Source organism: Mercenaria mercenaria, chromosome 1 (genome assembly GCF_021730395.1).
Source record: "Mercenaria mercenaria strain notata chromosome 1, MADL_Memer_1, whole genome shotgun sequence".
Classification (NCBI taxonomy): Eukaryota; Metazoa; Mollusca; class Bivalvia; order Venerida; family Veneridae; genus Mercenaria; species Mercenaria mercenaria.
The window spans coordinates 23,334,165-23,461,056 of NC_069361.1; the positions used below are offsets into that span (position 1 = coordinate 23,334,165).

At 36.0% G+C, this 126,892-nt stretch overlaps 5 protein-coding genes and 1 long non-coding RNA gene across 6 annotated transcripts; 4 read left to right on the forward strand and 2 right to left on the reverse strand.

Annotated features, from left to right (window-relative positions):
* Positions 1-22,045: 22,045 nt before the first annotated feature.
* LOC123543719 (eIF-2-alpha kinase GCN2-like) lies at positions 22,046-86,364 on the forward strand. The gene is made up of 40 exons (XM_045329791.2): positions 22,046-22,274; positions 43,087-43,208; positions 45,651-45,753; positions 46,343-46,516; positions 49,179-49,259; positions 50,673-50,845; positions 51,401-51,522; positions 52,039-52,199; positions 52,897-53,007; positions 53,472-53,621; positions 53,822-53,886; positions 54,114-54,222; positions 54,788-54,888; positions 55,247-55,374; positions 56,138-56,283; positions 56,666-56,799; positions 57,114-57,425; positions 59,274-59,340; positions 61,369-61,449; positions 62,228-62,350; positions 62,472-62,576; positions 62,909-63,076; positions 63,342-63,494; positions 63,726-63,962; positions 64,670-64,867; positions 65,672-65,823; positions 67,106-67,172; positions 68,850-68,966; positions 69,764-69,910; positions 70,682-70,762; positions 72,233-72,367; positions 72,747-72,863; positions 74,127-74,261; positions 74,719-74,805; positions 76,440-76,534; positions 77,588-77,759; positions 82,911-83,021; positions 83,794-83,846; positions 84,077-84,145; positions 84,867-86,364. Exons 1-40 carry the CDS (start codon positions 22,170-22,172, stop codon positions 84,928-84,930), a joined length of 5,031 nt encoding a protein of 1,676 aa, XP_045185726.2. The 5' UTR covers positions 22,046-22,169; the 3' UTR covers positions 84,931-86,364.
* On the reverse strand, positions 23,111-28,308 carry LOC123524570 (uncharacterized). Its single transcript, XR_008370792.1, has 3 exons — positions 25,294-28,308; positions 24,817-24,991; positions 23,111-24,386 (listed from the first exon to the last, which is right to left on the reverse strand). It is a non-coding gene; the product is annotated as an uncharacterized LOC123524570 (long non-coding RNA).
* Positions 34,598-37,017, reverse strand: LOC128556681 (uncharacterized). The gene has a single exon (XM_053542299.1). It carries the CDS (start codon positions 36,965-36,967, stop codon positions 34,883-34,885), a length of 2,085 nt encoding a protein of 694 aa, XP_053398274.1. The 5' UTR covers positions 36,968-37,017; the 3' UTR covers positions 34,598-34,882.
* A 9,809-nt stretch (positions 86,365-96,173) lies between the features above and the next one.
* LOC123543709 (uncharacterized) lies at positions 96,174-99,451 on the forward strand. The gene is made up of 3 exons (XM_045329782.2): positions 96,174-96,505; positions 97,013-97,162; positions 98,827-99,451. Exons 1-3 carry the CDS (start codon positions 96,274-96,276, stop codon positions 99,090-99,092), a joined length of 648 nt encoding a protein of 215 aa, XP_045185717.1. The 5' UTR covers positions 96,174-96,273; the 3' UTR covers positions 99,093-99,451.
* A 14,649-nt stretch (positions 99,452-114,100) lies between these two features.
* Positions 114,101-118,992, forward strand: LOC123543700 (uncharacterized). The gene is made up of 3 exons (XM_045329773.2): positions 114,101-114,606; positions 115,544-115,693; positions 117,498-118,992. Exons 1-3 carry the CDS (start codon positions 114,387-114,389, stop codon positions 117,701-117,703), a joined length of 576 nt encoding a protein of 191 aa, XP_045185708.1. The 5' UTR covers positions 114,101-114,386; the 3' UTR covers positions 117,704-118,992.
* A 1,479-nt stretch (positions 118,993-120,471) lies between these two features.
* On the forward strand, positions 120,472-125,587 carry LOC123545731 (uncharacterized). The gene is made up of 3 exons (XM_045332040.2): positions 120,472-121,000; positions 122,016-122,165; positions 124,570-125,587. Exons 1-3 carry the CDS (start codon positions 120,781-120,783, stop codon positions 124,773-124,775), a joined length of 576 nt encoding a protein of 191 aa, XP_045187975.1. The 5' UTR covers positions 120,472-120,780; the 3' UTR covers positions 124,776-125,587.
* Positions 125,588-126,892: the final 1,305 nt, after the last annotated feature.

Consider the following 126,892-nt stretch of genomic DNA (forward strand, 5'->3'; position numbering starts at 1 on the left):
ACATATTGTTTTTGCCCTGACCGTCCGTCGCACTTCATTTCAAATCAATAACTGGAGAACCATTTGACCTAAAACCTTCAAATTTCATAGGGTGGCATGGCTTGTGGGGTAGTCGACCCCTATTATTTTTGGGGTCACTCATCAAAGGTCAAGGTCACGGGCCTGAACATGGAAAACCATTTCCGATCGATAACTTAAGAACCATTTGACCAAGAGTAGATAACCCCTATTGATTTTGGGTCACTTTTAAAGGTCAAGGTCACAGGGGCCTGAACATGGAAAACCATTTCCTGAAAGTAACTTGAGAACCGGTTGACCCAGAATGTTGAAACTATACAGGATGATTGTTCATGCAGAGTAGATGATCCCTATTGATTTTGGGGTCACTCTGTTAAAGTCACAGGGGGCTGAACATGGAAAACCATTTTAGATCAATAACTTGAGAACCATTTGACCTAGAACCTGCAAACTTCATAGGGTGATAGGACTTACAGAGAAGATGACCCATATTGTTTTTGGGGTTACTTCATTAAAAGTTGAGGTCACAGGGGGCTGAACATAGAAACAACTTTAGAACCACTTGACTCAGAATGTGGAAAATAAAAAGTTTGACTGGACATGCAGAGTAGATGACTCCTACTGATTCTGGGGTCACTTGATCAAAGGTCAAGGTCACAGGGGCTTGAACATGGAAAACCGTTTCCAATTCATAACTTGAGAACTACTACGTCCAGAATGTTGAAATTAGTAGGATGATTGGAAATGCCAAGTGCAGCCAACCATCAGTGTCTCTGACTTTCGTTCCTGTCCCCTATCGTCGTCTTGCCTATACGACTATGCATTGGGGAAGACATGCGCTTTTCTACAAAAGCATCTTCTAGTTGTGCCTCTTGTCATCAGTGTAAAGCATGATTATCAATGGGCAGTAGATGACCTCTTACTGTAGGGTCAGAAGGTCATGGTCACGGTATTGTCAAGACTAAAAATTGTTCAGGATCTGTAGCTTGAGAGTGTGCGGCCATGAAACTATAACCTTAATGTCTTTTTCATTAGATAACCATTGTGGGGGAGGTCATAAGGCCAAACGTCGCTGTAACAGCATATTTGAGACTGAAAATTGCACAGGCAGTTACCTTTCGGAGGCCATCAGCAGGGGTCAAAGTGTTTCACAAACCGTTCTTGTTCTTAGTTTGCATTTCTTGTCAGAACTGATAATCGAAGTGCTGTTTCTACGGTTGTAATATATTTTACAAGATTTGCATAGAAAAGGGAGACTTGTGCACTTCGTAAAAAAATCGTTACACCCAAAACGTCCACTATGTCCGACCGAAAGTGAATATTTTTTCCCGTAGGTGTACCTAGAGAACTTTTTGTTGACTCCCCGAGACTGTTTAGGGAGACTATGCACTTGTGTGCGGAATCAACGGAACATGGTTCTTGTATCAGTCTCAGTGGTTCGAGGAGACCTTTTCATGATGACGGCAAACTCCCGTAGTGGTTAATGTCTGAAATACAACGTTTTATCGTAGCAACAACAATAACAAACGTATTTGTGTTAATGTCTGAAATACAACATTATTTTATCGTAGCATCAACAATAACAAACGTAAACAGCCAGTTTTTGTGTTAATGTCTGAAATACAACATTGTTTTATCGTAGCAACAACAATAACAAACGTAAGCAGCCAGTTTTGGTGCATATTGCAGAGAAAAGGCGAATAAGGATACTAAATCCTCATTTCATTGTGTTTTGTTTTTATAGTTTTCTTTTTAGCTCACCTGATCGCAAAGTGCCGAAGGTAAGCTTTAATGATCACCCTGATCAACAATTTGACTATTAGCACTCTAGAGATCACACTTCTAGCCCAATCTTTATGAAACTTGTTCAGAAACTTACCCTCAATAAAATGTCGGACGAGTTAATTTCTGGATCATCTTGAGGCACTAGGTCACTAGGTCAGTTGATGGGAAAACCGTGTAAACACTAATCGATATGCATAAAACTTTATAAGAATGTTTACCCCTGAATTTTAGGTCAAGTTTTAAACTAGGTTACATGTAGTCTTAAACCAGGTCACTAGTTCAAATCATAGAAACACCTTGTTAACATTAGAGGCCACATTTTCTACTTCATCATCATAAATATTAGAATGTCTCCATGAATTATAGGTTAAGTTCAAAAACATTTACCTGACGTAAAAAAATAGGTCACTTTGTCAAATCACACATAAATCATGTTAACATTGTAGAGGCCTCATTTTTTAGTTCATCTTAATTAAACCTTGTTATAATGTTTGTCTCTGTGAAATTGAAGCCAATTTCAAAACTGGTTTACCTGAGGTCAAAAACTAGGTCTCTAGGTTAAAACGCAGGAAAACCTTGTTAATGCACTAGAGGTCACAATTTCTGTTTGATCTCCATTATTTTGAAAGAATATTTGTGTCCATGAAATATAGGTCAAGTACAAAACTGAGTTACTTTATGTCTTAAACTAGGTCATTAAGTCAAATTGAGCCGTGCCATGAGAAAATCAACATAATGGGTTTGCGACCAGCATGGATCCAGACCAGCCTGCGCATCCGCGCAGTCTGGTCAGGATCCATGCTGTTCGCTTACAGTTTCTCTAATTCCAATAGGCTTTAAAAGCGAACAGCATGGATCCTGACCAGACTGCGCGGATGCGCAGGCTGGTCTGGATCCATGCTGGTCGCAAACCCACTATGTTGGTTTTCTCATGGTGAGGCTCAATTATAGAAAAACCTTGTTGACACTCCTTAAGCCATATTTTTTACTCGATCTTCATAAAACTTTGTCAGAATGTTTTTCTCTGTAAAGTTTATGTTCATTTCAAAACTGGGATATCTGATATCTTAAATTAGGTAACTGGGTCAAATCATAGAAAAACATTCTTTACACTCCAGAGGCCCCATTTTCTACTTGTTTTCTTTTTGTTGGGTTTAATGTCACAACGGCACAATTTCGTCATATGGTGATTTTCCAGCTTTTGATGGTGGAGGAAGACCCCAGGTGCCCCTCCATGTATTATTTCAACACGGGAGGGCACCTGGATAGAACCGCGGACGGTCTACAATCCAGCTGGATGGCTTCGTCACATGAAGAATTCAACGTTGCGGGCGAGGGTTCGCTCGAACCCACATCGGTGAACGGCAAGTGATTTGAGGTCGGCGACCTCAGCCACGAATAACCCAATTTTCTACTTGATCATCATAAATCTTTGTCTATGAAATCTAAGTCAAGTTGAAAAGTGGGGTGCCTGAAGTCAAAAACTAGATCAATAGGTTTAATCATTGAATTAAAATCTTGTTAACATTGTAGAGGCCAGACTTTATAAAACTTTGTCAGCATATGAAATCTGGGTCAGTTTGGAAACTGGATTATCTAGGTCAAATCATAGAAAGACCTAATTAACACTGAAAATGCCACCTTTTCTACCTGATCTTCATGATACATGGTCAGAATAATGTTCGTCTGTTTAAGATCTATTGGATAAATTAGTAACTTGGTCACTTGGATGTAAAACAAGGTTAAATCATCGAAAAGGACTTGGTTAATGGTCTGCCTTATTTACACATGATTAGAATGTTTGTCTCTATAAAATCTACAGTTATCCTTTACAAAATTTGTTTAGATTATTCCAGTTTGTCGAAAACATGGAACCACAGGAAGTACATGTAGTTTCTTTTTTTCATATATATTGGATACTTTACATAAGTCGCCTTGTCAGAAAACAATGGCCCAGTTTCAAAATATATTCACAGATATATTCCATGTGTGACCCTCTATCAAAATTGTTAAAGCAATCTGTGAAACTCCGGTGAGCGATCTAGGGCCATCATGGCTCTCCAGCTTTTTATGTTGAACCCTGTCCAGTCTTCAGATTCACTCTCTATATGTTGAAGATACTGCTTTTTTAAAATTCATCCAATAGCACATAGCCCATTTAAGGTAGTTCTACACGTTTGAAACACCTGGTGGTGGCATAAAGTCATTTATCCTGAGACCTGGACCTCTTCTGACACATGAAAAGAATCCAGATTGAGTCATAACATCAGCTTAAACGGCAGACCTCAGAAAACAGCACACATGTACATTTTATTTGACCGAAAAACAGACAATAAGTCGATTTACTAATTAAAATCTACATTGTACATTTTATGTCACAATGGACCCCATTACGAAAACTTGACTTATGTACGTAGTTTTAAAAAAAAAAACCCTCCAACACGCGGCCCTATCTTGACCTATTGTCCATAGTAGCCTATATCTTTCTGTCCTGAAAAATCACGAATAAATCCAACTCTGCGTTGTAGAAACAATTTTGATCTAAACATGCGCAACTTCCTGAAGCCATTTGATAGAATTTCACCTTTCTGAATTTTTTTTTGGTTAATCAAAGACTGGGCGATTTATTTGTTTTGTTTAAGAGTCACAATGTCATCACACCTAGTATATACCCTAAGCGAGGTTACAACGGGCTCACATCGGCGGTAGACAAATGGTTTGAAGTCCGCAACACGGCAAAGGAAGCCCAGCAAAGGCTTGATAAGCCTAATGAACAACTACCAGTACTTGACTGGCGTAGCAAATCACACTACCATTACAATCATTTGATACTCTACCATTAAAATCATTTGATACACTACAAAATTTACAATCATTTGCATTACAATCATTTGATACACTACCATTACAAGCATTTGATACACGACCATTACAATCATTTGATACACGACCATTACAATCATTTGATACACGACCATTACAATCATTTGATACACTACCATTACAAGCATTTGATACACTACCATTACAAGCATTTGATACACTACCAGTACAAGCATTTGATGCACTACCATTACAAGCATTTGATACACTACCATTACAAGCATTTGATGCACGACCATTACAAGCATCTGATACACTACCATTACAAGCATTTGATGCACGACCATTACAAGCATCTGATACACTACCATTACAAGCATTTGATGCACTACCATTACAAGCATTTGATGCACTACCATTACAAGCATTTGATGCACTACCATTACAAGCATTTGATGCACGACCATTACAAGCATCTGATACACTACCATTACAAGCATTTGATGCACTACCATTACAAGCATTTGATACACTACCATTACAAGCATTTGATACACGACCATTACAAGCATCTGATACACGACCATTACAAGCATTTGATACACGACCATTACAAGCATTTGATACACTACCAGTACAAGCATTTGATGCACTACCATTACAAGCACTACCATTACAAGCATTTGATACACTACCATTACAATCATTTGATACACTACCATTACAAGCACTACCATTACAAGCATTTGATACACTACCATTACAAGCACTACCATTACAAGCATTTGATACACTACCATTACAATCATTTGATACACTACCATTACAAGCACTACCATTACAATCATTTGATACACTACCATTACAATCATTTGATACACTACCATTACAAGCACTACCATTACAAGCATTTGATACATTACCATTACAATCATTTGATACACTACCATTACAAGCACTACCATTACAATCATTTGATACACTACCATTACAAGCATCTGATACACTACCACTACAAGCATTTGATACACTACCACTACAAGCATTTTATACACTACCACTACAAGCATTTGATACACTACCATTACAAGCATTTGATGCACTACCATTACAAGCATTTGATACACTACCATAACAAGCATTTGATGCACTACCATTACAAGCATTTGATACACTACCATTACAAGCATTTGATGCACTACCATTACAAGCATTTGATACACTACCATTACAAGCATTTGATGCACTATCATTACAAGCATTTGATGCACTACCATTACAAGCATTTGATACACTACCACTACAAGCATTTGATACAATACCACTACAAGCATTTGATACACTACCATTACAAGCATTTGATACACTACCACTACAAGCATTTGATACACTACCACTACAAGCATTTGATACACTACCACTACAAGCATTTGATACACTACCATTACAAGCATTCTACCATTACAATCATTTGATACACTACCATATTTGATATACTACCATTACAATCATTTGATACACTACCATTACAAGCATTTGATACACTACCATTACAATCATTTGATACGCTACCATATTTGATACACTACCATTACAATCATTTGATACACTACCATTACATTCATTTGATACACTACCATTACAAGCATTTGATACACTACCATTACAATCATTTGATACACTACCATATTTGATATACTACCATTACAAGCATTTGATACACTACCATTACAATCATTTGATACACTACCATTACAATCATTTGATACACTACCATATTTGATACACTACCATTACAATCATTTGATACACTACCATTACAAGCATTTGATACACTACCATTACAAGCATTTGATACACTACCATTACAATCATTTGATACACTACCATATTTGATATACTACCATTACAATCATTTGATATACTACCATTACAAGCATTTGATACACTACCATTACAAGCATTTGATACACTACTATTACAATCATTTGATACACTACCATATTTGATATACTACCATTACAATCATTTGATACACTACCATTACAAGCTCTACCATTACAATCATTTGATACACTACCATTACAAGCATTTTACTTGTTATACTACATTATTACGTTACCATGCCCTGGGCTGTGCCATTGGAAGAATAAAACTTCAAAATGAAAACTATATACTGATGTCATGTAATAAAACACGTACTAGCTCACCTGAGCTTATGATGTTTTACGATCGTGTCCATAGTCCGTGTGTCCGTTTGTCGTCTACAATTTCTTTAAGGAAATTCTAAACCACTGTGCAAATTTCAACCAAACTTCACACGAATGTTCTTTGGGAGTCCCCTTTCAAATCAAATTTCAGATTCATTCAAATCAAGGTAATCGATGTTGAACTTTAGTTGCCATGGCAACCGTAAGGAAAAACTACAAAAATCTTCTTCTGAGAAACTGCTTACTTGATTTTGAAATAATTTCACAGAAATGTTCCTCAGGTGACCTTATATATACTTGATCTGTTTTGTAAACAAATATGTCCGCCAGGGGTCGGTGCTATATGGCTATATGGAAAATTTTGAAAATCTCTGAAACTGCTGGTGACCCTATACCAAATTCCTTTAAAGTTAAAAACATGACTGCCTAGGGGTTGGACTCGTTTTCTCTATATGGATTTGTCAAAAGTTCTATGACTGTATGGATTTTTCAAAAGTTCTTCTCCTCATGACCCAAATTCCAAATAATTTCACCAACCCCCACCTCTGTTTTCTTTTTACTATTTTTATATGTCTCTACATATTGTCAGAAAACAACGGTCCTATTTCAAAATAATTTTATAGATATTTTCTTTGCGTGATCGACTACCAAAACATTCAACTTCTGTCCTTCGGACTACATTTTTAAATGCCAGTCGTCACGTACTTGAAAATATATTTTATACACACATATACATGTCACAAAATATTTGAAACATTATTATCTTCACTGTATACTCATATGTTATGTATATGATTTGAGTTAATATTTTTTTCTGTTCGGTAATATACATGATATCATATTGTTTTGACGATTGGTTGACAAACCACTTGAATATGTGTAACTAGGAATGCAAATACAAAGCGTATTCAGCTAAAAACATTCGGGGTTATGACTCTTGCATTTTAGCTAAACTTCCCTTTCATACGCATATACTTTTTCCTCTAATCGTAAACGCTGGAAAATAACAAGTTCTGATTACAATTTATTTTCATTTAAACTAAAGTAAAGGTCATATGTATATGTGAATCAAACAGCAGGGTAAACAGTCTAATCGTCTTTTTCGATGGAAATATAATTAAGGTAAATAGGCAGAATACTTGTATACAGACCAGGATTATTCCAGACCCCAGCAAGGTCGTGTTTACAATTCACACCGTGGTCTGGTTTGTTTATCGCCATATGTCTCATAGGATAATAACCCTTTGTCTTAAAAATCTAATTGGCTATAAAGCCGATCATGTGAAAATGTTAATGTCTCACAGCGTGTCAAATTTCCGGACATTTTGTGCGCATATGATTTTATAATAATATACAAAAAAACATCGAAGTCTGCAGTTGTTACCATTGCATGTACTTCCTTCATTATGATACATCCAAAACAGCGGTCGACAAATAACTGTTGCGAGTTCACGTAAGAAGGAATAACGCGTATATTAATCCTTATCCTACTAAATTTCTTTATTGAACATGTCAATCTTTCAATTTAGATAGTACCATTAGCTGTTAAAAGGGTTGCTTGCCAAAAGAAACTGACTGAATAGCGATCAATACAGATCATGATCAGACTGCACGGATGTGCAGGCTGATCATGATCTACACTGGTCGCAAAGGCAGAATAAGTTGTGTCCAGCATGAAAAGGATTAATAATGTCACACAGTAGCATCCTGTTACTGTTCAGCCAAACTTTATTTCAAATTTTAGTATTCAAAACTAGCAATGCGGACTCTATATATATTAACATGTTTAATATCATAGATTAGGATTTACCCCACGTTTTCCCACAGGTGCTCGATCAGTCTTTGTTTCCATAGTGCACCCCCATCCTCCTTCCAAACCCCTCCTCAACATAAGTGAGAAAAATCATTTGAAGCAAATATTTAGTTTTAATGTTTACAATAATATATTTCATTTTTACCCTATATTTACACTAATATATACTAGTAAAGATTGTTTTAATCTTCTAAACAATAACATGTGCAATTAATTTCCATCAAATAATTTTCGATAGTTGTTGATTCATTTTAGAAAAAAATTTTAGCGGGATTGGTTTGGATGCTGGACGAGCAGGTCTGTATATCACAGTCTGGCTTTATGGATGTTATTTATTTGGTTGGATCGTGCCTCTATATGCATAAAATGGGAGAACAAACACATTCTTCTTGATTAATAGCAGTCCTTTGGTACTGAATCCTTGAAAATGCAGGATTTTTATTAAGTCAGATAGATTTATTTATTACCTCCTTATAAGGGAGAGCAGGACAATAACACTCAAGTCTGTAAAACTGAAATTGAATGAACCCATACTTGTGTTCCGATTTGAATCAGGCCCCAAATTCAAACTAATAGACGATGTACATGATGGATTTAAGAATCATGATTTCGTTATTATTCCGTAAATGTGTGAGTTGCTCACACGATAACAACACCTCACTGTACAATTTTTCTTAGACGTAAAACAGGCGTTTGACAGAATGTGACATGAATTATTTATGGTCAAACTTTAATAGTTCTTAAACAGAAAACTCCGCCAAACAGACTTTGGGTGCTAGGGTATGATGATGTTGCTCAAAATGTGGAATATGAACATTTAGGTGTTCCTTAACATCAATAACGTGTGATAGAAAACTGTCAAACTAAAGGGCATCATTCTGGGTACTACGAAAAGTGGTATTTACGAAGGTGGGATACACCCGCTTACAGCAAAACGAATTTACAATGGTGTCGTACTGCCAAAGTCAATGTATGGTTGTGAAATATGGACCGTTACTATAAAAGTTTAGAATTGACGCACAGAGTTTGCTGACATTGGAATTTTGCTAACAGAAGCAAAAACAGATAAACGGAAACTGATTATTCTCAGTAAACTTTGTTAACTTGGTTATAGGCCAATAATCAAAATGATATTTGTTAAGGGTCTGATGACATACGTGAATAAGCCCAGCAGAATCACAGTAATAACAATAAAATACTTAACATAACGAGGGAACACATTTCAAAAAACCAATTTTCCATGATGCCCCCAATAATTACATGCATATATTGATAGAGTCTTTTACACGATCGCTTCTGTTTTACATATTGTTGAGTTCAGTTTTACCTGAAATTGTGTTTGAAGCACATTTGCCCATGATTTCCAGTCAAGAACTTTTTGAAAAAAAAAAATATTCGTAAGATCGAAGTTTCAACTTTGGAAACTATTATGTTAAAATATGTATTTTAAGGTAACGCTTATATGATTTATAGAGAAAAAAAACAACAATAGACTAAACTAACAAATGCAGCTATTTACAATTTGATGATAAGACATCTGAAATGGCAACGTTCGTTTAGTCAGCCCACTTTAGCAAAATTTTCGGAGTTCTTGCACTGAGGAGTTACGCTGTTTAACAAAGTGCGCGTGAAAAATTTGTCTAAAATGCGTTTTGGTGAGAACAAAACAACAGACAACATCAGGCCACTAAAATTCCTTACATGCCCAAACGTGATTCTACACAGGGGTGTGAACAATATGATCCAGCAAGGACTACCGTAGGGGACTGTATTCTTTGGGCGTGGCTGATCCTGTTGAATCTCTTTTAATGAGCCTCTGTGACAATCACTGGTTTTATGAAATTTACACGTGAGGAAAAAAAAGTTGGCATTTAAAAAGATTGTCTTTCCACTTTGCATTTATAGAATAAACTTGTTGAAACGCAGCTCTGTCGACCATTTTATCATTTATATTCAACGAGTTTATTAAATTCAATGCTGAAAGACACAAAATAAATACTGTTATAACATGCTAGCTTTTTTTTCAACAAGCCACCTTGATAGCTCGAGTTGTACACCTCAGGTCACATGGAGCTCTGAACTCACGGCAGCGAAGGAAGGGTGATTCTGAGTCAGCAATCATAGCCACATCATTATATTTATTGTGTTTATTTTCACTTTTTGGTGGAATGCGTCTTTATAGAAGATTATCCTGGTTATTTTATATTCATTCATTCTTTCCGAGTCGTTCTTAATCTATATTTAATTTTGATAATAAATCAAAGAGTCAGTGACAGACTATGGGCTGATTGAGAGATAAAACAAAAGAGTCACATACTGTTACAAACAGAAGAAACAATTAAATGTAAGCGATCTAAACTAAGCTATTCTGTTTTAAAACTACGCTATTGTCTTTTACTCCGTTAAGATTCTAATGTTTCACAAAAAATTATATTTACCATTTAATAGCTGTAAAAGATACATATAGTGAGCAGGCGAGGTCTGTTGTCAGTATTGGTTTTTGACCCTAGAATTAAAAGAATGAATAAATTTTGATCATAATTATGTTGTGTCTTACAAACAACTTTGAAACTCTTCTTTACAAAGAATTTTTCTTTATGTATTTCCGTAATTTCTCCCAATACATATGCAAAAGAAAACCGTTCAGAAGATACAGTTTGACTGTTCGGCTGTTCCAACCAGAGTCGTACACAAATATGTAACAGGTAATAGAGACGATTTAAGTAACGAGTCTCAAACTTACGAAGAAACATAAAATTTTAACAAATATGCCTCGTGTGATACTTAGAAGATTTAGAAAATATACTAGTTAAAACTGACCTTTAATGGATTTTCATGAAAAACAAATAGACGCATCACTTTAAAACTTTGTAAAAGGTAGGCTTTGTGAAAGTGGCCCTGGATCCTTAGTTATTACATACACGTTTCTATTCCCCGTTAAGTTACACTGATACCGGAAACGTCAATATTTTTCTATATACTGACGCCTGAATTTCATATCGGGTGCGTGACGTAATTCAGTGTCTGTTCTTGCACTATTTTTATCTATTTAGTGCAGTATTGTCAATCATATCCAGGCTGTTGAACAAATTTATGATATTTACATTATATTTATACGTGTAGCTGTGTATGTAATAAAAAGGTTATTATCTTTGCATCGGGAAATATGCACTCGTTCTTCAGCGGAGGAATATTGCGTTCCTAAAGTCGCGCAATATTTCCGCTGAGAACTCGTGCATATTTCCCGATACAAAGCTAATAACCTATAAATATGTGTCGCTTGAATTGAAAATATATTGTAACGAAAAAATATTAAAGATATCCAATGTCCATCTTTCACTAAAATATTTTATCTTGAAAATCACTTCAAATGTAGAAAACTATGGGCGGCGGTAACCGCCAAAATTAGTAAATGTACAATCCATTCATAAACAAGTCAGTCAGTGCAGTGCATTTCAACGTCGTCTAGTCTAAAACTCCATCCCGGCCAATATATTTGCATTCAACACATTGTAATTTACTAAATGTATAAAATAATTGTGTATGTAGTTCGATGTAAAGCAGTCAAATCGTCCTTTTTTTAGCGGCAGTACACATTTAAATACATGTGACAAGTACAAACCCAGTGATTAGAACTTTGAAAACAGATAAACTTTATATGATGTAGTAATTGAGCATGTTTTCAAACATGAAATTGGTGTCTATAAAATTTCATATCATTGAGTTACAAAATCTTCCAAATCTCGGTTACAAAAAAAAAATTGTTTGATAGAGCTAAAATAAGGGCTCATTTTCTAAAAATGAACATGTGCCAAAGTTTTTTATTAGCTGGTTATACAATCAATAAAACAGGTTTTAATGTCGTGCCCTACTTCTTTCATATGGCATCAATAAAAGAAGATATTATAAACAAAAAATTTAAGCATGTTTTATTTTAGGAAATATAATACATCATAGCATTACATGGATTCACTGTACATCAAGAAAAAAATCATCATATCTGTATATAAATGCATTTCGAATTGAACATTTATCAGACTAACATAGATATATAGATATAAGTCAATTCAAAACATTAAACGCGCCGACATGAAAAAAATCGTTTGATTATATCTAATATTTCATTGTTTTAGCTTTCACTTTTAAGCCTATCGTTTTTCACCTTCGCACGCATGAATGTTTATTACAAATAAGAACATTTTTTGTATTAGTTAAGCATTTATGAGGTCTATTCCCAATATTTGGAAATAATGTCTTTCTTTTCTATGCGCTTTACTGATCATGACTTTTTTAAGGTATCCGGTCCATAAATAAGCAAGTTCTATATAACAGTGCTATCAAGATATATCAAATGAGCCTCACCATGAGAAAACCAACATAGTGCGTTTGCGACCAGCATGGATCCAGATCAGCCTGCGCATCCGCGCCGTCTGGTCAAAATTCATGCTGTTCGCTAACGGTTTCTCTAATTGCAATAGGCTTTGAAAGCGAACAGCATGGATCCTGACCAGACTTCGCGGATGCGCAGTCTGGTCTGGATCCATGCTGTTCGCAAACGCACTATGTTGGTTTTCTCATGGCGCGGCTCAAATATTGCTGCCTGGTAACATCATCTAATTTTGGAATCATCTGAAAGTGTATTGTCTACTGAAAAAATAAAAGTTACATAAATTACATGGCAAAAAATGTCATAGAAATCCAATAATTACAGTGTGAGATCTATCATTTAAAATTCTTAGTCAAAAACATGACTGTAGTGATTTGTACATATTATTATGGTCACCTGTTCAGCAGACACAACTCTTTCAGATGATACCAAAAACCATAGGGTCACCAGGTATTTAAATGTTATCTATTTGTGGATCGGATACTATTTCGATTTGACATAATTTTACTCAAAATCCACTAAAAAAGTTTGAATGTCTACCCTTCGCGAACAGATTTTCGTTGGCTAGATAAATATCGAGAAAATCAACTAGTTATTTTGCCAAGCTAGATAGATATAAAATAATAGCTCCAACAGTATTAGAACTGTCACCAATTAAGTTATTTTTCCTGCAAAAATAAACTGGAAACCTAGTTAAAATTCGCGTTCTCACATACCTAAACTGGTTTACGGAATAGATTCGTCGAATTTTAGATAAACACTAATATAAATTTGATCACTGTTAACCAGATATTACGTAACTTATTAACTAATAATACAAATTTTAATAAGATATACACTGAAGAGTTTCGGAATATGCTCAGAGTATTCAGTTTACTACTTAATTATGTGAAAACTCGAAGTCTGTGACGATTTGATAAAAGACATCGTGCCTGAAATCATTCGTCCTCCACCTCTGACGGAGAACAGGTTTGTATTGGTACAGAATCCAGGAACACGGGTTAGGTTAACTACCCGCCATTATATGACTGTTCAAGTAACTGTTGAAAAACGGCGTTGAACCCAAAACAAACAAAAATCTCGAAGCATAACTTCTGGATTCAGATAATAACTGGAAACACGAATTCTAATTTTAGCGTTATAAATCATTTCATTTTTAGAAAACGCGAATCTTGCCTAGATTAATAAAAAGCAATTGTATCCAGAGTATCCATATTGTCCGACAGGTAGTAACGCGAATCTTAATTGTGTCCAGAGTATCCATATTGTCCGACAGGTAGTAACGCGAATCTTAATTTTGTCCAGAGTATCCATATTGTCCGACAGGTAGTAACGCGAATCTTAATTGTGTCCAGAGTATCCAAATTGTCCGACAGGTAGTAACGCGAATCTTAAGTGTGTCCAGAGTATCCAAATTGTCCGACAGGTAGCAACGCGAATCTTAATTGTGTCCAGAGTATCCAAATTGTCCGACAGGTAGTAACACGAATCTTAAGTGTGTCCAGAGTATCCAAATTGTCCGACAGGTAGTAACACGAATCTTAATTGTGTCCAGAGCATCCAAATTGTCCGACAGGTAGTAACACGAGTCTTAATTGTCTTCAGAGTATCCAAATTGTCCGACAGGTAGTAACACGAATCTTAATTGTGTCCAGAGCATCCAAATTGTTCGACAGGTAGTAACACGAATCTTAATTGTCTTCAGAGTATCCAAATTGTCCGACTGGTAGTAACACGAATCTTAATTGTGTCCACAGTATCCATACTGTCCAACAGGTAGTAAAAGTCTTCATTATGTGAAAACGTGGATCTTAACTAAATATCCGGTTAATGTTTTAAGGGGAAAAGTAACTTAACTGTTGTCAGCTCTGTGCACATTAACCAAATAACCAGATAATTCTGGCTAAGGCGATTCTGTTCATGCATGTTATCTTAAGTCATAACGAACAGAACCCTAGTATTTAAATACTATTGTTTTCTTTTCTGTTTTTTCTCCCTCCACGTCTTGGTGACCCATTGTCATTATATGCAGCCCGTGAAAATTAAAGGATGTTATCATCTTTGAATTCTAAAAGAACCACCACCTTTGAGCGCGTGTTTCAGTTTGTGAGCAGCCTGCTGTTTCCGGGTCGGCTGCAGATCTGACATGCTTACAATCGACTCTGATGCACTCATCCCTTTTAATGGACGCTTTAAGCTACTATGTCGAGAAAGACCTCTTTTACTTGCAACAATATCACCCAGTCGGGGAGTTGTTGTTTCTGGGTCATCAAGATATAAGGTCAATTTCGAAGTTGGTTTCAGAGTTCCCTTTTGGTACATATGACCATTCATCTGATCATAATTGTTTGACATATCCCTCTCTATCTTTATTCCATTACGTACTCCCTTAGACTCGGGATGAGGGTGGTATGCAGTGTCTTTCTTAATAGGAAATGATTTCTTTACTTCATAATATGGATTTTCTTCAGTGGAATCACTTGGTGTACTGGAATTTTTCGGCGTGCTGCTCGGCGTGGCTTGTGGTGAGACGATTACACGTGGTGTGCTGCTTTCGTCACTCCTGTTCGAGTTTGGAATAGAGGCTGGCAGTGATACAGACTGTTGTTGATTGATAAGTGACCTGTTTTTCGGGGCGATGAGTGGCAGACGTGATGTGTCTAAAGTTCTCGTGATACGGTCATACATGGATCGTGGTTTAGAGAGAACTTCTGGATCGACTTCCGGTACGGTGGCAAGCGACGGCTCACTAAGAACACCTGCCAGACGCTCTTCGTGTATGTGGTTCACGTGGCTCGGTGCACGCACTCTCCCGCTCGTAACTTCGAAATAATTCTTTAATACTTGAAGCGTCGCTTTGTGCCGCCTTTCTTCCATTTCCTCGGCAGATTGTTGCGTATCTTCAATTTGCCGTTTAAGTTTTGTGCGCTGGTCTTGCATTCTATTGTCGATAAAGTCCAACAGTTTTTGTAGTCTGCCTTCTTCCACTTTCTTCGTTGCGGCGATATTTCGCCTCGACATGCCGCGAAATTTGGGTTCTAAATGGCTCATTCCTGACATGGTAGAGACAATCACTAAATAATCCTGTTAAACAACTTTCATTTGTGTTTGTCGAGCGAAGTTATTTTTGTTTATTTAAGTTTTAAAATTCCATTTCAACTATATGTTTCAGCTATAAAATATTGTAGTTTTTTTATGTTATCATTGTGAAATATTCGCGAAACAAATCGTTTAAAACATAAAAATAACTCCCTAAGGATCCATATTCAGTTTAATCAACGTTTGTTTGTTTCGTTTTCCTCAGTTGGAATTCAAAATGGCAGATCCTTTTAAGACGAATAAAAATAATGGTGAAAACACTGGACTTATACAAGTAAACACTTAATCATTCAAAAACGTCTTTCTTTTCACCATGGCACTCGAATCGCTTGGCCTCACTTCAGAAGTTATATATAATCGGACATGATAATCGAACTTCGGTTGTGTTCCGTTTAATTCATAAACAGGGGGCTCTCAAATTTCAGAGGTGTTACGACACAGCAACCTGGGATTTCATTGTCTGCTGTGCATATTAATTGCTTGAGCGAAAATCGCTTTGAAGATTTATGATATATGAAATATCTCAAAAAGATATGACGAAATTTGAAGACAACATTAAAATATGATACATGTCAATTCTATGTGGTAATTCATAATGAATTAAAAGAAAAAGTAACCTTTCTACAAATGTATATAAACTGTTTAGTCATTCAATTCCCGATCTATATATTCAGTAAAAAGGTACTTTTCCCTACCTTTGAATAATAATGATAGGAAAACTACATGCATTTTTGTAAAGAAATCGTGCAACTGGTGTTAATATCAATATTCCATTTTGGACCACACTGCATATTTCAAACATTGTAATTATGTCTCTACCCCTTATCACCCTAAACCCAACCACCACCAAACAAAATTTGTGGGAGAATATATTGTTTTGGTCCGGTCATCCGTCTGTCTTTCCGTCCGTCTGTCAAAAAAATGTGCCCGCTGTTTGTCTTTTACATTTCAAATTACTTGCCACAAATGTTGACTAAAATTATGAAGATGAGGCGGTATGCAATTTTCGGCCATGTCGATTCAAGGTATACGTCGCAAGGTGACGTTAATTCTTCCGTGCACTCTTTGCATGTTTATGCCTGGAAGTATTTTCAAATTACTTGCCGTGAATGTTTACCGTATTAAATTAGACGATATATAAGTGAAATCATTCGGTCATGTCCGCTCAACGACAATTTTGCAGGATGAGATCAGGGATAAAATGTGGATTAATTGCGTAGATCGTAATTGCGTGGGTTTTCGTAGGCGTACTTTTCGGTCTAAGGTCAAGGTCGCACGGTAGCATCAAACCTCAAATACGGATTCATTTGTGTCGGCTCTGCATCTGTTGTTCAAGTATAATGTGCTACAATGTTGTTTAACCATAACACATGTTTTTAATTACCTTATTCTGGAATCTATCTGTCTGTCTGTATGTCTGTCTGTCTTAATTGTATAAATTTATGATCATTATACTACCATCTTTCGGCCATGTCCTGTCAAAATCGTACGGAGATAACAAACGTCAAATAGTTTTCCCAGTGACGTTTAGATCATCGTCCTACACATCTTTTTTTACGCTATGAAATGAATCCTTTAGGAGGCATTTGTCGATTTTTTTCACTATTTTCTTTTTTATGCATCCTCATTCCATTGCTGGGTATCACACATCATTAATTCATCTATGGATATCGTAAATTCATTTCAATATATCATTAATTACGTTTAGATATTATTAAATGCATTTGGAAATTTCACAAAATGTTAAAATAAGTTTAATTTATTAATGTTATTTGTGTTTTTAGTGCGAGATGGCCGGACGGTTGATGTGAATTATGTTCAGTTTTAGTAACAAGTTTTCTTCGGATGAACCCGAATGTTTTCTTGCTTGTTGTGCTGCCTTAACGGACTAACGGACGAGTGTGTTCAAAGCTAAGTCTTTGAGAAATGTCTACCCCGGGATATTCTGTATTTGGTATTGGTTTTAATGTTTCTCCATGAAGTGTATATTTAAAGAATATTATGTGATGCATTGTGTTATAAGCTGGTATATACAATTTGTTTCTATATAACATATTTTCTTTCATGTATATATGTGAGAGTCTGGAATAAACTGCAGTCCTGTACATTTGTTTTACTTATATAGTCACGACAGACACGACAGTAAGTGTACAGTTTTTAGAAATATTAAGACCTGACACTTGCTTGGACTAAACTCCATGTTGGACATGAGAGGTAACAGAACAAGAAAGATCACTTACATTTAGCAGAAAAAGAGGAAGATCAAGAACAGAACCTTATTGTTCTCCAGAAGTTACCTGAACTTCATCACAGGAACACCATCAGGGATAACTGTTTGAGAATGGCCGAGATGGAAATGTGTGACCCAGTTAATTACCTGCGGACAGAAACCATTCTCTTGACACTTACATAAATGTTTAGATGGTTAACCTTGTCCTTGACTTTAGAGAAGTTCAGAAGGTGAACATCCGTTCGTTTGCCCTCGTTAAATGATTTTATGAGATCATCAGAAACTTCAAGGAGCTGAGTTGAGTTTCACAAGAACGTCTGTCCTGGCATGAATGATGTATATCGTAAAGGATGTTATGCCTGATGAAGTTAGAAGAGAGATTAGATGAGACAATATACTCAAGAAACCTACATAGAATACATGTCAGAGAAATATGCCTATAATTTGCTGGGTCGCTGGTGTTACCCTTCTTAAACCATGGTGCCGCTTTGCTCTAGTTGAATGGAATAGAGCCAGTAGAAGAGGGCTTTTGGAACATAAAAGACAATATCGGCAATCTTCCCTCATTTCTCGCAAGACAAGAGGTTTAATGTTTATGTTGACGTCCGACATCGGCGGATATTTTGTTTGGCCTGAAAATGAAGATCTTATTTATCAAAGCTAGGACTGACCATGAGACTGGGGAGATGTACGAGAAAAGACTTTCTTTGGACGGACCAGGTTCAGAGAATTCTCAAATTCATGTAGGCTATCAATGTATGTTTCATGTAGTTTATGATAGGATGCAACACACTGTGGCTTAGAACCTGTTAGTTCTGTCTTAACCCACAGTATTTCCAAGTTAGTACTCAGTTGTGTTCAGGTGGGATAAGTGCATCTTTGGCAAGTATGAAATCATCACCACCTTTACCTTTAGATATGTCTTTACTGTAAGTGGTGTAACTAGACGACTTTGGAAATATCTTACTATTGAATTGATCTAAAGTCAAGCAATATTCAGTAACATCAAGTACTTCAAGCTTTTGCGTTTCTAATGATAATTTGAATTTCCATGTTTTATCGACAATAGTTTTACTTTATTAAACAAGCTGTACGTTGTCTCTTAACAAGGCGAAAAAACTTTTCTCGAGCGAGATCGAAAGAAAGTAGATAAACGAGTAATTTATGCAATCAGTTTGATCATGACCAGGAGAATGAAACCTCTACCTCAACAAAGTTGCTGTACCAATTTTCATTTATCCATTGACACTCAAGATGTGTTGCTACTGATTGCAGTTATATCACACATAGCCGGAACATCATCCAGAATTTCTGAGAAGCAAGATCCACAGCGGTAGTCTGGGCCAGGGTTCTGTACAACATCGCTAGATAAGGACACGTGCAATTTACATACAAGTCCTTACGTTTTCACTATAGTTTCATGGGGTGTGGTGTGTCTAAAGGGTCTTTTAATAGACAACAAAATATGGGATCTGCCTCAAGTTGGTGGGCTGTGGCATTTTTGTTGTTTCACAGTATCTGGGTTGATGAAAAACATGTCCACAAGGTGCACACGGCAAGCGTACATAATTGTTCAAAGATAAAAAAACAGTGAAATTGCAATGATAAACATGTTTTAAAAAAAGAAACGGAAATCAGCTGGTATTGGTTTCTATGTCAAGGCCAAAAAGGCGGCAAAAATATGTAAACGAAACCGGAGAATAAAGTTCTAACTGACTTTTAAATCGAGACTGTGGAAATGTGAAGGCTCCTGAAAATAAAACAATCAAATCTAGCCATAAACTGTTGTTTTTATAGTAATTATAATAGATGCCCTCTCGACCAAACTGCGTCTGAATAAAGTGCGGTGCATGTACATTCTTTCATTAGCGGCTTGAGACGCATGAAATTGCACATGTCTACTTCCCTGTAAAGGGTTAGACAATAAAGGAAGATAGATAGACAGGTGCCAAAAACAAGAACATTACCCCAGCAATTTGATAGTACCAATTTACTGCTGTATCGACTAAGGCAATTGTGATAGCATGTCTTGCTCAATGACATTGCGCAATGGAAGTGGCCATAATTCGAACCAGCTAGGAGCCTTTGTATGTACAATAGTACTCAAGGGCTAGTCAGATAATGGCGGAGAGAGAAATCCACATTTTATCAGTTAAAGTGGCATTTTAATGTTTTATGTAAGCCAGTTCCTGTTTTTATTTCATTGTTGACCCATAATTGACATTTTGGTTTAAAGAAATGTAAACAAACCTAATTACTCATGTGTTCATACCAATATTTTAGCTGTCAGTTTGGAAGATATTCCATAGTGTTGACCTGTCAGATAAAAAATCTCACTTAGAAGATACAATGTCATGTCCCCTACTTTTCTTGGTGTTTTTTTGCGGTTTATAGGTCATTTAAGAACATAAGGCTTTTTTTAAAAAATGGGCCTGTGTTTACAGCTCTCAGAAAATTGTTAATTTTATAAAGAACATTATAGCACATTTATTTACTACTGTAAAGCCTATAACATCAACATTGGCAAAAATTGAGATTTGTCGGGATATAGGTATAAATAGGCCATTTCCGTAAGATCTTGATAGGAAAGGAGCATTTCATTGCAATTAGCAGCAAAAATTGTGAAAAATTCAAAAGAAATCACATATTTACTGTTTTGATGTATTTTTATCTAATCGTGCATTTTCAGAGCCTAAATGTTACCCATTCATAGGTATCAGAATAGAGAGTTTGTATATTTAACAGAGTTTATGCATTATTTGCTTGCAAATTTTAGCACACAATAGAAGGAAGAATAGGGCAAAAAAAAGCTCCAACTAGGAGAAATGGTTAAAAGTTATGTCGCAACAAGTATTTCTGAGGAAAACTGGCGCAGTGACATGAGTTACTGAAAATGCCATTTAACCTTGAAAATGATTTTATCAAGTCGACACCTAGTATTTTTCATGCAAATAAGCTACTATTACTATATAAGTGAAACTGGCACTATTACAGCTAGGAAGAGGTACAACAGTACTAAATACGCAATCAAGCAACACTTCTGGGCTAGTGGAATAATGGCGGGAAGAAAACGTACAATCCTCAATTTCTTTCTCAGTTAAAGTGGCATTTTTATGATTTATGTAAGCCATGTCCTGTTTTTGTATTTCATTGTGGACCTATACTTGACGTTTTTCAAGGATATTTTTGCATTGAAAGAAATGGTATTCCGAAGCCCCGGGTTCGAGTCCCGGTCTGGCCGCACATTTTCTCCCCGTTTTAATATTCAAGTTCTATACCGTGACATAAACAAACCTTTTTTGAAACCAGTTTGGAAGATATTCCATACAAAGGGTCTCACACGTGTCGGTCTGCATATGCTGCAGTGACCCATGTTTTTGTCCCCGGTGACTTGGGACTATTTATTATGCCGTATTAAGGTGACCCACACGTGTCTGTCCCCTTTGGTGTAGACCTGTCAGACAAACAATATTTCTTAGAATATAAATGAACCCTACTTTTCTGGTGCCTTTGGTGGTTTAAAGGTCATTTAAGAACATAAGGCTAGTAGTTATTTTTCAAAAAGGGAATTGCTATGTGAACAAATAGTAAATTTATTTACTACGTGTATTATTATATACGTATGCGTCCGGATAAAGTGCGATGCCTGTACGGTTTTTATCATAGTTGGTGATGCAATTCCGAAGGTATCCGAACAAAAGTTTTGACAGCTCAAACAAATTATAAACTTTTCATATTTTTTACAAGAAATGACAGACTCCTGTTTGATAAGTGACATGTATATCTGTCACATATGTTTATAAAATGACCACAGATTCCTACAAAGAACGTCAGAATGACGAGTTACAGGTTTTGCAGTCGATACTTTTAGAAGATTTCAAGGATATGCGTCAGACAGACGCTTGGAAAGTATGATAATGTACTTCAATTTTTTGAAAGAAGAGATTTTACCACGAAAATATAGAAAGAACACCGGTTTATATTCACAAGTATTAGGGGCAACAGTGATAATGTTATTTAAGCCGCTAACTTTCAAGAACAAGTGATTCCCCTCAACATATAGCAGGCCTTTTTTTATGCTGATTTTAGGGCCGAAATTCGGCCCCATTCCCCAATCTAAAAAGTATACTTTTTTCCCCACCCTGGCCAAAAATTCCCCATGCAAAAAAAAATGAAATTAGTTTTGATTTTCAGTCCTGATTTTAACAACCTTTCAGCAAATATATTCCTCCAAACAATGATTTCGCGATGTAAATTTCCCCTCCAAAAGGGACTTGGTACCCTTCCCCAAATTTACAAAAAAAGGGCTGATATAGTCTAAATAATGAGACCTCGGGCAGACCGATTTTACATTTTGATATTTTACGTTGTCTACCTAAATGTCTCAACCAGAAACAATCAAAACTGTGGTGGAAACTATGGTCAATTGAAATTACGATTTATCAGTAGTCACGATTTTTCTTTAGCCCTAACTGCTTACCTGTTGTTTTAAATCATAAATAGTAAATAAAAAACATAAGAACAGGACATATTTATCAAGAATTTCTGTTGTAAATAATTTCAACCTCTAACGTTTCAATCGTCTTCATGTAATGGCGGTCGGAGGCCTGACCAATGGAAACGCTTCTTGTAGTAATGTATTTACCAGTGATCGGCCATTTTCCTATATGTAGTACACTCGTGTTAAACCTTGGCATTTTTTTAACTGCCATAGTTTGTATTTTTCTCAAGAAATCCCATACGAAAAAAAATGGGTAACAAAAGGCTGAAACAAAAGGCAAATAAAATGTTATGTTTTGAAGACCTTTTATTAGCCTAGCAAATGATATGCAAATGAGATAACAAAAGGCAAATAAAACATGAATAAAAGGTAGTAACAAAATACTAACAAAAGGCATTCACATTCATTACATGAGAAACAAATTGCAAATAAAATATAGGGAACAAAATATGAATAAAAGGCAGAGAGACCTTTTATTAATATTTTGTTTCAAAGAAACAAAACATGAATAAAAGGTAGTAACAAAATACTAACAAAAGGCATTCACATTCATTATATATGAGAAACAAACTGCAAATAAAATATAGGAAACAAAATATGAATAAAAGGCAGAGAGACCTTTTATCAAAACATAAATAAAAGGTATATCCTCAATTGCCTTTTATTTAAGTTTTCGTAAGAACACATTAATCAAACACTATTGACAAATCAATATATACATTTTTATACATATATTTATGATCCAAAGAATAATGTAAAAAGTTATTTAAATGCATGCAATTATCAATTTCACAGCAATGAACAAATACTGAAAGATATTATAACCAAAATGTTTGTTTTGCAGAATTAAATAAATTCTTGATTTTGAATTTAAAAAAAACTGTCCAGATATCTTGCATGATCCCAAACATAAACTAAAACTAGAAAGTGTTTATGTCACAAAAACACCCGTCTGTACATGTTCCATGGAAAAGTTTGGAAAAACGGCATGAAAAAAAGTCTGAAAATTAATTTAAATCTAAACTCACATACCCATGGGAGCAGCCCTGTGAAAATGCAGTTGAAAGTCCATGGAACTCTTTGAACATTGGAAATCATCGCATTAAAGTTGAAGGAATTTTTTAGAAGAATTCTTTGCAAGAGTTTGGAAAGGTTTGATGGAAAACCAATGGAAAACATTGCTGATATTGACACAAAACAAAAAAAGAAGAAATAGTATCATTACAAAATTATTTTAATCTAATGTTGAGACAGATCTGGGTTTCATAAAAAACAAAAAGAATAAAATTCAAAGGGGAATAACACATCTGCCAGCGGCTTTTACACTTCTGGTTAAAAATAATAAAAATTCACTTAGCTTAAATTTGAAAATTAAACTAAAAGATTATTTGATAGAAAATTATGAATACAACAAAATCATTTTGGAGTATTGCAGGCTCAATACAAGGTGGCATCAGAATGTCTCTTTGCTTTTCCAAAATCATCACCAGGGTCAGGAACTTCATTCCAGCCATGCATTTCTGAAAATGATATAACATAATTACAGAAATGATTTATATTAGTAATTGCGATTAAAATATAATTTTAGGCAATACAATATTCCTAACTTAGTACAGTAGTATTTGAAATGACAACTCTAAAGCCAGTTTTAAACATTCTACATGTATCAAAACCATTTATTTATTTATTGGACACCGAAATGAAAATATTGAGAGCACCACCTGTGGGTACTATCCCTCATCTGCTTCACCATAAAATAATGCAAGTTTTTTGTTGTTGTTTTTTATCAGACAATCGTAAAAAGAAATTTTAGAATTTGGAACTGACAAAATATTGGTGTATTATGATCAACCTTTAAATTCAGTGTGAGGCTAACCCCGACAAAATAAACAATTTATCAACCTTTTATAGTAATTGTATAGTATAAGACTGTTTGCAAATTTAACTTACAATTTAGTTGAAGTATTATGTAATTTATGTTTGATCCTTGATCAAATTTCTGTCTGTGATCTTGTATCATCCTGTAGCATAGTCATGCACTGAAGCAATCTGATTTCTCCAACTACATCAATTCATACATATAGGCATATACCTCTGATAACTAGATATATGCACACTCTTTCATCTGAAAATGTTTAGAGGCTGTTGTAAGTCCTAGGTTCAGAGTGATTTTACTAACATATTTGTACTTTAAAAAAAAAATAATTGAAAACTGCAACAATTAAGTATTGAATATTTAACTGTTTTCTTAGAAGCATTATAAATTATCTATCATTCACATATACCTGAAAAAGTTACCTGTAACCAGGCGATCGAAAGTTCAATCTACTGAGATGAATAAAGTTCCTGCTTCAGACTATTTATTCAAGATCTGTGACATATAGCTGTAAAACTTAAATTTTACATTAGAAAGTTTGAAACTCTTACCTGATATCTCTCTAAAAGCATTTTAGAGTTTCAAGTTAGCTTTATTCCATTTGCCTCCAACAACATGAACAATGAACTTCCTGTTTACATTCAAATTTTTGTATTCATGAGCCATTTTCTTTGGTACAATATATAGTTACTGAAGGGAATATCTATGTTCTTAAAAATATATAAGTATACAGTTCATGGGAAAATTTGACCATTTATTTGCTCACAGCATTTGCAAAGATCTCAGAGAAAAAACAAGCAGAAAGATGGGGATTATTTTTTGGTGTACAGGTGTAAAACGGTTCAGAAGCCTGTATTTTCATTGGTCCTTATCTTGATCAGATAAGCCGTATCTTTGTGTGTTAAGGAGGTAGGTTACCTTGTTACAAGGGTAAATTCAAATTAGTTGAACCGCGGCATCTTTTTGTATTTTAACTGCTAAAGTCTCAGTTTCGTTTGTCTCTGTCCCTTCAAGTTCAGTTTTTATCCAGGTTTGAAGTACATGACCCTCCAAATGTATTTTATATAGAAAGAAGAAGGAAAATACGGATATTTAACACTTTTCAGTGTGTTTTAGTTTCATTGATATCCGTAGAAGTCAGCATAATCTATAATTTTACTAGTTTGCACGTTAGCTTTCTAATATAAGCTTAAAATGTATATGTCGCGGGGCTCGTGTTTCCATGGTAACGCATTTTCTCTCATTTTTAAACAATTATGTATAAAAATAGGGGTTTTCGACGGCTTCAGTGCCATTCTGTTAATGACCAACATGGAATATTTGGGTAATATTATTAGCAAAATACCAAGCACTATACATGGTACCCTATTTTTCTTAAAGATTAAAGTAACCATGGCAACAGAGATGTTTAAAATGACTTATATCTTTTTTTTGTCGTAATTTCTTATAAAATAATATTGAATAAGATTATCTTTCTAGTTGATGTAGCTTTAAAACATATTATTTCTAACGTAAGTTATATTTTCGTGTTATCTGCATTTTTCAAACAAATTTCTAAGCTTAGAATACTTACAGCAGTACCCCTCGTCTGGCATTTTTCATGGAAGAATCGTTCAGCATGCTACTATTATTCTCATAGATATTGTTGAAATGAAAATAAAAAGCCGAAGCTGTGTTTCTTAAATAGACTAGTGTCAACGCTTTTGAATTTTACATTTAGATACATAGGTCACGGGCTTCGTTTCCATGGTAACATCAATTCGATTCAAGAAACCACAATTTTCTACTGAAATTTGAACAATTTTAGATCTTAGTTTTAGTATATAAGTAACAAATTATCAACGGAACCTGAAAAATAGGTATTACAAATCAAACTGCTAGATTTTATATTTGAAAATGGCCGTAACAAGTAACCTCTCACCCAGCTATATTCCAAATAACATTGGTTACCATCATCCATTTTCTTACATTCCGCATAACATTTCAATATAACTACATAAAAGAAGCAAAATATTGATTATTATTCAGAGCAAAAGACTCATGAAAAATATTTCTGCAAAAAATGGTTATTTGAAAATAGTTTGAATAAAGAAAATGCACAGAATTACGTACTTTCAAGAAAAAAGCTATTATTTTGCGAGGTAACTGACACGTAACGTCATGACGTCAATGACGTCATTTTAAGGCAACATTGTTTTGAAGCGTTTCTGCGGCAATTTATTCATTATTTCTGCATTATTAAACCATAAAGCGTCAGATCGAAGACAGGTCTATGATTTATTTTCTGAAGAATGAATATACAAACACATTTAGTTTGTCGTAAACGTCGTCGTAAATCGTCACGTTAGCTTCCGGTTGGACATGCGCACATACAAATATAAAGGTAACCTACCTCCTTAACACATGTGTATACATTGAACAGCAGTAAATGAAGTGGCTGTAAAAGCAGGATAATTAATCATTGCCAATCATCAAAAGAATAGACTAATTTATTTATGAGGATGTAACATTATATCAAAAGCATAATATCATTTACAATTTGTTGTACTTATGACATGACTTTTAATGCCTATTATCTGGTGCTGTTGTTTGAGGTGTTCAATAACCAAAAAATAAATAGCTTATATAATTTATAAATAGGACCCTGTTTTCAATGATATATCTTGTTATATTAATTATAAATAAATGATAGAATTCTAATTAACATCCTTTTAATATACAAAATGAAAACATTGACATAAATTTTAATTAGTTAGATTCCTTGTTTCATTTCAATTAATTTGGATACCTAGTATAATCCAAACAAATCTTAAGATTTTCAATGTAATCTTTGCTGCAATTTAAATAAAAAAAAATCTTACTAGGAAAACTTTGCATTATCTTAAAAAATTCTAAGGAATTCTATGGAATGAGAAAAACATTGGAATTGTTTTTTCAGGAGAAGTTTTAATTATTATTTTAAGTGGTCTCTGTTTACAGATTATCTCTCTTAAAGCTGATTATGTATGATAAAGAATATTATGCATTTGCAAGTGCTCAGTAGCCATTTACTTACTGACAAACCTTTGCAATCGTCAGAAGTGTAATTATGTATATGAAGAACATAGTGAATGGTAGATGTAGCTCTAAATTCAAAACAACAGCAGCAGTATTAAGCCAATATCAATGAAATATGAAACTAATTTGTTTATGCTAGATTTTGTGAAACAAGTCCTTCAAACCTACAAATGTATTGAAATATGAACAAAACTCCTTGTTTTTGAAAGCAAGTGTAATGAAATACAAACAAAATATGTACGTGTTGATTCTAAGTGGAATGAAATACAAACAAATGGCAACATTTAAGAATATAAGTCCAATCCAATGCTAATAAAAGGTAAATTTCAAACTATAAGTGTAATGAAACATTAATAAAAGGCAGTATCTGAAACAAAAGGTAAATAAAATGTATTACTCACAAAATCCTTAATAGTCTTTTGTTAGTATTTTGCTAAATGAAAGGCTTATAAAAGGTTTTAACAAAACATAGAAGTACCTTTTGCTAGCCCTTTGTTTGCCTTTTATTGACCTTTTATTAAATTTCTTTTTCGTATGGGATCTCGGTAATATATACATCATTGAAAAGGAAAAATTACAGGCTTTCTATGTAGGCAGTGGCTACGATTACGGTACCGTAATCCTAGCCCCTGGTTCTAGGATTACGGAAGTTCCGTATTCCTAGACAACCCTATGAGGATAGGCTAGGATTACAGAAGTATTTAAGAGGCATCAAATATATGTTAGGACATGCATAAATGATGTTGTAAACTTCTTATTTCACTTTATTAAAATAGTGATTTTTGATGCCTGCCTTATTATTCCGTGTTATCTATCCGCCATTTTGGGTTAGTATAATCTTAAACGCTATATTAATGATGGCCCGCGGAAATATTATAGAAATATGAGGGTAAAAAATAGGTTTAAAAAAATATTCTATACTTTGATTTTTTTTATTTATAACCATATTGTATGTTATTAAAGACCATTTGTGTTGATTTGATGACAAAAATTGCAGGTATATATGAAACATAGATAATTCTATAATATTTCCGCAGGCCACCATTAAGATTATACTAACCCAAAACAGCGGATCGATAGCACGAATACGGAACTTCCGTAATCCTAGAACCAGAGGCTAGGATTACGGTACCGTAATCTTAGCCACTGCCTTCTATGTAAGTATTTCTTTTTTTATCTGTTGCATTATTATAACATAATTCCTGCCCAACGGATTCCATTGGGTGTTACTTACGCAAAGAAGAGGACAGTGCTACCACATTCTTTACCTTTTCTGGTTTGTACTCGGAGGCGGATATCGACAAGTCAAAATAATATAACGATATTCAACTCTCGAGTAAAATTATTTGGACTACTCAACGTAGAGCTAAAAATTTTCAGCTCGGAGATGTTTTTCCTGTTTTCTCATATTCTGTAGGGGGCCTAAGGGGTTGTTTTTATTCCCAGTAACAGATTGACCATTTCATAAACATTTGGATGTTGTTTTGTAGAAAATTCACTTGTCTTTCAGATGGAGTCATAAAATGTTACAGAAATTATCCCATTTAATTATTTTGTAACTGTATTTGATACCACCCTCACCCGCAGAAATGGACCAATTTAAGAGTTTCTTATATTCCCGTGGATTTAGATTTGACTTTTCATCACAAATAAGTTGTAGAATTTAAAACATTAAAATAACCATTGTGTAATAAAAAGATATATTATGTAGTAAGCACATCAAAAAATATGACAATTAATTGCATAATCAATAATTTATGGCAAATTTGCTAACACTACCAGAAAAAAATAAGGATTTTTTTGAAAATTGAGTAAAATGCTGATAGTTTCATCTATATGTGTTCAAATCACTTGAAATTTTCAGTGTGTCAGTTCTGTACCATTTCTGTCTAGAAAATATACAAAAATTAAATTATTTGACAACTTTAAGGCAAAAAGGAGAATATATGAGAAATCCTGAGAATACGAGAAACAGGGATATATGTTGTTATGGATCTCTGAGCTGAAACGAATCCCGTACTGAAACCTAAATGAATGGATTGAAACTTCACACACTTATTCACTATGATAAAATGACTTATAATGCATAGGTTCCATAACTCTATTTTGTTTTTTTTACAAAATTATGCCCCTTTTTCGACTTAGAAATTTTTGGTTAAAGTTTTATATGTAAGCTGGTATCTCAGTACCCACTAATGGGAATGGATTGAAACTTCACACACTTGTTCACTGTGATGATCTGACATGCAGTGCACAGGTTCCATAACTCTACGACTTTTCAACTTTAATATTCATTCAGTTGACAAGGCTGTTGATTAGTCGAGCATTGCTGTCCTCAGACAGCTCTTGTTGTATGGACCACCTACATTTCTGAAATCGTCGACCATCTGTCGACCTAAAACGAGGTCGTAGATATATCTTACGTGAGGTTTTTTATATCCGTAGTGTAAACATCTAGCGGTTCAGTCCGAACGGGTTTTAGAGCTAAGGCTAAAAAAAATATGTGTGGCTCAGGTAACCCGACCAACCCTATTTTTTACCGCCAACCCTAAGACATTTTATTGACTTTTTTAACAAAAACATTTTTGCCCAGGACGAAAAATATTTGAGCAATACACGAAGACCAAGATAATACACCAACGTGTCAATATCGAGGTGTAATGTGTCACTATCAAATTACATCTCCGAGCATAATTAAAAACTTGCTGTTCCTTCACGCAAGAACGATTATCAGTCAGTCTGATATGCCATACTTTGTCCCGCCTACTTCTACGAAATCAAATGAAACGAAATATTAGCTGCGCGCTTTGTCTAAAGCTGCACCCATTTTCTTGATGCTAAAAACGCTAAATAAATTAACAAATTATTTTTAATATCAAGGCGATTCGCCAAAATAAATTGTCAAAATATATGCGCGATCATAAAATATATCACTTGTTTATTATAACAGTCTCTATCTGTAGGCAAGAGTGTATAACTCTGTCGACTATTTGGGCTGAATTATGGTCCTTTTTGTACTTGGAAATTGCTTAAATTTCGTACAAGTCCATGTTTTGTCAAAACCATTTGACATGTGGCTTTGAAACTTTGAACACTTGCTTGTCAAGAGTTTCATCAGTAGATAAGAGTACAACGTTTTTGGCTAAATTATGATCCTTTTTGGACTTGGAAATTGGTTCAGTTTTCGTACAAGTCAACATTTTGTCAAAAGTATTTGAAATGTGGCTTTGAAACTTTGAACACTTGTTATTGTTATCTGTAGGCAAGAGTACATAACTCTGTTAAATATTTAGGCTGAATTATTACCCTTTTTGGATCTGCAAATTGGTTAAATTTTGCATACTAATCCATGTTTTGCTTAACTTGTTTGTCATATGGCTTTGAAACTTTGACCACTTGTTTACCATCATAGTCTACATATGTAAGCAAGACTACATAACTAGAAAAAGGACTTTAGCTCGTTTATGACCCTTTGTGATATAGAAATTAGTTAAGTTTTGCATACCATGTCATATTTTGTCTAAACTGTTTGATATATGTCTTTGAAACTTTGAAGACTTGCTTACAATCATGGTCAAACATTGCCATATAGTGCAAGACTTATCCTAATCACCAAATACAGGTACATTGTTTGTCTTATCTATTTTTCTTCTTTTGTCTGAAAATCTCTGGTTATATTTTGACCACATACCTCCATTAATTCTTCGAATAGATGAGCACGCTTAGCTCTTGTTGTTGATTTTATTAATTTTATTATTAATAAGTTTTTATTTAAGTTAAGTAGGGGTGGTGACTGCAGTGGTCAAATTTACCAGTAGGAGAGGGTGGTTCTACACTCACATTCTTTAAGTCTGTTGTGTTAGACCATGATCGCTATTTTTTTATTAGCTCATCTGATTTTTGGAAAAAAATGATGAGTTATTGTCATCACTTGATCGGCGTCGGCGTTGCCTGGTTAAGTTTTATGTTTAGGTCAGCTTTTCTCCTAAACTATCAAAGGTATTGCTTTGAAACTCGGAACACTTGTTCACCATCAATAGCTGACCCTGTACAGCAAGAAACATAACTCTGTCCTGCTTTTTTGCAAGAATTATGGCCCCTTTTGGACTTAGAAAATATCAGATTTCTTGGTTAAGTTTTATGTTTAGGTCAACTTTTCTCCTAAAGTATCAAAGCTATTGCTTTGAAACTTGCAACACTTGTTCACCATCATAAGCTGACGCTGTACATCAAGAAAGGTAACTCCTTCCTGCTTTTCTCAAGAATTATTGCCCCTTTTGGACTTAGATAATCAGATTTCTTGGTTAAGTTTTATGTTTAGGACAGCTTTTCTCATAAACTATCAAAGCTATTTCTTTAAAACTTGCAACACTTGTTCACCATCATAAGCTGACCATGTACACCAAGAAACATAACTCTGTCCTGCTTTTTGCAAGAATTATGGCCCCTTTTGGACTTAGTCTGTTAATTGAAGGATGTTCATTTCTGCACACAGTATATTTTTAGGTATATGAGGAACATAAAAATGAATTAGGTATTGTGTGATAATGTTTATTTTTAGCTCACCTCAGGTGAGTTATTGTGATCGCTCGATGTCCCTCGTCTGTCGTCTGTCTGTATGTCTGTCAGCTGTCAACATTTAGCTTGTGTATGCAATAGAAGCTGTATTTTTGAACTGATCTTCAATAAATTTGGTCAGAATGGTAACCTTGATGAAATCTAGGCCATGTTCGAAAATGGGTCATCTAGGGTGAAAAACTAGGTCACTAGGTCAAATCAAAGAAAAACCTTGTGTATGCGATAGAGGCTGTATTTTTCAGTTGATCTTCATAAATTTTGGTCAGAATGATTTCCTTGATAAAATCTAGGCCAAGTTCAAATATGGGTCATCTGGGGTCAAAAACTAGGTCACTAGGTCAAATCAAAGAAAAACCTTGTGTATGCGATAGAGGCTGTATTTTTCACTTGATACTCATAAATTTTGGGTAGAGTGATTACCTTGATGAAATCTAGGCCAAGTTCAAATATGGATCATCTGCGGTCAAAAACTAGGTCACTAGGTCAAACCAAAGAAAAACATTGTGTATGTGATAGAGGCTGTATTTTTCAACAGATCTTCATGAATTTTGTTAAGAGTGATTGCCATGATGAAATCTAGGTCAGGTTCGAATATGGTCCATCTGGGGTCAAAAATTAGGTCACTAGGTCAAATCAAAGAAAACCCTTGTTTATGCCATAGAGGCTGTATTTTTCATACATGTAGATCTTCATGAATCTCTGTCAGAATGATTGCCATGATGAAATCTAGGCCAAGTTTGAATATGGTTCATCTGGGGTCAAAAACTAGGTCACTAGGTCAAATCAAAGAAAAACCTTGTGTATGTGATAGAGGCTGTCTTTTTCAATTGATCTTATGAAATTTGTTCAGAGTAATTGCCTTGATGAAATCTAAGTCAAATTTGAATATGGGTCATCATGGGCCAAAAACTAGGTCACTAGGTCAAATCAAAGAAAAACCTTGTGTATAGGATAGAGTATTTTTCAATTGATCTTCATGAAATTTGGTCAGAATGATAGCCTTGATAAAATCTAGGTCAGGTTTGAATATCTGTCATCTGCAGACAAAAACTAGGTCACTAGGTCAGATCAAAGAAAAACCTTGCATATGCGATAGAGGCTGTATTTTTCAATTGATCTTCATGAAATTAAGTCTGAATGATTGCCTTGGTGAAATCTAGGTCAATTTTGAATATGGGTCATCTGGGTCAAAAAGTAGGTCACTAGGTCAAATCAAAGAAAAACCTTGTGTATGCAATAGAGGCTGTAATTTTCAATTGATCTTCATGAAATTTGGTCAGAATAATTGCCTTGCTGAAATCTAGGCCGAGTTCAAATATGGGTCATCTGTGGATCTAAAACTAGGTCACTAGGTCAAATCAAAGAAAAACCTTGTGTATGCGAAAGAAGCTGTGTGTATTTTTTAATTGTTCTTCATGAAATTTGGTCAGTGTGATTGCCTTGTCGATGAAATCTAGGTCAAATTTAAATATGGGTCATCTGGGGTTAAAAAGTAGGTCACTAGGTCAAATCAAAGAAAAACGTTGTGTTTTCGATAGAGCCTGTATTTTTCAATTGATCTTCATGAAGTTTGGTCAGAATTATTGCCTTGATGACATCTAGGTCAAGTTTGAATATGGTTCATCGGGGGTCAAAAACTAGGTCACTAGGTCATATCAAAGAAAATACTTGTTTAAACTCAAGAGACCACATTTTTGGTCCAATCCTAACAGAAATTGGCCAGAATATTTGTTTCCATGAAATCACTAAGTCAAACATGTTTACATGTACTGTTATGGTGTGTTTCTCAGGTGAGCAACCTAGGGCCATCTTGGCCCTCTTGTTTATTTAAGAAACCGCCCCACTGCATGACATATTTGTCTGAGTGCATACTAATTATGACATTGATGACTGAAGGGCAGTTGTCAGTAAGTTGCATCAAAGACTTCTTCTGTGCTTCAGGAATTTTTTATGACCTTGTCTGATTAGGTTAGATCCTTGAAATCACAAACAAGTTCAATGTTTTGATCTTGATCACCAAGGTGACCTATGTTTTTCATGTCAGTAACTGTTGTATTATTAATACGTAATAATTTCCCATATATTACTGAAAACAGCAACTTCAGTGACAAAGAGACGCTTCCTTTAAGAATTTGTAGTAAATATTGTTCAAGTTGGAGAAAATTATATACTGCAGCTACTTGAAGAAAAATCTTTTTTGACAGATAAAATGAAAATGAAAAAGAAAGACATTAACAAGTTTTATGTTTGTTTTGTGAGTGGATCAGACTTGAGAATGGTTGCAGTTTGACCAAAATTGAGGGGAACCTCAGGTAAAATATAATTGATAACATATATTTGTCTTTAATCAAGGCATTCTGTACAATAAATTGTGGGATCAAAATCTTTTCTACTGTGGCAATAATAATTCGTAATATGATAATGATTTTATATAGGATTACATATTGTTGAGTGTTCTTTTTTCACATGCAAAAAGCCTATGCGTGTTAAAATCAAAACATTTGATTAAAGAAGAGGGCAACAAATGGTTTTGTGAATTCGTCTATTTAGCACTTTTGCTAACAGCCTGCAAATATGCAACTTTGCAACATTGTTTCTTCCTCTTTGTTGGAGAGATAGCTGATAGAATTGTAATGCAGCCTGAGGTTTGTTCTCCTGTTCCATACACTGTGCAAGTAGATTGAGGGCAGTTTCACTGTGTTTGAGGTTTCGTTCTTTCTCAATGGTCCATGCAAGGTCACTGAGTGCTTTTTGTTGTTTCTGGTATCTCTGTAGACAACTGTAGGTCTTGTATTGTAGAAAGTACAGTAAAGGGAAGGAGTCTGCCATAGCCCAGTCCATCCAATAGTCTTCATCATTATTTCTATGGAGCTTGTCATCTTTTGTAGATCTGTACATTTCGTATTGAAGTTCTCGAGGAACACAATTGATTTCAGAGTGCAAAAATCTGACACATAAAGCTGTATGTTGTTGGATAACCTCTTCATTCTGCTCATTGCAAATTTTGTTAAATTCAGCTGCATTAGTACTGGTATATGGATAATTATTGCACCAGCAGACAGGGACAACTACACCATTGTCATATTGTTGATTAGCATGTCTTAGAATGCATTCAGTTCTCTCCATATTCCCTGAACAGTAGAATGCAGAAGCCAGTTTTAGTCTGCTAGATAATGCATCAGAGTTAAGACCTGCTGAGAACCAGACCAAAGCTTCAGGTGGCACTGTGTTGGTAAGAGCAATATTAGCTGATGCCAGCATAGATCCAACCGTAGTGTAGAGATGAGGTACCAGAAGCCTGCATGCTGTTTGTTCTAGTCTGTTTCCTTTTTTACAGTAGTTTATTACTCTGGATGCAAAAAGCTGTATTATGTCTTTGTGGTCCTTACTTTTGAAGATCTCTTTCAACCTCTCTCTGACTAGGTTTGAAAGATCATAATATAACAAACCTGAGAATTCTTCACAGATTTCAACAGGAGGAGATGGTACATAGTTAAGTAATTGAGGTATCATACTGAGTTTGATCTTAAGTCTTTCACCAATGTCATCAAACAGAATTCCAAGCAATCCAAGTCCATCATTTTGTATTAAATCACTTAATCGTGCTAGAAGATGATGTTTCTCTTCAGCTGAAAACTTTCCAGCCATTAAGTTGTTTTCATTTATAATGAAATGTGGACATTGTTCATTCAGTAAACAGTGGTATAATTGTAAACAACAGTAAGTTAAACATGTGATCAAATTGCCTTCTTGCCATACATTGGGCTCAAGATTTTCTACACAGTGTAAAAGTATTGTTTTACACATATAACTGGAGATATTATTTTCACTACCATTATTTAGATGTGATTTTAGAATCATTTTCATTAAGACATAGCAGCGTATCTGTGAAATATTTAAGTCAAACATCAAACATCTCTCTGCAAGGGTGGTTGATATTCTCCATTCAATCTCTCTGTTGATACTAATTTTGCTTCCAACTGGGTCAACAAAGCAGCCATTTCTTACTACATTTCTCTTCATATCTGGTGTTGGCCATCTTCCTAATCCCTGTCTTTCTAGCCAGCCTGCTGTTATTGGAGGCGATGATGTACAATAAAAAGCAAAAACACGGTCATGAGTAGTGTTTCCATCAGGTCCTTTGGTAGCTCTTGATGGTCCATCTCGTTCATATCCTTCCCTAATGAATTTGTTTACTATTGTATTTTTCCATAGTGCTCTTCCTCTTAAATCTTTAATAAAGTGCAGCTCAGCTGGAATATTAGTAACAGGCTGAGGTATATCAGGTCTGAGCAGCTGTAGAAAACAGTATCCAGGTGTTGTTGTGTCATCTTGTATCATGAGAAGATTTGTCTTGCCTTGTTTCCATTGAGCCAAGTCCTGCATCACATTAAACTCATAATGACATTGTAGTGTGTCTAAATCTGATTGCAGTCCTGGAGTTGTTGTTCCTTCGCTTTGACTTCCTAGGTGATGTATAGTCACATTGTTTCCATCTGCTTGCACTGTGATAGTGACCATTGACTCCCTTAGCATGTATACCTGTCTCCTTTTCATCATCATTCTCTCGTTAATTCCAATGTCATCCATTACTTCTGATAGCCGGAGAGATACATTGTAGCCATAAGCAGGAATATGGAACATTCTGAAATTTAAAAAAAGCATTGGCAATCAACAAGATGTAATTTTAAAATGATTGATAACATTTGGGTTATAGGGACAGCGGTATTTTAATTTCTGTTATGAAGCAAAAGCGTAATGTGATATGTGTACTTGTTCTATAGAAATTTGCAATATTTAGATATTAATGTTAGACAAAATTTAATACATACATTTATATAGTTTATTTATGTCTCATTCATTTACAAGCATAGAAATTTACATATAGCCTAAAACAGTTGTAAATGACTGCTCTAACAAGAACTACAAGAGACAATATACATACTTTATTAAAATTAAAACATACCATTTAACTTACAAATTCATATTAAGAGTGAAGTATATAAAAACACATGTACTATATTCCTTACCATTTATGGATGAAAATATCAGATATGAAACTACATAAAGGTTGACAGTGACCAAGTGAGTACATGAATACATGTACAGATAATGAGTGAGTACATGAATGTAAGAATGTTGGGTATCTGACAAAGTGAGTACATAAATGTACGAATGCTGAATAACTGACCAAGTGAGTACATGCATGTACGGATGTTGAGTAAGTGACTGAGTGAGAACATGAGTGGACGGATGTTGAGTACATGACCGAGTGAGTACACGAGTGTACAGATGTTAAGTAAGTGACAGAGTGAGTATGTGACCAAGTGAGTACATGAGTTTACGGATGTCGAGTACGTGACAGGATGAGTACATGAATCTACCAATGTTGAGTAACTGACCGAGTAAGTACATGAATGTACAAATGTTTAGTAACTGACTGAGTAAGTACATCAGTACATGCACGTATACTGTGTGAGTCATAATTGTTAGAATGTTGATTAACTGACCAAATGAGTACATGAATGTATGAATGTTGAGTAACAGACCTAGTGAGTACATCAGGGCTAGTGCTGGGTTGAAAAAAGTTTGAGCCAAATATTTACGCCGTAGATCGAAGAGGCTCGCATGCCCATTTGCGTGTCCAAGACAGGACTTTGGTGGGGTTCACATGGGGCTGTCACCGGCTGTGCCCCCAGAAGCTTTTGGGCTTTAAGTTATTTCAAATGCTTAGATTGCAGCAGAAAAAACCATTATCCACAAATGTTGAAACATACTATATGCACCATAACTGAATGGTCTGTCCTTGTGTTACGAATAATAAGCAAAACAGTGCATCAAGAATAAATTTATTTTTAACCATAGTTTATATCATTTCTCAATAAAGTAACAGTATAGGCTTGCACGCCCATACATGTAATGTAATATTGTATCCACAACAGGGCTTTGGTGGGGTTCACAGAGGGCTTTGCCCCCTAATACTTTTGGGCTATTTTGGGGTATTTCAAATGCTTAGATTGCAGCAGAAAACACCATTATCCACAAATGTTGAAACATATTAAATGCTTCATAACTGAATGGTCTGTCCTTGTGTAATAATAAGCAAAACAGTGCATCAAGGATGAATTTATTTTAAACCATAGTTTATATCATTTCTCAATGAATTAACAGTATATTATATACATGTAGCTACTGGGACAACTCTTAAGCAATGTTTTAATTTATCAGTTCTGAAATAAATCACAAAAACTTTCAAGTAATCCACAAGCAACCAAGGAAAGTATATTTTCCGGGATCCGGACATTTGCCCCCCAGGACATTTTGCCCCTCCCCTAGTTTCACTTTTCACAGATTTTGCTTTCTTTGCAGGAGGTAAACTGCCTGATTCAGAACTACGTTTCTCAGCCATAATGACAAGCAAGAAATTAATTTAAAACATTTTAAGATATACTTATAAATTGCCATCAATAATGAATTACTCATTTAAATAATTTTATTTAATCAATCTTTTTTGAACAATAAAGATCAAACTTTAATCTTGTCTTTTGATGAGATAATAACAGAAGGACCAATATTTTATTCAATCAAGGAACTTCAATCATGGCATGATTGTACCACAAACAAACACCTTCTATCCATGTGTATTCATTAATCTGTGCCAGTGTAGCTAAACAAACTGTGAGAGATGCTTTTAATTACCCCTGAGGGCACAGGTTTATTGTCACTTGATGGTGTTAATGGACCATGGACTCTGCCTCTTGTTTATTGCATGTTTGTCACAGTCTGTCTTGGCACTCCTTGGTCCAAAATAACATTATATAAAATCGACTGATTTTAATTCTTAAAGTAGGTTTTCAGCTCGACTATACGAAGTATAAGGAGAGCTATCCTACTCGCCCCGGCGTCGGCGTCTTTCCGCGTCCCCACCTTGGTTAAAGTTTTGGTGCACTTTCTCTTTTTTCAACTTATCTCTGTAATTACTTGATGCATTTGATTCAAACTTGAAATACTTATTCCTCATCATCATCCACATCATCTGACATAAGGTCCATAACTCTGGCACCAATATTTCATGAATTATCCCCCCTTTTCACTTAGATTTTCAGGTTAAAGTTTTGATGCACTTTCACTCTATCTCTGTTATTACTGAATGGATTTGATTCAAACTTAAAATAGTTGTTCAACATCATCACCCACATCATATGACACAAGGTGCATAACTCTGGCACCATTTTTTCATGAATTATTCCCCCTTTTTACTTAGAATTTCAGGTTAAAGTTTTGGTGCACTTTCACTCTACCTCTGTTATTACTGAATGGATTTGATTCAGACTTGAAATAGTTGTTCAGCATCATCACCCACATTATATGACACAAGATGCATAACTCTGGTACAATTTTTCATGAATTATTCCCCTTTTTACTTAGAATTTCAGGTTAAAGTTTTATGCACTTTCACTCTATCTCTGTTATTACTGAATGGATCTGATTCAAACTTAAACAATTGTTCAACATCATTACCCTTATCATATGACACAAAGTGCATAACTCTGGGACCAATTTTTCATGAATTATTTCCCCTTTTTACTTAGAATTTTAGGTTAAAGTTTTGATGCACTTTCACTCTGTCTCTGTTATTACTGAATGGATTTGATTCAAACTTAAAATAGTTGTTCAGCATCATCACCCACACCATATGACGCAAGGTGCATAACTCTGGCACCAATTTTTCATTAATTATTCCCCCTTTTTACTTAGAATTTTAGGTTAAAGTTTTGATGCACTTTCACTCTGTCTCTGTTATTACTGAATGGATTTGATTCAGACTTAAAATAGTTGTTCAACATCATCACCGACACTATATGACACAAGCTGCATAACTCTGGCACCAATATTTAATGAATTATGCCCCTTTTTGCTTAGGATATATTTATATAGTGTTTTGATACATTTTATCTTTACCTCTCTTATTACTTTAAGTTGATATTTTTGACATAGACTCAGGCTATTGTGCAATATCTTCACCCACAATTGGAGTCATTAAACACTTTAATGACAGCTCTAGTTTCCTCAGATGTGCCCAGTTTCACTATCCAGCATCAAAATAGTCGAGCACGCTGTCTCCTGTGACAGCTCTTGTTTAGAGTTTGAGCCATTTCTGAATTGTCTTGAGCCAAAATTAGCATTTAAGCATTTTGCTCAAAATGCCCATTCCAGTGCTAGCCCTGGTACATGCATGTACGGATGTTGAGTAATTTTTTAAGTGACCGAGTGAGTACATGAGTGCATGCACAGACGCTTATAATTAAGTGACCGAGTGAGTACATGAGTGTACGGATGTTGTCAGTAAGTGACAGAGTGAGTACATGAGTATACAGATATTGAGTAAGTGACTGAGTGAGTACATTATACACAGATGTTGAGTAAGGGACCAAATGATTACATGAATGTATGTTATATATTTATTTGTTTGATTAAGTCTATGACCAACACTATAAACTGGGTACTTTTCAAGGTAAGACCATTCCCATGTATAATAAAATATATACTACAGTGCCAGTTAAATGAATGATAGACTGACCAACTACACTTGCATACAACAAGTTAGATGATACATCCATATACTTTTATATTATTAGATAGACGCTCGAATCTATTAACATGTACTGGTTGGGAACCATTTTCCGGACACATTTTCATATTTCGGCTCCATTATTCCCTAAAAAAATATTTGACATAAATGAAGCCCACACTGCAAAAACTTCAGCTCCTTCCACATCCGATGTAGTAATCAGCATCGCATTATGACGTAAAATATGGGTTCCATGGGGCCACAAATGGGGTCACTAAAATAAGTTATTTTTCCCGTCAGGTAAACCAGTATCCGGACAAATATTTTGACGGTGTTTTGTTGTTAATTTGATATCAAAATAAGTAATTAAACTATTTCTGCACATTTCTTCATCATTCCTCTCTTCAAAATTGCACATGAAACATAACCTGACGTTCAGTAGCAACTACAAAAGCAAACAGAGGTTGATTGTAAAAACTCTAATTTCGTCTTAAACGAATTCTTGATAATTCTAATAGATATAGAATAAAATTAGTGCAAAAATTGACAGCCCTGCATCTTACGTAACTTTTAGCGTGAAATTAAAAGTAGAACATGTTATCAGAAGACAATCATTATGTAGTTTGATTATTTCTTCCCCACTTGATACCTCGGCATGTGTGAACTACTGCGCATGCGCAATGCTGTCTTCATGCCCCGTTAAGACAGAAAGTTGTTTTGTAAACACAGGTGAGTTATCATCAAAAACCAAAACATTATACAGCTTTATAAAATAGTGGTTTGTTGTAGACATGAGGAACAAACATCTAAATGATCTAGATGAAACAATTACATGAATAACAAAGAAATAAAGTGGATATTACATGTGTCCGGAAACTGGTCCTGTCCGGAAAACGGTTCCAAACCAGTATCCAAAATTTAAATTATCCACATCATGGAAATAATATTACCATGAAAATAAAACCAGTCTACAGCGATCTGATTACAGTTTACTCTGCTAAACTTATTCTAATATATAATTAAAACTTGTACTGTGAAAACATACTGTATATTCATAGAGGAATGACCGACTGTACATCCATGGAAAGTAGGTGTTTCCCACAAATAAGTATGCAGAAAGTACCTATTATATAATATGTCCGGAGTTTTTGCAAAGACTTTTCATGGATATCACTGAAAATCACACTGGACACCTTTCAAAATGTTCATGGAATGTTCACAAACACTGTGGAAATGTTGTGCTTACAAAAATTAACTCTGGAAAATTGTCTATGGATCCTTTGGAAGCATAGAACGCAACCAAGCAAAAGTAATAGCAGACTTAGTTTGATAGAGAAAATAATGTAGTACCAGTAAAAACAATTTTTCAACAATTGAGGGGGCACATACTTGGAATTGCCCTTGTAAGGCATGTTATATTGCTTGAAATAAAGTCAGAACCTTAAACAAACTATTAAAGTTTGCATACCAGCCCAAATATTTTCAAAGTCCATTGAGATTTTGCTTTCATATTTTGCATACTTGTTTACCATCATGACCCCAGTCAGTAAAAAGGAGGAGGCAACTCTATCAAGCATTTTGACTGAATTGTGGCCCCTTTTTGACTTAGAATATGCTTATTGTAATGTTATAGTTTTACTCATAGCTTATATTATACCATCAAGCACTGAGAATAGTCGAGCACGCTGTCCACAGACAGCTCTTATTGTTCATGTTAGACATGGATTGACTGTTGATCATTGATTTCTGTCTTTTATATAGAGAATAGTATCAATACATAGTACTTCGGACTAAGGCTTTCAAACAAAAGAAGGCCCTCATCGATGTGGGTTCGAGCCTTACTCGAGGCGTTGAATTCTTCATGTGAGGAAGCCATCCAGCTGGCTTATGGAAGGTCGGTGTTCTACTCAGGTGCTCGCTCTTAATGAAATAATGCACGGAGGGGCATCTGGGGTCTTCCTCCGCCATCAAAGCTGGAAAGTCGCCATATGACCTATCATTATATCAGTATAAGGTTAAACCCAACAAAATAAATAAATAAATAAATTCAAACAACAGAAAGCTTGTGGTCAGTAATAGTAGTTTTAAGATTAGGGTTACATTGACCACACTTGTAACTGTAAATTGTTGTTGACAGGTAGACAGACCACCAGAGGTATGCCTGACACTGAAGCCACAGGAGAGTATTGGGAATAATGGAGGAGACATCTACGTACAGCTGGATCTCATCTTCAAATGTCATGAGAAATATCCGGATGTGTAAGTGTCAATGTGCATTATCAGTGTTGTATATATCCATGTTTGGTAAATAATTTACATTTTCAACATTGCTTATTGTCCATGTTTGGTACATAATGTACTTTTTCAACATTGCATATGTCTGTATTTGGCACTTTAAATGTACATGTCAATGTTGCAGATGCAACTAAGTGTTAATGTTTAGATGGATTAATTTTCCATATGCATTTATTAGTTCACCTAACCATGGCCAGAAAGTAGTTTAGGTGGATGGTCTGATGTCCAGCATTGCGATGGTCTGTTGCATCTTGGCAAGGTCCCCTGTCTTTTTTTTTCAAATGCCGGCCCTTCACCCCTTTTAGGGGCTGCTAGAGCCAAAAGTACAGAACCTTTAAAAACTTCTCATTAATCCCTTGATGGATCCTCATCAAACTTGATCTGTAACATCTTTTATTAAAGTCCAAAGTTTTGCTTCAATGGGGACGCTTGGCTCCTTTTAAGGGTATGCTGGAGCTAAAAATACAAAAAAACTTTAAACAAGTTCTTCTCATTAATCCCTTGCTAGATCTTCATCAAACTAGATTTGTAGCATCATTGTAAAGTTCCAAGTTTTGATGAAATGGGGACTCTTGGTTCCTTTTAGGGGCAGTTAGAGCTAAAAAAGAAATACCTTTGATCACAAATACATGAACCACCTGTTGGATCTTAATCAGATTTTGTCTGTTACATAATAAGCACCATTGAAAGATTCTGTCTCAAATTTGTCCAAAGAAGGCACTTTCAGGTTTTAGGCGCCACTTGAGCTAAAAATAAAAAAACAACATTTAAACAACTTCTTCTCATGAACCACTTGATAGATTTTCATCAAACTTAATCTGTAACATTATTGTAAGGTATTCTCACAATTTTGTTTTAAAAGGTTAGTGCTTGGCTCCTTGTGGGCGCCACTAGAGCTAAAATTACAAATTAAAGCTTTAAATGACTTCTTATCATTAACCCCACAAAGGATCTACATCAAACCTGGTTTGTAGCATCATTGTAAAGTCCTCTCTCAAGTTTGTTTAAATGGAGATACTTGGCCCCTTGTAGGGGCGGCTAGAGCTGAAAATAGAAAAACATTCATAAAACTTCTCATGAACCATTTGATGGACCACTATCAAACTTTATCTCTAGCATTATTGTAAGGTCCTCTCTCAGTTTTATTCAGATTGGGGCACTTGCCCCCCGCCCCCCCCCCCCCCCCCCCCTCCACCACTACTCCTATTATGGGCTGCTTGAACTGTTTGATGGGTCTTCATCAAACTTGATTTGTAGCATCATTGTAAGGTCCTCTCCTATATTTGTTCCAAAGGGAGCACTTGGCCCTGTTCAGTTGCCCTAAGAGCCAAAAAGAGAATAATCTTCTAAACACTTTCTCATGATCTGCTTGATGGATCTTCATCAAACTTGGTCTTTACTCTTTACTTGTTTTATGTTGTTTTTTATGCCTCCAAAGGGAGGCATATAGTTTTTGAACCGTCTGTCAGTCTGTCGGTCTGTCCGCAATTTTCGTGTCTGGTCCATATCTTTGTCATCGATGGATGGATTTTCAAATAACTTGGCATGAATGTGTACCACAGTAAGACGACGTGTCGCGCGCAAGACCCAGGTCCGTAGCTCAAAGGTCAAGGTCACACTTAGACATTAAAGGGTAGTGCATTGATGGGCGTGTCCGGTCCATATCTTCGTCATCGGTGGATGGATTTTCAAATAACTTGGCATGAATGTGTACCACAGTAAGACGACATGTCGTGCGCAAGACCCAGGTCTGTAGCTCAAAGGTCAAGGTCACACTTAGACATTAAAGGATAGTGCATTGATGGGCGTGTCCGGTCCATATCTTTGTCAACCATGGATGGATTTTCAAATAACTTGGCATGAATGTGTGACACAGTAAGACGACGTGTCGCGCGCAAGACCCAGGTCCGTAGCTCAAAGGTCAAGGTCACACTTAGACGTTAAAGGATAGTGCATTGATGGGCATGTCCGGTTCATATCTTTGTCATCCATTGATGGATTTTCAAATAACTTGGCATGAATGTGAACCACAGTAAGACGATGTGTCGTGCGCAAGACCCAGGTCCGTAGCCCAAAGGTCAAGGTCACACTTATACGTTAAAGGTCATTTTTCATGATAGTGCATTGATGGGCGTGTCCGGTCCATATCTTTGTCATTCATGCATGGATTTTAAAATAACTACGCATGAATGTGTGACACAGTAAGACGACGTGTCGCGCGCAAGACCCAGCTCCGTAGGTCAAAGGTCCTAAACTCTAACATCGGCCATAACTACTCATTCAAAGTGCCATTGGGGGCATATGTCATCCTATGGAGACAGCTCTTGTTTTTTATACTTTTACCATTAGTTGGCTAATAGAATCTGTAACACTTCTTCCTTAAAGTATAATTTCTTGCTTGAACAGTGTTCCAGAGATGAAAATAGAAAATTCAAAGGGTTTGTCTAACCAGCAGTTATCTACCTTGAAATGTGATTTAGAAAAGGAAGCTGAAAAGATGATAGGACAGGTAAATTTTCTGTTTGATTTTGATTTTGATTTCAAAAGAACAAGTATTAAGAGCAATTCTGTAGCATGCCAGTTGTAAATTATTAATACATGATACTCTTATCTGAGTTTTAGCAATTTTGAGTTGAAGGAATAGGGTCTTGAGCTCAAGACCTCTGGTTTTGTAGCCCAGTGTCTTGTCACTGGAATACTGCATCCATTCTGAAAGAACTCTACATCCAAAGCCGAGTTTAATTAATTTCCACAAGGGTGTGGGACGATGATGTTAATTACTTGACCATGGTGGTTCCAAGTTCAGTTTTTATTTAGTGAAGAACACAGAAATCACTATAAAGGAGAGAGATAATACTGATTTTATTGAAAGCTCTTCTAGTTGGTTGATTGATTATTGGTAATACACTGTTCTTTTACATATTTTTATAATAATTATATTGATTTCATTGATGTCATCAGGTAAAAAGAAATTACCAACCTGTAATCTAGGTTCCAACTTGAAAAGTGTTTTGAGAGTTCATGTGCTAAATATAGAAAAAGTAGCAGGATTGACAGGTAATCTTAAAGACATGGTTTTTGATCTTTTTTTCTTCTAGGAAATGATGTTAGTTCTATCCCAGTTTGTGAAAGATTTTCTCTATGCTAACAACAAACCACCACCAAAATCATTCTATGAGGAAATGATGTCAAACAAGAAGAAACAGGAGGAGAAACAAGCCCAGGAACACCAAAGAAAACAGGAACAACTGAGGAAGAAAGAGATGAAGGAAGTATGAACATTTTACTGCTTGAAGGGATGAAAATGACTTCTAGTACACTTTTTAGTTAGCTAGTGCTTTAAATGAGTGATTGCTTGATATAATGAGGTCTCACATTCTTTAGCAAACAAACTTTTTGAAGGAAGCCTCTCAGCAGATTTATTATCTTTGCCTTTCTTTAGTTTGAATAACAAGTCTCACTCCTCCAAGTTGCATCCCATGCTCTTGCTGGTTGCATGCCAACTTCCACTCTTGGTGGTTGCAGTCCATCCTTCACTCTGGTAGTTGCAAACCATCCCCCACACTTCGTGATTTTATCCGACCCAAACTTATTGGTTTCATCTCACTCCATGCTTAGTGGTTTCAGCCTGTCCACCACTGTTGACGGTTGCTGTTCATCTATCATTCTTAGCCCCATGTGGTTCTGGGACGATCTGTGTATGAAAAGAATTGGAACCACTGCCTTTCCCTTGCATGATCGTAAGAGGCGACTAATAGGGTCTTGACACTTGGTTTTGCAGTAACTCTGTGATTCCAGCAGGTATGCAAATTTTGATTCCATACCTCATGTTTTTATTTCGATGTAAATGAGATGTAGAACCAAAATTTGTAGTCCTGTTTGGCGCCATATAACATATACTGTGTTGGTGTGCCATAAAACCCAAATAAATAAATAAATGTATCATTCTTAACAGTTGGAGCTCATTTCTTATTCTTGGTAGTTTTAGCCTGCCCCCCTTTATAATGGCTGCAGTCCATCCTTCACTCTAAATGGTTGCAGTCTATCTCCATGACTGTTCATTTACACATGATAGTTGCAGCTAGTCTCGTACACCTGTCCCCATTTGATGGTGGTTGCAGTCCATCCCTCTATTGGTGTTTAAAGCCCATCCTCTACTTTTGGTAGTTGCAGCCCATCCCTCTCTTGGTGTTTAAAGCCCATCCTCTACTTTTGGTAGTTGCAGCCCATTCCTCTCTTGTTGTTTAAAGCCCATCCTCTACTTTTGGTAGTTGCAGCCCATCCCTCTCTTGGTGTTTAAAGCCCATCCTCTACTTCTGGTAGTTGCAGCCCATCCCTCTCTTGGTCTTTAAAACCCATCCTCTACTTTTGGTAGTTGCAGCCCATCCCTCTCTTGGTGTTTAAAACCCATCCTCTACTTTTGGTAGTTGCAGCCCATCCCTCTCTTGGTGTTTAAAACCCATCCTCTACTTTTGGTAGTTGCAGCCAATCCTTCTCTTGGTGTTTAAAACCCATCCTCTACTTTTGGTAGTTGCAGCCCATCCCTCTCTTGGTGTTTAAAGCCCATCCTTTACTTTTGGTAGTTGCAGCCCATCCCTCTCTTGGTATTTAAAACCCATCCTCTACTTTTGGTAGTTGCAGCCCATCCCTCTCGTGGTGTTTGCAGCCCATCCTCTAATTATGCTAGTTGTAGCCCATCCCTCTCGTGGTGTTTGCAGCTTATTATATAATGTTTGCTAGTTGCAGCACATCTTCCATTTTTGGTGTTGGCCCATTCCCCTGCTGTTGAGGTTTCAGCCCAGTAAGAGTCAGGTTTCTTTATATGATTGAGACCAGTTGCCCATCTAAAATCTTGCTGATAAGTGCATTGGGTGTATTCCTTCTTATATAAAACTGAAACATCCTAAATTAGAATTTTTATACACCCGTCTTTGAAAAAGCGGGGCGTATTATGTGAACACCCGTGGTGGGCGGCAGGGCGGGTGGTGGGCGTCCAAAAGCATGTCCACTCTCTAAGTCAAACAGTTTTCATCAGATCTCCACCAAACTTGGTGACAATGTTTGTGGGCATAATATCTTGTCCCAGTTAAATAACCAGCAAAATTACCTTAGGCACTCTGGAGTTATGGCCCTTGAATTACTCGGAATCTGCAAATTTAGCCATTTCCAGGGCTCTGAGTCAAACCGTTTTCATCCAATCTTCACCAAACTTGGTGACAATGTTTGTGGGCATAATATCTCGGCCAAGTTTGATAAACAGCCAAATCGCCCCAGGCACTCTTGAGTTATGGCCCTTGAATTACTCGAAATCTGCAAAATTAGCCTTGTCTGCCCTCTAAGTCAAAGAGTTTTCATCCTAGCTTCACCAAACTTGGTGACAATGTTTTTGGGCATAATATCTCTACCATGTTAGATAAACAGCCAAATCGCCCCAGGTACTCTTGGATTATGGCCCTTGAATTACTTGAAAAACTGCAAATTTAGCCTTGTCCGCTCCCTAAGTCGAACAGTTTTCATCCGATCTTTTACATACTTGCAGATAAGGTTTGTAGGCATAATATCATAGCCAAGTTCGATAACCAGCTAAATCGCCCCAGGCACTTTCGGATTATGGCCCTTGAATTACTCGAAATCTGCGAATTTAGCATTGTCCGCTCTCTAAGTCGAACAGTTTTCATCCGATCTTCACCAAACTTGGTGACAATGTTTGTGGGCATAATATCTCGACCATATTAGATAACCAGCCAAATCGCCTCAGGCACTCTTGGATTATGGTCCTTGAATTAGACCAAGTTCGATGACAGGCATATTTTTTTGACAGCCTGCCACTCTTATTATGTTTAAACTTGCTTCTGTTACTAATATGGGACTGCTAAGGTTTGTATGCAGCACCTTTGGAGAGAGCAGCTGACATGTTTCTTGTTTGTCTTTCAGATGTTGTTGATAGAGGATCAGATACAGAAAAGGAAAGAAATACTGAAAGAAGAAACAAGAAAAATGAAGGAAGCCAGACAGGTAAGAAGATACCACCTTGAACCTGAAAAAGTGTTCAGAACAGTTTTTGTTCAAAACATTACTACATCTGGGCTGTTTCTTGTGCGGTAATTGAAGATTGTTCAGTGTTATATAATTGCATGTCATCTGTTGCAGTATAATTATTGAAGGCCCCGTTGTGTCATTGGAGGCCTCCTTCTGATCTGTAAAATATTCATTTTTCAGGATACCTTTGTTTTGACTAGCATTCACAAAGTTACCATATGATCTCTGATTATGACATTGTGGCATTGTGACTAATATTTGCTAGTATAAGATCAAAGTTTTCACACAAAATGGCAACCATGTACACTGTCAAAATGATTACTATATACAAAATCTTTTAACAAATGGTAAACACTAGTACATGTAAACAAAGACTGAACTTTTACCTAATAATATTTTACAGTTAATTGAATATGAATTAGGGCCCCTATTAACTTTGACACCAAGTGGGCTTTGAACTAAGTATAATTCATGATGTGGTGGTAAAGCATTGATACAGCTACTATGTTTTGGGCAGCTTGGATCATGGTATGAAAAGCATTTCTGGTAATATTTTTCAGAATCGTCAAGAATTCAACATTATTTTAATAAGTAAATAAAAATGGACATATCAGACTAAATTTGTTAAAAATTTAACAGTATTGTAGTGCTTAATGGCAACATGCTGTGATATGATGATTGAATGCTACCTGCCATGATATGATTGTAGGCTGTTTGTTATAATATGATGATAGTAAGCTATCTGCTATGATATGATGATTGAAGGCTAACATTGTAATATGATATCGTGATTGAAAGCTGCCTGCTTTGATATTGAAGGTCACATGATATAATACTTGCATATACAGACTATGATATGATTGCTGGCTATATTCTGTGATATGATGATTGAGGGTGACCCTGGGTCACATAGTTTAATGACTGCTTGTTATATGCTATGATATGATGATTGCCTGTGTTAGCTGTAGTGTAATGACTGCTTGTTATATGCTATGATATGATGATTGCCTGTGTTAGCTGTAGTGTAATGACTGCTTGTTATATGCTATGATATGACGATTGCCTGTGTTAGCTGTAGTGTAATGACTGCTTGTTATATGCTATGATATGATGATTGCCTGTGTTAGCTGTAGTGTAATGACTGCTTGTTATATGCTATGATATGATGATTGCCTGTGTTAGCTGTAGTGTAATGAATGCTTGTTATATGCTATGATATGATGATTGCCTGTGTTAGCTGTAGTGTAATGACTGCTTGTTATATGCTGTGATATGATGATTGCCTGTGTTAGGTGTAATGTAATGATTGAAGTGTATATATTATGATTGCAGGCTACTTATATTGATACTGAAATCCCAGGTTATTGCACTGTGGTATAATGTTTCCAGGCAGAAGAAAGATCAAGTCCAGAGAAGTCACCGATTGATTCCCCCACTACACAGAGGGCAGCATTGACCTCACTGGACAAGAAGGGAACCAGGCGGTCACTCTCACCTGCTGTACAACAACAACAACAACAAGTGGCTAGTAGTGATGGAGATGGGAAACAGATCAGAAAAAGGTAGCTGTGATCTTTGTTTTAATTGCATTCAGTGTGGTCAGACATAGATATTTTGTTAATAATATTTGATATATTGAGACAAAAGATTAACATTATCTGTATAATAGTGATAATTTAGTATACATATTAGACAGCCTTTCAAAGTCAGTCAGTCGGTCAGTTGATCAACTTTCCAGATATTCTTCAATCTAACTTAAGTAGCCACTGCTTTCAGCATCCTCATTATATCACTGCCTTGGCTGACTGACTGCATAATTATGTACTCCAGACATGATATTTAAGTTATTAATGTAAAAAGGTCAGTTTAATATAAGTGTTTAAGAACAAAATTAGGCATGATTGGTATATTTCTATGCAATATGTCCTTGCAGGATCTCATGTGGATCATGTAAACATAATATTTATGTTAGTACTACATACTGTTTTATGCTTTAGTAAAAAATTCGAAGTTTATCATAAAGGGTTGTTAAATTGCAATGCAATGCATGTCATATACAGAACCATGTGATTCACTTTATGCTGTACAGCTGTTTTACATATTTTGTTGTTTTTTAGGGGCATTAGTTGGAGTTGTTCTGATGACAACCACAAACATTGTAAGCACCATACAGGAGGGATCGTGGTGCTTGCTTTCAACACAAAATCTGAGAGGATTGTTCATAGGGGTAGATGCTTAGGTAATTGATGTTCTTGCATCAAATTAATAGAATTTCAATCTTAACCTTCAGTCTGCTGGCTGCAAGTGATTCCTCCTTTGCGACCAGTGAAGACCAAGATGAACCTACACATCTGTGCAAGCTTGTCTTAGTCTGCAGTGTTTGCTATTCAGTCTGTAAATTTTCAGTGAACACCCCTTTTGAATAATAAATGGTACCACCAAAGTTGAATGATAGACCAGTTCATTTGAGAAATTTAGCAGCGTAAAGGTTAAAGAGACTGTTATCTTAGGAATTAGCCCATGATAATAAAACTTTACAGCCTTTTATCTGTGCATGTTAATTAAATACTGTTATTCTTGTACTAAATCCATAGCAGGTATTGACAAAAATCAAATATAGTAATATGATAACATTGGTTACACACTCAAGCCCCATTTCTTCAAATTTGACCGACATTCTAATATGTAGTGCATGTGTATTAATATTGACTTATAATTGTTGTCAAAAATCAAAATTTCTAAGAATGTGTTTAAGGACATGGTGTGCATGGGAGTACGGTCTATGCTGGCGTAGATACAAAGACTGGGGACTTAGTAGCAATATCAGAATGGGTGTTGAAGTGGACACATATAGGACATAAATCTGCCAGTAGTAAAGATAGCGAGGATAAGGAGGGGGAGACTTACATGAAACAGGTATATGTTAATTTATCATCCCAGCAGCACATTATAGCTTGATTATTTGAAGATAGGTAGAGGTATTGCACTCACCCTTTCATTTGCATCCACATCATAGTCAGTTTTCTGGACTGTTAAGTTCTTTCCATGTAAGCTGATATCACAATAACCACTAGTGAGGATGGATTGAAACTCAACACACATGTTCAGTGCAATGATCTGATACCCCTTTTGTAATGCCTTTTTGTGCTTTCTATAAATGCCTGGTGTTAGTAGAATGTGACTGGATGGGGTATCATGCCATGTATCAACTAAGTAAGTAAATGTTATAACCTTTGGTTGTTTAATGTGCACAAGTAGTTAAGATTAGAAAAATAACTATTTTAGCATTTTTGCCCGAGTATTTATTATCATCAGCAGTAAAATATGTTGTCTCTCACATTTTAAACTGATACGGAATGCCTGATAATGCTGTATGCACAATGTTATATGATTTGAAAAATTGAGAAAATTGGAGAGATCAATATTATCAAAATCATGGCAGTTTTATGCATATCACATAATTTATGCTGTAGTCTTGACCTATTAAACTAGCATGATTCAACGGGGTGTGTAATATTTAGTGATTCTGCAGTATTTTTATATACTCGGCTTTGGTCATTAATATATCTTCTGTGAAATTGATAAATACAGTATAATATTTTGTGTTCTGCAGGTAACTACAATGGAACAGGAGATGTTTTCCTTGCTAAAGCTGAGTCATAGAAACTTATTGCATTATCTTGCCTTCAAATATGAAGAGGAACCAGGAAAGATAACCATTTATGTAAGTGTAATACTCAGTTTCTTAAGCTGTGTTTCCGAGATTATTATTCCAGCAAATTTTAAATTAATTACTATCAATTAGCTAGGAGAGCATGGTGAAACTGGTATTTCTTGTTTATATTTCTTGTTAATTCCTGCTTTTCATTACTACTATTACAGCCATAATTTCGAAACTTTATACATTTTTTCATCATCAGTCGATGAGTAAGTAGGCCAGGAGCCACAACTTTGTCTTATGTATTGCCTAAAGTCTGGCCCTTATCAGACAAATATTGACACATGCAGGCACTGCTCTTGTTAATGATTATTAACATCTGAAATTACCTTTGAATTTATGCAAAGCATTGACAAAATCTAGAGATGTACTGGTGGAACCATACAGATAGAATGTTTTTTTTTTTTTTTAAATTGAATGTTTAAATTGTTTTAAAAAACCCCAACAGACATTTAAGTATAACATTTCAGGTATTGATGGAGTATTCTGGTGGTCAGAACCTGGACATTTACCTGACCAGAAAGACATTGACCATGGACGTATTGAAATGTTACACTGAGGAAATGCTTCAGGCGCTTGAATATCTGCATAATAAAGATGTTACGCACAAGAATCTCAGGGTAAAATGCTTTTATTGTACAATTGTCTTTTTCTTATTCACTTGTTGATGTATGGTTGGTGTATTTTTGTTTTTTGAGCTGTTGCAAGCCATTGCCTTCATGGCCTGCTTGTATATGTAATTGAACATTAAGTTTGCAACTGTCATGCTGAAGTTAAAACTTTAAAAGATGCATGTCTGAAACTGTGATTTGATTTTCAGGCATCTAGTGTTTTTATAGACATGAATGCAAGAGTAAGGCTGGCAGATTACAGTATAAACAAAAGGTAGGGTTTAACTGTATCACTTTGTCCAAAAATGAAAAAGGGAAGAAAAAACACCAAAAAACAGAAATTTGTTTCTAAGTCATGATTCAATCAAGCAACAATTTGATAGTGATTTTCCTATGTTGTTTGTAAAAGTGTTCATAGATATTCTTCATTTAACATATGCACAATTTTAAGAGTCTTTTTATGTGATCTATGTTTGCAGTTTTCCATTATTTCTTATTTAGACTATGTGACTTGTACCAGCTTGTTGAGGATGGTAAACCTGGTGTGAAATTTTCCAAGCAGCCTGTATACACTGGTCGGGGCAGCAAGAAAGAAGATGTGTTCCAACTGGTAACAACTGGACCCCATGCTTTATTATGAATAAAACAATATAAAAATACACATTTCTGAATATTTGTCTGAAAATTCTTAATTAATTGACAAACATTTTGTTAAAATTTTATTGTATTTTATATCATTTAACAATGATAAAGTCAGTAATCCATTACAACACCCTCTTCCATAAGAAATTGGAAGGAAAGAATTGTATATTATGTTAGATACTGTAAAATCATTTAATTTTGTGGGCATGAAATTTTGTGGTTTTGGTCAAAATGGCAATTTTGTGGGGATATGAATTTGTGGATTTCAACTTTTGAACATAAAATGAATGGAATTTACTTCTTCATCGGGATTAAATTTCGTGGATTGACTTTACCAAGAAATCCACGAAAATTAGTCCCCCATGAATATTTATGATTTCACAGTAGTTGGTATTGCAGTCATTAGCTCTAGTTACATAATGATAATGCTATTTTATCTGCATGCATACAATTTATGTGATGTCAGAAAATACATTGAGATAATTAACTATCAAATACACATTTATGTTCTTAAAGTCTGCTGTCTGTTTCAGGGGGTGTTGCTACTGTCATTGTCTCAGGGTTCTCTGGTAGATGATGTTGTACCAACAGTACCCCACACACTGCCTGCAGTGTTTCAAGATTTTTTGGCGAAGTAAGAATTTTGTGCTTAGTTTTAAACACAATAATGTCTCTCTAGCTGAAATATTCTTATTTCAATTTCTCTAGTTTCTCAGAAGTTAAAGTAAATTGTGTGATAGCATATATGTAAAATTCTGTGAACATTCAGGTTTTTCATTTTAAAAATCTCATTTTATTTGATCAAGACATCTTAAGACTGAAAATGTTGATTTGGAGTTTCAAACATGCAAGTGTTTTATCTATCTGTCGATCCTTTGCAAAGATATTTTCGAATACGAAAACTGTAATGCTGTTTGTAGTTGTTCTGTTCCTGTTTATCATTTATTTATATAAATTTATAGTTACTGTGTAATAAATTATGAAATTTGTAGGTGTTTAATGAGAGATGACAAACTTCGTTGCTCATGTTCTCAGCTGTTAGACCATCAGTTTGTTAGAGAACCTATACCTCAGTTACTGACAGTGCACAATGAACTAGAGGATAAACATATCAAAAAAGGTCAGTACATTACACTTACTGATAATAGACTTTTGAAAGAAATAATTAACCCTGACCCTGCTAAATTTCTAAAATGAACTTACCCATTTTTCAGTTTGGACAGTACCATTTAACTGTTAAAAGGGATGCGTACCAAAAAGACATAACTGAATGGCGAACAGTGCAGATCATGATCAGACTTCATGAATGTGCAGGCTGATCATGATCTACACTGGTCGCAAAGGCAGAATCAGTCGTGTTTAGCATAGTAAGGGTTAAGGCATCTTGTGTTACTTCACCTGACTATCAGATCCTTTCAGTTGAGAAATCTTTCATTCAGCTTACATAATTATGCTTTTAAAGCAGATTCTTTGTGTCTATAGGAGTGATCTCTGTAAAAAAAGTTTTTACAAAGTCACACATTTAAATCACTATCTACCAATGTGGATTCATTTCTTGCAAATGTCTGTCACTTATGAAGGAAACATAAGTCTAAGCTGTATCCGGTGATGTCCTATGCCTTTGTTATGATCTTGTGTTCAAAAGGAGATCTGTGGTCTCTGTCCCAAAGTTAAGCTTGCCTTCTGTATTTAGATGCAAACAAATGTCTTCAACAGATATAAAGTCTTAGTAAAATCATCTTAGAACTTTTTAAGAACTTTTCAATTGAATCATACATTTCTTGTTATCTTGAATAGTAAGTTAATTATGTATTTTGAAATATGTTAGTTCTTACATGCTTGTAAGAATGCTTTTATCATCACTACTCCTACTTGTGTTGTAGAAGACAAGAAAGACAACTCTTTGGATGATGAGGAAGAATTGTCTCTCTTTATGACTGCATGGGAGGCCAGTGGTCAGTCGAGACTTACCAATGAGTTTGATGTACTGAAGTCACTTGGCAAGGGAGGTTTTGGTGATGTTATTAAGGTAATAACAGTGTTACAAAACTTGTTCCAGAGATTTAGAGCTAAGAAAGTTTTCCATTACTCAATTTACAAATTTTAAAAACAGCTTAAGCTTTTGAATTGTCATATAGGCAATGCCATTTACTGTTCAAAAGGGTGTTCACTGAAATTGTACTGACTGAATGGCAAACAGTGCAGAACATGATCAGCCTGCATGGATGTGCAGACTGATCTTGGTCTGCACTGGTCGCAAAGGCAGAATGGATTGCAGCCAGCAGGCTTAAGGTTAACATAAAATGGTTACAAAATTTACAGCTTTGTAGTATGACATGACATGAACCAATCAATTTGTTGTCGGAGTGTGTACGTGAATGTTATGTGTATTTGTAACTGATTATTTGTAGGTGAAGAACAAGCTGGATGGAAGGCTGTATGCTATCAAGAGAATACCACTGAATCCAAAAAGTCAGCAGTTTAACAAGAAAATCACCAGAGAAGTTAAACTACTGTCTCGACTGAACCATGAAAATGTTGTTAGGTAAATTATTTAAAAAGAATAAGTGCAGTACTTTTTGATCTTTTGGAAGTTGCTAATTATTGGCCAAATTCTCATTTTGGTACATTTTTAGCTCAGTACTAACACAGCATCTAAATGACACTGATTGACAAGAGACAAACTTGTGAGTTTCAGATAAGATCAGAGGTTGCATGAGCCTGAATTTACAACATTTGATATGATATAAATCCGTTAGAAATAGGCGTATATTCTGACATGCATAAAATACAAATTTTCAGTGAATTTACACATCTGCACAAAAAGACTACAGATATAAGAATATTTTACTTTTTCAGATATTACAATTCTTGGATAGAAACAAGTGATGAACCTGCAGAAAGTGACTCTTCATCTTCTTTGACTGAAACACCAAAAGATTCCGACTCCGAAAAGAAAGTTGTATTTCCCTGTAATTTCGGAAAAGACTCACTGGGTTTCACAGATGACATTGAAAAGTTTGCCCCACAAATAAATTCTCCCTCTGCAGATTTTAGTATATCTTTTGAACCATCTAGATCCATGCCACATGGTTTCCATGGCAGCGACTCAGATAGTTCCAGTGATGAAGAGGATCCTGAAGATGTTTTTGGCCTCTCATTTATGAAATTGTAAGTCAAGAAACATTATTAGTTTTTCTAAGATTAACATAGGCCATGTTCATTTCATATTAACCTTTAGCCTGCTAAATTTTTAAAATAGACTGGTCCATCATTCAGTTTGGGCAGTACCATTTATTAGCTCGACTATTCGAAGAATAAGTAGAGCTATCCTACTCACCACGGCGTCGGTGTCGGCATCACACCCTGGTTAAGTTTTTCGTACCAGTCCACATTTTGACAAAGTCTTTTGAGATAAAGCTTTGAAACTTTCAGCACTTGTTTATCATCACCATGTCCAGTTATAGGCAAGAGTACATAACTCTGTCAAGCATTTTGACTGAATTATGGCCCCTTTTGACTTAGAAATCTTGGTTAAGTTTTTCGTACAAGTTCATATTTTGACAAAGTCTTTTGAGATAAAGCTTTGAAACTTTCAACACTTGTTTACCATCACCATGTCCAGTTGTAGGCAAGAGTACATAACTCCATCAAGCATTTTGGTTGAATTATTGCCCCTTTTTGACTTAGAAATCTTGGTTAAGTTTTTCGTACCAGTCCACATTTTGACAAAGTCTTTTGAGATAAAGCTTTGAAACTTTCAACACTTGTTTACCATCACAATGTCCAGTTGTAGGCAAGAGTACATAACTCCATCAAGCATTTTGACTAAATTATGGCCCCTTTTGACTTAGAAATCTTGGTTAAGTTTTTCGTACCAGTTTATATTTTGTGTTAAGTGTTTGACATATGGCTTTGAAACTTTTATATCTTGTTCAGTATAATAGTCTCTATCAATAGGCAAGAGTACATAACTCTCTCATCTTTTTTGGCTGAATTATGGCCCTTTTTGAACTTGGAAATTGGTTCTGTTTTGTGTATGTCCATGTTTTGTCAAGACTATTTGACATATGGCTTTTAAACTTTAAACACTTGTTTATCATTATGATTTCCATCTGTAGGCAAGAGTACATAACTCTGACAACTATTTTGACTGAATTATGGCCCTTTTTGGACTTTGAAATTTGTTCAGTTTTTCTTACAAGTCAGCGTTTTGTCAAAACTATTTGAACTGTGGCTTTGAAACTTTTAACACTAGTTTATCAACATGATTTCCATCTGTAGGCAAGAGTACATAACTCTGTCAACTATTTTGACTGAATTATGGCCCTTTTTGGACTTGGAAATTAGTTAAATTTTTTGTATAAGTCCATGTTTTTCCTAGCATATAACTTAACATATTTGCCATCATGGTCACACATTGCCATTTAGTGCAAGACTAATCGAAATCCACAAATACAGGAACATTTTTTGTTTAATTCTTTTTTTTGTTTAGTCTGAAAATCTATGGAAATATTTTGACCCCATTCTTCAATCAATTCTACGAAAAGTCGAGCGCGCTGTCATCCGACAGCTCTTGTTAATTCAAGGGGTGTTCAATGAAAACTTGCTGATTGAATAGCGAAGAGTGCAGATCTTGGTCTGCACTGGTCGCAAAGGCAAAACCACTTGCCACCAGCAGGCTAAAGGTTAATAGAAATGTCAGTTTTGTATATTTTCATTAGTTTTACAAATAATATAAACAGCTAAGGATTGGAAGAAATTGTAGTGTATTGTAGAACAAACTAACAAATATATGTGAATATGACATAAGTGTATCACCGTAACTGGGCTTTGTTTTTTCTTGTTGTTTTCAAATTCAAATCTTCATGTTAAGAACATTATTTTTGTTGAAAGCTGGTTGGGTTTACAAGTTATTTAAGATCTAGTGTAATTTTGGAATTCTGATTTATTATTCATTTGATAGCTAATACTTCTTCTTATTAAGCAGAGACATAGCGCAACTTTTCATTATTTCAGGGGAGATAATTCAGATTCTTCAATAGTATTCGAACATGATTTGGATCTGGCTAATGATGCAATCAGTGTAAGTTATAAATACACAAATTTAAAATAATTATGTAGAAATATAACATCTGTGGCCTGAAGAAGGTATACTAATGACATTATACACAAAGACGTCTAAATGGCTGAATGCACAATCATTTGTATGATAATTAGTTTTGAAGCTTACAGTAGCAATGAAAGATTAACCAGCATGAATATACTTGGGACTTTCTCCATTTTTGTTATCAAGACTGCATTCTTCAGCCTATATGAATGATTATATAGATTCACATTTTTTAGCTCACTCAGGTGAGTTTTTGTGATCGCTTGATGTCTGGCGTCTGTCTGTCATCTGTCACCATTTAGCTTGTGTATGCGATAGAGGCTGTATTTTTCAACTGATCTTCATGAAATTTTGTCTGAATGATAACCTTGATAAAATCTAGGCCAAGTTCGAAAATTGGTCATCTGGGATCAAAAACTAGGTCACTAGGTCAAATAAAAGAAAAACCATGTGTATGCAATAGAAACTGTATTTTTCAATTGATCTTCATGAATTTTGGTCAGAATGATAACCTTGATAAAATCTAGGCCAAGTTCGAAAATGGGTCATCTGGGATCAAAAACTAGGTCACTAGGTCAAATCAAAGAAAAACTTTGTGTATGCGATAGAGGCTGTATTTTTCAACTGATCTTCATGAAATTTTGTCAGAATGATTACCTTGATGAAATCTAGGCCAAGTTTGAAAATGGTTCATCTGGGTCAAAAACTAGGTCACTAGGTCAAATCAAAGAAAAACCTTATGTATGTGATAGAGGCTGTAGTTTTTAATTGATCTTTATGAAATTTGGTCGGAATGATTGCCTTGATCATATCTCGGTCAAATTTGAATATGGGTCATCTGAGGTCAAAAAGTAGGTCACAAGGTCAAATTAAAGAAAAAAACTTGTGTATACGATAGAGGCTGTATTTTTTCAATTGATCTTCATGAAATTTGGTCAGAATGATTGCCTTGACGAAATCTAGGTCCAGTTGGAATATGGGTCATCTGGGGTCAAAAAGTAGGTCACTAGGTCAAATCAAAGAAAAACCTTGTGTATGCAATAGAGGCTGTATTTTTCACTTGATCTTCATGAAATTTTGTTAGAATGATTGCCTTGATAAAATTAGGTCAAGTTTGAATATGGGTCATCTGGGGTCAATAACTCATATCTGAGAAAATACTTGTTTAAACTCAAGAGACCACATTTTTAGTCCAATCTTAATAAAAATTGGCTAAAATATTTGTTTCCATGAAATCACTAGGTTGAACATGTTTACACTTGTTATAGTATGTTTCTCAGGTGAGAGACCTAGGGCCCTCTTGGCCCTCTTGTTCAATTAGTCTTCATGAATTTTTGTCAGAATGATTACCATGATGAAATCTAGACTAAGTTCGAAAATGGGTCATCTGTGGTCAAAAACTAGGTCACTAGGTCAAATCAAATAAAAACATTGTGTATGCGATAGAGGCTGTATTTTTCAATTAATCTTCATGCATTTTAATCAGAATGATTACTCTAATGAAGTCAAGGTAGAGTTTGAAAATGGGTCATCTGGGGTCAAAAAGTAGGTCACAAGGTCAAATCAAAGAAAAAAACTTGTGTATACGATAGAGGCTGTATTTTTTCAATTGATCTTCATGAAATTTGGTCAGAATGATTGCCTTGACGAAATCTAGGTCCAGTTGGAATATGGATCATCTGGGGTCAAAAACTAGGTCACTAGGTCATATCTAAGAAAATACTTGTTTAAACTCAAGAGACCACATTTTTGGTCCAGTCTTAATGAAAATTGGCCAAAGTATTTGTTTCCATGAAATCACTAGGTCAAACATGTTTACACTGTTATGGTGTGTTTCTCAGGTGAGCGCCCTCTTGTCTTCAGATGAGGGGACCAAGTCTTTGGTACTAGGTTTTACCATTCATAAAAAGTTTTGCTTTTAAATTTATTTATGGTCTGGTCAAGGAAAGTCTGAACTGTAGAATTGATGATTAAAGTATGTAAATATTTTTTTTTAAATTTTAGGTAACTGATGCTGGACAGAAGAAAAATGATGACCCTTGTCAAAATGTTGTGTTTTTACCAAAACAGTATCTTTATATACAGGTAAGAATGTTTAAAATTCAGTAGAGAAGGTATTTGCAGATATTACTTGTTAATTCAATTTCTGATATAGTTTTCAGTAATTTATAGTTTGTCATCTTTGTATTGCTTAAGTCTCCTTGTTTTTTTAGTACTCATTGTTCTCAGGGTTGGCTATTGTGGTCAGTCATTCAATCACATTTTCCTTTCAAACAACACCTGAAACATTTTGTTTGAAGTTGATGAAACTTGTCCAGGATGTTCTTTGAATGGTCCTCTGTCAAAGATTTTTGAATTATTTCATTCCGTGCAGAATTCTGGTTGCCATGCCAATCAAAAGGGAACTTTAAAATCTTAAAAACAAGGCCGCCACCTTAGATATTTGGTGTGTAGCATCATCTGGTGGTCCTCTACAAAATTTGGCCCTGTACTGTGGCTCACTTTTTGTACATAGACTAATATAGGAAACACTAATCTTCTTGTGTAAAACCTCAGTTCCTTGAAATTTTTTGTAGTGGTCATTTACTAGGTTTGTTCAAGTCATGCCTCTCCAGTTAAAATTGGATTACTTGTTTTACATTGACTTGTAATTACATTTTTGTATAAGAAAAACTTTAAAAAATGTTGTTTGAATCTGGAAGAGGCAGAGGTTAGACATTTGCTATGCAGCTACATTTGTTTGTCCTGTACAAATTCATTCAGATCATGTCCCTGAGGTCAAAATTAGCCCTGCAGATCTATAAAGGAGAAATCTGCTTAATATCTGAAACCTTGAAGCCTAAGATGTTTAATCTCATTACAGATGGAGTATTGTGAGAAATCTACTTTGAGAAATTGTATAGATGCTGGTCTTTACCTAGATACAGACAGAGTTTGGAGGTTATTTAGAGAAATTGTGGAGGGACTTGTACATATACATGAACAGGTAAATGAAAGAAATGTTTGCATTGTTTGTAAGTAATTGTAAATGTAACATGATTCCAGTATAATTAGAAATACTTTTATATAAGTAACTGAACTGACAAGTACTTTTATCTTTTATCTAGGGTATGATACACAGGGATTTAAAGCCGGTGAACATCTTCTTAGATTCCAACGACCATGTCAAAATTGGTGATTTTGGTTTAGCCACTTCAGACGTAATATCTAAGGTAAATACTTATTAACTTTGAACTAAGCTCCCTAAATAATGTTAAAGCTTTGAAGGAGAAGTTCTTGCAGATTGCTCATCAAGGAAGCAATAATCATGTTCATCTCTGAAGTGAATTCACTTTATGTAATAGAATAACATCAAATCTTGTAGTGCACATCTACTTTTTTATTGTTTCTCTGTCTATGAAGAACTGTTTCATGAAATTGATTAAAACTACTGCTGAATGTAGAGGAAGTAAAGAGAGTTATGACTAATGGTGCTGTTGAGCCTCCTAATGTTTTAGTTCTTTACAACTACATAAAAATTTTCATGATTTTGTATGTGTTTTAGAATAGTCTTAAGGAAGGTGTATTGATGATGGCTAGTGCTGGTGATATACATGACATGTCTTCCCGCTCAGGAAGTCTCGGTGATGGTAACCTGACAGGCCGTGTCGGCACAGCGCTCTATGTCAGTCCAGAAATGATGATCAAACAGAACAGGGGAACATATAGTCAGGTTTGTGTTATTACGTTTTAAGCCAGACGGAGGTTTGAGTAAGTATTAAAAGGAAATTGGTAAAGTATTGGAATATCACATTAGACATTTAGATTGGCCAACTGTTGAAAGGCATCATGAACTTTTCAAATTTCAATTATCACCTTAGAAGATTGATTCCATGACTAAAAATCACAGAAATGATTGAGATGTTCAGAATAGTTAATTCCTTTGTCATGAAAATATATAGAAAAAAACCTTTACTTTTCCCTTTTGTTTTGCACAGAAAGTGGACATCTACAGTTTGGGTGTTATTTTCTTTGAGATGTGTTATAAACCACTACAGACAGGCATGGAGAGGGTGAAAATTCTTGGAGAGTTGCGATCAAAAGATATCATTTTTCCTGAAGACTTCGACCAAACAGAAATGGAAAATCAGGTATTATGTTTTTGAAAATATTTCCAAAATTTAATTTTTCTTTTGTAACAGAATATGACAGTCTTTTATGTTTTTCAATAGCAAAACATCACTTATCATCATTTCAGTGCAAAAAATGGAGACTTAGGTGACTTAATGTTACTTGTTGTTGTATAAATATGTACATGTATGTGTATATATGTACTGACTTAACATAGATTTGTATTCTGTATTTCTCTTTAACAAATCTAGTGCCATATCTTGCGCTGGCTGCTCAACCATGACTACAATGAGAGACCAACATCAAAAGAACTTTTAAAATCTGATTACATTCCACCGTCAAAAATGGAGGAGGCGGAACTCAATGAGGTGTTAAGATCTGCGATATCTGATCCACAGAGTAAATCATATCATCGAATGATCAGCGCTCTCTTCGAACAGACTGTCAGCCTCGCTGATGATCATGTATATGATAGTGATATGCATAAGGTACAATTGTACTTTCTTTATGATGCTTTGAAATGGCTTGCAGGAAAAACCATTTGCAGGGAAAAACAATAATATATTCAGTTTCAAGATTTTTGGTGTAAACTTAATGGTAGGAAAGAAATTAACAAGCCTAAGAAACAGTTTTCTGTATTACATGCTTGTATATATGGTTCTTCCACAGAGTAACTGTTATATTCTTTCTACAATATTCCTATACCAGAGTGATGAAGCCAGACACAAGTAATCTTGCCGTGATCTTTCATAGTATCTGTTAATTTATTTTTATACACCGTCTCGGAAAAAGCGGGGCTTATTATGTGAACACCCATGGCGGCGGCGGCCGGCATCCAAAGCGTGTCTTCTCTCTAAGTTGAACAGTTTCATTGGATCTTCACCAAACTTGCTAACAATGTTTGTGGGCATAATATCTCGGCCAAGTGTGATAACCAGCCAAATCGCCTCAGGCACTCTTGGATTGTGGCCCTTGAATTACTAAAAAAAACTGTGAATTTAGACTTGTCCACACTCTTAATTGAAAGTTTTCATCCGATCTTCACCAAACTTGCTGACAATATTTGTGGGCATAATATCTCGGCCAAGAAAGATAACCACCCAGGCACTCTTGGATTATGCCCCAAGTTTGATGACGGGCGTATTTTGTGACAGTCTGGCACTCTTGTTGTTTATAATTTCTTTGATCTTTTCAGGGAAGTATCTCCATGAAGAATTCCTTGACACAGCACCTTGTGAATGATACTCTAGAGAAAGTCTTCCAGCGTCACGGTGCCATCAAATTGAATACACCGTTACTTATGCCACAACAGAATCTCTATGAGAATTTAGATCACTATGCATGCCTAATGGACCACAGTGGTAGACTTGTAGGTCTACCTTTTGATCTCAGGGTAAGTTACTGTGAATATTGAGGGGCCTCTGTGGCCGGGTGGTTAAGGTGGCTGACTTCGAATCACTTGCCCCTCATCGATGTGGGTTCGAGCCTCACTCGGGGCGTTGAATTCTTCATGTGAGGAAGCCATCCAGGTGGCTCATGGAAGGTCGGTGGTTCTACCCAGGTGCCCACTCACGATGCTCATGATGAAATAATGCAAGGAGGGGCACCAGGGGTCTTCCTCCATCATCAAAGCTTAAAAGTCGCCATATGGCCTAGATTGTGATGGTGCGAAGTTAAACCCAACAAAAACATTGGTAGAGAGAAATTTTGTATCATTTTCTTATAGATGTGGATTTTTTTAGAGAAGGAAAAACAGTTATCTTGTTTTGAAGTCACTGTTTGGAAAAGTTTGTGATGTGTGTAATATAATTATGCTCATGAATACTGATCGTTCCATAGTATATACATGTGATAAAGTTTTATCCTAGGCCTGACTTGCATGCCAAGTATTTAAAAAAGTATTTTATATGACTGCCTCTTAATACTTTTTTCTCTAGTTTGTGGTTTGGCAAGCACGAGATTGTTTGTTTCACTGAGGGTTTTTGTTCCAGTGTGAAATCATATTGGGAAAGGCACCTTGGGTATTTGTTTATCATTGATCTCTGGAGTTAGAGCTACACAACAACTGAAATGAACCTGTTTTAGCAGGAATCAAAGATAATCTAGTTAAATTTGCTGATTGTAACTTTCAGACAAGTTGGTTAACTTAACACTCACATATGGAAAGGATTTATCATGTAAAATGTTTTTTCTGCAGGTACCATTTGCTCGTTTCATCACACGAACAAATACAAGCTACATCAAGAGATACTGTATTGATAGAGTATACAGGAGGAAGAAAGTTGGGGGATTTCACCCTAGAGAACTCACTGAATGTGCATTTGACATTGTCACTGGAAATTCTTTCTGGTAAAATAACTGTAGTTTACAGTAACTTAAAGTCAAGTATATAGAATGTTCTGTTTTTATTTGCTTTAATTCATTATTAGGACTGGAAGTATTTCGATCCACAAGATTGTAGAAAGATATATGGAGGTGATAGCTGGTGTCAAAGCAACTCAATTCAAAGTTGAGATGAATAAAATGAACCACATTTAATGACACAGAATTTGAAGTAGAATGGTTACCTGTCAGAACTAACAAAACAAGTGAAATGTGTTCACCATTTCACAAGAGCCTTAGATTCTTTGCTCAAGTTTGTACTTTACAGGGATACTTTGCAAATATTTATTACTCAGGTATCAAACTTTTTTACTTAAAGGGATACAGTCATCTGACTAATTGTTTACCAGAGTATAAAAAAAAAGAAATACAGTCGAGGTGAACTGGCGAGATGAGGACACACTGTCAGAAATTTTTCTTATTTTTCTGTTACTAAGTGAATTACATGTACTTGGCTCACCAATTATAACACATCTCAGTAAGCATCACTATCTTACTGAATTGTGATTTTGTGTATTGAATTGTGACTGGATACATTGAATGATGACTGTGTAAATTGACTTGTGACTGTGCATATTGACTTTTGACTGTGTATAGTTAATGGTGACTGTGCATATTGACTGTTGACTGTGTATAGTGAATGGTGACTGTATATATTGACTATTGGCTGTGTATAGTGTATTATTACTGTGTATATTGACTGGTGACTGTGTTTAGTGAATGTTGACTGTGTATATTGACTATTGGCTGTGTGTAGTGAATTGTGACTGTGTATAGTGAATGGTGCCTGTGTATATTGACTATTGGCTGCATATAGTAAATGGTGACTGATAACTGTATATAGTGAATGGTGACTGTGTATATTGACTATTGGCTGTGTATAGTGAATGGTGACTGTGTATGTTGACTATTGGCTGTGTATATTGAATGTAGACTTTGTATATTGACTGGTGACTGTATGTAGTGAATGGTGACTGTGTATATTGACTATTTGCTGTGTATAGTGAAAAGTGACTGTGTATATTGATTGGTGACAGTGTTTCTTGACTGATGACTGTGTATATTGACTGGTGACTGTGTATATTGACTGGTGACAGTGTTTCTTGACTGATGACTGTGTATATTGACTGGTGACTGTGTATATTGAATGGTGACTGTGTTTCTTGACTGATGACTGTGTATTTTAACTGGTGACTGTGTATATTGAATGGTGACTGTGTATAGTGACAGGTGATTGTGTATATTTCAGTTTGATACCTGATGCTGAAGTATTAGTTGTTGTGCAAGATATCATCAATGAATTCCCTCCTTTACAGGTAGGCTGCTTTTGTAGCAGTGATTCTTGCAGTTATTATAAACTATCTTAGTGTAAATATTTTGAACTTTGGTATCCTGTATATCTTACTTATCTGGTACAGTAAATTTTTGTTTTACTGTAATGTATTATTTACACTTACTCATAAAAAAAACAAAATGAATTAACACCACAGCCAAAGATGCTTAGTGATATTTTTGTGAAATATCAATCCCCCCCCCCCCCCCCCCCCAGATACGAGATTCATGGGGGGCTATAATGGAGTTGAAAGATATTGTTGGTCCATCATACCACTGTCCATCCATTATTTCTTTCCAGAGACATATCGTCTCAATTGTTTACCACATCAGGATGAGCAGAGCTTATATTGCAGGTCTCTAGATCCAAGATCAAGGTCACACTGGGAGGTCAAAGTTCAGATAGCTTTATTTCAAACGATAATTGATTTTCAAATGACTATACACATAAATGACCACCTTGATGGTATGAAAATTATTCATGATCAGATTCACTAGGTACAAGATTAAGGTCAAAATTGGAGGTCAAAGTTCAAAAACCTTAACTTTCTGTCCTCGGACAGGGAGGTCAAAGGTCAGATAGCTTTATTTCAGACTGTTTGGTTTATTAAATATCAACACATATATGTTCACTATCATGATGAGATTCGTGTTCAATCCAGGTCACTAGATCAAAGTTTTAAGGTCACACTTTGAGGTCAGAAAGTTTTATTTCATGTCTGTTCTATATCTTATATACCAGTATTACTGGAAGGATTTCATCAACTAGCTTCAGTTGTTGACCTCATCAAGACGATGTGAGCCGTGCCATGAGAAAACCAACATAGTGGCTTTGCGACCAGCATGGATCCAGACCAGCCTGCGCATTCGTGCAGTCTGGTCAGGATCCATGCATTTCACTTTCAAAGCCTAATGGAATTAGAGAAACTAATAGCGAACAGCATGGATCCTGACCAGACTGCGCGGATGCGCAGGCTGGTCTGGATCCATGCTGGTCGCAAAGCCACTATGTTGGCTTTCCCATGGCGCGGCTCATATGCAGAGTTGTTAAACATGGTCACTAGGTCAGAGTTCAAGATTACATATGGAGGTCAAAGGTCATGGTCACATTACCTGCATTAAAGTGGTGTCTGGGATTATTAATCACCTTCAATGATAGCTCTAGTTTCTCCATAATAATATTTTATACAATATGAAACACCTCAATTTCATCCAGACTGGATTCTTAAGTACATATATTTGCATGGGAGGCAAATCTCAGGATGATAGGGTCCTTTGATTAGTATATTCATGCTAAGTCAAGTTCTACTTTTGCTAAGGTCAGACTATTTATCAAGCAGTTTAGGAATTATTGCCATGTACCTTATTGAGCTGTTACTGCTAGATTACAACTAGATTACAACTCGTGCAAAATTTGTATTCAAATTCATGTATAGATTTTTGAGTGGTGTGTACTATATTTGGGTATAAAGAACCATCAGTTAGTCAGTTAAGAGCAGTGGTACTAAGATGAACAATAAAGGGCCATCATGGCCCTCTTGCTTGGAGTGGGATATTGTGTTTTCTTATTTTAATTATTTGCTTATGAAATGATATGTAAAAGTACCTATTTGAAAATGGTCAATTATCAGCAGACAAAGGTTGTAATTTTATTATTTCAGCAAAGGAACTACTACGTTAAGTTGAACCATACAGCTTTATTGAGAGCAGTTTTACTACACTATGGTATACCTGAAGATAAACATATCTCTGCATTAGCTACACTGGCAGAAGTAAAGGTATGGTGTCTCACAAACTCCGCATTTTTTTATGCCCCCGGCATCTACTGATGCGGGAGGCATATAGTGATTGTCCTGTCCGTCCGTTTGAACGAGGTTAACCAAATGGGACCGTTTTGTCTAGCATCAATACCCCATACTAGAATGACTTGATACTAATGCAGATGTAACCTGTGACCATTCCTCATCTTCAGACATCACATGACCTCAGTTTGACCTTGACCTTGACCTTATTTTGGACTTAGGTGCAAAATCTATGGACAAGGATGCCACTCAAGCGTTTATTGAACGCAGCTCCTTGTTTTTCGTTTTATATAGGGACATCATGATCAGAAAATTTTAACATTTGGACAGTGTTCTGGTACTGTGTGGTATTAATGATTTCCCACAGTGCCTTTATTAGTAGGTACATGTATAATTTACATGTTGTGTATGTGTGCTTCAATTTTTTTATCAAAAGATGTTTTTAAAACCTGGTAGCAATTGCATATGTGTAAATTAACATGTCAATGGAAAAAAATTGTAAACAGTTTTGAATCCCTTATGTTCTTGTTCATTGTGATAAACTGAAGTTGAGTACTTGGGTCCTTAAAAAACTGATATACTTTTCCACAAAGTTATTCCCCTTTTCTGACTTCTGTATTCATTCATTTAAGTTTTAATGTAAAGGTTTTTGAATAGTCAAGATTGCTGTTTTCTGACAGCTCATGTTTTATAGCTACTTATACTGTGCAGTCTTAATATATTGAAGTAATAGCACATAAACATGATCATAGAGGCATGTATGAATATTCCAGAGAGACAGTAAGTCCAAACACAAGTTATTATCAACATTGTCAGTATCAGACCAGTCAGTCTCTATGCTTATCAACCTGATGGAAGCAGAGGGAGATTTTAGTAAAATAGACAGCATGCTGAGAACCATCACTAAAACCAAAGGACAGGTAGGTCACCTGTAGACCTAATCATAATAATAATGATACAAGTAATAATAAAAATGGAGGCTGCACTGTTTGGAAAGCTCAGTTTTTGCTATACGATCTGTTTTACCAAGTTGTTTTGATACAATCATTTTCATGCAACAGTTAGTCCTGACTTTCAGTTGCATGAAATAAACATTTTAGTAATCCATGAAATATATTTGATTTTAACAAACAGCTGTTGTGTTTGTGATTCAGGGTGAAACATGTGCAAATACAAATGTACTAGTAGCAGTTTTACAAATGTTGAAGGCGGCTTTTTATCGCTGTGTGATAAAGGTTGCTGATTTATTATCCCTTGCTGCTAATTGTTGTGGGTTCGAAACTTCAACAAGTGTAGAACTCTTTCATGCAAGAAAGCCATCCAGCTGACTTGCAGAAGATTGATGGTTCTACCCAGGTGCCATCCTGTGTCTTACACAATGCTCAAATGGTCTTGGGTATTTCTCCTTCATGAAAAGCTAGAAAGCTACCATATGACTCATAAGTGTGTTGGTGTGACGATTTACCCAACGAAACAGACAAATATTGAAAAGCATTGCATGTATGTTCTGTTAGAGGTACATACAGAAGTACAGGTATTGACACTGACCATCCTGCATTGATTGATTTTCCATAATTTCATCATAAATTTGTATGGGTTGTAAGATTTACCAACTATTTGATCACTTGAAAGATTCTTTTGTACGTAAAGTTTTTACCTAAAAATGTATTCTGTACAATTTTTCATGACAGGCTGGCTCCCTGGCTAAACAAGGTTTACATGAGATAGAGGCTGTTATGACAAAGGCTCAACATCTTGGATTGAAATTGCCGGTTTGTGATTCACTGTTTTATGTAAAGATACAAAATATTTTATTATGCCCCCCTTCGAGGAAGGAGGTGTATATTGTTTTGCAGATGTCTGTCGGTCGGCTGGTCGGTCCGTAGACCAAACGGTTTCCAGATGATAACTCAAGAACACTTGGACCTAGGATCATGAAAGTTGATAGAGAGGTTGGTCATGACCAGCAGATGACCTCTATGGATTTTGAGGTCAAGGTCACAGTGACCTGAAACAATTACATGACCAGCAGATGACCCCTATTGATTTTGAGGTAAGTTGGTCTGTTGAGGTCAGTTGGTCAAAGGTCAAGGTCACAGTGACCCAGAACAGTTAAATGGTTTCCATTTGATAACTCAAGGAAGATTAGGCCTAGGATCATGAAAGTTGATTGGAAGGTTAGTCATGACCAGTAGATGACACTATTGATTTTGAAGTCAGTAAGTCATAGTAAGTAAAGGTCATAGTGACCCGGAACAGTTGTACAGTTTCTAAATGATAACTCAAGAACACTTAGGCCTAGGATCATGAAAATTGATGGGGATGTTGGTCATGACCAGCAGATGACCTCTATGGATTTTGAGGTCAAGGTCACAGTGACCTGAAACAGGACTACAAGTTGAGAACTTCAGTAGGTCAAAGTCAAGTTCACATTGATCCGGAACAGTTAAACGGTTTCCGGATGATAACTCAAGAACACTTGGGCCTAGGATCATCAAACTTAATAAGGATGTTGATCATGACCAGCAGATGACCCCTATTGATTTTGAGGTCAGTAGGTCATACGTCAGGGTCACAGTGACCCAGAACATTTCAGTGTTATCTGGATGATAACTCAAGAAAGCTTAGGCTTAGGATCATGAAAGTTGATAGGGATAACTGAATGCATCAAGGGGGTGGGGGGCATTTCATTTTCTACGAACTCTTGTTTCATACACACAGGGTTTGGTTATCATACATTTTAAACAGTCCTCTGTATTTTATACCAAAAAAATAGAAACTTCTTAACACATCATTTCAATAAAACCCTGTCTGCCTGCTATGCTTAGTAGAGAAAGCACAGTTTTACGGATCACAGTGTTATGAGTATGGTAAGGAGTTGAGGCTTATGTTTTCAGTGAAGATTTTTATAAAAGTTTTAGTGTCTGAAATCATTTTGTCTTCCACTGATGATGCATGTGGAGAAGTTGGCAGCTACTTGCCGAGAACAGGTAAGTACGGGACCCAGTGCAGAATCTAGGAACTCTGGTCAGGTTAACTGCCTGCTGTTACATATCTGAAATACTGTAACAGTTTAAAAAGGCGATAAACCCAAAAGAAACAACATTAATAAAGCCACTTAAATCAATCATGCAAGGCTGAATTATTACTTGGAGGTAAGCTTGAATATTCACAAATGAAGTTATTGCAGGTTTTTATGAATGACTGTATTTGTAGTTGAGTGAAAGTTGTGTATATTTCAGGTGAAAGTAAATGTAGGCTGGATCTACAGTATGGATATGTATAATGGAGTGACGTTTCAAGTGGCAATAGATATGGTGAGAAAGAAGAAAACTGTCTCGGAAGTTCTTGCAACTGGAGGCAGATATGATGTTCTTGTAAGTTTATGTTTTTCCATACTTAGGCTTATCAAATTAGAGTTTTATGAAAAACTTTACTTGTTGGAAAATTCAGGTGTTTGTAGTTAAGTTCTTATCATTTAGGGATCTATTCTGGCAGAATTCTGTAAAGTCTTGATTTAATATATGTGACAATTTTTGTTGAAATACATGTGATTAAACGTTAAGCTGAGAAAAAGATATTTGCACAAAATATGAAATGAAGGCCGAAAATTAAGGTATGTGTACATGTATGTAAAGATATTAGAACTTCAGCTCAAAGTATTTGCAAAGTTTTAATATAAGACATTTTGTGTATTATTGATATATAAGAGCTCTGTAAAGTAATTTTTTTTTAAATCAATTGTGTTCATTTCAGATGAAACAGTTTGAGCCACAACACAGTATATTAACGCCAAAAGTATGTAAACAGTCTGGTGTGGGTGTTAGCGTTGCATTTGAGAAGATTGTAACAGCCATGTTAGACCAACCAGAGGTATGTCATTGAAAAATATTTACAAGGTTTATTTAATTGAATCTAGAAATATCTTGAACTACACTAATAAATATGTTTGAAACGTTGCACATTTAGTCAGTTTTGCATGTAGAAAATTAAGTATAAGTTACTGTTTTGTGTTCATAGTGCTGTGCTGATACACAATAACCTACTTGTTGCTTTATCAGTGGAAGAGACAACTAGTTAGCAATTTATCTACAAAAATGCTGTGTTTTGAATGTCATTTCTATCTCCTTTTCGATTTAATAGTGTGATTTTTACTATTAACTGTTCATTCAGTTTGAAAAATGAGTTCTGACTGACCTTGTGTATGAAGTTAAAGTGCTGCAAAAGATAAAAATAAATAAGTATATCTGTGAAAATAAAAATTGACAAAACTTCATGTTCTATCAGACTTGCTTGAACACTGTAAATGTATGTCATGGATTATATGCATTATTAAAATTAGTTCTTCGAAACAAAAGTATTGACTTTAAGCGATCTCTTTTTCTGACCCAAATGTTATAGCACTTAACTCATTGTTTTATCAGATGTTATCACCAATGTAGTAAATATCTTTATTTTTTTTGTCTAGTATAAAATAGACATGTCCACTGAAAGTGCAGCAATTGACATTTGAGCCGTGCCATGAGAAAACCAACATAGTGTGTTTGCGACCAGCATGGTTTCTCTATTTGCAATAGGCTTTGAAAGCGAACAGCATGGATCCTGACCAGACTGCTTAAATGCACAGGCTGGTCTGGATCCATGCTGGTTGCAAATGTACTATGTTGGTTTTCTCATTGCGCGGCTCATTTATTGGTTCTGGTTCATATGATATATTGATAGTTGTAGGATATACCAGAAGTATTTTTCCTATGGCTACTTGTACTTAAATCAGACTAGAATTTTGTGCAAAGAATCCTTTAGCAGAGCAGTATCCATGCAGATTTTTTTGAAATTTGAAGTTCTGTGTAGAAGATTAAGTACCTATGAAAGGAACCTAAGTAATCTTGGACTACTGTGAAATTATTGATATTCATGGAGAACAATCTTTTGTGGATTTCATGGTTGTGCCAGTCCATAAATTAAATTAAATCCCAAAGAACAAACAACATTTGCATTCATTTTATCTTAAAAGGTTTAAATCCACAATTCTTATCCCCATGTAATATTAATTTTTGCTCAAACCATGAAATTTCATGCCCATGAAATTAGATGATTTTACAGGAATTGGAAAATATAAAATTGTTAAGTTTTCAGTTTCAGCCACCGAGTGCATATGATGTATTAGTGTGTACAATAGGTCATAAACCAATGGAGAAAGAGAGAATGAATCTAGTCAGGGAGCTATGGAGTGCTGGATTAAAGACTGAAATTTTACATGATACACTTGAGGTGTGTATAACAACTGGCTAGCAATTCATACATAAATCATATGTTTAAGATCTGTTGAAAACAACTAAATGTAAACAAGTTAAAGTAAACATGTATTGTCTGGTTTACATAAAAAATTTGATAATGTTTTCTTTCATGTGTTAAAAATGATTTGAAATTCTTTCCATAATGTGATAAGTACCAACTACTTTATCACAGTTCCAGCTTGATTCACTGTGAAAATTACTATGTAAACTTTGGTTCTAGCTGAGCAGACTGTTAATATTTGACGTGAGTTTCTTCCACAAAAGTGATGCCAGGTTTGTAATATTGATAAAGTTGATCTTTGTTCAGTGAATGCTTAAAACTGAAGCGCCTTAGTAGATGTTTCATGTCTTACCAGCAAGTTGTTTATACATTTTGAATTATATTTCTGGTATCAGTGCACATTAGACTTAGTATATTTGTTTGTTGACAGGGTCAGGAAGAGATTCAGGATTACTGTAGAGCCCATGGTATATCTAATCTAGTCATATTGAAGGACTCTGAAGGATCTAATGTTAGGGTATGTCTGTTTCACTGTTTTCAGTAATTTCCTGTTTTCTTCAAACCATTTTTATGCCCCGCTTAGAAGGAGGAGAATATTGTTTTGCAGATGTCGGTTGGTCAGTGGGTCCGTAGACCAATCCGTTTCTGGATGATAACTCAAGAACGATTGGGCCTAGGATCATTAAAGTTGATAGGGAGGTTGATCATGACCAGCAGATGACTCCTATTGATTTTGAGATCAGTTGGTCAAAGGTCAAGGTCACAGTGACCGGGAACAGTTAAATGGTTTCTGATTGAGAACTCAAGAATGCTTAGACCTAGGATCATGAAAGTTGATAAGGAGGTTGGTCATGACCAGCAGATGACCCCTATTGATTTTGAAGGTAGTAATTCAAAGGTCAAGGTCACAGTGACCCGGAACAGTTAAACGGTTTCTGGACAATAACTTGTGAACCCTTTGGCCTAGGATCACGAAACTTTTTAGGGAGGTTAGTCATGACCAATAAATGACCCTTATTGATTTTAAGGTCAGTAGGTCAAAGGTCAAGGTCACAGTGACCCAGAACAGTTAGACAGTTTCTAGGTAATAAATCGAGAAGGCTTGGGCTTAGGATCATGAAAGTTGATAGGGAGGTTGATCATAACCAGCAAGATGACCCCTAGTGATTTTGAGGTCAGTAGGTTAAAGGTCAAGGTCACAGTGACCTGGACCATTTAAACAGTTTCTGTATGATAACTTGAGAACGCTTTGGCCTAGGATCACAAAACATGATAGGGAGGTTGGTTATGATCAGCAGATGACCCCTATTGATTTTGAGGTCAGTAGGTAAAAGGTCAAGGTCACAGTGACCTGGAACAGTTAAACAGTTTCCGGATGATAACAGAAGGCTTTGGCCTAGGATCATGAAAGTTGATAGGGAGGTTGGTCATGACCAGCAGATGATCCCTATTGATTTTGAGGTTAGTAGGCCAAAGGTCAAGGTCACAGTGATCCGGAACAGTTGAACAGTTTCTGGACGATAACTTGAGAATGCTTGGGTCTAGGATCACGAAACTTGATAGGGAGGTTGATCATGACCAGCAAATGACCCCTTTATATTTTGAGGTCAGTAGGTCGGAGGTCAAGGTCAAGGCATTTCGTGTTCTAGGAGCTCTTGTTTTGCTGGGAGCGAGGTACTTGCACATGCTGAATAACAGTTCTGTTGTGCTTGATGACTGTAAGTCAAATATGTTTTGATCTGCACAGCATTTGAAAGGGTACTCTGATGGACAGATGGATGGATGAAAGACCACCACCCACTCCACTCTTCACTCTACAAACTCACACGGCAAACTCCCACCACACCCCCATCCCAAAGTAATTGTCTTGTTTTATAAACAGGTAACATACATCAGTACAGTAAAAGTAAGTGGGGGCACCATTGTCCAACATGTAGCTTGAAATAGATTGAGATGCTTGCAAAAGCAGGATGTTAAAAAGTTTATATAAAGTATACTAACGGAACATAGATTGATGTAAATCACTTTTTGTAACAGTGTCAGCGCAACTTAGATGAGACAACAATCATTATATACATAATTTTTAAAGATGATATAAAAATGATCTTTGGGAGTGTTGAATGTTTCGTATTTTGTTCCATGTTTACACAGGTCAGATCTATAGAAAAGGAAAAAATTACAGAGAAAGTGATGTCAGCTTCTGTCCTGGTAGAATTTTTGCAGCAGAAGCTTCAAGTCTTGGAAACGTGAGCATTCAACATTTTGTTTTAAGATATATGATAATATGTTCATAGGCTTTCATCTGATATAAATTTCTTTGATGGCATATATCCTGTATATGGTCACAAACAATCCATGTTGACTGTCATTTACTTCTTTTTTTTTCTGAATTTGGACGTTACATATAATAAATATTAAAGTTTCTAATGAAATCCATATCTTGCTGACTTCTCTGTACTTAAGTATTTGCTCAATAAGTAATAACTGTACATACGAATGGTACAGGCTAAAAATAAGCTATTTAGGAGGAAATAGTAGTGTGATCAAGACAGGTTTTACTAAGTAAACATAGCTAATGACAGTGTATACTGGAATCTTGCAGTCATAATGTGTTGGTGAATGTAATATTTTTTATAGTCTATAAACACCAGCCACACAATTCACAATGAACTGTATTTTGATTGAATCACAAACCACAAAAGCTTATGTAGATGTAACATGTTATGAACTGTTTTCTTTTCAGTAATTCTAGAAACATTCCAGTCCATTCTGCAATGACTTAGATTCTAAACAGTAATTCAATGTCATTTACATTAATCACCCACAAATAGATGTCATTCTTCTACTTCTGTTTCTTTTGGCTATTTTCTCATACTTGAGAGGACAAATAAGGCAATAACACACTAAATTTTTCTCAGAAAAGATATTCTGGAGTTGGAGCTGTAATAATCTAACCTAGTTAGAGTATGCAAGCTAAGCAGCAGCCACTTTATTTTGATCAAAATCCACATCAGAAAATTACTCACCAGATATGGAATATGTGAGGTCAGCACCTGATGTCTCTTGACCAATAGAAATGCGAAAAAAACTTGAAGACAGTGAGATAATTGTGGTTATAGGAATTTTTGGAATTGATGTCATACTTTAGAAATATTACAGATAGAAGTTCACTGTACATTCTACTTAAACAGCAATGACAACCATCTTAATAACCCAGGTTTGATATGTCTGTATGAGAACACACAAGTTATGAAATTGTTTGAGTTTGATATATACAAGTTTTAATGGATATTTTGCAGGGAACCCAAATCATCTAGTCAGACAACAGGAAATAAACAGAACCAGTCTAATGTTTCTCATTCTGAGAATGTGTCCCAGTCTTCAGCAGGAAGTAATCTCACCTGGAGCTTCAACTTTATACCTCAAGATGTAAAACTGGCATCTAATGTGAGGAGAAAACATGAGGCCCAGGTAAAAAAAAGATGTCAGTTGTTCAATTTTTTTTTAAAAAGATACTTTTTTACAAATTTTTTCAATAGAATACATTTGTAATTAAAAAATCGATTAATATACTCTTCTAACTGTACCACAAAGTTACTTTTCTCTACAAAAATCTCAGTACAGGATATGTTAGTATGTGTGGCAGAGTTTGTGGTCCCTGTTTGAAATGCATTACTCATGAACATATTTCTCAGCCCTTAGAATTAAAAGATATCCAGAAATAAAATGTGCTTCTCTGTTGTACCTTTTGCCTATTTTCCATTTGCAACCGATGGATTTTATGAATGTTTGGTACAAGGATATAGAACAACTGAAAAGAATGAAAGATTCATGTAATATTGATCTAGCTATAAGCAGGGCTCCGGAAATTTTGATAACTCAATCGGTCCGAAACGAAAATCCTGATGTCAACACTACCCCACCCACGCATTCACAATATTACATATTTTGTAAAACGTGATAGAGTAAAGAAATAAGCATGTCATTCATTAAATATGAGTTACTGGTCACCGCGAGTTACCATACAATGAAGACAGTTATTCAGTGTTATGAGTTGTCGTTACTTTGTTTAATTTTCGATGTTTTTCCGAGAAAATACTTGCAAGGATAAAATTGCTTAGGCAATTGACACCATGCACGTAACTAGTCTAAAAGCCCACGTGACTTCGGTACCGTATACACGGCAGATACTTTGTGATGTTTCCTCATTCTTTGACGGAATTCTATAAAATACAATGCGTCAAAGTGAATTACACGACATATATTCTCTGCTAAACAGCCTCAGTATTTTAAGAATACTCTGCCGCGGACCGAATGTGTCCGTTATGTGAACGCTGAGATCGAATTTCCCGCATGTATAGTACCAAAAGATCACGCGGGTTGGCCACCGATATTTCATTTCACTTACGTTGTACTTCAATAAGCAACTACATTTGATAAAGTTATATGTTCTCTTCTGATGTAAACAAAATTTCATTTTGAAGCGTTTTTAAAAAGACCGATTTGATAAACAGCGCCACCCCGGTTTTCTTTACCATTCGTGTTTGCCAGTCCATTTTTTCTTTTTCTTTTTTGTACAGTCAGGTTGCAAAGATGATTTTCTGCACTTGTTTCAACTGGAGCCCCAAAAAATGAATCATGTAATTTTTTCTAATCAAGTAATTATAGAAATTATTTTTATCGGTTTTTCGTGTGATGTCTCATTAAATCAAAGACCTATAATGTACAATTATAGCGCGTTGATTAAATGCAGTGACCATTTGTTTTTTACCCTTGATCAAACATAGCCTTTTGAAATAAGCCATCCGTCGGATTCTAAATAAATGAAGTGGATCCCCGTCGAAATGATTTGGAACCTGTCAGAAACAATTGGAAACCAGTCAAAAATGTTTAATACATTGCAGTCGGCTGTCTGCAAACATTAAAGGATGTGCCGCGCGAGCACTGATTGCGTCACGTGCTAATTGCGGACCGATTATCAAAGTGACAACCAGACTGTTTGACACGTTTATTGATTATCTGAGGGTGCGACTAACAATTTCCTGCTTGGCAGGTCATCGTGTATTGAGATATCAGACCGAAATTTATACTTTTCTCCATTTTTACGGGACCGATTTTTAGCTCACCTGTCACATAGTGACAAGGTGAGCTTTTGTGATCACGCAGCGTCCGTCGTCCGTCGTCCGTCCGTCCGTGCGTTAGTCCGTCCGTCCGTAAACTTTTGCTTGTGACCACTCTAGAGGTCACATTTTTCGTGGGATGTTTATGAAATTTGGTAAGAATGTTCACCTTGATGATATCTAGGTCAAGTTCGAAACTGGGTCACGTGCCATCAAAAACTAGGTCAGTAGGTCTAAAAATAGAAAAACCTTGTGACCTCTCTAGAGGCCATATATTTCATGAGATCTTCATGAAAATTGGTCAGAATGTTCACCTTGATGATATCTAGGTCAAGTTCGAAACTGGGTCAAGTGCCATCAAAAACTAGGTCAGTAGGTCTAAAAATAGAAAAACCTTGTGACCTCTCTAGAGGCCATATATTTCACAAGATCTTCATGAAAATTGGTCAGAACGTTCACCTTGATGATATCTAGGTCAAGTTCGAAACTGGGTTACGTGCCATCAAAAACTAGGTCAGTAGGTCAAATAATAGAAAAACCTTGTGACCTCTCTAAAGGCCATATTTTTCATGGGATCTGTATGAAAGTTGGTCTGAATGTTCATCTTGATAATATCTAGGTCAGGTTCGAAACTGGGTCACGTGCGGTCAAAAACTAGGTCAGTAGGTCTAAAAATAGAAAAACCTTGTGACCTCTCTAGAGGCCATATATTTCATGAGATCTTCATGAAAATTGGTCAGAATGTTCACCTTGATGATATCTAGGTCAAGTTCGAAAGTGGGTCACATATCTAAAAAAACTAGGTCAGTAGATCAAATAATAGAAAAACCTTGTGACTTCTCTAGAGGCCATATTTTTCATGGGATCTGTATGAAAGTTATTCTGAATGTTCACCTTGATGATATCTAGGTCAAGTTCGAAAGTGGGTCACGTGCCATCAAAAACTAGGTCAGTAGGTCAAATAATAGGAAAACCTTGTGACCTCTCTAAAGGCCATATTTTTCATGGGATCTGTATGAAAATTGGTCTGAATGTTCATCTTGATGATATCTAGGTTAGGTTCGAAACTGGGTCACGTGCGGTCAAAAACTAGGTCAGTAGGTCTAAAAATAGAAAAACCTTGTGACCTCTCTAGAGGCCATATATTTCATGAGATCTTCATGAAAATTGGTCAGAATGTTCACCTTGATGATATCTAGGTCAAGTTCGAAAGTGGGTCACATATCTAAAAAAACTAGGTCAGTAGGTCAAATAATAGAAAAACCTTGTGACCTCTCTAGAGGCCATATTTTTCATGGGATCTGTATGAAAGTTATTCTGAATTTTCATCTTGATGATATCTAGGTCAAGTTCGAAACAGGGTCATGTGCAGTCAAAAACTAGGTCAGTAGGTCTAAAATAGAAAAACATTGTGACCTCTCTAGAGGCCATACTTGTGAATGGATCTTCATAAAAATTGGTCAGAATGTTCATCTTGATGATATCTAGGTCAAGTTCGAAAGTGGGGCACGTGCCATCAAAAACTAGGTCAGTAGGTCAAATAATGAAAAAACGTTGTGACCTTTCTAGAGGCCATATTTTTCATGGAATCTGTATGAAAGTTGGTCTGAATGTTTATCTTGATGATATATAGGTCAAGTTTGAAACTGGGTCAACTGCGATCAAAAACTAGGTCAGTAGGTCTTGAAATAGAAAACCTTGTGACCTCTCTAGAGGCCATACCCTTGAATGGATCTTCATGAAAATTGGTCAGAATGTTCACCTTGATGATATCTAGGTCAAGTTTGAAACTGGGTCACATGCCTTAAAAAACTAGGTCGGTAGGTCAAATAATAAAAAAACCTTGTGACCTCTCTAGAGGCCATACTTTTTCATGGGATCTGTATGAAAATTGGTCTGAATGTTCATCTTGATGATATCTAGGTCAGTTTTGAAACTGGGTCAACTGTGGTCAAAACGAGGTCAGTAGGTCTAAAATTAGAAAAATCTTTTGACATCTCTAGAGGCCATATTTTTCAATGGATCTTCATGAAAATTGATCTGAATGTTCACCTTGATGATATCTAGGTCATTTTCGAAACTGGGTCACGTGCGGTCAAAAACTAGGTCAGTAGGTAACGTGGGCCACGTGCTATCAAAAACTAGGTCAGTAGGTCAAATTATAGGAAAACCTTGTGACCTCTCTAAAGGCCATATTTTTCATGGGATCTGTATGAAAGTTGGTCTGAATGTTTATCTTGATGATATCTAGGTCATTTTCGAAACTGGGTCACGTGCGGTCAAAAACTAGGCCAGTAGGTATAAAAATAGAAAAACCTTGTGACCTCTCTAGAGGCCATTTTTTTCACGAGATCTTCATGAAAATTAGTGAGAATGTTCACCTTGATGATATCTAGGTAAAGTTCAAAACAGGGTCACGTACCTTCGAAAACTAGGTCAATAAGTCAAATAATAGAAAAACCTTGTGACCTCTCTAGAGACCATATTTTTCAATGGATCTTCATGAAAATTGGTCAGAATTTTTATCTTGAAAATATCTAGGTCAAGTTCAAAACTGGGTCACATGAGCTCAAAAACTAGGTCACTATGTCAAATAATAGAAAAAACGATGTCATACTCAAAACTGGGTCATGTGGGAAGAGGTGAGCGATTCAGGACCATCATGGTCCTCTTGTTTATTATTGGCTGTAGGGAAAAACCGAGACCACTTTTCTGTGGTACAACATGGATGGTACCTCCAATTTTTAGGTGTATTTTGACATATCTATACCTTGTAAGAATTTTTTTTTCTTTTTGGTTAAATTTCTTCCCTTTGTTGTTCCTGTCCTTTGGACTTAAGATATTTTTTCTGAGGACCTTCTTGTCCTCAAGTGCAGTGATAACAGGTGAGCGATATAGGGCCATCATGGCCCTCTTGTTTTCGTTTTTTCACTTCACGAATCGGTCTGAAAAGTCAAAAATCGGTCCAAAACCGACAAACCGGCAAATTTCCGAAGCCCTGGCTATAAGTCTACAGTGAGTGATTTTCAACATGTTCAATGATGACAGAAAGTAAAGACCCTTCATTTAATTAATATTGCAAGTTTTACCTTGATAATGCTTCCCTTAAACAATTTTTATAACACACAGAATGTAACTAGTCCAGAGGTCTCACTCAAGATTAGTCTTTGGCAAAGATTGTTATGGTTACACAGAGTTATTGCCCTTATATAAGTCTGAATTGTTGTATTTTCCATAGTGAATACTGAAACTATATTACTTGAGCAATTTTCATGAAATTAAGACAGAATATATATTAACTTGCACATATTAAAGGGCAAGATTGCTTCAATGTGCCGCAGTATTATGCCATTGAATTTGTCGAAATTCTTGTATTTGACATAACGTTTAGAGGCCCCTTTTCTTGAGCAATTACACAGGCTTTATTTGTCCATAAGACACTAGATACATTAGGTAAATTAAGCAAATCTCTGTGTGTGCTTGCAGTTTTTTTTCTTTGCAGGTTGTGTCGCAAGTGAACACGTGTTTTCCATGGTTAAATATGAAATGTATAGAAGTGATTGCTGTGGATTTACCTAGTTCTGCCATCAAAGTCATCACAGCTTTTCTAGAGGTGAGAACTTTTTAGCATTTACTAAAAAACTCAATAATATTCGCAAGTGATCAATTCAAGGCAAAATTTATGTTTTTAATATTTCCTGTAACTTGGTTGAAACTGAAGATTTTAATGACTCTCTTGGAGAAATATGTATGCCTTAGGCAGAAACTAAACCTTGTGTTGTTTGACTGTTTATAAATTCTGTTACATTTTGGTCACTTGAAAATATGTTGTTTAAAAGAAGGTTAATAGATGTTTTAGATGGCTATATTATTACTGTAATTATAACAACTGCATTGTCCTAGTTAGGGACATTGTCATTTTTACAGCCCGAAGGGACGTATTATGTTCTGACACTGGTGTCCATCTGGCCGTTAGCAATTTCATGTCTGCTCTGTAACTCTTGAACCCCTTGAAGGATTTCAAAGAAACTTGACACAAATGTTCACCACATCAAGACGACGTGCAAAGCACCTGTTTTGGATGGCTCGCTTCAAGGCCAAGGTCACACTTGTGGGTCAGAGGTCATATGACTTTGTCTGGTGTCCGCTCTGTAACTCTTGAACTGCTTGAAGGATTTTAAAAAAAAACTTGCCACAAATGTTCACCACATCGAGACAATGTGCAGAGCACATGGTTTCGGATGACTCGCTTCAAGGTCAAGGTCACATTTGGGGGTCAAAGGTCATACCTCCGGGCGTATATTGCTCCGCGTTGCGGTGCTCTTATTTATCAGTACAAAATCTAGATATCAGTTAACACTTGAACTAATGCTTTATTGTTTCAGGTGGACTCCACGGAGAAAGACTTTGAATCGAGTATAGGTACTGTTATAGAAAAGTAAGTACTGATTTTGTGATCTTTCTTCTGTGAAGAAAATATATTTTTGAATAAACTTCTCTACCTATTCAGGGTCATTAACAAGCAATCGTGGATTGCAAAATCTCTTTTTCCTGCATTCATTGTCACAATTTAGTCATTGATGAATAGTGAAACTGTTACTATATGAATTCATTAAATTATTTTAGAGAGAAAACTTTGATATATATTGCATTGATATCTTATTTCAGACTGCCAAGATACAAGAAGTATATGAGTAAAATAACGGACCAAATATATACACTGGTATTTGAAAAGAAGTACGTTTTTTTTTTTTGTACCAACATATACACACGTGTACACAAACAGAATTATTTATTTTATGCTTTTCAGAGAAATACTGAAATTTATCAGTAAAATAAAATTAATATTTTCTCTGCTTCAAACAGTGAAAATACCATTTTTATTTTTAACTGGTACGGAACTTACATGTAACACTTGAATGCGAATGAGTATGAATTATACATAATCATAAATTCCTTGCAAAATATACTTCATTTAAGATGGAGTTTACAAAATGAGCCACGCCATGAGAAAACCAACATAGTGGGTATGCGACCAGCATGGATCCAGACCAGCCTGCGCATCCGCGCAGTCTGGTCAGGATCCATGCTGTTTGCTTTTAAAGCCTATTGGAATTGGAGAAACTGTTAGCGAACAGCATGGATCCTGACCAGACTGCGCAGATGCGCAGGCTGGTCTGGATCCATGCTGGTCGCATACCCACTGTTGGTTTTCCCATGGCATGGCTCAAATACTCTTATGGGGAAAATTTAACTCTAGATTTACGTTAAAACAGTAAAAATCCTTGGTATTCAGGAATTTTGTGATTGTGTTAATCCACAATCTTTGATCCTAATGAACAGGTAAAAACCTATTTGTTTGATCTTTTAGAATTTGAAATCCATGAAATAGCCTGTCCTCCCCTCACCCCCTCCTCCCCTCCACCAGAAGTAACTAAATTTAATTTTATATTTTCAGATGCAACTGTATTGTGATATACAGTATGAAAGATGAACGGGTTAAACTACTAACATCCTCGTGATATCATCTCATTAGTTATACCACGAAACTGAATAATTGATTTGTCATAGTGAAACTTACATTATACCGTACTGGTTTAAGGTAAATTTTCAACTACACCAAACTCGGTCATTATGTTGTCTCCCTGGAAGACTTTGGATCACTTGCCTGTTGCCACTGCTGGTATAAGCTGTACTGGAATGGAAAATCTTCCTTGTGAGAAATTTGAACCAGAGCAGAGAGAGTTGATTTGAAGTGGGCGCATTAACTACTATGATGCATTTATTAGCTATTAAACAAACAGATGGAATGTTAAAAGTTGTAAGACTTTCCATTATCAATCCATGACATTGTTAAAGATGAAAACAGGGATGCCATGTTGTTGGAGACTGAAACTTTCAGCAGATTCATGTTATCATTATACTTAACTCAATTTGCATTTATTTTACTTTAGTCGTGAAGAATATGAGTACCAAAGCACATTGCTATTTTCACAGGTCAGCACAAAGTGTGTTTAACCCTTATCATACTGGACACGATTGATTCTGCCTTTGCGGCCAGTGCAGATCATGATCAGCCTGCACATCCGTGCAGTCTAATCATGACCTGCACTGTTTCCCATTCAGTCAGTATCTTTTTGTTTTGCACCCCTTTTAACAGTTAATGGTGCTGTTGAAATTGAAAGATGGACAAGTTTGTTATAGACCATATAGCAAGGTATTAAGGAAGACAAATTAGGGATCACTTATTATCATCCTGACTATCCAACATCTTTGAAATGAAAATATGCGCAATGTTACTGAGAAAGTATTAGAAATGACAATCTTCATCAGATTTGGCATTAAACTTAACCTTTATTTTAAATGACCAATATATATATATATTTTACATTCATTTCATATTTATTTTATGAAAATTATTTACTGATAAAATATGTAATATTTCAGGTATATTGATTTAGCTGTACAAACTAAATAAAAATACTAAATAAAGGTGCAAAAATCTTTTTAAAGCCAGTAAAATAAAGAAATGTAGTATTTATTGTAATCTTTCCATTGTTATGTCTCCCCCAGGAGACATATTGTTTTTGCCCTGTCATCCTTCCGTCCGTCCGTACGTCACACTTCATTTCCGAGCAATAACTGGAGAACCATTTGACCTAGAACCTTCAAACTTCATAGGGTTGTAGGGCTGCTGGAGTAGACGACCCCTATTGTTTTTGGGGTCACTCCGTCAAAGGTCAAGGTCACAGGGGCATGAACATTGAAAACCATTTCCGATCAATAACTAGAGAACCACTTGACCCAGAATGTTGAAACTTCATAGGATGATTGGTCATGAAGAGTAGATGACCCATATTGATTTTGGGGTCACTCCGTCAAAGGTCAAGGTCACAGGGGCCTGAACATTGAAAACCATTTCCGATCAATAACTAGAGAACCACTTGACCCAGAATGTTGAAACTTAATAGGATGATTGATCATGAAGAGTAGATGATGACCCCTATTGATTTTGGGGGTCACTCCATCAAAGGTCAAGGTCACAGGGGCCTGAACATGGAAAACCATTTCCGATCAATAACTAGAGAACCACTTGACCCAGAATGTTGAAACTTCATAGGATGATTGGTCATGAAGAGTAGATGACCCCTATTGATTTTGGGGTCACTCCATCAAAGGTAAAGGTCACAGGGGCCTGAACATGGAAAACCATTTCTGATCAATAACTAGAGAACCACTTGACCCAGAATGTTGAAACTTCATAGGATGATTGTACATGCAAAGTAGATGACCCTTATCGATTTTGGGGTCACAGGGGCCTGAACATTGAAAACCATTTCCGGTCAGTAACTTGAGAACCACTTGACCCATAATGTTGAAACTTAATAGGATGATTGGTCATCCAGAGTAGATGACCCATAACGATTTAGGGGTCACTCTGTGAAAGGTCAAGGTCACAGGGCCTGAACATTGAAAAACATTTCTGGTCAGTAACTTGAGAACCACTTGACCCAGAATGATGAAACTTCATAGGATGATTGGTCATGCAGAGTAGATGACCCCTAACGATTTTAGGGTCGCTCTGTGAAAGGTCAAGGTCACAGGGCCTGAACATTGAAAACCATTTCCAATCAATAACTTGAGAACCTCTCGACCCAGAATGTTGAAACTTCATAGGATGATTGTTCATGCAGAGTAAATAACCCCTATGAGACATGCGCTTTTTTACAAAAGCATTTTCTAGTTTTGATCAGAGTCCACATCAGAAAATTACTCACCAGATATGGAATATGTGAGGTCAGCACCTGATGTCTCTTGACCAATAGAAATGCGAAAAAAAACTTGAAGACAGTGAGATAATTGTGGTTATAGGAATTTCATGATGAAACTTCATAGGATGATTGAACATGCAGAGTAAATGACCCCTATTGTTTTTGGGGTCACTCCGTTAAAGGTCAAGGTCACAGAGGCCTGAACATTGATAACCAGTTCCGATCAATAACTTGAGAACCACTTGACCCAGAATGTTGAAACTTCATAGGATGATTGAACATGCAGAGTAGATGACCGCTATTGATTATGGGGTCAGTCTATTAAAGGTCAAGGTCACAGTGGCCTGTTCATGTAAAATCATTTTTTGGAAATAACTTGAGAACCACTTGACCTACAATGTTGAAACTTATAATAGGATGGTTGGACATGCAGAGTAGATGACCCCTATTTATTTTGAGGTCACTTGATCAAAGGTCAAGGTCACAGGAGCCTGAACAGTGACTTGAGAACCACTAGGCCAAGGGTGTTGAAATTTAGCGTGATGACTGGACATGCCAAGTAGACGATCCCTATTGCAGCCAACCATTAGTGTCTCTTTGACTCTCGCTCCTGACCCCTATTGACTTCTTGCCTATAGGACTTTGCATTGGGGGAGACATGCGCTTTTTTACAAAAGCATTTTCTAGTTTCAACTGTTCCTGAAAAAAATCTTACATTATACAACTCTTTTAATTAGGTTTATGCAAGTATGAATCTGTACATGTACATAAATTATTTGATTTGATTAGTGTCCGTACGAATTAGTACATGTATATAAATTATTTGATTTGATTGGTGTCAGTACGAATCAGTACATGTACATAATTAATTTTATTTGATTAGTATTCGTACGAATAAGTACATGTACATAAATTATTTTATTTGATTGGTGTCAGTACGAATCAGTACATGTACATAAATAATTATATTTGATTAGTTTCAGTACAAATCAGTACATGTATATATTAAATAATTTCATTTAATTAGTGTCAGTATGAATCAGTACATTTACATTAGTATTGAATTTCATTAGTTTATTGTAAGTACAAGTCAGTACATGTACATTAATATTGAAGAATATCATGCTCATTTGTTGTATATTTACCATTTTATCATGATACACCAAGTGTTCAATCTTGTCTGTGATAACCATTGTTACAAATGATCGATTACTTAAGTATAAGAACCGTCTTGAAATCGCATTTAAGTTACTTATAATGTACATAATGTATGCTAAAACATGTTTGGTGCCGTAGTTCTGAACAAAACGAAATTTGTAGAAAGTGAGGTGCATTGAAATGGGTGATTTTATGTACCTACAAGGTTTCTTAGTTCATTTGTAGTATTTTTGTTACCTACCCGTGTATGAATTTCCATTTTTAGCTCACCTGTCACAAAGTGACAAGGTGAGCTTTTGTGATCGCGCGGTGTCCGTCATCCGTCCGTGCGTGCATGCGTGCGTCCGTAAACTTTTGCTTGTGACCACTCTAGAGGTCACATTTTTTGTGGGATCTTTATGAAAATTGGTCAGAATGTTCATCTTGATGATATCTAGGTCAGTTCGAAACTGGGTCACGTGCCTTCAAAAATTAGGTCAGTAGGTCTAAAAATAGAAAAACCTTGTGACCTCTCTAGAGGCCATATATTTCACAAGATCTTCATGAAAATTGGTCAGAACAGTCACCTTGATGATATCTAGGTCAAGTTCGAAACTAGGTTACGTGCCATCAAAAACTAGGTCAGTAGGTCAAATAATAGAAAAACCTTGTGACTTCTCTAAAGGCCATATTTTTCAAATGATCTGTACGAAAATTGGTCTGAATGTTCATCTTGATGATATCTAGGTCAACTTTGAAACTGGGTCATGTGTGGTCAAAAACTAGGTCAGTAGGTCTAAAAATAGAAAAACCTTGTGACCTCTCTAGAGGCCATATATTTCATTAGATCTTCATGAAAATTGGTCAGAATATTCACCTTGATGTTATCTAGGTCAAGTTCGAAAGTGGGTCTCGTGCCATCAAAAACTAGGTCAGTAGGTCAAATAATAGAAAAACCTTGTGACCTCTCTAGAGGCCATATTTTTCATGGGAACTGTATAAAAGTTAGTCTGAATGTTGATCTTGATGATATCTAGGTCAAGTTCGAAAGTGGGTCACATGCCATCAAAAACTAGGTCAGTAGGTCTAAAAATAGAATAACCTTGTGACCTCTCTAGAGGCCATACTTGTGAATGGATCTCCATTAAAATTGGTCAAATGTTCATCTTGATGATATCTAGGTCAAGTTCGAAAGTGGGTCACGTGCCGTCAAAAAGTAGGTCAGTATGTCAAATAATGAAAAAAACATTGTGATCTCTCTAGAGGCCATATTTTTCATGGGATCTGTATGAAATTTGGTCTGAATGTTTATCTTGATGATATATAGGTCAAGTTCGAAACTGGGTCAACTGCGATCAAAAACTAGGTCAGTAGGTCTTGAAATAGAAAAACCTTGTGACCTCTCTAGAGGCCATACCCTTGAATGGATCTTCATGAAAATTGGTCAGAATGTTCACCTTGATGATATCTAGGTCAAGTTCGAAACTGGGTCACATGCCTTAAAAAAATAGGTCAGTAGGTCAAATAATAAAAAACCTTGTGACCTCTCTAGAGGCCATACTTTTCATGGGATCTGTATGAAAGTTGGTCTGAATGTTCATCTTGATGATATCTAGGTCAACTGCGGTCAAAAACTAGGTCAGTAGATCTAAAATTAGAAAAATCTTTTGACCTCTCTAGAGGCCATATTTTCATGAAAAATGATCTGAATGTTCACCTTGATGATATCTAGTTCAGTTTTGAAACTGGGTCACGTGCGGTCAAAAACTAGGCCAGTAGGTATAAAAATAGAAAAACCTTGTGACCTCTCTAGAGGCCATATTTTTCTTGAGATCTTCATGAAAATTAGTGAGAATGTTCACCTTGATGATATCTAGGTAAAGTTCAAAACAGGGTCACGTACCTTCGAAAACTAAGTCAATAGGTCAAATAATAGAAAAACCTTGTGACCTCTCTAGAGATAATATTTTTCAATGGATCTTCATGAAAATTGGTCAGAATTTTTATCTTGATAATATCTAGGTCAAGTTAAAACCTGGGTCACATGAGCTCAAAAACTAGGTCACTATGTCAAATAATAGAAAAAACGACGTCATACTCAAAACTGGGTCATGTGGGAAGAGGTGAGCGATTCAGGACCATCATGGTCCTCTTGTTGATTATTGATCTTGAACAATTTTGTAGAACAGCAGTATTGTGAATCTCATAAATGCTTTTTGTGAAAGAGTTATTACAGAAATTCTGATCTTTTACATTTGAAAATTTGTATACACAGGCAGAAAAAATCATCTCTTCAAGATAGAATATTTTGCTAAATTGTTTTAAGAAGTATTTTCATTATTCTCATTTTACAGTTATTTAACTGTTGTTGTGGATTTCATATGATTTTTGTGTGGTATGCAGAATGGCTAGTTCCATTTGTGAAAATATTAATCTATATTTTTACAGACTTTATCAAGAAACCTTTATGACCTCAAAGCTGATAATGACAAGAAACTTGACCAAATCTTGCCGCTATTATATTGATGCTCCTCCAATATTATGAAGTGTATATTTGCTGTTTTGTTTGTTCCGCTGTTAGACAAAGTCTGTCCATCCTACTCCCTTACCTGTTGCGTAATCTTTGAATTACAAGCAATCTGAATTACAAGCACAGCAAAACAGTGCACAGTAACCAAGAACCATCACTCTAACTGTCCTAGTTTCATTAAAAAAATTTATATGCCTTGTCCAGAGTTCATTTCTGTGGCATGAAAGACGATTCAATTTTTTTGAAAGTAAGGTACTACTTAACTTTGGACAATCAAAACTAATGGATGTTTGGAATTCATGAACAACAAAACAGTGTGCAAAAAACTGATTATTTTCATTCTTCAATTCCATAGTATTAGAAACAGTTCAGTAATGCTGTATTACAAATATATACTGAAATAACTTTACTTATTATTAAGATATCTTAAAACTTAATGTTGAAATTGATTTCATATTGCCCTGTATCTTAAAACTTGATGTTGAAATTATTTCATATTGCCCTCTATCTTAAAACTTAATGTTGAAATTGATTTCATATTGTCCTGTATCTTAAAACTTGATGTTGAAATTATTTCATATTGCCCTCTATCTTAAAACTTGATGTTGAAACTGATTTCATATTGCCCTCTATCAGAATGCTATTTGCAGAATAACGCTGTCATGGACCTAGACTCTGCCAATTTTGTCCTAGAGTATAGTATACTCTGAAACCACATGGTGTAACCAAATGATTCAACTACAAAGAACCTTATATTCCAAGTGCAGAATTAGTTGTAGTGTTTGAGATGTAAACACAAAATGTGTTAATGATATGCTTGTGTAATAAAGCTGTTTAAGAGAAGAAATAAACACTCAATAATGCTACATATTTACTCTTTTTTATTGTCTCCTTACTGCAGCTTTGAAATGGCAAACCAGTCTTGTGTACTCTAGATAAGTTGTAAAATGGGAATGTTATGTAATTTTATGATTTAGAAACATTTTTACATTTCACTGCACAACAGGATTCAATCTGTGTAAAAATGTCTTTAGAATTTAATAATCTTTCCAGTCTGGACCACCACAGAAATGGCCTAATTATGTCCCTTATTTTCTAGGTGAAACTTATTTTCTGGGTAACATGTGACTACAATATTTTAATAGCAATTTAAATCAACATTTTCCTCCTTGAAAGAGTAACAATGTATACTCCCCCGAAGTTTATACCAATACCGTTTTACAGTATATTTAAATGCTTTAAAATGGCATTTATGTTTTGTGTAAGCCCATCCAGCAGATATGGTGCTGTTTGTTACTCCCATACTTCCAAGGGAGGAGTAGTATTACTGTTAGGTTAAATAAGACACTAGGTCTCATAGGTTTTAGATTATCTGTATTTAATGTTTTATGTAAAGTGGGCATCGAGGCAGCATTGCTTTACAGAAGCATTTTCTTGTTTCCAGTCAACACCATCTTGTTTGCCGAACAGGTAACGTATGAAGTTATAAACTTATTTGTTTTGTCTGTTACATCTCATTTATCTACCCAAAACCCATACCTCCTCACTGCCCTCGTCTAAACGCCGTGTTTTTTCTGTCCCAGACCATACCGTTTGTTCAGTCCATATAATCTGGTGGCCTTGTGTGTACCTGAATACCGTCCATAACAAATCATGCAAATTGCGTTCAATTGTCTACTTAACATTTGGGGGAAAAACAAATGATTTTTCATCGTTAACACATATTGCAATATTGACTTAAAGATGTCGTAGATTACTGTTCTTCATATACATGCATACCTCGGGGCCCTAATTAAAAAGGGCAAGAGCAGAACTGGATCGTTTGGTCGTGAGTTCCATCCCCGGGCGAGACATGTTCTCTATGTCAATATATATATAGGAAATTACTTGTCCTTGACCTAGTGCAAAAACCAAAAACACTTGTTAGGTTAACTGCCCTCCGTTGAATAACTGAAATGCTACTGACAACATCCATATCTGGGATTCCCTATGGCTTTGTTCTTGGACATAGACAAAAGACCTTTCTGTTTCAATGAAAAAAGTTATGGAAAAACATTAACCTTGGTATGTGTGAGGCGTTAGGATAACTAAAAGGACACCGCTTTTTTACATGGGATATACCGATACATAATTTCTAGCATTCTACATTGTACTGCACACATAAATGTACCGATGCCGCTATGAACCTTATGGATCGAAAATGACAAACACAGGAAAAATATCCTGACGTAGCAAGTGGAAAAGTCCCCCTGAACAAGAGATCTGTTACACACTGGCATGTCGGGCTAACTTAGACTAGTTCTATGCGAGTATAGTGCATATTTTCTGACCTGGCGAAGATATTTATAGAAAGGTCATAAATGGGCCATTCTATCATTGAGTTTAGGGTAATCGGCTACATCGTTAGATTTCGTTTCATTCCGTCGAATTCTCCGTAAAAGGGAATAGATGTGTTAATGCAAAATATGAGTATTGATGTCATGACCGACCGACTGGTGTATTGGTTATGGCAATTACCTCGAATTGAAAAGGACGTAAGTTCGATCCCGCGATAGGATTACTATATTTTTTTTATATTTCATTAAAATATATATCTTGATATATATCGAGTTTTTTTTCTTTAACCAAAACAACCTGTTTTCTTCAATATCTGCAACGGCTTAGATTAATTATCTTGTATTTTATAATGTCCTTCAAATAGTTTAAGGGTTGGTATTTAAACTATCGAAAATTGCACGATATTCACGAGGAAATTGAAAACTTTTCTTTATTATATATAAATGAATACACACTGATCTAAGCTTTCCAGTGTCGCTGTCAGTTGACCAGCATAAAATGTCGAACACAAAATCTAAAGCTTTGACTTCAACATCGAAAGAGATAGTTAACAACGTTGCTAACTACTTCGTGAAAGAAGCGAAAGAACCATCTAACATACCGCAATACTCGTTCTTACAAAGGACAGCGGAGGCAACAGGTATTAGTAGCAGAACTATCAGCAGGATCCGTAAAGAATTTAAAGACCCGGGCTCCCTGACATCGCCGAAGCGGACATTCCCTAAGGAACTGAAGACGGTCGATGATTTTGACAGATGTACCATAAGATTTATGAATTTTACACAGGCACGAACTTCCAACTTTAACGAACCTGCACGAAGCTTTGAAGGAAGTCATTGACTTTATCGGCAGTAAAAGTTTGTTAAGAAAGATTATCAGGGAACTTGGATTTAGATGGAAGAGAACGAACAGTCAGAGAAAGGTGTTAGTGGAAAAGCAAAGTGTGGTGGAGCTACGGCTGAAGTATTACGCGAAGAAGAAACAACTTGAAGAAGCTGGCTATGACTTCGTTTACATTGATGAGACTTGGGTAGACACAAGTCATACAGCTAAGTATTGCTGGCAGGCACCCGGCATGGATGGTGTTACAACCCCTGTGAGCAAGGGGCAAAGACTGATTATTGTGCACGGTGGTTCAAATGAGGGTTTTGTTCCATGGGCGCTTCTTATCTATAAAGCGTCTAGCTCTTCTGGAGACTATCATTATGAAATGAATGGGGAAAATTTTTGTAAATGGATGCAAGAAAAATTGTTACCAAATATTAAAAAGAAGAGTGCGATTGTTATGGACAATGCATCTTATCACTCTGTTCAGTCCAGCAAATGTCCTAATTCTTCCACTCGGAAAGCATTTATACTAAAAAACACAACTCCATTTATTAATTCATTATATTACATTGTATCAGATCAGCAATACATACAAGAATAACCATTTTTTATCAAACCTATTTTCTCTATTTCAGAAATGGTTGACGGAGCACAATATACAGTATGATCCAGCCTTGCTTAGACCCCAGCTCCTGGCACTAGAAATGAATAAACCCGAGCCAGCATATGTCATTGGTGCCATTGTCAGAGGATATGGGCATGAAGTTCTAAGATTGCCGCTGTATCATCCGGACCTTAACCCTATTGAACTGATATGGAGTCAGGTGAAGAGCATCATCGCATCCAGAAACTTTACATATAGGTCTGCTGACCTTGTTCAAATAGCAAATTCGGCATTTGAAGAGATAGGGGCTGATCCCTGGAGGAGAGCCTGTGTCAATGCTTAAAAAACAGAAATATCTTATAGGGAGACAGATATTGTTGTTGATGTTGCGATGGACAATCTGGTCATTGACTTAGCTGAAGACAGTGATAGTGACGAAACCGAGAGTGCTAGCGAGGGAGAAGATTAGATTTTAATGGTTCTACTGTCATTGTCATTGTAAAATTGAATTGTTGATATAAAGAAAAATAAAAAAAAATCATTATATACAAAATTAAAGGAAAAAACAAGACCTAAAATATAAAAAGCATATAAAAGAAATTGAAGATAAAGTGGAATAATATTTAAAACATATAACTAGGGGTCATCGGGGATCGAACCCACACGAATCACTTTCCACATCTCTTACAATAAAAATCCGCTGTGTAAACCATTACACTATGACTGCATTTCTAAGTCAGCGGGTTATATTTGTATTATCAGCCAGAAAAGCCGATACGGAAAGTATCGACTTTTTACGAATCAAACCGATGCACCAAGTTACCTACTGATTTTAATGGTTCAGCCTGCACTAAAAATATCTTCGCCAGGTCAGATAATATGCACTATAGACAGTCTGGTTCTTAACGTCTCAAATTTGAAGCATCGATACACGCGAAGCCGTCTTTCCTGCGAAAAACCAGTACTTGCCTCGTACTATATACTTTAGAGACACTGGAGAGCGACTGAACTAGGATACATAGACCTGTAAGTTAACAGTCAAGTGTGTTATCACCAGACCGACCGGTCACCCTCTTTGGCATGTCTGGTAAAGGTACTTCTCTAGTACAGCTGATCACAAATAGGCCAGCACCCTCAAACATGCTGTGTTGTCAATGCTCTGTCGTAACATAAAGTGTCTGTGGCTATATACACCTTCAATTTATTTTTAGCTTTAGCTCTCTAAGTATCCGCCTAACTTTTAACACCGCCACACGGCGTATGTAACAGGGTAAATAACAGAAAAATGGGGATGTTTAAATGGTTTGTTTCTTGTAAAGTTTATTGAGAATCTAAAATAACCCGGAGCATAACGTATGAACATTACAGTGGATAGCAAGACCATCCTAAGTACTAGTACAGAAAATAGTTATGAAGCACAGTATTAAACACAATAGTATAGAAAGGAAGAAATCCTTTCCTCAATTGGCTAAAATGTGAATAAACCATCACTATACGCAAACTCATTTCAGTCTTCAAAGTAAACACACACTTGAAATGTCTTCCTGTTGGGCAGTAAAATCTTTCCGGACATATATTGATTGACGTAATTAGATAAGAAAATTTTACAAATACGCGTTATTTCGTGCTGAATTCAACACATTTACGACTGCCCGTCATGGCTATAATAGAAAGATTCTCAGAAGCCGCAGTGCTGGCAAAACTTTGTAGTGTAACATTGCTCGTGGCGATGTTACTCGTGTGGATAGCTTTCACGTGCACAGGCTGGGGCGGATATGACCGGAAGACTGAGCCTTACGAGAGAAGTGGAAAACATTTCGGGTTATGGCGAGTTTGTTCTGATAGCAAGTATATGTCGTCATGTGATCCTTTGGATGGAGTTACGATTGGTAAATAATTTGCTACTTCGTAGGTAGGTTTCGAAACTCATCATTCGGCTAGATATTCAACTAGTATGTTTCAAACTTTATTACGTTTGCTTGTTTCTGTAATATGTAAAATGACGGTATTCTTTCGACAAGATATGACTGTCTCATATTCAACACGTTTTACTCTACTAGCGCACAAAATTGTGAACACGAGGTCTTCAATTTTTACTTGTTTTCTGGATGATAAGGTATACTTAGTATTATGATTCAGGACAAGTACATACACTATTTAGTACTTCATACAACGTAACGTGTTTCTACATTTGTAACCTTTCGGGGCAGCGTGATAACTTGACTGTCGCTGTCTCCGTCACCTTATGAGGGACGACAACTATGAAATATCAGATCATAAAATAAGTACTCCCGATAAGCCAAATGAGTAAGGCTACACTCGGTGATGCTGGTTTCATCCATTCTGTGAGTAAAAATGATTGATATGCTTCTAAACCAGCCTTTTCTTTTATACAGAATGGTTTGGAATCGTTCAGGCATGTGCAATTTTTGGATTTTTCGGTATCAATCTAGCTTTCTTCCTGCTGGTATTGTACATATTTGTGCCTAGCTGTCAGAGAAACAAGGAGGTAGGCATGGCAGCAAGCATCATATGCATTGTAACTGGTATGTTTATCACTTATTTCGGTTTATCGCGTGTATTACCCAAAGATGTGAAATAAGTTCTTGACAAGAATGCAACAAATCAAAATATTTCCTTCGGAGGAATATCATTAAGAGATCTGTTTACACTATTTGTGGACATATTCAAACCTGAAACGTTTATGAATAACTAACAAAGTCAATACATAGTGCATTTTTCGTGATAAATTTTCAAGACTGATTAGGGCTTGGGTCCTAACCGTAACTTCATTTGTTATTTCTCAATGTCATTCAAACTTAGTATACATGTATAAACAGTAAAATCAAGTTGCTTTAACCACAATATTGAACGTGTAACGAGTAAATCTAAATTCAAAAGTTACCAAAAAGAGTTTTTACTACTGGATAGCGCTCTGCCTGAATAGATCGTGATTGGTAATGCCAGATGGTAAATAGTAACCCTTTTTATGTCAAATATATATAATATGATGACCCTTTAACTGTTTATTAAGATATTGTTGCCTTGTTTAATGCGTGAAGAGAAAAATGTTTGACTTTCGGATTAACGATATCCGGCTGCAGTATTAGCTTCCGGACACAATGAAAAGGGAAGAGAATATATTTATTTTTACACAATATCATTTTGTACATAAGAAATGTGTATATTATTTCTAAGGTCATCATGTCGTATTTGTCGCTAATTTATCCAGAGCAGCATAGCAGCAGGGCCAGCACTCACCAATGTTTCGAGTGCTGAATCTTTGCTTATATGATTAAGTGTTTAGTAATATAGATTTTACGTAGAGTCACAAAAGATTACAGGAATGTTGGTCAGCATGTGCAGTTGTGCACCTGAGGTTTCGCGTCCGGATTCATTCAGTCATGTAGGAGTTATGGCCCCTGACTTAGTTGAAAATCGGTCATTTTAATGTTGTGCCGCGCGTAGCTCCAAAAGTATTTGACCTAGAGTCAACAAAGTTTACAGGAACGTTGGTCAGCATGTGCAGTTGTGCACCTGAGGTTTCGCGTCCGAATTCATTCAATCATGTAGGAGTTATGGCCCCTGACTAAGTTACAAATCGGTCATTTTAATGTTGTGCCGCGCGTAGCTCCAAAAGTATTTGATCTAGAGTCACCAAAGTTTACAGGAATATGGTCAGCATGTGCAGTTGTGCACCTGGGGTTTCGCGTCCGGATTCATTCAGTCGTGTAGGAGTTATGACCCTGACTTAGTTAAAAATTGGTTATTTTAATGTTGTGCTCCAAAAGTATTTGACCTAGAGTCAACAAAGTTTACAGGAATGTTGGTCAGCATGTGCAGTTGTGCACCTGGGGTTTCGCGTCCGGATTCATTCAGTCTTGTAGGAGTTATGGCCCCTGACCTAGGAAAAAATTGTGTCCTTTGTCATGTAGTGGGGGCATCTGTGTCCCATGGACACATTTCTAGTTTCAACTTTATTGGTAGATTAACAGCAATTTTAAATATTTCATTAAACTTAAGACTCGGATTGTTGATTTTATGGACTTTACCATTTACTGTGAAGCCACTGGTCCGATCCTTTTGTGTGACCGCACTGTATCAAGTATATGGACTAAAGTATCATAAGATAATCATTACGGCTAATGAGTTTTTTTTCACAAATGAAGATTATCAAAGGACCTATATCGATATTGTTTATATTTTACAGCTGGACTGTATTTAGTCGGGGTGATAATATTTGGGGTGAGATACAAGCGGGATTACATAAATGAACTCGAAGACGACTACAGATTCGGTTACTGTTACTTCCTGTCTATAGTCGCCATTCTGCTGGAGGGTGGCTCAGGGGTGCTGCTGTTTTTCGAAACCAGGCTAAACGGCGCGACCCCAACAGACAGACAACATTTAACAAGTTCCGGATACCAAGCAAATCCTACATACGGTGCATCCACAACGAGAGAACAAACGGCGTAGGATATGAGGATTTAAGTACACTAACTTGTTGGAGACAAAATGTCCATTTGCTGTCTTGAATATTCATTATTTCATTTTGTCAAGAGGAATGTTTTATGTGGCAACGATGTAAAAGAACAGAATTAAAAACTCTGTAAGAACGGTGTATGAAAGTGTATTTAAGTATTTTAGTATATTCTTACTGTATGTAAATAGTCATGTTTGAGAAATTGATAAACATAAGTTCAACTAGCTACAGAAAAAGATATATATATGGCTGACTGTAAATGATTATGAAGAAGTTCCACGTATTTCTGTTATTATTTGCTGTCTTGTGAATAATACTCCTATATGATATATAAATATATATGGCACAAACAGATGTTTCTTCGCCGTATGTCTACCCTTGTATTGTCCCTTGTATTGTCCGTTGCTTTCTTTTTCACAAAAAAAAACAAAAAAAAAACAAAAAGACGGGGTGAAAAAAAAAACTTTTTTCAGACGCTTGCTTAGTTTTTGTCCCCTTAGGTTTTGTACACAATTGAAAAACAAACCAACCAGTTGATTTTTTTCTCCTCCCTGGCAATTTTTTCCACCTTAGCTTTGGTACACCAACCAAAAAGAATATACCAACTACTGTAGTTGGTCCTTTCCCCTCTAGTATGAATACATTTACCTACCAGAAAAACAATACATGCAGAAAGGGGAAGAAACTGACTAGTTGGTTCTTCACCCCAATAGTGTGCATGTATCTGTATGTCTGAATAATTCACAGGGGAAGAAACTGACTAGCTGGTTCTTTCCGCCATGGTATATGTATATCTGCATGTCTGAATGATACACAGTGAATGGGGAAGAAACAGGCTACTTCGTTCTTTCCCCCTGGTATGTGTATATCTGCATGCCTGAATAATACACGGTGAAGGGGGAAGAAACTGACTAGTTGGTTCTTTCCCCCTTGTATGTATGTATATATATCTGCATGTCTGAGTAATACACAGTGAAGAGGGAAGGAACTGACTAGTTGGTTCTTTCCCCCCGCCCCCTGCATGATATGTGTTTATGCATGTCTGAATAATACACGGTGAAGGGGGAAGAAACTGACTAGTTCGTTCTTTCCCCCCTTTTATATATCTGCATGTCTGAGTAATACACAGTGAAGGGGGAAGAAACTGACTAGTTGGTTCTTTCCTCCTTGTATGTATGTATGTTTCTGCATTTCTGAGTAATACACAGGGAAGGGGGAAGGAACTGACTAGTTGGTTCTTTCCCACCTTGTATGTATGTATCTGCATGTCTGAAAAATACAATATGAAGGGGGGAAGAAACTGTACATACATACATACTAGGGAGAAAGAACCAACCAGTCAGTTTCTTCCCCCTTCACCGTCTATTATTCACACATACATACCAGGGGAAAGAACCAACCAGACAGTTTCTTCCCCCTTCACTGCCTATTATTCACACATGTTGACACATACGTACTTTGGGGGGGGGTGGGGGGGGGGAGAACCAACCAGTCAGTTTCTTCCCCCTTCACTGCCTATTATTCACACATACATACTAGGGGGAAAAAACCAACCAGTCAGTTTCTTCCCCCTTCACTGCCTATTATTCACACATACATACTAGAGGGAAAGAACCAACTAGTCAGTTTCTTCCCCCTTCACCGCCTATTATTCACACATACATACTAGGGGGGAAAGAACCAACAAGTCAGTTTCTTCCCCCTTCACCGCCTATTATTCACACATGCAGACACATACATACTAAGGGAAAGAACCAACCAGTCAGATTCTTCCCCCTTCACCGTCTATTATTCACACATACATAATAGGGGGAAAGAACCAACCAGTCAGTTTATTCCCCCTTCATGCATAGTGTATCATTTAGACATGTAGATACATTGTACATGCACACTAGAACCAAATAGTCAGTTTCTTCCCCATTCGCAGAGTATTATTCAGACAAAAACTAGGGGGACAAACCAACCAGTTGTTTTTTTCTCTCCCTCGTTTATGCACAAAAACTTAGTTATTAGTGGGGAGAAAAACAACCGTTTTTTTTTCTCCCTTGTTTATGTACAAAATCTAGGTCGAAAAAAAAAACAACCAGGGGGGAGAAACCAGTTGTTTTTTTCTCCCTTGTTTGTGTACAAAAACTAGGTGGTGGTGGTGGGGGGGGGGATTGATTGGGGGAAAAACTGGCCTGTAAGTCCATTATCCTACTGTTTTGAAGGAATTTAACCCTAACTTTCAGAAATATTTCAATATACAGTGAACTTGAGCATATTGTCAAGATATGAATGTATCTTGTCTGGTTTTGGGGTTATTTTACAAAATGCTGTATATTGCTCAATCATATCTAATATATACCTTGTTACAGTTTGCGAGGTATTTGGTCTTAAATTACTGAATGTATCACTATAAAATGAACTTGCCTTGCACAAACTGTCAGGACATATGTTAACCATGTCCGGTTCGAGAGTTGCGATCTTTTAAAATATAACAACATACTGTATTTTGTTATAAGTACAAGCTGTTCAAAATGCATTGCTATTAAGTGAACCGGGGCCTCCGTGGCCGAGTGATTAAGGTCGCTGACTTTGAATCTCTTGCCCCTCACCGATGTGGGTTTGAGCCTCACCCGGCACGTTGAATTCTTCATGTGGGGAAGCCATCCAGCTGGCTTACTGAAGGCCGATGGTTCTATCCAGGTGCCTGCCCTTGATGAAATAATGCACGGAGTGGCATCTGGGATCTGTTTCCATCATCAAAGCTGGAAAATCGCCATATGACCTATACAATGATTGTGTTGGTGTGGCGTTTGCTGCTGCTACTGTTTCTGCTACTGCTTATTTCACGCTTTTGCTACTGCTTCTCTGCTACAGCCCATCGGACCAGGACAGGCCAGACAATGCCGGACCAGACCAGACCAGGCCAGAGTTTAGAACATTCCGTTTACTTGCACATGTGTTTTGTTTTGCTTGATTGTTTAACGTCTTCCTACAAGTCCTGACTAAATTACAAGTGAAATCAGATTATCAAACATCGGGACCTGTGGATCCTGAATTGCGAGTAACATAAAAGTACTCTAAAAGAATTATAACTGAGTGACATTGATATCTACTAATCAGTCTAATGTCTAAAAATGTGAACTTTCTGACCAAATTTGATGATATAACATAACATAACATAACATATACTTTATTTGGCATATTACAAATACACATTTATAGCCATTACAATTACAACAATCAGGTAATGTTAAGAACATATGACTCATAGCTTACTGAGTGATACTGTTTTACAGAGAAAGGATTTACGTATTCGCACTTACAAAGTGATAATCTTCTATTTATATGCTCTGTATGTAGTACATTCACGACAATAATGATAAAAGTAATAACTTTAATAGACGGTCTTTCTAATAAAATTAACCTTTCAAAGCTTATAATGTTACATGAAATAACCTGTTTATTGAAGTCTACAAGTTTTAATTGCTCTAATTGTACTGTAGAAATATGATACGCACGCATGTTTGTTCTTTCATATTTCTCATATGAGCCGTGCCATGGGAAAACCAACATAGTGGGTGTGCGACCAGCATGGATCCAGACCAGCCTGCGCATCCGCGCAGTCTGGTCAGGCTCCATGCTGTTCGCTTTTAAAGCCTATTGGAATTGGAACGTTAGCGAACAGCATGGATCCTGACCAGACTGCGCGATGCGCAGGCTGGTCTGGATCAGCTGTCGCACACCCACTATGTTGGTTTTCCCATGGCACGGCTCATATATAAATTTTCATTAACAGTGGCAGTAACTCCAGCAGGTTATTTCTGTATTGACATTTTTATTGCCCCTGGCTCCGAAAATGTATGGTTTAGCCAGCTCTTTGAAAAGGTGTGCAGTATTTCTTTTTAAAAAAAAGAAATACGCATGCAGCCAGAGAGCCAGACTAGATGGAACCCTAATTTATAGAATTCAAGGGATGAAATTATCATACGTCCTTTTGAATATAGGTTCATTAATAAATGTATGGTATGGCTTAGCCAGCAATTTTAGAGGCTTAAAATTTACTTGTAAAAGGTTGGCAGTATTTGAAAAACAATATGCATGCAGCCAGAGAGCCAGACTAGATGGAACCCTCATTTATAGAGTTCAAAGCATGAAATTATCTGCGTCTTTTTGAATGAAGATCCATTAATTAATTCGTCTTTTATAGTAGAAAGAATCGTTATAATACAACCACTAGAATGTTGGTGTTGCCAGTACAACGTGTCATTAGGTAATTAATCAGAATATATCTTTTCTATGTAAGGAAAAAGAAGAAAACAATATTACGTCCGATTAAATTCACAATGGGTATATATGAGCCGTGCCATGGGAAAACCAACATAGTGGGTTTGCGACCAGCATGGATCCAGACCAGCCTGCGCATCCGCGCAGTCTGGTCAGGCTCCATGCTGTTCGCTTTTAAAGCCTATTGGAATTGGAGAAACTGTTAGCGAACAGCATGGATCCTGACCAGACTGCGCGGATGCGCAGGCTGGTCTGGATCCATGCTGGTCGCACACCCACTATGTTGGTTTTCCCATGGCACGGCTCATATATAAATTTTCATTAACAGTGGAAGTAACTCCAGCAGGTTATTTCTGTATTGACATTTTTATTGCCCTGGCTCCGAAAATGTATGTTTAGCCAGCTCTTGAAAAGGTGTGCAGTATTTCTTTTAAAAAAAAGAAATACGCATGCAGCCAGAGAGCCAGACTAGATGGAACCCTAATTTATAGAATTCAAGGGATGAAATTATCATACGTCCTTTTGAATATAGGTTCATTAATAAATGTATGGTATGCTTAGCCGCAATTTTAGAGGCTTAAAATTACTTGTAAAAGGTTGGCAGTATTTGAAAAACAATATGCATGCAGCCAGAGAGCCAGACTAAGACCTATGTTTAGAGTCAAGCATGAATTTCTGCGTCTTTTTGAATGAAGACCATATTAATTCGTCTTTTAAGTAGAAAGAACTCGTTATAATACAACCACTAAAATGGGTCCAGTACACAGTGTCATTAGGTAATTCGAATTTCTTTTCTATGTAGGAAAAAGAACACAATATACGTGTTATTCCATGGGTATATATGTACATTTCGGATCACCTTAATTAGGTTATGGCATATAAACCTTTACCATGGAGTAAAACGTGAGGCGTGTTGCACATTACAGTACCTCTCAAGAACAGAATCAGTCAAACCAAGTGTGCTATTTTGTTGTTTGCTCTTATAGATTTACTATCTATCACAACAACAATATTCGAGTGTCATGTGGCGTAAGAAGTCTTCCTTGTGTCTGCTATTATTTTGCTTGGTTGCTTGCTGTGCTCCCAAAAGATCTTTAGTCGCTTGTTTTGGGTGGATACGGAACACATTTCACTGAGAAATGAGATGTAGCCCAACTGAAAATGTAAACATGGTCTCATTTTGGGTTGAAATAATTATACCTTACTCAAGAAAAATAACCGAATATTCTTATTTATGTTGAAATATTATTTTACAACATGTTTTTTTCAGCTTGGGAGACATGCGCGAAAAAGGAAAGTAACATCAAACGTGATGTGGTGTTACAAAACTGTATAGGATCAAATAATCCATTACAATAAAAAGGAAATGATATTCACTTCAATTGGAATTTAAAAGATATGTAATTACAGACAAACACACTTCCACTTCTCAGTGGGGAATATCACCTTCTTTATTTGTCGTTCGAAAGTACGATTTTTTTTTACTTTCAATCGCCTATAGATATTTTTAAAAGTAATGTTAAAATGTAAGCGCGGGTATTTGTATGGGGAGTTTAATATTGGGTGTTAGATGATCGTTAAGTGTTGCCATTGACCCAGTCGATAGGCGGCACTCATAAAATAACTGCGATATGAAAATGTGTTTTTTGTTTGCTTGTTTCCATAATAGATAGTGTGTGCTTTCTAACAGTGGCTCTGCGTTTTAAGACTGCAGCAAATTTTACACCCCCGCAAGAAAAAGAAATAATGATAAAATGAAATAAAAAATCATTTTGGAATATTTTATATTCTTTATAAAAACTGCAGATACTTTATTAGTAAATTTTAAACCGCAAAATATGTTCGGAACCAGTGGGAATAAAAATTCATTATAGAAACAACCTGCTGGAGTTACTTCCATAGTTAATGAAGAAAACTTATAAATGAGAAATATGACAGAAAAAAACAAAGGGACGGGAGCCAGTCTAAGATTTATATAGCGCCCAGGGCGCTTTATATTCAAGGGCAACCGCTCAGGGTGCCATTATCCTCTATTTGCAATAAGAACCTGTATACTGGCCTCTTATAGAAGTCAATTCGGCGCACATTCCGTTGAACTTCTTCTTTCCCTACTACTGAATATCTTTCATAAAAATGTTATGATACATGCTATATATCAAACGAAACTTTAAAATGTGCAGTAAATCCCATAAATTAAAACCCTGTACATGTATATACAGAATGTAAGTAGATATTATGGTACATGTTGTATTTGCCTATTTTTTCGAAATTCCCTACCGTAGATGGTTATCGTTTCCGCTATATACAATGAGAATTCAACATACCCAGCTACGGTGTGTCGTTTGGACAATCCCGTCTTTTTTTTTTTTTTAACACAAAACCGTGAAAGTTGAATTCACGAAACTATGATTATGAAAGCCGAACCCACGATGATGTCAAAATAAAGAAATTACGATGATAAAAGTCAAAACTGCGATGCTGAAATCACCAACGTCGAAAGTACGATGGCGAGGAGGCGGAACTTGAAGGTCGAAACGACGATAGTAAAAACGCGAAATTTTGTCGCATTTTAATCGTCGTATACATAGTTTCGTAATTCCATGGTATCGTATTTTCACCATCTTGTTTTCGACTTTCACCATCGTGGTTTCGACTTTTGGCTTTCGTCATAGTAATCTCATGTTTTTATCACCGTAATTTCGACTGATGTCATCGCCGTTTTGAAAATTCGTGGTTTCGGGAGAAATATAAAAATGTGATGGTCCAAACGGATCACCGTAAATAACTGAGTTCAGGATTGAACTGTATAATCAACACACCCAGATGGGCGTAGTAATGACACTTTAGACGTTTGTAAGCTGTTGTTTATTCAATACGAATGTGCTTTCTGTCAAACATTGAGACTGTCTATTAGATAATTCATTTTATAGATTTTTGCACTTGAAAAACGGGTTACAATCAGAAATATTAAAAGTTTAAGGTCGGATCTCAATGAAATTTTCTACTGGTTGATGAAATAACATGTACTCTGACAAGAAATATAAGAAATCTTGTTCATTATGATTAAAAAAATCTATATGTACATTGATACTATGTACCACTATGTGAAGATCCCTACTGTTTTTTTAGCTCACCTGAGCACAAAGTGCTCATGGTGAGGTATTGTGATCACATTACGTGTCCGTCGTGCGTCCGTGCGCCAAGTCCTCCGTCGTCAACATTTGTGTTTAAACGACATCTCATCCAAAACCAATGAATGGATTTTGATTAAACTTGGCCATGATGTTCCTTGTATGGTCCTCTAGCAAAGTTGTTCAAACGGTTCCGCTTGGTTGCACATAGGGGCTGCCAGAGCTAAAAAAAAAAGAATAAAAATCTTCAAATGACATCTCCTAAACCAATGGTCCGATTTTGAGATAATTTTACACAAATGGTCCTTATGTCACCTTCTACCAAGATTGTTCATATTATTCGTCAAAACATATGGCCGCTGGAGGGCGTGGTCATTTTTCCCTATATGTATATAGTGAAAACTTTAAAAATCTTCTTGTATAAAACTGCTTGTCCGATTTTAGAATATTTTTACACAAATGGTCCTTGTTCAAATTATTTTGATTCGTCAAAAAAAACAAACAAAAAAACATGTCCACCAGAGGGCATGGTCACTTTTCCCTATATGTATATAGTGGAAACTTCATACAATCTTCTTGTGTGAAACTGCTGGCCTAATTTTAGAATAATTTTACACAAATGGTCCTTGTGTAACCCTCTACCAAGAGTGTTCAAATTATTTTGAATTGTCAAAAAACATGGCCACCGGTGGGCATGGTCACTTTTCCCTATATGTATATAGTGGAAACTGCTAGCCCGATTTTAAAATAATTTTACACAAATGGTCCTTGTGTGACCCTCTGTCAAGATTGTTCAAATTATTTTGATTCGTCAAAAAATATGGCCGCCAGAGGGCGTAGTCACTTTTCCCTATACGTATATAGTGGAAACTTTAAAAATCTTCTTGTTTGAAACTGCAAGCCAGATTTTAAAATAATTTTACACAAATGGTTCTTGTTTGACTCTCTACCAAGAGTGTTCAAATTATTCCGATTCGTCAAAAAACATGGCTGCCAGGGGTGGGGTCATTTTTCTTCTTTGAATCAATAATAGCTAGAGCCTTGATATTTGGCGTGTGATATCATATTTGTAATGTCTACCATAATTGTTCAAATTATTGCCCTAGATTCAAAAGTATGTGTGACATGTATATAATATAGGCTAACACAGAAGAAACCTAACTTTATACTTATACAAACACACTTGAAGCCTTGTACACAGGTGAGCGCTTTAGGGTCAATGACCCTCTTGATTTTATTTTCGGATCAGTGGCTTAAAGGACGAAAATTAAACAACCCCTGTTAGTCAGTCTGTTTGTCTGTCTGTCTGTCCACAGGCGCTTGAAGCTTAGATTAGACCGTTCAACTGATCCCCATGGAGGCGTTATAATAGCTGCTAAAGAGAATATATCCGGATGTCAGTTCCCCGTACAGACCTCAGTTGAATTCACAGCAGCATCATTCACCTGCCCTGACAAAGAACCGCTCATAATTGGTGCGCTATACAGACCACCAAATAGTGACCAGACTTACATGGAAGAGCTCTGCGAGGATATCAGAGGACTACACAAGCAGTATCCAAGATCCACCATTTGGGTTGCAGGAGATGCAAATCTACCAGACATTGACTGGAGCAACAACACAGTCACGGGGTCCAACTACAACCACGCCCTTAATGAATTATTCCTGAACACCATGTATGACACCAGCTCAGAACAAACTGTCAGTTTCCCAACGCGGGGATACAACACACTGCACGTTTTTCTAACGAACAGACCCTCTCTTGTAAGCAAGACCAAACCCATGCCAGGCCCTAGTGACCACGACATAGTATTCACCGAGGCAAAAGTCCTTGCTCCAAGGAAGAAGTCAATGAAAGAGGAAGATACTTTTCTGGACACGGGCCAACCTACCGGAAATGAAATCAAATACCAAATGATTCTCGGATTCATTCAAAACTTCACACAACATTGATTCTGGCATTAATCAACTCTGGAACGAATTTCAACCTTTTGTACCAACATAATTGACAGCGATATTCCATCGAAGATGTCATCTGCCCGTTTCCACCAACCCTGGATCACCCAGAAGATCAAGCGTCTCTCACGTAAGAAGAAGAGAGACCACCGGAGAGCCAAGAAGAGCGGAAACACAGAGGACATACAACGCTACAAACAACTCCAGAAGGAAGTCCAGTATGAGAGCAGACAAGCCCGTAGCACCTACGTCAACGACATGGTTTCACTTGAGTCTGGTAAAGCCAACCCCAAAAAACTCTACACATATATTAACAGCCAGAAATGTGATAGCAGTGGTGTTCCCCTACTGAAAAAAAAGATGGGATTGCATACAGTGATGCCCAAACCAAATCCACCATCTAGAACGATCAATTTTGTGACGTATTTACCAAAGAAGACCTGTCCAACATGCCGTCTATGGCTGGCAGCCCGAGTCCTCAAATGAAATCGTTCACCATACATGGGGGAGGAGTACTTAAGCTACTAAAGAATCTTAATCCACACAAGGCCCAGGGTCCAGATGCCATCCCATCCCGTTGGCTCAAGGCATGTGCAGTTGAGATCACTCCAGCACTCACCCTAATATTTCAAGCCTCCCTACACCAGGGAGAGGCACCAGGTGATTGGAAAAAGGCCCTTATCACGCCAATCTTCAAGAAAGGAGACAAAAGCAACCCAGCGAACTACAGGCCGAACTCCCTTACATCCGTTTGTTGCAAAGTAATGGGACATATTATCCACAGTCAGGTCATGCAACATCTTGATGCCCACAACATACTATCAGATGCCCAGCACAGATTTCGGAAATGACGATCCTGCGATAGCCAGCTGATAGTCGCACTCCAAGACCTAGCATCAGGAATCGATGAAGGGGAACAGATAGACGCCATCTTGCTGGACTTCAGCAAGGCCTTTGACAAGGTCCCGCATCAGCGCCAGCCCCTAAACTGCGCCACTATGGTATCCACAACAACACCCCGAGATGGATACAGAGCTTTCTGTCCAACAGAACACAGAAGGTCATCGTTGAAGGGCAACAGTCAAGTTCAGCTGATGTCTCCTCGTGTGTCCCCTGGGAACTGTACTGAGGCCCCAGTTGTTCCTCGTGTACATTAACGAACTACCGCAGAAAGTCTCATCCACATCACGCCTGTTTGCCGACGACAGCCTCCTGTATCGGAAGATCCGCACTGTCCAGGACATACTGTTACTACAAGAAGACCTTGATCGGCTACAGCAGTGGGAATCCGAATGGCAGATGTCATTTAACCCTACCAAATGCGAAGTCATACGTATCTCCAGGAAAAGAAATTTCATCAACGCCTCCTATTCCATCCATGGCCATAACCTGAACTTCACCAAAACCGGAAAATACCTTGGAGTGACCATAGCAGACAACCTGACCTGGAATGCCCACATAGAAGACAAGAAGAATGGCCAACAACACCCTAGGCTTTCTACGCAGAAACCTGATCAGGTGCCCTAGAAACAGCAAGGCCCAGTGCTACACCAGCCTGGTCAAGCCTATACTGGTATATGGCTCGCCAGCCTGGGACCCGCATACCAGCAAGAACATCACCCAGCTGAAAGGGGTACAGCGTAGAGCAGCTCGATTTGTTATGGGCGACTACAGAACCACCAGTAGCACCAGTTGAATGATACAGAAACTCGGCTTGGACACGCTACAGCAGCGGCGGACCGATGCAAAGCTGGTTATGATGTACCGGATTACCAACGACTTAGTTGCCATTCCCCGGAATACATATCTTCACCCAGTAGCACTGTCCATCCGTGGCCATAACCAGAAGCACATGCTACCCTTCTGCAGAACTGACGTGTACCGCCACTCGTTCTTCCCTGCTGGCATCCGGTTGTGGAACCAGCTCCCAGAGTCCATCGCGACCGCCCAGACCTTGGAGTCCTTCAAGGCAGGCTGGGGTACCCGGACTCCACTTGACACCCAAACTGGTTGTTTTTATCAGCTTTTAACTTTTTTACTTGCACGCCGCGCCTCAAAACGGCATTGTACAGTCACACATGCGATGATGCTCCAGAGAAGGCCAAACATATTATTGGAAGAAAAAGAAGCTTGGATAAATAAATATATGCATTACCATATCCCACCCACCTAATATACTACGATCTCTTCAAGCGATCTAACCTGCACATATATTCCGTTGACAGAACACCTGTGGTCTGTCACTCTCAATTTATAGGTAAAAATTTTCTCTTTTAATACAAACCATATGAAGCACACAAAAGATTACAATTATTATGTGATAGGTATTTATTCTGATGAAAGTTCACCTAATGCACCGGTAGATGTTCAAGAAGTCGACGCAGTCACTTTAAATTTGATTGTAAAATTGATGTTTTTGAAGTTTGAGTACAAATATATTGGAATTCTTTTCTAAATAACGGAATACATGGTTCTTACGTTAAAGTTAAAAAGCAAGTAGCGATACAATGAACCAAAGCTATGAAAAATTAAAGGCGATACTAATATGCAAAAGAACTTTTTTTTCTCTAAAACTGTGAACCTATCTGATTTTATTGCTGTGAAATTTGGAGCTATGGTAATGTGGATGTCATTGATAGAGTTCAATATTTAAAACACTACATTTTGATCAATGGAGAGACGGAGTGTTCAGCTACTGCGTGTTACTATTAAAACAATAATTGTATTTTTAGCTCCACTATTTGGAGAATAGGGGGGCTATTCTACTCGCCCCGGCGTCGGCGTCGGCATCGGCGTCGGCGTGACCCTTCTTGGTTAAAGTTTTTCGGCAAACTTTGTTTTTCTGTCATGTTTTTGTTACTGTTGCTTATATCTGACTGTAACTTCACATAAACATTGTCCAGTATACAAACAATGTATGTATATGGGCTGAGCCCATTATACTCAAGGTCAAGGTCACCAAGCTGTTATACTTAGGTTATTTTTAAGGTTAAAGTTTTTCGGCAACCTTTGTTTTTCTGTCATATCTTTGTTAATATTGCTTATATCTTATTGTAACTTCACATAAACATTGTCCAGTGTACAAACAAAGTGTATATAGGGGCTGAGCCCATTATACCCAAGGTCAAGGTCACCAAGGTGTTATAACTAGGTTATTTTTAAGATTAAAGTTTTTCGGCAACCTTTGTTTTTTTTTGTCATATCTTTGTTATCATTGCTTATATGTTACTGTAACTTCACATAAACATTGTCCAGCATACAAACAAAGTATGTAAAGGGGCCGGGCCCATTTTGTCCAAGGTCAAGGTCACCAAGGTGTTACACTTAGGTTATTTTTAAGGTTAAAGTTTTTCGGCAACCTTTGTTTTTCTGTCATATCTTTGTTACTATTGCTTATGTCTTACTGTAAGTTCACATAACCATTGCCCAGCATACAAACAAAGAATGTTCAGGGGCTGGGCCCATTATACCCAAGGTCAAGGTCACAAAGTTGTTATACTTGGAATTATTTTCATGTTAATTTTTTTCGAAAGCTTCGTTTATAGACATATCTTTGGTACTTTAAAAGATAATGACTTGAAATTAAAAATATTTCTTTATCATCATCATCTGCATATGTGGTTACAAACCCCATAACTGTAATTGTATTTTTGACAGAATAATGCCCCTTTTCTACTTAAACTTTTTTTCGCAATCTTCGCTTTTTGGATATTACTTTAATGCAATATAAGATAAAGAAACTTAAAATGTATCTTTATCATCATCATCTGCATGTGTGGTAACAATCCCCATAACTCTGTTTAGTATTTTTGACCAAATTATGCCCCTTTTATACTTAAATTGTTTAACAAACTTCGTTTTCTGGACATAACTTTGGTACTATATAAGATAATGACTTGAAACTCAAAATATATCTTAACCATCATGATCTGCATGTGTTGTAACAATCTCAATAACTCTAATTTGTGTTCTTGACAGAATTATGCCCCTTGGTGTATCTTCCTTTTAAAGTAGAGGTCTCTTATTGAGACATAAATTCATTTTTCTGTCAAATCCCCGAATAGTGGAGCGCGCTGTCTTACGGACAGCTCTTGTGGAACAAACTATCAAGTTGTATCAGTACCGTTGTGTCCTGAAGTCTTATCTATGTTTGGGAAACGCATGTATTTCCTAATATGAAATGACTGACTAGTTTCAAACAGAAAAAACTATAGCCTCAACAGTAATGTTTGAATATATGATTAAATTTAGAATAAGAAGCCATAAATTTGGTTTAAACATATTTATTCATCTATTTAGTATCGCATAGCATATAACAGTTAAATAGTTTTACACATAGTATTAAACATATTTATTCATCTATTTAGTATCGCATAGCATATAACAGTTAAACAGTCTTACTGCAGTACACATAGTATACACAAGTGGATTGAATTGAAAGAATTCTCTCCAAATTCAGACTTAATATTGGAACAAGATTTAGCAATCTAAAACAAATTGGACAAAATAAGACTGTATGATGGAGTTGTTTTTGCATATGTATAACTTATATTTGCATATGTATAACGGAAATGAAAGCTAGTGATATTGTTCAGTAGATATAGGTTTAGTACATTTAGAAGAAAGCGGTAGGGAGCGACTTATGAATGGATGCCTAATGTTACTTTTGGATACTTTCTTTCGCCTCAGACAAACCTACTCGATTTTTCAATGTAGTGGTAAACTGCGAGAAATGTTCTTTCTTTGTCCAGTAAATATAGGTTTTAGGTGATGTAGGCCTTCAAGAAAGCGGTAGGGAACGACTTGGGGATGGATGCCTGATCGTTACTTATTTCTTTCGTCTCAGTCAACCCCCCCCCCCCCCCCCCCCCCCCCTGCCCCCCATTCCCCCATAGACTTCCATCATAACATTATGGCGAGTACGACCTTCTATATAACGAAACTGTATATCTAATCACATGTTTTGCAAGAACTAACTTAGTGTCACTAAAATATCGGACGAAAACCACCATGTTATCGCAGAATATACAGAGCTTGATTTCCTTCTTTGTTTATCTGGAAATCAAATCGAGCCATGTTAGAATTATTGATTTATTTAGTTCACACTGATGTAACATTTCTAAACTGTTGGTGGATGTAAAACTAATACTGGTGGTCGTGACCTTGTGGGATCCGATCCCACAACTTCAGGAGCGATAGCCTTACAAATGCAAATCAATGAACTATAACATGGCCTAGAATAAAGAAACAAGTACATTCGTTGTACATTTTTAAAGTTTGTTATCTTACAACTAAGAGTGCATATTATTTCCAGTGTGAAGATTTATAGCAAAACCACTTTTGAGTGAAAATTGTCATGCAGGGCTTCAACTTTGTGCACTCATCCAATCCTTTAGAATTTAAAAATGTGCTTACTTTAGAGGTGCAATGTGAACAAGCTTATCATCGATCATTCAAGTGTTATTTATTTTCGAAGTCACTATATCGACGCAATAACGCAATAAATTGTCGCTGAAGAACTTTAAATATTATCCACCCATATTTAAATTGAAATGATATTTTTGCAACTTCATCAATGTTAACTGTTTACATTAGTTACTGTTGTAGCAACCTGCAGCCGGTATATAAATCTTGACAAACAAACGCCACATCTTAACGGCGTTACTCCCCGGTTAATGAGGTAGATCATTTGCACATGCTATTAACATTGAAAGCAATAAAAATCAGAATAAATTATAGTTTTGATAAAACAATTTCGCTGTGAAAGTCTTTGCTAAAACTATAACGATTGTTGTACTTAAAGATTTTTTCCAACTATAAAAATCTTGATAGAAACTATTCAAACGCTCGGAAAAATAAAGAGCATTTGGTAAATAAAGGTAAACGGACAGTGTTGGCTGGAGGATTATCATATAAGTAATTTGCAAAATGGGAGTAGTTGACGGATTTAAGGGTGCTGGGCTATTTGCTAAGATAGCCCTAGTATTGTTGCTAATAGCGACGCTGTTTGTGTGGATAGCCTACACGTGCACTGGCTGGGGAGAGGCAAAGTCTGGTGCTAATGATGGCACACACATTGGGCTGTGGCGTATATGCTCAGACAACAAATATACCCCTGGATGCTCTCAAACAGACGGCTGGGCAAACGGTAAGCTAAAAGTTATGAAGTCGAGTACACGATTTATCTGTAGACAAAAAGAAATTCGTAAACTCGACAGTATTTGTTTTTAAAATGACTTAAACATGCAAACAAATAAGGCACGTGAATGATGGAAAACTACAATTTTACATACAGGTGGGAAGAAAATACGAAATATAAAATCAAGGGTTTGATTTCAGTAAAATACTAACTGAAACAATACGAGTAAAATTCTAGTCCGTAATTCTCTACTTTTGATTCCGCTCACTACTTACTCAGCTTAGGGACTATTTTTTGCATACATTGGTACGTTGTAGCGAGTTCATGTTCATCTGCAAGTCCACAAGTCATATTGTAAAATATAGTGCAGTGTTTAGTGGGTGGTGACAGCTTCAGCACCCTGCATATTGAGGATGCTTGTATTACACGGTGCAATGTCAGGATACTCCTCTGTCTTTTAGTGAACCTAATGTATTAACTCTTGTTTGAAAGAGAGTAAGTGAATTTTAGGCGGAAGAGTGTAGGCTCGACTCAGGGCTTCCGGTTTTGCTCGGCTACTTACCATTGTATCACATACCCGGTCTACCAGCAAGCAGACGGCCCTACTCATATTGTTTTTCTTTTTGTACTATTTGTTGACTGCTGCCTGGAGCTAAATTTATTTCTTCAACTGTATTTAACAAAATGGATTTATATATACCGGGTACAATAGTTTAAGCATTCATATAGTTTAAAGTCTAATATGCCTTGGGAAATTTCGTATTTACTTCTATGAAGGTTTCCATATCATGCTGTGTTCCCTGGTATATATTTTGTGGTATAAAGTCTCTGAAATATCTGTTTAATCCGATACAAAACCATCGACCAGCATTCTAGTCTTAGACCATATCAAAATCTATATGATAGTATTCCAAGCCAATTTATAAAAGTTTGGCCTTTTTTTCAGATTGGTTTGCCGCCTGCCAGGCTTTGGTGACATTCGGATTCTTTGGTATAAATGTGGCATTGTTCCTCCTTATATTGTACATATTTGTACCCAGTTGTCAGAAGAATGGAGAAATTGCCATGGCAACAGCCATCATTTGCATTGTCACAGGTTGAATAGTTTATATGTTATAAAATGCTTTTAACGGACTCATAATGTTTTCGGATTTGAGTCTCTTTTATGTATTTTTGTTCGTTACTACAATCTTACACAAATTACATGTTAAATACTCTTTATATTAAAGTTAATTTACAACAGCGAAGTTTACAATGTGGTAATATTAAAATCTAAGATTACAAATGCTTGAACATGTTGGGTGTAAAAGTCATAAAATTAAGAAAGAAATAAAACGATTGTTGTGAACTCTTATCAAATCGTAAACAGATGTAAACAATGTTTTATTTATAACCGAATATAATGTGACATTGTGAAGTTCGCGCTGAATAATTTATTCACTGAACAGCGATAAAGTTAATTTCGAGGTCGTTAAGTGAACATAATTGATTCCGCTTGAAATCATGTCGATTCATTGAAATAATTACAAAAATGCTAGCACTGTGTGATAAAATCTGTAAAAGATCCCTTAGAAACATATAGAACACAAATTTTTGTTTTCTCGTTTCTATTTTGTATCCAACGCTCATCGGGACAAGCAAATATTTACTGTCGATTATTTATTTCATTTAAGCCCGGCAACATTTTAATTATTGCAAAATTATTCAAATATATTATAACGGTAAACATTGATTTGTATTCAACTTTGACTGTAGGCTCGCTTATATATGACATAAAGAAAGGCTGAATAAAACGGATGCTCTACCAAATCAATCGTTTTTATTCAACGACCGTTTAATAAATTCAGTCATTATTCACAGTGATGATCTTTTCATCATGCAAACACATCAAACTTTCTCTTTCAGTCCGACCAATATTTTTTATACTTAAAAATAATCCACTAGCGGCATTTATTTTTATTTTCATTTCCACGACGTCAAACATGCGATAAATAGAGGATATTTGTTTGTTTTGACAGAATATGGATTCTGTCTCACCGAGAAGTGAGGCAGCGGTATATATTTTCTGTATAATATACGAATATACGAATAATTCATTCAAGCATAAAACATTTATGACAATGTTTATAGCCTACACAAAAAGTATTTATGTTCAATCTCAGCACTGTACACAGACGTGCGCTAAAAAAATGAAAATGATGTGTTGTGACGTAGCAAAAACCCACACCAATTCACCTTTCAATTTATCCTTTGCAGCATAACTTTAAACCATTTTCGTCAAATCAAGAAATATACTTTATTCAGTTTTACGCCAAAAGCTAGAAAATAATGCAGTTGAAATAACTATCTATGTTACATACTTAGGCCTAAGATGATTTTTTTATTAACTATGTTAGAAAAGCGTAATGTTAGACCGGATAGAGCCAAATATGTTATCCTGTTTGAATAAAGTAGAGCTACTTCTTTTTATTATTATTATTATAACATAATGCATATAATTGCATAGATCGGCAAAGCAAGCCTTTGTCTCTCATAATAAATTAATGAGTGATATGCAGTGTGTAAAAATATATCTCTTTGACAAACACTGCTTCATCAGTTAACATAAAATAAAAGTATTAGTTTGACCAGAAATGTACGTTGTCAAACAATATTTATATAAGCTTTAGCCCGACGTAAGGCTACTCAGATAAGCGTTTATACTCCGAAATTGCGTTTATTCTCAGTGACAGTCGCTATATCCCGTATTGTGTCTACAACAACACAACGACATTTTGGTTAAAACATTCATATCGGGCGTGTGAGCACTTGCCCAGTGGAAATGCCGGAAACGCGTAAGTGTACGTACAGTTAGAAACCTATATACATGTATATCAATTTATAACTCTACTATATTTCAGGCGTTCTCTACCTAATCGGGGTCATTGTGTTTGCTGCAGAATTCAAAGATGATTTCATAGATCCTGGAGACTCGAACCCGGCCTGGGGAGATTACGAGCTCAGCTATTGCTTCGGACTATCTGTGATTGCTCTAATACTAGAAATAGTGGCTGGAGTTCTAGCTATACTTGACTCAAAGAAAGGAGGGACATCCCCTTCAGCATGATAGGTCGTTTTTTTATAGCAATAACTAATATTCACAATATAATAAATCTAGCCGTGACCTTCTTATTTTGTATATTGCAGCGACTCTGTGATAAAAACAAACACACAAAAATGTACTGTTTTTATTGGCGTAATAACTATCTAATATTTCTTTTTTGTGTTCGTGTGTTACGTAAACATGAAGATATTCTACAGGTCTGAATGATATATTTATTTGCATAATATTATTTTATGGTACCTATGTGTATGGTACACATGTTAAATGGTTGATTACCTATTGTTACATTCTTATTTCTTAATATAATATATGAGATGTTTCAAGATATATCTAACACATTTGGTAGTTTAATTTTATTGCAAGATAACATCAAGATGGTCATCATAACATAAAACATACAATTTTTCTTTAAAATAGATTTTTACAGTAAGTATCCATGAACGTTGCTTCCAATAACTTAACTTATTATTACCCAGCCTATCGTATTTATTTGGATTTGATACAAATTTCGTGCCTTTCCTATAATATAAAGATTTATCAAACATATTTACACTCTTTCCCTTGAGAGCGTATAATGTTAACCATGGCGTTTTGATGTTTCTCTTTTTTTTCAATCAATGTCATCAAACAAAGCGCCGTAATGGTCACAGGTACCAATAATTGTTAAACACCATTATGTCAAGAGAACAGTGTCATCTTCCACCATACGAGCAGCTCTAACAAAACAAACAAAACAAAACAAACAAAAAAAACCAAAAAAAAAACCAAAAAAAAACCAAAAAAACAAAAAAAAAAAACAATGTGCTTCTAGGTACCCGACAACTCTTTTTCTTAATGATCTTTTTTTTTTCATTCTCTAACATTGGCAGATCTTTCAAGTTTATTGTTCTAGACTGCATAAAGAACACACTTGACGGCGTATAGAAGCAGCATAATAGAACAACAAGTGTACCAATACTCACATTTAGGACAAGTTACTAAATAAATAAATAAATATAATTCCATAGATTATAAAAAATCTCTATCTATACACCAGTCTTAGTTAAAGGGACATTTTATCTAATACATACATTTTTGTTATTTACATATATGCACTTTTGGCCTTTATATCTATGCAAGACCTTTTCGTATTTCAAAATTAAGTGCGGAAAATCTGTGGTAGCAGCTATCTGTAACAATTATACGTGTAGTTTGTCTTTGAGAAGGATTCGCAGTACATGCATGTATATGTAATATATATAATTGTAATAGTATTTATATAAAAGCCATTTGATAATAAACCAATTGTTTTATGTGTCGTTCAATTTTTATATGATGCTTCAGATTTTATGAATATAACAGAATATTTGTTTACTATCATTTGTTGAATATGGCTTGCAAGAAAGAGATACCATCACTTAGTCTAAAGTGCGGACGAGAATATCCGCCAGATTTTATCGCTAAAACAGTTACCCAAACGTCGCCTATTCCCATCTACATCTGCAACCGCAACCAGTGAAAGAGTATAAGGATCTAACATGTCTGCCTGTGTATGACAGGATTTTCACTACCCGGAGACAGTGTGGAATATACCGATTTTGAATCGAATCCATGCACGATAACATCACATGTTTTTCTTAGTGCCTCAAATATTTTGGACGAAAAACATACGAACAGTGATACTTTATTAAGTAATTTTCGTGGGAATGAGATGACCCACTGTTTACATTGTTGGCATGGCGGGAGAAATTCGTTTGATAAAGTTTTTTTTTCAATACGCATAAAATGTAGCATTTTTTTAAAATGTATACAGTGATGTAATGAAATACTGTAAATGCAGAAAAATGTCAATTTTTTTAAAAATAATCACTTCTTGGGTTTGTTTACATGACTGGCCTATCAGAACGGACAAACATTACCTTATTCCCAGGGTTCTGCAATGCGAGTAACCAACTCGGTATGTGTAAATTAATCAAGACAGTTGTGCAATGTGACATTTCGTTTTAAACATGCTATTAATCAAATGAAATGCATATATAGCCCTAATATCACGTTGACGTGACGTCAACATAATATCGTTGTGATGATTTATTTGTTTGTTTGTTTTGTTGGGTTTAACGTCGCACCGACATAAGTATAGGCCGTATTTCCAGCTTTGATGGTGGAAGAATACGTCAGGTGCCCCTCAATGCATTATTTCATCACGAGCGGGCACCTGGGTAGAAACCACCGATCTTCCGTAAGCTGGATGGCTTCTTCACATGAAGAATTCAACGCCCCTGTGAGGCTCGAACCCACATCGATGAGGGGCAAGTGTGATGATTTAAATATTGCTAGTCATATTAGAATATATATGCCCTCGTGTGCGTTTAGTCGTGCTATATGTTATAACCACTTTAGTTCCGTCATTGCTGTTTAATAAGTGTATAATATTGAGTGAGCTAAACAAACTAAAATGAAACGGGTTTCAACTGTAAATAAAACATTTGGATTTAAAACCAGTACTGGTGTTATAATAGGCGTGGTTGAATGAACATTATCATGCATGGCTTCAACATTGTGCACTACATTCCACAAATCCAAAACAAATGGTGCAAACTGAACAGGCTAATAGATAATTCAAGTTATTTATTTGAAGTCACTATATCAACGCAATGAATTGTCGCTGAAGAAATTGAATTATTATAACCTATTGTTTTGAAATTGAAATTTTAATCAATGTTAACTGTTTGCGTCAGTTACTGCTGTAGCAACCAGCCGGTATATAAATCTTGACAAGAAAACAAAAACACATTACTCCCCGGTAAATGAGGTAGTGTATCATATGCTATTAATAATTAACACTGAAAGCAAAAAAAAAAAAAATAATAGAATAGATTATAGTTTTCATAAATACTCAATGTCGCTGTAAAAATCGTTGCCGAAACAAAAGCGATCGTTGTACTTAATAAAGATTTTTCCAACTATAAAAATATTGATTAGAAACAGCAATTATTAAATACTGAACCGTGCGGAAAAAATAAAGATAATTGACACAGGTATAATTAAAGCGGTGGAACCATCTCAAAACCTGAAGGATTATCATATAAGTAATTTGCAAAATGGGTGTAGTTGACGGATTTAAGGGTGCTGGACTATTTGCTAAGATAGCCCTAGTGTTGTTGCTAATAGCGACGCTGTTTGTGTGGATAGCCTACACGTGCACTGGCTGGGGAGAGGCAAAGTCTGGTACTGCTGATGGCACACACATTGGGCTGTGGCGTATTTGCTCCGACAACAAATATACCCCTGGATGTTCTCAAACAGACGGCTGGGCAAACGGTAGGCTAAAAGTTATTACTTAATTAAAATTGATTACTAGTACACGGTTTATGTCTAGAAAACATTATATATATTTTTGACTGTTACCTTAAATGCGGTAATATTTTTTTTAAACTTAAACGTTTATTCAAATTAGATACGTACATGTCGCACGTGAATGAAGGAAAAACACTGACATTTTACAGAAAGTACGAAATATAAAATTACGGATTTGATTTTAATAAAACACACACTAAATAGTTACTTAGAACTGAAGCAATACAAGCAAAATTTCACGGTCTGTAAATCTCTATTTTTAATTCCGCTCACTACTTTAATACATCTTACTCAGTTTAATTTACTGAAGAATACCTTTTTTTCATTTGTTGGTGCATTGTAATTAGTGCCTGATAAACTGTAATGCCATCATAAGTAATGATTTTAATAAAATCATATTGTAAGTTATAGTGTAGACTGTAATGTCCGGTGACTGCTTCGTCATCCTCCAAATTGAAGGTACTTGTATTACATGATGCAATGTCAGGACACTCCTCTGTCTTTTAGTGAACCTAATGTATTGACTCTTCTCCGAAAGAGAGTAATGATTTTAGACGGAAGAGCGTAGGCGCGCATTCACGACTTCCGGTTTTGTACTCCAGCGAGTTACCATTGTATATGTATCACATACTCGCTCTACAAACAAGTAAACACCCTGATTATAATGTTTTTATACTATTTGTTGAATGCTGTCTGGAGCTAAGATTATTTCTGCAGTTGATAATGTAACAAATTGGATTTGTTGTTTTTTGTTAATCATATCTTGGTTTAATCATTTTATAGTTTAAATATGCCTTTGGAAATTCGTATTTAATCCTTTTGAATTTCCATATTCTGCATATTCCCAGGTACATGTATATAGTCTCAGAAATTTCTGCTGAAACTGATTCAAACCCATCGGTCAGCTGTTTTGTCAAAATCTATATAGGTGTTATCAAAGTCAGTTAAAAAACATTCGTCTGTGTGTTTTTTTTTTCAGACTGGTTTGCCGCCTGCCAGGCTTTGGTGACATTCGGATTCTTTGGTATAAATGTGGCATTGTTCCTCCTTATATTGTACATATTTGTACCCAGTTGTCAGAAGAATGGAGAGATTGCCATGGCAACAGCCATCGTTTGCATTGTCACAGGTTGAATGATTTATGTATTGTATTATAGTTTTAACTGATCCTTAATTTACGTCTCTTTAATGTATTTTTGTTCTTTACTACGATGTTCTGGTTGGTTTGTTACACGAATTACATATACGCTGCATATATCAAATTTAAATTACAACAGCGAAGTTTACAATGTAGTAATCAATCTAAGATTACAAATGCCTCAGCATGTTGGGTGTAAAAAACATAACATTTAGAAAGAAATAAAACGATTGTTTTCTGAACTCTCATAAATTCATGAACAAATACTTACAAACCGAATATTGTGACATTGTAAACTTCGCTATTCAAAGAACTGCGTGTTAAATATATCAAGAAATACTATTGGAACCATCCTAGTAATTTTAAATTTATTGCTTTAATGACATCTGAAAATGTATCAGAAATACGAAATCTAAGTTTGTTTGCATATCATGGTTTCAAAAACGCCAAGAGCTGCACAGTGCACTATAGGTGTTATAGATGTTATAGATCTCATTATAAACTATTGCGGCTGTACATTTAGGTATATTTACTGTCACGATTGTTTCTTGATATGGAATGTTTTGGCAATTTACATGTTAGTTAGTATTGTAATGGATTAGTTGTTTCTGAGAATGATTATGTTGCTGAAAAGTCCTAAGCTGTTTGTTAAATATTATTGCTTAAGTACTTATCACCAAGCTGTGCTCTACATTTTCGTTTCGGTAGGACACGCGCGCTCTTGTTGATGGTACATTTACATAAGATTTTGACTGATCGGGGTGTATGTTTTTTCTGTTAAAGAGCAAATCCCTCTATGGTTATTTTAAATATATTTGGGAGTTTTCACCAGCGTAAAGTCATTGCTATAGTAGAGAATAATATATAATGTTTTATTTTATTGTACTATTTTGCATTACACTGCCTCTCCCTAACGAGATATCATGTGAAAGTGTGCTTCGAATTTATGTTTTATTCTCTTTAAATGTTGCCTCATTTCGACAACCTATAGAAATCATAAATCCTACTAAAGAGTAACTTGCGCAAATACACATGCTATCTCGACATCTTGTCATGCTTTGCAATGTTTTTCATCACTATGTTATATTGATGCTTTGTCAATGACCCTTTTGAGGGTTTTAGTACAAATAAACATTCTTCATAAAGGGTTGATTAAAATGGATGCTTTACAATATTAATCGTTTTAATCCAACGACTTTAATAAATTCAATGATGATCTTTTCATCAAAGTCAAGTCAAATCTTTTCATCATGCCAAAACGTCAATATTTTTTATACTTAGATAGACCTAATATAGTTTGATTTTGACGTTCGATAATTCAATTATATATTCGTCGGCAGATAAGGGAAATCAGCATATTTTAGGAGAGAACTACTATCATACTGAATAACATTACCTAAATAACGGACCGTTCCATTATTAAAGGTACAAAAAACATCGCTGACCTTTAAATCGAGCTATAGTGTAGATTTAATACCACATACATATTGCTGCTTTTGTTTTTATTTTCACTTCCACGTCAATCATGAGATAAATAGAGGATATTTGTTTGTTTAGAGAGAATATGGAATTTATTTCACCGAGAAGTGAGACAGCGGTATATATTTTCGATCTCAGCGCTAGTAACAGACGTACGCTTACAAGCGAAAATGACGTCACACGTGCTGTGACGTTGCAAAGACGCACACCACTTCACTTTATCATTTGCAGCATAACTTTTAACCATTTTCGTCAAATCAAGAAATATACTATAAAGAACAAAGGACGAATTTAGTATATTTTTTTAAACAATTTTACGCCAAAAAACTAGAAATTAATGCAGTTGAAATTATCTGTCTATGTTACATACTTAAGATGATGTTTTATTTATTATGTTAGAAAAGCATATGTTAGACTGGAAATAGCCAAATATGTTATCCTCTTTGAATAAAGTTATTATTATTATTGTTATTATTATTATTATTATTCATTGTCATTGTATAAGTAGATCGGCAAAGCTGGCCTATATCACTCATAATAAATTAGTGTGTGAGAAAAATTATATCTCTCTGACAAACAGTGCTTCCTCAGTTAACATAAAATAAATGTATATAGTTTTGACCAGAAATGTACGTTGTCAAGCAAAATTTATATAAGCTTAAGCCCGATGTTTACCAGGCTACCCAGATTAGCGTTTATACTCCGAGACTGCGTTTATTCTCAGAGACAGTCGCTATATCCCGTGTTTTGTCTACAACAACACATCGACTATTCTAGCAACCTGGGAGCCATTTTGGTTGAAACATTTATATCGGGCGTGTAAGCACGTGACCAGTGGAAATGCCAGAAACACGTAAACGTATGTGCAGTTAGAAACCTATATACATGTATATTAATTTATAAATCTACATTTCAGGCGTCCTCTACCTAATTGGGGTCATTGTGTTTGCTGCAGAATTCAAGGACGATTTCATAGATCCTGGAGACTCGAACCCGACCTGGGGAGATTACGAGCTCAGCTATTGTTTCGGAGTATCTGTGATTGCTCTAATACTAGAAATAGTGGCTGGAGTTCTGGCTATACTTGACTCAAAAAAAGGAGGGACATCCCCTTCTGCGTGACAGGTTGTTTTTATATCAATATCTGATATTCACAATATAATAAATCTGGCCATGGCCTTCTTATTTTGTCTGAACATCTCATACATTATATAAAGACATAAGAATGTAACAATAGGTAATCAACCATCCAACATGTGTACCATACACACAGGTACCACAAAAACAATATTATGCAAATAAATATATAATTCAGACCTCTGGAATATCTTAATGTTTATTCTCAAAAACTGGCAGATCTTTCAAGTATATTGTTCTAGACTGCATAAAGAACACACTTGACGGCGTAAAGAAACAGCATAATAGAACAACAAGTGTACCAATACTCACATTTAGGACAAATTACTAAATAAATAAATAAATAAATAAATATAATTCCATGGAGTATAAAAAATCTCTATCTGTATACCTGTCTTAGTTAAAGGGACATTTTATCTAATACATACATTTTTGTTATTTACATATATGCACTTTTGGCTGTTATATTTATGCCAGACCCTCTCGTATTTCAAAATTAAGTGCGGAAAATCTGTGGTAGCAGTTATCTGTAGCAATTATATGTGTAGTTTTTCTTTGAGAAGGATTCGCAGTACATGCATGTATATGTAATATATATAATTGTAATAGTATTTATATAAAAGCCACTTGATAATAAACCAATTGTTTTATGTGTCGTTCAATTTTTATATGATGCTCCAGATTATATGAATAAAACAGAATATTTGTTTACTATCATTTGTTGAATATGGCTTGCAAGAAAGAGATACCATCACTGGTTGAAGGTGCGGATGGGAATATCCGCCAAAGCCTTTTATCGCTTAAACAGTTACCCAAACGTCGACTATTCTCACCTGCATTTACAACCAGTGAAAGAATATAAGGATCTTACATGTCTACCTGTGTAAGACAGGATTTTCCCTACCCGGAGACCGTGTGGAATATACCGATTTTGAATCGAATCCATGCATGATCACATCACATGTTTTTCAAGAACTATCTTAGTGCCACAAATATGTTGGACGAAAAACATATGAATAGTGATACTTTATTTAAGTAATTTTCATGGGAATGAGATGACCCCCTGTTTACATCGTTGGCATGGCGGGAGAGATTCGTTTGATAAAACTTTTTTTCAATACATATAAAATGTAGCATTTTTTATTTTTAAAAAATGTATATATGTAATGAAATATCGTAAATGCAGTAAGAAATCAATTTTTAAAAATTAATCACTTCTTGGTTTTGTTTACATGACTGACCAATCGACCAATCAGAGCTGACAAACATTACCTTTTCCCCGGATTCTGCAATGCAAGTAACCAACTCAATGTGTGTAAATTAATCAAGACAGTTGTGCAATGGGACATTCCGTTTTAAACATGCTATTAAGTAAAATGTTTGATCAAATTTGAAATGCATAAATTATATAACCCTAAATATCACGTTTACGTGACGTCAACATGATATCGTTGTGATGATTTATTTGTTTGTTTGTTTTGTTGGGTTTAACGTCGCACCGGCACAAGTATAGGTCATATTGCGACTTTCCAGCTTTGATGGTGGAGGAAGACCTGAGGTGCCCCTCCTTGCATTATTTCATTCACGAGCGGGCACCTGGGTAGAACCACCGACCTTCCTTAAGCCAGCTGGATTGCGTCCTCACATGAAGAATTCGATGAGGGGCAATACAAGTGTTGTTATGATTTAAGCATTGCTAGTCATATTAGAACATATATGCCCCCCATGTAGGTTTAGTCGTGGTATATGTTATAACCACGTCAGTCCCGCAATTGCTGTTTAATAAGTGTATAATATTGAGTGAGATAAACAAACTGAAATGAAACGGGCTTCAACTGTAAATAAAACATTTGGATTTAAAACCAATACTGGTGTTTTAATAGGCGTGGTCGTGACCTTGTGGGACCCGATCCCACAAAGTTAATAATGAGAGCGCCTTGGTGTAAATCAATGAACATGGTCTAAAATACAAATAAGTACATTCGTTGTGCAGGTAGTATTGACAATTTTCGAATTGTGTAATCTTACAACTAAGAGTGCATATTATTTCCATTCTGAAGAATTATAGCAAAACTACTTTTGAATGAACATTGTCATGCATG

What these genes read in the sequence shown, in the direction of transcription:
- LOC123543719 (XM_045329791.2), top strand. Translation starts at nt 22,170, where the DNA reads ATGACCACAGATTCCTACAAAGAACGTCAGAATGACGAGTTACAGGTT. An exon ending in GATTACAGTATAAACAAAAG is followed by an intron (nt 53,887 to 54,113) that starts GTAGGGTTTAAC and finishes TTTCTTATTTAG; the next exon opens with ACTATGTGACTTGTACCAGC. An exon ending in TGGCTAATGATGCAATCAGT is followed by an intron (nt 59,341 to 61,368) that starts GTAAGTTATAAA and finishes TTTAAATTTTAG; the next exon opens with GTAACTGATGCTGGACAGAA.
- LOC128556681 (XM_053542299.1), bottom strand. Translation starts at nt 36,967, where the DNA reads ATGGATGACATTGGAATTAACGAGAGAATGATGATGAAAAGGAGACAG.
- LOC123543709 (XM_045329782.2), top strand. Translation starts at nt 96,274, where the DNA reads ATGGCTATAATAGAAAGATTCTCAGAAGCCGCAGTGCTGGCAAAACTT. An exon ending in TTTGGATGGAGTTACGATTG is followed by an intron (nt 96,506 to 97,012) that starts GTAAATAATTTG and finishes TCTTTTATACAG; the next exon opens with AATGGTTTGGAATCGTTCAG. An exon ending in CATCATATGCATTGTAACTG is followed by an intron (nt 97,163 to 98,826) that starts GTATGTTTATCA and finishes TATATTTTACAG; the next exon opens with CTGGACTGTATTTAGTCGGG.
- LOC123543700 (XM_045329773.2), top strand. Translation starts at nt 114,387, where the DNA reads ATGGGAGTAGTTGACGGATTTAAGGGTGCTGGGCTATTTGCTAAGATA. An exon ending in AACAGACGGCTGGGCAAACG is followed by an intron (nt 114,607 to 115,543) that starts GTAAGCTAAAAG and finishes CCTTTTTTTCAG; the next exon opens with ATTGGTTTGCCGCCTGCCAG. An exon ending in CATCATTTGCATTGTCACAG is followed by an intron (nt 115,694 to 117,497) that starts GTTGAATAGTTT and finishes ACTATATTTCAG; the next exon opens with GCGTTCTCTACCTAATCGGG.
- LOC123545731 (XM_045332040.2), top strand. Translation starts at nt 120,781, where the DNA reads ATGGGTGTAGTTGACGGATTTAAGGGTGCTGGACTATTTGCTAAGATA. An exon ending in AACAGACGGCTGGGCAAACG is followed by an intron (nt 121,001 to 122,015) that starts GTAGGCTAAAAG and finishes TTTTTTTTTCAG; the next exon opens with ACTGGTTTGCCGCCTGCCAG. An exon ending in CATCGTTTGCATTGTCACAG is followed by an intron (nt 122,166 to 124,569) that starts GTTGAATGATTT and finishes TCTACATTTCAG; the next exon opens with GCGTCCTCTACCTAATTGGG.